The 144179-nt window shown below is 43.6% G+C and overlaps 4 protein-coding genes across 5 annotated transcripts; 1 reads left to right on the forward strand and 3 right to left on the reverse strand.

The window, feature by feature from the left end:
* Positions 1–23265: 23265 nt before the first annotated feature.
* LOC311227004 (kelch repeat and BTB domain-containing protein 7-like) lies at positions 23266–27219 on the reverse strand. The gene has a single exon (XM_084312498.1). The coding sequence runs from the start codon at positions 27008–27010 to the stop codon at positions 25133–25135; it is 1878 nt and encodes a 625-aa protein (XP_084168624.1). The 5' UTR covers positions 27011–27219; the 3' UTR covers positions 23266–25132.
* Positions 27220–27456: 237 nt separating this feature from the next.
* On the forward strand, positions 27457–36378 carry LOC311227294 (peptidyl-prolyl cis-trans isomerase FKBP14-like). The gene is made up of 4 exons (XM_084312893.1): positions 27457–27769; positions 28110–28261; positions 32389–32516; positions 34800–36378. The coding sequence occupies exons 1-4, from the start codon at positions 27576–27578 to the stop codon at positions 34956–34958; spliced, it is 633 nt and encodes a 210-aa protein (XP_084169019.1). The 5' UTR covers positions 27457–27575; the 3' UTR covers positions 34959–36378.
* Positions 36379–42230: 5852 nt separating this feature from the next.
* Positions 42231–92981, reverse strand: wipf3 (WAS/WASL interacting protein family member 3). Its single transcript, XM_084312705.1, has 8 exons — positions 92753–92981; positions 85859–85947; positions 80915–81053; positions 59967–60092; positions 58015–58740; positions 53176–53313; positions 46330–46431; positions 42231–42340 (listed from the first exon to the last, which is right to left on the reverse strand). The coding sequence occupies exons 2-8, from the start codon at positions 85928–85930 to the stop codon at positions 42300–42302; spliced, it is 1344 nt and encodes a 447-aa protein (XP_084168831.1). The 5' UTR covers positions 85931–85947; positions 92753–92981; the 3' UTR covers positions 42231–42299.
* A 13518-nt stretch (positions 92982–106499) lies between these two features.
* On the reverse strand, positions 106500–115587 carry LOC311227166 (uncharacterized protein). Of its 2 annotated transcripts, none has more exons than XM_084312707.1 (2): positions 115203–115587; positions 106500–111767 (listed from the first exon to the last, which is right to left on the reverse strand). In XM_084312707.1, the coding sequence occupies exon 2, from the start codon at positions 111758–111760 to the stop codon at positions 111284–111286; it is 477 nt and encodes a 158-aa protein (XP_084168833.1). In that variant the 5' UTR covers positions 111761–111767; positions 115203–115587; the 3' UTR covers positions 106500–111283. The 2 variants fall into 2 exon arrangements, with proteins under 2 accessions (XP_084168833.1, XP_084168834.1); XM_084312708.1 differs by having other exon boundaries at positions 106500–111789.
* Positions 115588–144179: the final 28592 nt, after the last annotated feature.

Consider the following 144179-nt stretch of genomic DNA (forward strand, 5'->3'; position numbering starts at 1 on the left):
GGACGGGTTATATAACCCGTTGTCGTGTGGCAGTGAAAGGGTTAACCTTATGTATTGTCACAGTGAAAGGGTTAACCCTTTGGTAGTGTGGTAGTGAAAGGGTTAATATGTGTGACCCCCCCATCCACTGCTAAAGTCACAAATCAGAAGAATCCCTGGAATTTGTGAGGTCACCTCAAGTTCAAGTTTCTTTATTAGTTGTCATACAGAAGTACAGAATACTTTTATACAAAATGCTTCTTTCTATTACGCTCCAGAGACTGTGCTAGACAAAAATAGATAAGTATAAAATAGAAGTCACGTACGTCGACACAAGTGTTCAATGTACTGTGGTATAATATATTGTCATCATGTAAATATACTCCCCTCCCCTGTGTCCCCCTTTACCTGTGCCCCCCCCCCCCCCCCCCCCCATCTGACCTATCAAATGGGACCACACCCCCCCCCTGTTACCTATATAGATCTCCTCCCGAGATCTATCCAGGTCTTTTACCTGGGTCATTTCAGCTGATCACCTGGGGGGAAGCCCTCAGCCATTCTCTCTATGTAATTCTATCTGTTTGGTTAATAAACCCTTGTTATTATCCAAGCCTCGGTTGACTGAGAACATTCTTCATCAGGATATCTACAAATATCCCACAATTGGCGTCTACGAACTTGTGACGGACTTCTTGCGTCCTACCGGCGTGCTGTATCGTTTCAGCTATACAGAGAAAAGTGAGTATAATAGATGGTCGACCAAAAATGTATGGCAAGGAATTAAAACCTTCCCGCTTTTCTCTGTGCCAGGTGAATATTACAGAATGTTGTCAAATATTGAGATCATGGCTGAGTAAGAATAATGTGCATTAATATATCTGATCTGTATTGAGAATCGTTACCAGGGCGCGCATGCACCTGGGTCCTTATCAGGCGGTTCTGAGAGGATGGGTTATATGTGCTATTCCCAAAAGTTTAGGCACAAAGGTTGAAGTGCTATTCCTGGTCGAGTCGGAGCCGACCAAAAGCTAAGGCACACAGTAAGGTTGTCGGATTGCTAACCCAAGTCTAATTCAGACTAAAATATAGGCAACAAGGCAAGAAACGTGGGCTTATTAGATGTGATATCCTTGAAAACGCTACTCTGTTAAAAACGTTCTGTGATTCCTTTGCAAAGAGGCGGGAAGTTAGGACCGAGAAGCTGATGGAATCATAATTAGAAATTACCAGAGTAGCGTCATAATATTCATTGTTTCAACCTCAAACTAAGCCCACAATCTCTTCCATTCCTGAAAACGATGTATTTTGGATTAAATTAACCAATTGATCAATACAGATAGCGGGAAGATGATCACGCGATGTCCTAGTAGTACATGATTACGCGATGTCCCGGGAGTACGTGAATGTACATTAAACGGGACATCAGTCGCGGAAAGTACATTAAACAGGACATTAGTCGCGAGTAAAAGAGACCGAGAGTATGATTAAACGGTATATATAATCTAATATATCGCTGGTAAATTTCGAAGTCAGGTTCGGTCGTTATGACTTTAATAACGATGTATAGGTATATCAAGGGATAAATGCCTTGTCGCAGCAGATGGCTGGTCGACTAAACGAACAAGCGATCCAATACAGTCAGATATACACACACGTTAACTTATATGTATTATTGTTGTTTTGTCTGTTTAAAGTCTTGTTTGTATGTGCACAATATGCCGACTGATATCGCGCCGAGCATTGAGAGACTAATACCGTTATACAGAGAATAACATTGAGGTGCAACTCACGGGACAAACTAGGATAGTAATTTCCGGAATCAACAAAACCGGCCCACGGGAACGACCATTTGGGGAAGTATAGTTTTATCGTTTCAGTTTGTTTACGTTTCACATATGCACAGGCGCGTTCATTCGGTAACAAAACGCTGGTTTAGGAATTCCAGGCTATTGAGAGCTTGTGGGAAAAATACTGTATGAATTGCAAAGCGTTATTTCCGAGGCGAATGAGAACGCACGAACGTCGCTTGGAGCGATGACGTCACGCTATGCGCGCCGTGAAGTTATGATTTTATATGAAACTATCCATAAGCGAACGTAAAGTTTAATGTGCCCAATGCCAAGGGTGCGTAAAATCCACGTGTAGTATATGTTTTATTTGTATATGTATGTGCGCGCTGCTATTGGGAAATGTTGAGTTGCGGTGGCGAGATGCAGAAGAGTGTTTCCAGAGTTGCATTATCCCAGACCACCGGAGAAACGAACCGAACATTGCATTGACGACACGTAACGGATCCAACGTCAACTCAACACAACAGCTTTCCCCGGTGAGTATGAAAATCATAAATATAGATGCTTTGATTGATTGATTGAAAACTTTATTAACAGATTGCAGAATGGGTACAATACAGCACAGCTCAATACACAATTGTTAAGGGGATGCAGACCAGAGAAAGACTTCGTCTTGTTTACATCAGGGTCCCCCATTTTCAATTCATCAGGACATATTATGACATACATGACATACAGATAGTCAGTAGGCTACTGCTACATCTATACATTTATGACATACCAGATTTGCAAATTCAGTACTGTTTGTGATACAAAAAGAGTCAAGAAAAGGGAGTAACTGTACATACACAACTATCATCTCAGTTACAGTAAAATTACAACTATCTCAGATCACTTGAGTTTATGTTGCTTTAATTTACACAGTATAAGTCACATAAAGCTAATTACAATGTCTGTTTCAGAATTATAATACATCTGTGGGCGTATTGGTCAGTATGGTTTCCAGTATATGGCAGTACAGGAATTGTAGTCCACATAAACAGCGTTAGATTAGACTTTATAAGCTTTTAATGTTGAAAACTTGGGCACAAACAACATAGATTATGTTTAAAAGTAAGATGTTTAGGTTATATTCACTTGAGTTAATGTGTTTATCTAAAGAACCAATGAAAGATAACTAGCCCTTTCCATTGTAAGACATTTTTAAACATGATTCAAAATGTGTGGTTCCACATTCATATGATGCTTGTGTACATATGCGATATGATTGATAAATGATAACACTATCATTACATCCTAGGATGGGATGGATGAGAACTAACTGATGTTTTGTTAAGCTCACAGACAATCAACAAAGAACCCACTCAAATGGTCTTAGGAGTGGAAAATTAACATGTGTTTTTATTTTCAGTCAGGCTCTGAGGCGAGATGCAGAGACCTACACCCAAAATTGTATCACAAAAGACTGAAACTCCAACAATTTGCATGTCAACCGAAGAAAGTGGAGCTGAGAGACAATCGATTGACCATTTAAAACAAATCTGCATCCAAACACCCACATGTAAATTTTATTTTACAGAAACAAAGCTACTCAGAGTGGGCACTTGAAACCCAAGGGGTATGGCATGAGTGAGACAAAGCAATGCAAATGCCTGCACTCTGACCACACGCTTGGTGGACTCACCTGACAATAGATAACAGGGAACCACAGAATGAAATGTTTTAAAAAACAAACATCCCCCCTTCATTGGTACCTGATGATTGCAGTCAGGAAATTACTCTATTTTTTCCACTAACTAATAACATGCATGACTCTTCTTTTAACAAACTAATACATTTCTATGACTGCAAATATCAAACCACCAGGGGGGCACAATGATTATCAACATTTACATTTACATTGGTCATTTAGCTGACACTTTTATCCAAAGCGACTCACAGGTTCTGTGCGACAGGACATCAGGCAGGGCACAACTCTATCAGCTGAATAACAATGTTCATCAGAGTGTTGAGTGCTACAGTGTAGGTTAGTTTTATTAGGACGAGTGCATGACAGTAAGGTTAGTTAGGGTTAGATGACAAAACGAATGATTGTTTTTCATGCAAAATTAACTGGCTGTCTAGGTTTTATGTTTTTTTCCTATGCTATGATGAGCCACACTGAGATGTGAAGAACAACCGAGAAGTCATGGCGAGGTAAGTATCTTGAAGAAGCACACCATCGTACGCGGCCTGAGGTAAGGTCAACTTCAATTTGAAATCACAGATTATAAAGATAAAAAGAAATGTTTCTGATTCCATGCAAATATCGGATCCAAACGATATCAAATGCATGATGGTATTATACAATGAATTAAATTAACCCCAAAAATTAATTTCCTCGTTAGCAGAAAGGCGTTGAATCATTTATGTGAGGAGGTTTTCTAAGACAATTGTTATCATCCTCAGATCACAAATTGGTGAGAGGACAGGACGAGTGAGACAACGCGTGATCTAAACCACGAACGACGGCGAGACCAGGCAAGGAGGAACACAACCCAGAGACCAGGGCGACCCACGACAGCATAGGACCACCAGGGACGCCGCCAAGGAGCTGTGGACACAACCAGGACGACGACAGCAACCGTGGGAGAGCGCCATCCAACCCAGCCCACACAACACAGACGTCCCCAAGGAAGGGGAATATAGACAGGAAGGACGACATGCGGCCTCACCCACGGCGGCCCACGGCAGACCAAACCCATCACCTGCAGATGGGAACCAGAGCCCCCGACCATCAAGGTGGATTCCCATGACAAGATTGTCATCCGTGTGAGAGAGAGCGTCCTACAGACAGGCCACTACACCAGCAAACCCTCGCCCCTCTGGTACCGCGATGACGGGGAGCGGGGGACCAACCACCACACAGCACGTTCAAGACCACCCTACCGCCATGTCTCTAGGCCTGATAAAGGTCAAGCGTGAGCACAGTGGCAGACATGTGATGGTGGTGGAGAACAACATAGGCTCCAGGAAAAGAGTCTGCAAGGCCACTATAGTTGACTGCTACCGGTGACCCTTGACAAGGTACACAGGGAGTGGACGGCGACCTCCTGTAGGCCCCCTCTGAATGATGGACCAGTGAATGTTCCCGACTGCATCGTCAACAAGAGACACATCATCAGAGCCCTGTGGACCAAGAGATATCTGAACACACATTGTCCACATTATTATGTATTTATTTAAATTTTACTGTGTTACTGTATTACATCACATTTGAATTACTTAGGTTACAAAATTGTATTGTCAGACAAGAAAGAATCAGTTGGTTTATTCTCTCATGGAAGAGGACATGTAACGTTGTTGTTTTGCACCTGTATGGTGAACAGTTGATAGTATATGCACTAAAATTACATACAGAAGCGATGCATAAGACGTTTTATCTCCTCATATATAGAGAAGAAATGGAGAAAATTGCCTGATTCTAAGTAAAGACCAACAAAACTGAGGCAATCACAGATGAAAGTGACACTCAAACTCAGGTTAAATACAACTGGATCCTAAGTAATTTCATCAAGAATCATTATAAAATATGCATATATATATTTTTGAACAGTTTCCCATAATCAATCATGTTAGTTTTATTAACCACTAGGTTAACGGTTGTTTAAATGTTTTTGTACACATTAGCCACTAAGTTAATGCTTATGTGTAAATCCTATTCCTAATAATTATGCACACGATTTTGTGTTTTCACCCTGTGCACTCTGACCACACAGAGACAGTGCATGTATTTAATTGGTTTATTACGATGCCTGTATGCACAACCATCACATTAGCTCCCCTGAGTCACGACATGAACGACTGAAGGTATGCCAAGATATTTGCACAGCGATAGCTTATAATGATTATGTTAATTGTTGTTTGATATCAGAGTTGAGGACCACTCATTGATATAGGTATTTTGAGCGATTAATAAAAGAAAAGGGTGATATCTATTCCCACATCTCTGATATCAAAATAACACAGACCGCAGTCCAGTCGATCATGTCATGAATCATGTATATAAATAATTCTATTTTAAACTGTTATGCCAACCAACATCACATCGGCCAAAATTTTAATTATTTTCTATTTTCACTTTTACCTGTTCCAAACAATCCTGGTATATTATACATTAATCTCACCCACATTATAACAGAGAAAAGTGAGTATTGTGGTATAATATATTGTCCTCATGTAAATATACTCCCCTCCCCTGTGTCCCCCTTTACCTGTGCCCCCCCCCCCCCCCCCCATCTGACCTATAAAATGGGACCACACCCCCCCCCCCCCTGTTACCTCAGGTCTTTTACCTGGGTCATTTCAGCTGATCACCTGGGGGGAAGCCCTCAGCCATTCTCTCTATGTAATTCTATCTGTTTGGTTAATAAACCCTTGTTATTATCCAAGCCTCGGTTGACTGAGAACATTCTTCATCAGGATATCTACAAATATCCCACAGTACATATGTACAATGTTCAATGCAGAGTAGAAGTAACTGAGTTACCATACAAAATATACTAATATACTATATAGTGCAAAGCAGAAATGGGATGAGGTACAATTTACAGTAAGGTGTAATGAGGTATGGGTTGTAGTGCAAATTCTTTACCAATAAATATAAAGTGTGTTTAGGTGTTCTAAAGTGGGTGTTGCAGTGAGTTGTTTGTTTAAAGTGAGTGCGTGTGGATGTGTGTGCTGTGAGTGCATTTGATGGTTATTACATAGTGTTATTGTTCGTTGAGCATCCTGATGGCCTGGGGATAGAAGCTTCTTCTGAGTCTTTCTGTGCTTGCCATGAGACTCCGGTATCGCTTGCCTGACCGCAGCAGTTCAAAGAGGCAGTTGTTTGGGTGGCTGGAGTCTTTGATTATTCTTGATTATTACCCATGCACCGCTTGTTGTAAATGTTCTGGAGAGTGGGAAGCCCCCCTCCAATTGTGCGTTCGGCTGAACGTGCCACTCTCTGTAGTCTGCTGCAGTCTTGTGCGGTGCTATTGCCAAACCAGGAGGTGATATTGCCAATCAGGATGCTCTCTATTGTGCATGAGTAGAAGTTGGATCTTCTGACTGACTTGAAACTTCCTTAGGCGCCTGAGGAAGTAGAGGCGTTGCCGTGCCTTCTTCACAACACTGTCAATGTGTGTGGTCCATGTCAAGTCCTCGGATATGTGGACTCCGAGGTACTTGAAACTGTTCACTCTCTCAACCGGTGCCCAGTCGATGCTGAGGGGGCTGTAGTCCCTGACCCCCGACCTCCTGAAGTCCACAATCATCTCTTTTGTTTTGCTGACGTTCAGGGAGAGGCAGTTCTCCTGACACCACTGCGACAGATTCTGTACCTCTTCCAGGTAGGCCCTCTCGTCGTTGGCAGAGATCAGGCCCACCACTACTGTGTCATCAGCAAATTTGATGATTGTGCTGTTGTTCCACTGTGCCACACAGTCATGTGTGTACAGGGAGTAGAGGAGGGGACTCAGAACACAGCCCTGGGGGGCCCCTATGTTGAGCGTGATGGATGAGGAGGTGCAGTTGCCTGCTCTTACCACCTGGGGTCTACCCGTCAGGAAGTCCAAGACCCACTGGCAGAGGTCATAGTTCAAGCCCAGGTCCCTGAGCTTGGCTATGAGTTTGGAGGGGACTATGGTATTGAATGCTGAGCTGTAGTCGATGAACAGCATTCTCACATAGTTCCCCTGCCTCTTGTCCAGGTGTGATGCTGCTGTGTGCAGCACATGGGCTATGGCGTCCTCCGTGGACCTGTTGGGGCGGTATGCAAATTGCAGGGGGTCCAGGTTGATGGGGAGGGAGGAACAGATGTAGCCCTTCACTGGCTTCTCAAAGCACTTCATGGCTATGGAGGTGAGAGCTACAGGGCGGTAGTCGTTGAGGCAAGCGGGCGTAGATTTTTTGGGTACAGGGATGATGGTGGACTTCTTCAGACAGGTAGGGATGACAGCCTGTTCTAAGGACAGGTTAAATATGTCAGTGAATACCGGGGCCAGTTGGTCGGCACAGACTTTTAGGACGCGGCCGGGGATGCCGTCCGGTCCTGCTGCTTTCCTGATATTCACTTTCTTAAAGGTCCTCCTCACCTCATGTTCTGTTATTCTGAACACTGAGTCTCCATCAGCAGACCCCCCCCCCCCCTCCATTGCAGTGGTTTGTAGGCTGGTGTTGTTATTCACAGCCTCAAACCTCGCATAGAAGGTATTGAGATAATTTGCTAAGGAGATGTCACTGTTCAGTTTGAGGGAGGTGCCTTTGTAATCTGTCATTGTTCTGAGGCCCTGCCATATACCTCCTGTTCAAACTGAAGTTCAACTTTATCCCTAAGCTGTTTTGCCTCTATTACTGCTCTCCTGACGTATCTCGCCACCTTGTGGTCATTCATGTTGCCTGTCACAAGCCCGGTGTTGTAGGCTGAGGTGTGCACTTTCAGAGCCTCACGGACGGATTTATCTACCCAGGGCTTTTGATTTGGGTAAACTCTAATTGTGGTAGAGGGGATTGTTTCTTCTACCAGAGTACAGACAAAGTCAAGCACCGTTTCAGTGTATTCGTTAATATTGGCTGTGTTATCACGGAAAAACACACTCCAATCTGTGCATTCCAGTGCAGCCTGGAGTGTCTCCTCTGACGTCACAGTCCAACGCTTAACCTCTCGCAATACTACCGGCGCGCGCTTAAGACTAAAGACTCTGTTTATACTTTGGCAAAAGAAAGATGGATGTCAAACCTGGCAGGATGCCCACTGCCCAGGGGGCGTGTGTGGACCAAGGCACTTAATGGTCCCTAAGCTTATTACCTTTTTAATTAATAAGCTTATAAAATATTGGGTGGAAGTTAGGGGACGGGGTCATGAAGGAGTGTTCTGCAGCTTTCTCAGGAAAGGAAACCCTTTATTTGCCAAGAACATTTACATATTATGTATATATTTTACATACATGGTGTGTGTATATATATACCATGGAATGTGAACTCTTCATTTTACGGTTACCCATCCTAATTATTTAGGAGCAGTGAGCAGCCACAGTCCAGCACCTGGGGTCCGAATCCAGTTCAAATACCAGTGCCTTGTCTACTGCCTAGCATAGACCATCTGACCGTGTTCGAGCCAATCAGCAATACCAACTGAGTCACGTGGCTAAGTAAGTTGCCTCGGACCTGCGCGAGCTGCTGCTGCGCAAAAAAAAAGAAAAAAAGTACGACAGGGCTGGCACTCCCCTGACTAAAAGTAGTTTCAAACAAAAACGGCTGGATGTCATTTAGCCAAATCAGCGTGGCTGTGAGTGAGAGCCTTTCCCCTTTTACATATCTAGCGTTGGCATGGATTGATTGTTTAGATCGCTAGCATGGCTATAACAAATGCAAATACACGAGTCTCGACGTGGACAGCAAACAGGTTTATGCGGGTCTATGCATGCCTTTAACCCTTTCACTGCCACACTACAGAAGGTTAACCGTCGGTAGTGAGTGTGATAGTAAAGGGTTAACCTTCTGTAGTGTGGCAGTGAAAGGGTTAACAGGCTGTCGTGTGGCAGTGAAAAGGGTTGATTGATTGATTGATTGATTGATTGAAAAGTTTATTAACAGATTGCAGAATGGGTACAGTACAGTACATCTCAATACATACAATTGTTAAGGGGATGCAGACCAGAGAAAGACTTTCGTCTTGTTTACACCAGGGTCCCCCATTTTCAATTCATCATAACATATATGACATACATGACATACAGATAGACAGTACTGCTACATCTATACATTTATGACATATCAGATTTGCAAATACAGTACTGTTTGTGATACAAAAGTGTCCAGAAAAGGAGTGTATATACATTTGGCGTAGAAACTGTACATTGGAGGAGGTTGGTGGGGTGGGGTTGGGTGGGTTGGGTGAGGGCTGTACATTGGAGGTGGGGGGGGGGGGGGGGGGTTGGGTAGGGGACACACACACATTTTACACTGTACATTGGAATATTGACAAAGCCTTACTTGGTCCTTTACTGTACAACTAGGTTAGGACATTTGTAGGGGCCAGTTTCGAATTGCAGTCTCACGTAGGTGTTTTTTGAGAGTGTTTTTGAAGGTGGGTAGTGATTCACATTCCTTTACAGCTTTAGGCAGGGCGTTCCACATTGATGTGGCATAATTGCGAAACGTGTTTAGTCCCTTGTTTGAGCCGAATCTGGGTTTTACATGATTTGTGGAGCTCCCTCTGGTGTTGTGATCGTGGTATTCACTGACCTTTGGGAAGTATTTTGACATGTACATGGGTACCCTGGTCGCGTAGTGTATCTTGTAGACCAGGCCCATTGCAAGTTGCTGTACTCTGTCGTCTACTCTAAGCCATCCTAGGTTGTCAAAGTGGGCAGGGGTGAGGTGGGTTCTAGGAGTCAGGTCAAGTAGTAGTCTGACTAGCTTGTTTTGAGATGTTTGTAATTTGTTTTTTAGTGCCTTTGAGGTGCTTTGGTACCATGAGGTGCAAGCATAGTCGTAGTACCCTTGAATGAGTGCTCCTGCTAGAGTCTTCAGGGTATTCTTGTTTACCAGAGAGGAGATCCGGTACAAGAATCGCGTTCGTTGGTTGACTTTTTTTATTACATTGGATGCCATTTTGTCACAGGAAAGATTAGCCTCTAGGATGGAACCCAGGTAGGTAATTTTAACCTTCTGTGTATTGTCACAGTGAAAGGGTTAACCGTTTTGGTAGTGCGGTATATCTGCAGAGCCACAGAGCCCAACGTCTGGGCGGGGCTTCGTGGCGTGGACAAGTATTGTGGCCTGGACAAGTCTTTGCACTACTGCGCCTATGCGTCTGAGGGGGCTTGTGGGGGGGGGGGGGGTGGGGGGGGGGTGGGGGGGGGTGGGGGGGGGGGGGGGGGGGGGGGGGGGGCTCTCTCGCTCTCTCCTCTCTCTCTCTCTCTCCTCTCTCTCTCTCTCTCTCTCTCTCTCTCTCTCTCTCTCTCGTTTACGACATACACAACTTTCGTCTTGTTTACATCAGGGTCCCCCATTTTCAATTCATCATAACATGACATACAGATAGACAGTAATATTACATCTAGACATTTATGACATACCAGATCTACAAATATACTAGACATTTATGACATACCAGATCTACAAATATACTAGACATTTATGACATACCAGATCTACAAATATACTAGACATTTATGACATACCAGATCTACAAATATACAGCACTGTTTGTGATACAAAAATAGTAGAGTATATATAGTAATAATAGAGTATATACATTTGAGGGGGAATAAACTGTACATATACAGCACTGTTTGTGATATAGTAGAGTACATTAACCTGGCACACAACATACTTGTTCACATGTCATTTTTCTTTCACTCTAAAGGAAATATGTCTCACATACAGTAGACCCCCCAGTACTTTGTGGAGACGAAGATGATGAGTACTGCAGTCTTCTCCTCAGACATATAAAATCAGTTTTTCAATACAAGTACGACTCAAGACACAGAACATTAGTATGCAAAATAAAAAATGAACACAGATTTGAGTGTGAATGAAAACTTTATTTTAACAGATTGCAGAATGGGTACAATACAGTACGGCTCAATACAAACAATTGTTAAGGGGATGCAGACCAGAGAAAGAGGTTTGTCTTGTTTACATCAGGGTCCCCCATTTTCAATTCATATCGACATAGGGACATACAGGTATTTAGTACCGATACATGTGACATATACGGTATTCAAATATACAGTACTGTAAGTTGTTGAGCCACAGTTTCTAACCTGTAACATATTCCTCAAGAAAAGGCACAAGGGTAGATCAAGGAGAACACTGTCGTTGAAGTTGTGTAGACCATCTTTCCATTCCTGGTAACGGTAATGCATTCTACATTGTTTGCAGTATTTGTAGTAGGTGGAAACATCTAGAGATGGAAATATGCAGCATTACACTTGATACAGTACTTTCTCACATGGTTGATTAAATTAACACTGTACATTTCAATATCATAATCAAAATACCTTGAATAATTTTGGTGCTAGTCAGGATTTTGGCCTTTGTAGTAATAAGGACAGGATCTGAGAGGGGCACATTGTCTGGGCTTCGCTGGCACATCATCTCCTCAGGAACTAGGCATGGTGGATAAACAGTTTCCACTGAAGGAAGCCTCAAGTTTTCTGGGAGCACAGCGGGGATCATCTTTTTTTCCTGCATGTACTCAACCATGCTCTGCAGTTTGTCTTTTGGTGGATAGTACATGTCACCATCACCTTCATTCTGTGATGCATGTGGTACAGTGCTTGGATCCAACTCTGTGCTTCTGGCTGTCCTGAACAATTGACTGTCCGTTTGAAACAAGTGCCATTTTGCTATGTACTTGTGGATACATGACTTTTTGGGTTTGGCGCATGGACAGTGCCACGTATTGATCTTGGTATCGTACACAACCATGACTCTTCCAAGCCGGCTGTACCATGAAGCTTTGGGCTCATATACGGAAATGTACTTCTTTGACGGAGGGATTGCAATTTTAGAAAAAACAGAAAGTGGTACATATTGGGCTACGGCTAGACTTTGATGATTAAGGCAGTCCTTCTTCTTATCTTCACCAAACCATTTTTCTTTCACCATCCTAGAGAGCGTTTCTTCGGCTAGCACTTCAATGGGAGCGTTGGATGCATAGACGCCTGGCCATAAGAGCATTCGGAGCATCTGCTCTCCCACTATTGAACTTGGGGGAGCAAAGGTATGCTCTTGCTCCACCACTTTTTGATCATATGAAAAATATGATATACCCCCCCCCCCCCCCCCCCCCCCAATATATAAATCTAACCATAACTACGTAATTTCAATCAAATTAATAATACGCAATGACACTTAATAACAAGTTTTTAAGTTTCCAAAGATTGCGAACCCCCCCCCCCTGCCCCATTATGGTTTGATCCAGTGCCTCCCATCTCCAGCGCTTAGACCTTTGCGCACAGCGCTGCAGTCTGGCTGCAGGTAGGCTGAGTGTGTCATATTGGTGGCAGGCAGGCAGGCTTTTCCAGTAAGTTGTTCAAATAAAAGGATTATGTTAGACATGTCTTTACTATTGAGTGGTAGTAGAACTTCTACGGTTCTACCACGCAATACAATAAAAGTGTTTCACGGTCCCGAAATGCGATCTGGTCATACGGTTTCCTCTAATAAATAATAATAACGTTTCCCTCTCTGGTTGGCGTTAGCTTTAGTGCTAGCCGCTAGCTAACGTTATCTAGATATGTGGTGTGAGCTGGATGACGTTGACTTCATTTGCAAACGTTAACGCTATCTATATGGCAGACGAGCAGGGCCGGATTAACGACGGCCGCGGCCCGTGGGCCTTTAGTGACGAGGGGCCTCCATTTCCTTTTTTTTTTTTTTTTACTTTTTTTTTTACTTTTTTTGGTCGATGTCATGACTGTGCACTGCAGACTCAGGGAGGAGGCAGAGAAGGAGAGAAAGAGACACAAGAGTTACAGGTAATGGAAATATATATTTTTTCTCTTTCTTATTAAAAACTTGGCCTATTTTTTTTTATCTTTCTTCCCCTCCTTTTTCCCGATTTTTTCTCCCATCCCACCCTTCCTGGTTGTTGCGTACTTTCCCCTACTGTTGGTCCGGGAGACCGGAGACTGCCACATGCTTTCCTCCGACGCATGTGCAGCCTGGGGCAGGCCTGGCCACGCAGGTTCTCACCGGGGAGAGTGTAGCGTGTGGGAGGCCACACTATCTCTCCTTAGTTCCAACCCTTGCTGAGCAGGCGCCCCGACCGAACTGTAGGGGTCGCTGTCCACAACGCCCAGGACCCACCCTTCAGCTTTCCCACCCCCTGATACAGCCAATTGTATCAGTGTGAGAGGCCAGCCAAGCTGATAGCAACGCCGGGAGCTGGATTCGAACAGGCGAATCCTAGTGTCTCCCGGTGTTGGTGACGAACGTAATCTCCGTGCGCCACCTGCCCCCCCAACTTGGCCTATTTGAAAGGAGATTGATTTAATAAAAATAAATGAGCGAAAAATCAATATACAGTGTATATACAGTATATATATATATTAATATATTATTATTATAGTAATTGGCTATCATACTGCAATATAAACTGAGTTTTATAGTGAAAAGAGCAGCTTTATTGGTCAAGATTGAAGGCTCTATATTGCAGGAAATTGCACGTACAGGTTCATTAAATTTAAAAAGAAATCTGCCCCCCTCCAAACCACCCCTTGCCTGTCAAAAAAAAAAAAAAAAAATAATAATAAATTAAATTAAAAATTAAGAAAAATTAAAAATACAATTTCTTGCTCCCCCACTTTCAACTATAACAAGGCGGCCATGGGGATGTGCAGTAGTCAAGTGACCTCAGATGTATACACTTGAAGGAGTTGAATCCACTCGCTGTTATGTCATGCGTTTGACCCGTGTGTTTCCTTTCGATGTGTTTCTTCAGATTTCTGGTGTTCATGGTAATCTTACACATCGGACACTTCTTTTGAATGACTGGCCGCAGCCTCTTGCATTGGTGACGAGCACAATCTCCGCTACGCCACCTGACCGCCCCAATCATTAGTGGTTAACATACCGTTGTATTTGTTCGGTACGTTACACACTGAAACGGTTCGGTACGGATATGTGTACCTTTACACCCCTAATGGGAAAGCATTAAACATCATCTGTCTAAACCTCGTAACTCTATTCGCCCTCAAGGGACTAAACACGTTTCGCAATTATGCCACAAAAATGTGGAACGCCCTACCCAAAGCTGTAAAGGAATGTGAATCCCTACCCACATTCAAAACCGCTCTTAAAGAGCACCTACGGGAGGCTGCAATTCGAAACTGGCCACTGTAAATGTCCAAACCTCCCACCCCCTCCTAATAGACAGTCTCCTCCCCACCGCATGTATATATTCTCTCCCCACTGTATGTATATTTCTCTCCCACCCACCCCCTCCAAATGTACAGTCTCCTCACCACCGTATGTATATTTCTCTCCCACCCACCCCCTCCTAATGTACAGTCCCCTCCCCATCATATGTGTATATACTCTGTCAGGATCTATGGGTAACAGTACTGTATATTTGAATACCGTATATGTCACATGTATCGGTACTAAATACCTGTATGTCCCTATGTCGATATGAATTGAAAATGGGGGACCCTGATGTAAACAAGACAAACGTCTTTCTCTGGTCTGCATCCCCTTAACAATTGTGTGTATTGAGCCGTACTGTATTGTACCCATTCTGCAATCTGTTAAAATAAAGTTTTCATTCACACTCAAATCTGTGTTCATTTTTTATTTTGCATACTAATGTTCTGTGTCTTGAGTCGTACTTGTATTGAAAAACTGATTTTATATGTCTGAGGAGAAGACTGCAGTACTCATCATCTTCGTCTCCACAAAGTACTGGGGGGTCTACTGTATGTGAGACATATTTCCTTTAGAGTGAAAGAAAAATGACATGTGAACAAGTATGTTGTGTGCCAGGTTAATGTACTCTACTATTTTTGTATCACAAACAGTGCTGTATATGTACAGTTTATTCCCCCTCAAATGTATATACTCTATTATTACTATATATACTCTACTATTTTTGTATCACAAACAGTGCTGTATATTTGTAGACCTCTTCCAATGTACAGTTTATTCCCCCTCAAATGTATATACTCTATTATTACTATATATATGTAACGGTTGTGACAACGTCACCTAAAGCTTCGATGCCCCGAGTGGGAGTCGAACCCCGGTCTCCCACGTCGCAGGCAACAACACAGACCGCTATACCAAGAGGTGAATTCACTTCTAAGTACTGGGTTTATGTGTCTTTTGAGGATGTGAGAGTGAGTTGAACCCATAGCACCGCTACTCACCCCAGCCCTTCTTGACTGCGCTTCGCAATACCATCCGTTACACTCACCCTCTCAAACTCACTCCACTCCACCCAAGGCATCCGGGTCGCGTGAATATTTTAGGCAACCAACTTGTGTTCAGCGTTTCTCTGATTGGCCACTACGCCCATGTGACCGCGGCAGCGCAAGAGAGCTGCAGTGCGGAAATAGGCTGCATTCTATTGCCATTCTCTGCGACAAACTCTAACCTTAACCAACTCCGAAACAGCGCCTAAACTTAACCCTTCTAACCTTAACCAACTCCAAAACAATGCCTAACCTTAACCCTAACCTTAACCAACTCCGAAACAATGCCTAAACTTAACCATAACCTTAACCAACTCCGAAAGAATATTGCCATGCTCTAAGACAAACTCTAACCTTAACCAACTCCGAAACAGCGCCTAAACTTAACCCTTCTAACCTTAACCAACTCCGAAACAATGCCTAACCTTAACCCTAACCTTAACCAACTCCGAAACAATGCCTAAACTTAACATGCCTAAACCTAACCGACGAAAAAAAAAATTGAAGGGAATCAAACTTGTCACCAACGCACCGCAGGATCCACAGCAAGGCGGCGAACCAGTTGAGCTAGTCGTCGATGTCAAAAGAGGGGGAATTACCGCTGCATAATGCTGCCGTGGCAGAACTCCGCACGGAGCTGCTGCCGCTGCCGCGTCGCCGCGGGGGCGTGGCTAGACGCAAGTTGGTTGCCGTTCAAATTCACGCATCCGGGTCAATCGGCACCATTGTAACGGTTGTGACAACGTCACCTAAAACTTCTATGCCCCGAGTGGGAGTCAAACCCCGGTCTCCCACATCGCAGGCAACAACACAGACCGCTATACAAAGAGGTGAATTCACTTCTAAGTACTGGGTTTATGCGTCTTTTGAGGATGTGAGAGTAAGTTTAACCCATAGCACCGCTACTCACCCCAGCCCTTCTTGACTGCACTTCACGATACCATCCGTTACATATACTCTACTATTTTTGTATCACAAACAGTGCTGTATATTTGTAGATCTGGTATGTCATAAATGTCTAGTATGTTTGTAGATCTGGTATGTCATAAATGTCTAGATGTAACATTACTGTCTATCTGTATGTCATGTTATGATGAATTGAAAATGGGGGACCCTGATGTAAAGAGAGAGAGAGAGAGAGCGAGCGAGAGAGCCCCCCCCCCCCCCCCCCTCATCCGCATGCGCAGTAGTGCAAAGACTTGTCCAGGCCGCCTATTCTTTATTCCCAGCGGAAGAGTGCTGCCGAGTGCTTCCGCGTTTTCCCTGATTGGCTGCGACACGCCCCGCGGCAGCCGCAGAGCGGAGTGGCAGAGCTTGCGGCATTATGTAGCCGTAATCCCTACTTGTCCACGCCACGAAGCCCCGCCTCAAACCCGCCCACGCCACGAAGCCCCGCCCAGACGTTGGGCTCTGTGGCTCTGCAGATATACCCTATTGATTACAGGGGCCAGTTTCGAATTGCAGCCTCCCGTAGGCAGGGTGCGATCCACGGGGGAGCTCGGTCCGCTATAGCTCCCCTAGATCAAACATCAGCTCCCTTGGGGGTCTCTAAAGCTCCCCTGGGGGTCTCTAAATTACTGAAAATAAATGCTACTTTTGCCATGCATTTCTCATTTTTCTGTAATTTTCTGTATCATCATCGTGTATAATAATAAACGTATGCTATTTTGGATGTATGATTAATGATTTGCGCACTAATTCACACGTAATATGGCAACATGCATGCTATTCTTGCAATTACCATTCGGAGCGCGGCGGCGCTGCAGCCTGCACGCACGCACAGTACAAATCAAACTTGACCCACTTTGTAACCTGTGCTGTGACTTGTTGACACAGTGATCGTTTTGACAGCCAGTAAATAAGGTCACTCAGGAATGCATAATGTCTAAACGAAAACAAGTAAGCCTAACCAATTTTGGTTTCACGAAGACAGTGAAGCTGACAGAGCAGCAGGAGGCGGGATCACAGGCGACGCCGTTACAATTACACCTGCTGCTGGTGCTGCTCCGGTGGAGACTATTTATTAGTATTACAACGCCGTGCCGGCGCCTGCGGTCGTATCAGAACACAGGATAGGATACTGTAGACCAGTGGTGCCCAACCAGTCGATCGCGATCGACAGGTAGATCGCGGGCTGATTTCAAGTAGATCTTGATTAATAAAATTTGATTAAAAAAAAAAAAAAAAATTTTTTTTTGCTAAATCAACTCTTCCTCTCCTTGTTAACTACAACAAGCAATGCTGTTTGTTATTTAAGATGAGGTCGGACTCGGCACTGACAGATTTGTGTTCATTATGCTGCTTTTATAAAGCCTCAAATGACGGCTTATAATATACAATTTTGGCTGGTAGCTCTCGGGCTAGGTGGTAAATAAAAAAGTAGATCTTGGTTCAAAAAAGGTTGGCCACCCCTGCTGTAGACAGTGTTGTCTATCATCAGTGGTGCGTTCCTGAAATCAACTGGGATTGCACTCGCTATTTGCATATCAATAGCGCCGGTCGTCAGGTGTGTTAAATACGACCGGCGCTATTGATATGCAAATAGCGAGTACTTATCTGGGCTTGCACTTAGTGCACCCCCGTCCCATGAAGAACGCATGCCTGTCTATCATCTAATTAAATGGATACTTTTCTTTTATCATGGAATGTGCTGTGGAAGCCCAGACCGTCCAGACGGCCGGACCTCAACAAGTGAGTTGTCTAGTATTATGTGCAGCGTTGCGTTGTTATTATGGGCTGAGCCGCCACGCAGGATAATGACGCCGCGCGCACGCGCGCGCGCACACGCACGCGCGGCCCCGCGCGCATGCGCATATGTTCCCTCGCGCACAATAATACACTTTGTTTGTATAGCCTTTCATACAGAAACTGCAGCTCAAAGTGCTTCACAACAGAATTAAGACAGGCATAAAATGAGCACATAAAGTGCAGACATATAAAATCAGTTTTTCACATTAGGATCTAACATCCCAACAGGCAACCTTGTTTATGGTTTGATTCAGTTTTAATATAAATAATAAAAATAAAGAGAAGATTAATTAATTATCTACTCAGTCCCGAAGTTTGTGATGTAGATATGGAATGTCCCGGGTTGCTGCTGTTTGCAGAGTGTGTTGTTGTCCTTCGGAATTGACGGCTGTTTTGATTTGGCCCTTCGTTCGCCGTCGTTCACCTTTGGACGGCGGTGCACTCTGTGGGCAGCGGCAACTTGGGACGTTCCATATTTACATCACAAAGAGTCCCAGACTGGTTGAAGACACCAGGGCCCCGTTCCATGTACCGGGATAACCGAGTTAGCCGGATAACTTTAGCTGGATAACTGGGTTAGCCTGACTTTCCGATTTCATGTACCTGGATTTTCCAAATCACCATGACAACATATCCAAAAGTTTGAGCCTGGTCGAAAGCAGAGTTCAAGTTCAAGTTAGCCTGAACTATCGCCACGCCCCCGCAAAGAAGTGACAGCCCGTTTCCTGAAACTATTCCCACAGTCTACGATCTGCATTATACCATTCTGAATTACGTTTTTGTGCTCCATTCTTCCAGAGGGGGCTTTTGAAATGTAAAATAGACCCAAAATGCTGATATTAAATTCACTTTGTCCTAAATAATGCACGTTATATATACCGTGGCGACGGTGGCGCTCGCTCGTGCGATGTACACATGATGTGGTTATTTTAATTGTAACTGGGATTAAGATGTCTGATGAGATGCGCTGTTTGACGGATTTGAGGAATTGAATGAGCCGTTGACGTCACATTAATGAATGAGGATAAAGAGATAAACTTCATTCAAAACAAAGGATATTCTAAACACGGGTCTCTCGTTCATTAATGTATAAACAATGAATATATCCCATCTGGCCCAGTGGCCCAGCGGTAGTGCTCAAGCCTCCCAATCCACCGACCGGGGTTCAAATCCCCGTGTTTCCAATATGATTTTTTTGAATATAATATTAATGATTATACGCCAAAGTAGCCTGGTTTTAAGTTAAAATATTATAAATCTACATGCATTGAGGATGTCATTCTTTATATAGCTCTCAACGTGCACCAAATTGAATTATTCCTATATTGCAAAAAGAAGGACCCCGGTCTTGAACCCCGGTCGTCCGTGTGGAAGTCAAAAGAACAACCCGTTGGACCACATTGGAGATAAGTTAAATATTGACTATACATCAATCAATGGGCAAGAAAGCCGTCTCGTAATTCTGTATAACAGTTAACTAGTTATTTTCGCTAGCAAGATCTCATTTGATTATTCAATCCAGCAGGCAAGTTTAAAGAAATATAATCTGATTGATTGAGGTAATGAGGGACTTAGAATTAGCCTATAGATAACGCATTTAACTTGTCGGCGAGGCGATTGAGCCTATTGCAATCTGTCAATAAAGTCTTAAATCAATTAATCAATCAATGCCGTTGAGAATCAGGGTCTCTGCCATCGATACGTGCTGGCTTTCCACCTAAAACGGGAGCGCGCATCTAGCCTGACTTGAGCCTGACTCTCAAGTCTGGCTTGAGTTAACGAGACTGAATCCTCCTTTGTGAAACAGGAAAATCCCGGCTTTGAACATCGGGTTAACTGAAGCTGGATAATGGACATGTTGATCGACTTAGTTGAACCACGTACATGAAACAGGGCCCAGCCTATAGCGGCTATTGTTATGATAATGCGAGGTAGCGCCGCAGGTAAACACAACGATCCGAGCCGAGCGCAGCGCGTTCTCGCGAGCGCGTGCATGTGCGTGCACGCGCTTCTGCTCAAATCTTTAATACTCAGTGAGGTACCACTGAGTGGTACCCCGTGCCATGAACAACGCATGCCTGATTATGTGTTCTGTAGTTACTGAAACTGATTGAATATGTGACAGGATTCAAGAGGTTTATTTGTCACATACATACATACACAAGGTCTACAGGCTACATTAACGTCTGCGATCACAGTATCCTCCAACAGTCTGACTCCTCCCTGCGAACTTTTCAATCAATCAATCAATCAATCAATCAATCAATCAATCAGTCTTGACGTGCGCCGCACAGTATCACGACAACGCGAGACTATGCAGTTGATTGCAATTAGCAAGTACCGCCAGCAGATGGCACTAGAAACACTGTTGCGTTTAACAGATAGTAGCCTAGCTATTTCAATGTCCATATTTTACAGGTTTATTCGGTACAAATACAAATACAGCAATCTAATCCAAGCCGTGTGCGCGGGATATACACGTTCCAACTAGGATGCGGGAGACATATGCCTAATGAAACCTAACCTACAGTACCTCAAAGTGAATGGAGCCTAGCCAAGCAGTTTCTACTTAAACAAATTATTACCCCCCCATCCTTCCACACCTCAAGATATCAAAAGTAGTGTGACTACCAGTGGTGGAAAATATTCGTACTATTCCCAAGCTACTTGTACTTTACGTGAGTATTTTCATTTTAGGGAACTTTATACTTTTACTCCACTACATATCAAAGGAAATATTGTACTTTTTACTCCACTACATTTATCTGAACCCATCAGTTACTACTTACAAGTTACTTTGAAGAAAAATATTTTGCATAGAAAACATGGCAAAAGTGTATTAGATTATATACTTTCACATTTGAAGCCTGTCAACTTCAAGAGGACGTAATCAGAGCAGCATAACTGGACCACATACCACTTTAACATAACCTTTAATCAGAGCAGCATAACTGGACCACATACCACTTTAACATAACCTTTAATCAGAGCAGCATAACTGGACCACACACCACTTTAACACAACCTTTAATCAGAGCAGCATAACTGGACCACATACCACTTTAACACAACCTTTAATCAAGAGCGGAACTGAACCACATAACGATGACCTTTAGAGGTCAATGGATTGAGGGTTGAATGCTTCCAAGCAATGGAATACACAAATGTAGAATGCATACTTTTACTTTAGATACTTAAGTACATTCAATAGCAAATACTTCTCTACTTTTACTTAAGTAGAATTTGAGGACCTTTACCAGAGTACTCATTTATCTGGGTGTGTACTTCTTCCACCACTGGTGGTGACTACTGTGTGGTTTACAGTTTGGCTCAGCACCAAGGATGTGCGTTATTTATTTTTTCTGAATGTGTGCTAGAATCAGACATCAGTTTCTTTCTGATGCTAGAAAACACCTGTAATCACTGATCCAACTCATTCCCAGGTTTTTATTTAGTTGATGCTGTCGATTGTATTGACTGTTATTATGACTGCATGATTGTCGTTGCTGTCCACAATGTTGATAATGTAATGTTTTTGTCAGGATTGTATGTAGTGCAACTGGCTATTTGTTTTGTATATTAATATTTGTTTCATGTGCTGCAGAACAGGAACCTGTTGAAAACCAGTTTGTAACTGAGTCAGGCCAGTTTAAATGTACATGTGAAATGTCATTTTAACACTTTCCTGTATAAACAGTGAAATAAAATGAAAATTAAACAAAGTGTATTTGTGGAGAAAAAGAGGGTCAGGGACACAAGGGATGAATGAATGAATGAAAACTTTATTTTACAGATTGCAGAATGGGTACAATACAGTACGGCTCAATACATACAATTGTTAAGGGGATGCAGACCTGAGAAAGACGTTTGTCTTGTTTCCATCAGGGTCCCCCATTTTCAATTCATATAGACATTTATGACATACATAACATACATGACATTTATGGCATAGGGACATATAGGTATTTAGTACTGATACATTTGTGACATAGGCGGTATTCAAATATACAGTACTGTTACCCCTAGATCCTGACAGAGTATATACATATGATGGGGAGGGGACTGTACATTAGGAGGGGGTGGGTGGGTGGGAGGGGAATATACATACGGCGGGGAGGGAATATATACATGCGGTGGGGAGGAGACTGTCTATTAGGAGGTGGTGGGGGTTTTGGGCATTTACGGTGGCCAGTTTCGAATTGCAGCCTCCCGTAGGTGCTCTTTAAGGGCGGTTTTGAATGTGGGCAGGGATTCACATTCCTTTACAGCTTTGGGTAGGGCGTTCCACATTGTTGTGGCATAATTGCGAAACGTGTTTAGTCCCTTGTTTGAGCCGAATCTGGGTTTAACATGATTTGTTGAGCTTCCTCTGGTGTAGTGGTTGTGGTATTCACTGACCTTTGGGAAGTATTTTGACATGTACATGGGCACCCCGGTCGTATAGTGTATCTTGTAGACCAGGCCCATTGCAAGTTGCTGTACTCTGTCGTCTACTCTAAGCCATCCTAGGTTGGCAAAGTGGGCAGGGGTGAGGTGGGTTCTGGGGTTCAGGTCAAGTAGTAGTCTGACCAGTTTGTTTTGTGATGTTTGTAATTTTGTTTTAAGCGCCTTTGAGGGCTTTACAATACTTTCATTATTATGTGCAGAAAAAATTATCTCTTTAAGAAGACTCAATAGAACAGACGACACTTGTATATACTCTAGGCGGGCCTAACTGAAGGTTAAGGTGCAAAAACTTGTATAGCCTAGAGTCTAGGCTATACAAGTTTTTGCACCTTAAACTTCAGTTTCCTTTTCGAGTTTCACACAATGGATATACAGGAAAACTCCATACAAGTTATTTGAGTAAACATACGTGACAAAAATAATTTCACCGATATAATCTTCACAACAGACAGGATATAAATTCAAACAGATTTAACTTCTACTATTTCAGTAATGGCATACAGGCTTTCTGAAGCCCGACCTGAGTTAACATATGATAACAGTACATTGGCTTCATCATCACATACAGTAGATTTCACAATGCTGGCTGTGTGAAGTCTTAACATGCATTTCAATAGCGTAGAGGGGGCAGCAGACTTGCAAATACGTAGATTCTGGCCTGTGTTTTGGGTTTTATGAAATGGGAGGCAGCTAAGGAAGGACGCTTGTCCCTAGGGGGCGGGGAAATATATTGACACGTCGCGTCGCAATATCAAGATACTTTCCCCCGTGATATTGGATCAATACACTGATGCCCAGTACTAAGATATTGTATTCACATTTCAAGGTTCTTGAAAATGAAAAAAAAATGGTTGGAGAAAGTGCTTGAAAGTCTGAATTTCACCTGTAATAGAATTAAATGGCTTTTTCTTTTACGTTTCAAAAAATAATTTATGTAGATTTCTGTTGCTACTTTGGTCAAATAAAGAAATGTGTGATGAAACACAGTATATCAGCAATACCCAAGGTGTCGTTGAACATTAAGAGTTACAAAAATCTTGTATTATGGCTTAAGTATGACATGGCACCAGGAACACTGCCTGGTCTTTCCCACCCCTACTGTCAATCTCTCCTTTGCTGTTGCTCTGAAATGTGTTGGTGAACGAGAGCTAAATAAAACTAAAAATAAACCTGCTTAGTACAGTATTTTATTTAACTCTAGTGACAACGGTCATCAACCTATAGTGATGGATATGTAAAATGTCTTGCCTTCGATTGACTTTTGAATACACCGAAAAATGACTTAAACACTGATTTGCCTCTGGCATCGCATCACAGTCTCTACTGGCGTACAGAAAACCAGGAAAAAGCTCATTAGTGACACAAGAGTGAACTGTCCTTTTGACACAATTACCACAGTGTTTGCTACCAATTCTCATCAGAGAATGAACTAGAGCAGTGTTTCTCAACTGGTGCATTTTGAGTGGGTCGCGGATGTGTGTGTAAAAAAAGAAAATAAAGTTAAAAAAAAAATTCTTGCACTACCTATCTTTGTGAAAGTGGCTTCTCAGCTCTGGTCCAGCTGAAGACAAAGCGGAGGAACAGATTGGACATTGAGCATGACCTCAGAGTTTCTTTGTCTACCATCACCCCAGACTTTGAGACTCTTGTCAGGAGCAAACAACATCCCTAGTTATCCCATTAGTTCCCTGGGATGTTAAGCTAAGAAGTCTGCTAAGAAGGATATATTATTTATTATTATTATTATTATTATTATTATTATTATTATTATTATTATTATTATTATTATTATTATTATTATTATTATTATTTTATTTCATTGTTTTTAGCCCTTAGTTGCACTTTTGTTGCAACCCCAGTTATCCCATTAGTTCCCCCAAACTTATTAGGTCTGTTATGTAAGAAGTCTGGTAAGAAGCATAATTATTTATTATTATTATTTAATTTCATTGGGTTTTTAGCCCTAGTTGCACTTTTGTTGCAACCCCAGTTATCCCATTAGTTCCCCCAAACTTAGGTCTGTTATGTTAAGCTAAGAAATCTGCTAATAGTTGCACTTTTGTTGCACTTTTCTGTGTTTATTTCATGTTTTGAAAGATTGCGTATTACTGCAATTTTTCTTTTTTTACATAAATCATAGTGGTTAAAAATGTTGGGTCGCGACTTAATGACTAAGGAAAATGTTGGGTCCCGAGGCTAGATCAGTTGAGAACCACTGAACTACTAACTAGAGCTTCCAGAGCCGGAGTCGTCGTCTGTCATCCTGTCCTCCCTGCCTGCCAACTTGGTCACCCAGGCCCAGTTGTAGCTGGAGCCGTGGTCACCGTCCTGAGCGTCCTCCTCCGTGGGGAAGCTCTGCGCCGAGCCCAAGCACGCCGGGTACACGCGCGTCGACACGCACACAGACCTCCGGGAGAACACGTGGACAGTGGCGTGGAATATGACGTTCTTCCAGCTGTCCGTGCCTGGGTCGTACTCGTGTATGAGGACCCTGTTCTTGTTGTGCTGCTGTTCGTGGAAGATCTGGGTGAGGAGCAGCAGCTTGCCACTGAGCTGAACCACCTGGTAGTTCAGGGCGCGACCGTGGACGGGAATGTCCCCCATCCTCTTCCACTCTCCCCTGGTCGGGCTGTAGGCCTTCACCACCGGAATGTCACACACGCAGATGATCTGGTCCTGGAACACGCAGGGCTTGTGGAGCTTGCCTCTCCTCACCGAGCCGCAGTGGCGCCATTGGTTGCTCCGCGGGTCGTAGCAGAGCATCCGCCTCTTGTTCACCACGTACAGCTGCTCGTTCAGAGCCACCACCTGCATCTTGCCCGGGGAGTGGGGCAGGGGGGCCACGAACCTCCATTGGTTCCTCTGCACGCTGTAGCACTCCACCTCCCTCAGCGGGGCGTCCGTGACGGGGTTCCTGCCGCCCAGGATGTACACGTGACCGTTGAGGTAGCCCATCCTGGCGGAACGTATCCTGGCCAGGGGTCTCTCTGCTAACTCCTGCCAGCTGTTCTGCGCGGGGTTGTACATCCAGAAGTGCTTTGAGAGGTGGCAGGCCAGATACAGGTTGTTTTCAGGGGTGGCGCAGGCGATCAGGGGCTTGATGGTGGAGCATTTGTAGTCCTGACTGCTGAGGTCCACCAGAGGTGGAGCCACGGAGTACAGCTCCCGCGAGTACGGGTCACAGCACACGATCATTTCGCTTGATGGCCCAAAAAAGAGGATCATTTCTTTAGCGTTCACACCTATTCTGTGTTTCGGTATGTCCACTCTTGCAGACAGTGCGAGGTTTTCCTCTGTAGACTTGTTGATGAAATGGGCAAGGTACTTCTCTATGACGGGCCGGGCCACAAGGCTTTCCAAGTAGGCTTTGTCCTGGTCCGTGAACAGCTTCCAGCGTACACACCCGAGCACCTGCAACACATCCTCACTTCCCTCTGGTATATTAGCAGCTATCCACTGTAGAGCAGCTGAGCACACCTTCCTTTCACAGTCTACATCCAAGGTGTCTAGAGACAACACCTCTCTCATTTGTACAAAGTCCAGCTCACAAAGCTCCCGACCATTGCAAATCTGACCAAAGTTCCTAGCTATGAAAGCTTGAGCCTTCGCCTTTAACTCGGGATTGTCATAAGTGTCTGCAAATTTTAGAATCCCAACGCAGTTGGACAGGTCCAGCCTCCTGGTCATAAAACTCGAGCACGCCTGTCTGATGTACTCGAGGTGCAACATATTGGCAGCCGCGTAAAGTCTCTGCACGTTGCCCTCCGTGATGGTAACGCTGCCCGTGTAGCAATAGTCAACGATCACGGACATGGACTCGGCATCGACACCGTGAATGATCACTTTCTTCTGCACACCCTCGTCTAAACCACCGGTGAACATGCTTTTGAAATAAGGACTGGCGGCGGCGAGGATGTTTCTGTTGCACCGGAAAAGTTTCGCTATGTCACCTTTGACCTCCTGGTCCGCCTCCACTCCGATAGTAACGTCTGCGAGGAGTTGAGCGTCATATAATGACTTCAATTCTTTGATCAAGCCCCGGGCATGATTGACATCTTCCAATTGTTCGGAGCCACTGAAAAAACTCAGCGCCGACGCCATCGATGCGATCTGTCCAGTATTATTATTTACGCGTTGCTGACATTCGGTTGTTTGATCAATTAAAGGCAAATATGCTATGAAAATAGATTAGCTGTGTGGCTTGCCTTAGGAGGACAGCTGCTTGTTAAGATGCACGCAATTGTGTCCGTTTCCGAATGGTCATCGTCATAGTGTTCTGCATGATACGAAGATCATCAGACGCCAGGGGCGCGGACTCGTTTATAATAGGTTGATACGCTCGTCATCAGACGCCAGGGGCGCGGACGCAGTTGTGTTTCCGCGTTCCCGTTATGCGCTCTGATTGGCCGAGCGCGCGCATGCGCATGAGCCACGGTAAGGCTCTCAGCCTTTGTACTTTGGGAATGGGGTACACTCGGGGCGGGGCATGTGTAAACTTTCAGCCAATCACACGCACACTTCCCGCAACAACTAATGCCACGTAGGGAGCCAACTGTAAGCCTGCATTTTCGAGAAGGGTGTCTATTTATTTGCTACTTTGTAATTGTAATATATTCGCTTTGTATAGATCAGACCATCCCATCAAATACAACGTTTCCGTCCCGTAATGTTCCTGACTGTGTTTAGTTGGTTATGCACGTCTCTCCTGGGCTTCGTCAGTGGAGCAAAGTTACCGGAGATTGAAGTCAAAATAGAGGTTCTGCACAAACCGTTCCTCTGTCATCGCAGGTCCAAGTATGGGGACATGCTTTTAGTGCACAACGAGGGGTATTTTGAAAACGGTACAATGTTCCACTCCAGGTAAGTTGTTTATAGTTATGATGAATATTTTAAGCTGGAATGACTGCTTTTTGTGTACTGATTTCAACGTTGCGCGGTGAATGAGGATGAATGAAATCGATGACATGGCAATGGTTGATTGCTACAAATTTGTTCATGTGCAAAGTAACATGAAACTTTCTCCCTATTTATTTGCCATTGTTGTGTGTGTATTTGTCTCCTGTCTCTTTGTTTGTCTGTCTGTGTATCTATCTATATCACTGTGTGTGTGTGTGTGTGTGTGTGTGTGTGTGTGTCTGTTTGTCTGTCTGTATCTATATTGCTCTGTCTCCGTCGGTCTGTGTCTCTGTGTGTTGGCCAGTTATACCAACGGGGACAAACAGCCAGTGTGGTTCACCCTGGGCATCAGAGAGGTGATCAGAGGTTGGGATAAAGGCCTGCAGGAAATGTGTAGTGGAGAGATGAGACGCCTCACCATCCCACCAGCACTGGCCTATGGCAAGGAGGGGAGAGGTAGGCCCATGACCACACTCACACACACACCAACCCTGGCTTACTGCAAGGAGGAGAGAGGTAGGTCCATGACCACACTCACACACACACCAACCCTGGCTTACTGCAAGGAGGGGAGAGGTAGGTCCATGACCACACTCACACACACACCAACCCTGGCTTACTGCAAGGAGGGGGAGAGGTAGGTCCATGACCACACTCACACCAGCCCCCCCTCTCTCATTTAAGGATGGATACACACACACACACACACACACAGAGATGTGCTCCTGAAATGTGACAGCTCACCAGTCATGAACATGCATGCCATTGCTCTCCTCCTGACTCTGGTTGTTGTTCTCTTGTCATTGTAAAATGTGCAACATTGTCCATATTACCCATGATGTCAATGAAACACTGTCTAAATAAACATCATCTTCTAGGACCGCCCGCCTGCACCAAGGTTTCAGACACTAACATCCATTGACCTTTTCTCAGCATGTGATCACTGCTATGCTTTGCCCTGGTAAGCACACAGCACCTAACCCCGAACTCCTATACATTATGTTAGACTAACCCTTGCTATTATAACCACTTGAATGACTTTGCATGACAAGACTGGCTATAGGGTGTAGGTTTGCTCCTTATTGGCACTAACAGCATGTAGGATAGACTGGTTTCTCGTCCACATTAGACTCAGTGTGCAGGTGAAAATCAAGGAGGCAAAAAGGAACGTAATCCTGGTCGGAACAACAGGGCAGATGACAATATATTTGCATTTGTTAGCCATGCTAGCGATCTAAACAATCAATACATGCCAAAGCTAGATATTTAAAAGGTCAAAGTCTCACACTCTCAGCCATGCTGATTTGGCTAAATTACATCCAGCCATTTTCATTTGAAACAACTTTTTGTATTCAGTAATATTAGTATTTAAATGTAGTATTAGAAGTAGGGGGCAACTCGGTCACGGCCCAGCGGCTATTGCTGATTGGCTCGAACACGGTATGTTTATAAAGAAGAAACCCGCCTATAGATTGTCCGACATGCTATTAAAGGACCATAACGGTCAAAATACGAGTTTTAGCCAGTTTACTAATCAGCACACATGTTTGACTTTACCCCTGGCCGTTTTCCTCAGCATAGCTTACGTTTTTAAATGTTAAAATGTTTGCTTTGTTTACGTGTAATTTTTTTTTTTTTGCCATGTGTCGACAAAGACGTAGCTCCTTTCAACACATGTTTGTCAGGTAGTCAGAGCTCAGGTAGGCCTCAGGTAGTCTGAGCTCAGGTAGGCCTCAGGTAGTCTGAGCTCAGGTAGGCCTCAGGTAGTCTGAGCTCAGGTAGGCCTCAGGTAGTCTGAGCTCAGGTAGGTCTCAGGTAGTCAGAGCTCAGGTAGACCTCAGGTAGGCCTCAGGTAGTCAGAGCTCAGGTAGTCAGACCTCAGGTAGTCTGAACACAGGTAGGCCTCAGGTAGTCGGAGCTCAGGTAGGCCTCAGGTAGTCAGAGCTCAGGTAGACCTCAGGTAGTCTGAGCTCAGGTAGTCAGAGCTCAGGTAGGCCTCAGGTAGTCAGAGCTCAGGTAGGCCTCAGGTAGTCAGAGCTCAGGTAGGCCTCAGGTAGAGCGGCACCATACAGTTTCTGTCCGCACTTAATCTTTTTTTGGAGCGTGTCTTGACTGCCAACGTCATACCTGGAGCCTCGAGGCATCTTTGCTCCGTAGGATCTTGCCTGTACAGCAAGTCGAGGCCATCGCTGTCACTCCATACAGTTATGATTGTGTTCATCTCAGCGATGAATGAATTACACTGACCAAAACGGTTTGTGGAAAATGGTGGAATTCTATGACTTCTGGATAGGAGCTATAATCCAGTGTTGGTTGGACAAACTGTACTAGTTAAGTAGAAGAAATACATTGTTGGTTTGGGGTATTTTTGTTGACGATATGCCAGCCTTATCCTTTAAACTAGGATTATCACCATACCCTTTTAAGCTAAACTTGAAATGTTTTAGTTGAAATCCACTCATTGTGAATGTGATTTTGCGGCACAAACAAAAAAAATGGTTTTAAAAGCTGAGGCTTTGATGGAGATCCCAGGTGAGATCCAGCCTCAGTTTCTATTCAGGATGCCAGATGCCAAGTTAACCCATTCACTACCACACTACAGCAGGTTAACCTCTCACTACCACACTATAGACTGTTAACAGTCTGTAGTGTGGTAGTGAAAGGGTTGACCTTCTGTAGTGCGGTTGTGAAAGGGTTAACCTTCTGTATGTCGCAGTGAAAGGGTTAACCATTTTGGTAGTGAAAGGGTTAAAATAGGACACTGATGTTGGAGAAATGACCTCAATAGGCTACAAAAACTTGATATGAATCTGAATCTTTATTGTCGCATCCCTATTTACAGCATAGAGGAATGACATGCTTTGTTCTGGGCTCTTCCTCATAGCAGCAGCATTCATATAAAGTAGTACAAAAATAAGCAATACTGTAACTGAGGGGTACAATTCCCTGACTGTATTACTAGATATGATACTTACTACCACTACCTTTGTACTTAATATTCGGCCACCCAGTACTCGGCATAAATATATTATGATGAACACTGTCACGTAGATGAAACGGATCCAACACAAATGTACGAATTAGAAATAGGTCTTTATTTCTACACAGCGATGGTGTGTAGAGCAAGCACTTAATCAAATCAATCACATTTATGAATGGGAATTAGTATGCACTTTTATGGCAAGAGTATTCGTCGGTATATCAATAGAGAATGTCCAATCTCTGAAGGCGCAGGTGGTACATATACGACCTGGAATAGTTAAGGAATAACAGCAATGATACTTTAATGATTATAGACTGGATACACTAGGGGGGGTTAATCCGGTCGCTTGTAAGCCGACAGGAGTAGGAAGGGGGGGGGGGTAGAATCCGGCTGCCTCATCCGGCCAAGGGTATCCCAGGTGAACCCACTGTAGTGCCGTTCAATGCGCCGGCGATCCTTGGACCACAGATGAAAGCAGATGGACTCTCTGTGAGCCGGCTCTCTCCGGTCCACGGGGGAGAGACGTGAAGCGACCTCGTCTTGCAGAGCGTCTCCTCACCTTGCGTCCTCTCCAGGGGGGGGGGTTCCAACACACGGCAGTGTCGGGGGTCTTTATCCATGGAATAATCAACGTATACAAAGCATAATCCGTGCCTGGGAAGGCGGGCTGTCGTCGGTAGAATAATCCGGTATACAGGTCCACTCGCTCGTCGGCTCTGGGGCTCCTCGGGTGCAATCTCACATGGGGTCGATCATCCTGGATAAACAGCCAGTTCTCTGCCCGAAACGATGGGGTGCTGACTACGGTAGTATTCTCACTGCACGAAGCACTATATATTAACAGACTATTATTAGCTTAATAGACTACGTCCAACTCGACGATATAGTGCCAAATATGACTATTCAAATATTAATATACACGATGTCTCAATACCGATGGTAGGCCGAACTTGGCCTTACTCCCACACGTGGCGTCGCGGGGAGGCTTTACGTCTTTCACTCTATTGGAGGGTAAGAAACTGGACTGAAAAGGAAGTCCTACTTTAGTAGCGCAGTATATATACGCACTATGAACAAATAGTCCCATTAGTGGTGCGGTAGCCAGATTCCTACGCGGAACTAGGACTTGTTCGTACATGTTGAGCGGTACGTTTGAACTGGGTCTGGGGGGTATGGCAGCCTGGCACCAAGGTCTCGACCAATAGTAGAATGGAGACTATTATGGGATGTTCAGTAGGCTAGAATGGATATTCAATGCATATTGTACAAGGAATATACAAGGGATATCAAGGAATATTAGAGAATATACAAATACAATTAAATATATATATATAATAAATATATATATTCGGTTTAATCTGGCCCTTCACAACAAATACAATTGTGTAAAGACTTAAAAGTAAAACATTTTATTTTACATTTTTGGAGAATGACTCCAATGGGTGGATTCTCTAATCAAGAAAAAAATCCTATCCATTTTTGTCCAATGACTTTGATGATGATGGATCATGTCAGTATTTGGTATCGGACAATACTTTATCGGCTGTGTAAAATCCATCCATCACCACTAATCTCCCTGCTGACCTCTGCCCCCTGTCAGGTAAGATCCCTCCGGAGTCCACCTTGACCTTCGTCATCGAGGTGATGGAGATCAGGAACGGGCCCAGGTCACACGAGTCCTTCCAGGAGATGGACCTCAATGATGACTGGAAGCTCTCCAGGCAAGAGGTGAGGGGGCGGGCGGTGTTGTATTCTTGTTTTCTATCAGGTTATTTTAGGTAATTCTACTTAATTGTACAGTACATAGTAGGGCTAAATGAGTTGGACAAAAATATAGGCCTGTTGAGAGTATTTGAACAGATATTAAGCAACATCAATTAGAATTGCTGATTTATTTTGCACATCATCTTAAACCCATCCAAAAATTCTAAACAATATTTGCACACGTTCATTGAGTTTGACACTTATTGAGAGTAAATTAGTTCAAATATGGCTACTAGTGATGTCATCTGGGACATTGTGTTCCTTGTATTGTATTAATTCCAGCACAATGAAATTATACGGTAGCGACGAGTTTGCAAACTTTGAAACCCGATCGGTAATACGATTTAAAAAAAGAAGTAAAGAATGAAACACTTTTGAGGTAGTTTATTATATAAAAAATGAAGAACAAGGTATAAAAGTGAATAAGGTATAATGGGTGAAATAAACTAAGTACTAGTTCTCGAACACAGAGTGATTTGACCGGCCGGCCAAGTGTGCTCCAAAATGAAAAAGAAGTGACGAGATCCTCTCCCCCTGTCTCCTTATCTTCTCTCTCCCTCTCCCTCTCCATGGCACATCATATAATTGGTGTGCGTGTGTGCGTGCGTGTGTGCGTGCGTTTGTGTTGGTGTGTGTGTGAGTTAAAGTGGGGGTTCTGGTGTGAAAGGGAGGGAGAGAGTGGGAGGGAGATTTATATGTGTATGTGTCTTATCGTTGGTACTTAAACTCTACCTGGCCCCGTCTTCTAATCCCGGGATAATCCTAGTCAAGTCATAATTTAGTCACTTGTGGTATTTCAGTTGAGTTAAGGCTATATGTTGGAGCTGTTTAAATGTGTCTTTGTGTCTTGGGGGGAGATGAGGATATTACAGCGTGTGTGTGTGTGTACGTTTTTATGGTTACTGAAAACGTACACACTCCCCTGACTAAAAGTATAATGGAGCTCTATGGAGAAACCACGACACTCCCCTGACTAAAAGTATAATGGAGCTCTATGGAGAAACCATGACACTCCCCTGACTAAAAGTATAATGGAGCTCTATGGAGAAACCATGACACTCCCCTGACTAAAAGTATAATGGAGCTCTATGGAGAAACCATGACACTCCCCTGACTAAAAGTGTAATGGAGCTCTATGGAGAAACCATGGCACTCCCCTGACTAAAAGTATAATGGAGCTCTATGGAGAAACCATGGCACTCCCCTGACTAAAAGTATAATGGAGCTCTATGGAGAAACCATGACACTCCCCTGACTAAAAGTATAATTGAGCTCTATGGAGAAACCATGACACTCTCCTAACTAAAAGTATAATGGAGCTCTATGGAGAAACCATGACACTCCCCTGACTAAAAGTATAATGGAGCTATATGGAGAAACCACGACACTCCCCTGACTAAAAGTATAATGGAGCTCTATGGAGAAACCACGACACTCCCCTGACTAAAAGTTGTTTCAAACTAAAACAGCTGGATGTAATTTTGCCAAATCAGCGTGGCTGTGAGTGAGTCTTTCACCTTTTACATATCTAGCTTTGGCATGGATTGATTGTTTAGATCGCTAGCATGGCTAACAAATATATTGTAGTCTGCCCCGTTGTTCTGACCAGGATTACGTTCCTTTTCCTTGATGCGCGTGCACACAGAGTCTGACATATACAGCGAACCGGTCTATAAGACCTGCTATTGCTATTTTTTCATCTACATCATTTCATGGAGCTGTAATTAACGCAACACAAGGATTTAATGTCCCCAATGACATCACTGGTGGCCAGATTCAGATTAATTTACTCAATTTAAAAACTGCATTGTTTTCTGGTGAAGTGCCCCTTTAATATCAGCATTTTGGGTTCATACCTTTTTTCAATTGACTTTTGTTCAAAATAAAGGTATCTTATAAGCCATGCGGACTGGGCATTTTGTACCATGCAAAATCTAATCTAAGTGGCTCGGGAGGTAGAGCAGTCGTCTGGCAATCCGGAGGTTCCCGGTTCGATTCCCGCTCCTCCTGGGCATCGTGCCGATGTGTCCTTGAGCAAGACACTTAACCCCTAATTGCTCCCGATGAGCAGGTTGGCACCTTGCATGGTTGCCTCTGCTGTCGGTGTGTGAGTGAATGGGTCAAATGTGAGGAACAAATTGTAAAGCGCTATATATAAAAAAGCAGCCATTTACCATTTAAATCAATCAATAAAAAAAACTGTGCTGTGAACGTCCTCGCGTCCTGCTCTGTCCCGCCGCTCGCCAGGTGAAGGAGTACCTGAGGAAGGAGTTCCAACGCCACGGCTACCCTCCCAACGACACCCACCACGAGCAGATGGCCGACGACATCTTCGCCAAGGAGGACGAGAACAAAGACGGCGTCATCTCCTCCAGGGAGTTCACTTACAAACACGACGAGCTTTGACCTCCCTCACCCCCTCCCTCTCTCTCCCCCTCCTTCTCTCTCTCCCCCCTCCCTCTCTCTCCCTCCCCCTCTCTCCCTCCCTCCCTCCCTCTCTCACCCCACCCCTTCACCTGCTCACTCAAGAGCTTGTGTTTTTCAGTTCTTATTTCACTACGATGTTTCTATGGAAACAAAACGTCTCGTGGACAGGGGGGAGGGGGGGTTGGTCACCTATATATGTGATCGGTGGTCAAAACTAACTGAGATTTTGATGCTTTTAACCCTTTCACTACCACACTACCAAATGGTTAACCCTTTCACCGCGACAATACAGAGGGTTAACCCTTTCACAACCACACTACAGAAGGTTAACCCTTTCACTACCACACTAGAGACGATTAACCGTCTAGTGTGGTAGTGAAAGGGTTAACTATTCCAACGCCTGTTTTGTAAATGTAAAAGACGAGGTTTAAATATGATGCCTACCGTTTGACTTTACACTCTGCAGCTGAAATGAAGAAGGCTTGCCGTCATTCGGCAAGTTACGCAGGTGATTTCAATACAATAAGAGCCTGTGGAATTGAACCCCGCCCTTCTCAACGTGACAGTAATACGTGCTCTGTTTAAGTAGTAACGTCATGGTGAAATAGGACAATTCTCTTCAAGGTGCCTGGGGGGTTTTTCCTGTTCAGAAGAAGAAACACTGCCAACACCTTTCAGTACAACATACCCCCCAAGAATGTCATAATGAACCTTTTAGTATTCCTGTGTTTTTGTTTTCATACGCAACCAGTTTCTATAGACGGTTTCAACTTGACAAAGTAATCATTTTTTTAAATGGATTACATTCACTTTCCTAGTCAGTTATTATTGATTGTTATTATTGGCCAAACCCATTATGTCTTTTATAAATTATTCCATGATTTATAATCATTCCATGAACTCGAATAATGGGATCTTCAAAAGGTAAACCGTGGGCTTCTGATTGGACAATGGCAAACACTGCAACAGGAAATGACCTCAGGTCCCAAGCTGTTGCCATAACGACACAATTCCACTGAAACCGTCTATAGAAATGAGAGTCCCTGTGGAATTACTATGGTGAACCATATATGTACTATTTATATGGTCTCTTAAGTGTCTACAAAAACAGGAATAGGCTACTTAGTTGTTGTGTGCCGTGGGAAGACAAAAACACGTTTTATATTGTTTTCAGCGACATGGTGAACTTGAAAACATAATATACTTGCATCTAAGTGCCTTTTCTATTTGATAATTCATCAGGTGTTGGTGTTTTAGTTTTTCTAAGGCGAGTACAGTTCTATGACTTCTCAAGCACACCTTGGTGTTATGGTGGATTTCCGTTTGTTTATCTTTGAATGTGTGCATTTTATGGGAATGTATTGTACAATATCTGTGATCAATAAAACAACCAACTGTTTTTTCATTAATTTTTTTAACAAACACAAAATACAGTGGTTTATTTGCTGGCAGAGCCTGATAATACTTCTCACTTTGAAACAGTAGGTGGCACTGTCTTCACATGTGTTAGTGTTAGGAATACACCTGACAAGGGAAATAAAACGGCTCATTGTCAACGTAAAGATAAAAGTTTAAATTATCATTTAAAAAATATATATATTCAATGCAAGAAAGTAAATGTTTCATTATAGCACAAAAAAGTGTCAGTAATGTCTTCAAGTTACTTTCCTTCCCACATTTTGTAGTCTCATTTAAGATACCCAAGTATATTTATGAATGTATACTTTGTATGTATTCAGAAAGTATGCTAAAGTTGTGGTAAATTGAAACCACTTATGTTGTACTATGTTAAAAGTTGTACTTATTATGTGCTTAAAGATCCAGGACAATGACTTTTTTTTTAATTCAGTCATAAATTGCTTATTGTGGAGTGTTATAAAGTGTGTCTGTTCACTAAACACTAGATGCTTGATTGTTAGTCCTTACATCACTCAGCTAGATGTGACTGATGGGCTAATCACAGTAACCAGAGTAGTATGAAATATCTTCAAGCAAGCAGATTGCATATCTGAAATGGCTTGATATTGTTGACATCCAGGGGGATAAAGATCAGAACAGTTCTGACATTTAACAACATTCTAACCTTCTGTTAAAAAAATGCAATGTGGTTGAAAAATACGCTTTTCATTTTACACACCTTTTGTGCTTTGAATTAGTACATGAAAGCAACTATACACTCATACATATGGATAGATATACTTTTAACACACTTAATATACTTTCAGTATGGAAGAATATACATATTTGTGACTTGGGTAGTATGAAAGGTACACACACTGAGCTCCACTTCACATCCACTGTGGTGTAGTGGTTAACACTGTCGCCTCACAGCTAGAAGGTCCTGGGTTCAATTCCCGCGTTGCCAGGTACCCAGGTGGGGGGTATCTCAGTCCCAGGCCTTTCTGTGTGGAGTTTGCATGTTCTCCCCGTGCTCGCAAGGGTTTTCCCTCCCGATAAGATAAACCCAATGGAAAAACATGCACAACAGATCACTAATGCAGTCGCGTCCCTGACGAAGACGGACAGGAGCACTTGGATTGGTCCCCGGGGGCCTGACGGGATGGGTCAAGCGCAGAGACTCAATTTCATCGGCGACCCAAGAATTGCATGTTTGTGTTCCTGTGTGTGTCGCCCATCGCGTGTGTGTGTCACTGCATGATAAATAAAGACTTCTTCAAAAAAGTTTATATTATGACTGATCTGAATGAACCTTGGAGGCCAGCTACACTCCCATACGGGTCGATGGGTTCAACTTGTACTTGTTCAAAAGTGTGTTTAACCCTTTCACTCCCACACTACAGAAGGTTAACCGTCTGTAGTGTGATAGTAAAGGGTTAACCTTCTGTAGTGTGGTAGTGAAAGGGTTAACCCTTTGTCGTGTGGCAGTGAAAGGGTTAATTGAATCAGTGTGTTTGTTGCACGCTGACCGAAGTTAATCATAACATAATGCTATAATTGGGCACTTGGATAATTGAATTCCCAGAGCGTGGGAAACTATCTACAAGCTCTTCAGAGGATTGTCTTGGTTGAAGAGAGAAGGGTCAATCACAAAAAAAAATATATTCATACGGTTTTAGGGAACTCGAATGCCTCCTAGTAGATGCATGTTCGGGGCACGTTGTCTCCAACCTAGTTGCTAGCGTGTTACTAGCTATATCTCATGTTCAATGTATGATCAAACAATCTAGCTACGTGGCTGGGCTGCAATAGAGGCCTTGCGCGGGATGTTTAGAAAGCCCATTTGTCCTCCATGTTAGAAGAAACAACTCTAGCTAATGTGCTAAACGGAGTTCCCACATTTCCTTTTTTCATTAATTAGTATCTGATTTTATCCCCATTTCTCTTAATTTGGTAGCGAAAAACCATTGGGCTGTGGGAACATGGGGCCTAATTTTGTAAAACATCTTAGAAATGTGGGAACATATGGCTGTGGGAACATGGGGCCTAATTTTGAGAAATATCTTAGAGCTGTGGGAACATGGGGCCTAATTTTGAGAGAAATCTTAGAAATGTGGGAACATATGGCCTAATCTTTTGAGAAATCTTAGAAATGTGGGAACATAGGGCCTAATCTTTTGAGAAATCTTAGAAATGTGGGAACATAGGGCCTAATTTTTTGTGAAATCTTATAAATGTGGAAACATAGGGCTGTGGGACCATTGGGCTGACCCCGTGCTAACCAATGGCTACATGTTGATATGTGAGAAATATATCAACAGAAATGTGCTGAATGGGTTATTACTGGATCTTGTAAACAAGTCACCGTGGAACAGTAACATAATGCTTTAACAACCAAATACCACTGGTTTCTGGACTCGTTTTGTATCACAAACAGTACTGTATTTGCAAATCTGGTATGTCATAAATGTATAGATGTAGCAGTACTGTCTATCTGTATGTCGTGTATGTCATATATGTTGTGGTGAATTGAAAATGGGGGACCCTGATGTAAACAAGACGAAAGTCTTTCTCTGGTCTGCATCCCCTTAACAATTGTATGTATTGAGCTGTACTGTACTGTACCCATTCTGCAATCTGTTAATAAAGTTTTCAATCAATCAATCAAACTGCGCAGGCATTTTCTTGGGTACCAACGGTTACAGGCAGCCATGTTGAAAGAAGGAGAACTACACAAACATTCAAGTGCAAAAGGCCTCTATTAGCTTTGTCCCTCTACGAGAAAAGATTTTCCAGCTTTAACAATGTACAAACTAAGATGTTCAATCGCTTGAAGTGAGAGCTGTACAATTGAACTGTCAAGAGGAACAGTTATGATTGGAAGATCAAGAAAAGAGGGCAGTATTATCTGTGGTATAAGCATAGTGGTTCAGTCTCTACCCTCCTTTCAGCCCTCTCAACCTCCTCCAACAAGCTCTGTCCCCCCCCCGTCAAGGAGCCCGCTCGCCGTTCCACACCCAGTCCATGACTGTCAGATGCAGTGAGAGAAGGAAGACAGACCCCGAGAGCGGCCGAGAGGAAGTATAAAAAGACATGCCTCACTGGTGACATCACTATCTTTTATAAACTCTTGTTGGCATGCTCCAAAAACATTACTACCCACCTTCACTATCGTCCTGTCTCTCTTCTCTCCTTCCTTTCTAAATCACTTGAACGTGCTGTATCCAACCAACTCACTGATTATCTCTTACAGAACGACCTCCTGACCTAGACCCTAGTCAGTCAGGCTTCAGGACTGGTCACTTCACAGAGACGGCCCTCATAACAGTCACAGAGGCTCTTCACTCAGCAAGAGCGAAAGGCCACTCCTCTGTCCTGATTCTCCTGGCCCTGTCAGCAGCCTTCGACACAGTCAACCATCAGACCCTCCTTGCATGGGGGTAGGGCTGTTGTATGGAGAGGTACCCTATCGGCCCCCCGGCCCCTACAGATGGGTGTCCCCCAGGGCTCTGTCCTTGGACCCCTCTTCTCTCTCTGCACCAAATCTCTGGGTAACATTATCCCGTCTCATGCCTTCTCGTATCACTGCTATACACCGATGACACTCAACTCTTCCTCTCCTTTCCTCCCTCAGATATCCAAGTCTCTGAGCGGATCTCAGCCTGCCTGTCAAACATTTCCACCTGGATGAATGAATGAATGAAAACTTTATTTAACAGATTGCAGAATGGGTACAATACAGTACGGCTCAATACATACAATTGTTAAGGGGATGCAGACCTGAGAAAGACGTTTGTCTTGTTTCCATCAGGGTCCCCCATTTTCAATTCATATAGACATATATGACATACATGACATACAGATAGTCAGTACTGCTACATCTATACATTTATGACATACCAGATTTGCAAATACAGTACTGTTTGTGATACAGAAGGAGTCAAGAAAAGGGAGTATATACATTTGACGTAGAAACTGTACATTGGAGGAGGTTGGGTGGGGGGGGTTGGGTACATTGGGATATTGACAACCATACTGGGTAATTTACATTGGAGGTGGTTGGGGGGGGCGGGGGGCACACTGTATAAACAAGTAACACTGTACATTGAGGGGGGGGGGGGGGAGACACTGTACAAACAAACACAATTGTACATTGAACTATTGACAAAACCATACTAGGTAAATGACTGTACATTGGAGGGGGTTGGGTTGGATGACGATCAACCACCTCAAACTGAACCTAAGAAAAACAGAGTTGCTTCACCTGCCGTCCAAATTCTCCCCACTGACCGACCTTTCCATCACAGTGGAGAATGTAGCCGTGGCTTCATCCCCGACCACCAAGAATGTAGTCCTTGACGACCGGCTGAACTCTGCTCACATCGCCGCAACAACCAGAACCTGCAGATTCCTTCTGAGCAACATCAGAAGGATCCACCCCTTCCTGACAAAAGAAGCCACTCAACTCCTCCTGCAATCAACAATCATGTCTCACCTTGACTACTGCAATGCACTGCTAGCTGGTCTACCAACTACCACCAAGCCACTTCAACTAATACAGAACACAGCAGCCCACCTCATCTCCAACCTACTAAAGTCAGCCCATGTTACCCCACTTCTTAGAGAGCTGCACTGGCTTCCCGTCACTGCATGAATCCACTTCAAGGTCCTCGACCTGGCATATCATGCAGCAGAGGGAACGGCTCCCGCCGGCCTACCACCGGTCAATGGTCTCTAACTACACACCCTCAAGACCCCTCCGCTTTACATCTTCTGGCCGCCTCAGACCCACTCCTATCTGAGCTCCGGGGGGGGGGGGGGGGGGGGGGTCATGAAAGAGAAGCCGGCTATTCTTGGTCCTCGCTCCACAATGGTGAAACGAACTTCCCACCATAGTTAGACCAGCCGAAACCCAACCAATTTCCTGCCGTTGACTAAAAACACACTTCATCAATCAATATCTGAAATTAAGAAAAAGGGAAAAAAGAAAATAACCTGTCTTTTACTATCATGCACTTTGCCACTAAATAATCTCCCTTGCCTATATTACTACCTACAATGCTACTATGTCTTTACTACTTAGCACCCAAGTTTCAACACTGTTTGATGAACATTGTTCATTTGTTGCACCCTTCCTGCTGACCTGAACTTAAAAAATCGCTTTGGATAAAAGTGTCAACTAAATGACAAAATGTAAATGTCCACGTAATCATTCCAACAGGCCGGCGAAGAATACAGCGTAAACTCAACCACTAAATTATTATCTGCTTATTCTACATAATAAACACACAATTGTATGCTGTCGATTGTACACAGTCTTCATTCTGAACGAGCGAAAATGTCAGTGTCTGCATCTTTAAGGAACATACTGTTATGTTGGCTTGTGATCCGGATACCAGTCAGATAGTCCAAGTGCTTCTAATCTTTCAAACTGCCTTGCATTCAGCTCACAGGAGTTGAGTTGAGTTACATTTAATTACTTGGAAGATCGTGTGTGTGTGTGTGTGTGTGAGAGAGAGAGAGAGAGAGAGAGAGAGAGGGAGAGAGGGGGGGGGGAGACAGAGAGAGAGCGCTCTGTAGGGAGATCCCTCCTCTCACACACATTCAAAACATTCCACACTGGAAAAGGTCAGAGGTCATAGTCAGTGTAGGGCAGCTGGATCGGCGCTCACATACAAAAATACACACACACACACACACACACACTCAATGTCACAGAGTCACAGAGTGACCAAATTTGCAATAAACAGTAAACCCCACATACAGGGGGAGCCTGTGGCCGTCTCCCCTGTTGGCGTCTCATCAGGTTGTGACTGTCTTTATATCCACAGAGCAGGACGAGGGCTGTAGGGTTGAGGCCAGCTGTTTGCTGCATGTGGTGCGTGTGTGTGTGTCTGTGGGGGTGCAGGGTGAGGCTCTGACTCATCGGAGGTGCGTTCTGATCCCAGGTGGTTTGGGGTTCACTACAGGGGAAGGGAAGGGAAGGGGAGAGAGGAGAGAAGAAGGATAACTCATTATAGTTTTTTTTTTACGCATTTAGCAGAAGCTTTTAAAGAGGTATAAATAAGCCTTAAAATTAAAAGGAGAATGAAGTCACCTATATCAACATGTTCTAATGTAGTGGTCCTCCACCTTTTTCACGTGTGACCCCTAAAAACAGAAGAATGCCTTTTCACGATCCCCAACGTTGTCAAACACTGACAAAATGCTTAATTTTTACACCAGAAATGATTTGTTTCCCGTTTCAGACCTTTTAACAATCAAAGGTATAAAGGCTTGAGAGAGATTGGTTAATTCGTACCAGGTTTTGAAAAAGTTAGCGGCAGGAATTGAAAGTAGAAGAGTACATGTGAATTCAGGATGTGATCGGATGGAGGGTGCAGCCATTCAATTTGTCCGAGAGGGAGACACTGCAACACTTCCGGTATGTTCAGCTCATGGGACAGCGTGGGGGATCAAATGAATTAATGTTGATGAGAGCCTTGACGTAAAGTGGTTGTAGCTATGGCTGTGGGGTTGCTGGAGACATGATCCAATAGACTTTTTTATACGCCCAAGACTCCTGAATACGGAGAGACCAACCCCAAGTCGATAGCTACAACCACTTTACGTCAAGGCTCTCATCAACATTCATTCATTTTATCCCCCGCGCTCTCCCATGAGTTCTGATGCTACTGATTGGGAGATGCAGGTAGATTTGGGAGGAAAATATGTTGTTTCGTGGTCTCGTAGTCAGAGCGGTTAGTTTATTTTATAGAATTGACCATGTCTTGGGAGGATTCAGTGGAGGAGGCGTACGAAAGGAACAAGTGTAGATATGCAGACTTGGCAGCAGAAACTGAACAGCGAGGATGGAAAGCTAGGGTTTGCCCGGTGGAAGTAGGATGCAGAGGATTTATGGCACGATCGACTTCCTCATTATAGGGAGAGTTGGGGATTTTTTTTTAAATGGTCCATTTGCATGTTCTTGGTATCTGATTCTAGAGACATATATGGATCTCAGGGAATGTATTCCCAGTGTCAGAAATACTGTGTCTGTTACTAGGCTTGAGTAAATTGTAATGAACCAAATGAGAATATCAATTAAAAATGTTTTCTTTGACTGTGAATAACACCATGCAAAAAATTACCAGACCTGAAAAATCGAAGCAAATTAATAAATGGAAGATGATTAAACAGAAGGTTTTGTAGATACAGTACTGAATTCTGCCATCTGGACACATGCAATTTGAAATATGATTATAGAATATAGAATATCAGGCCTAAAATGGTTAATGCGATTAAAATGTGATTAATTAGATTAATTAATTACAAATCCTGTAATTAATTAGATAACTTTTTTTAATCGCCTGACAGCACTAATTTGAACGATTCCAATTCTGATTCTCCATTTCGATTCCTGTTTTTTTTTTTTTTATCTTTCCCCCCCTCCTTTTTCCTCCGATTTTCTCCCATCCCAATGTTAGTCGTTATGCCAATTCGCAATCCCCTTCCTGGTCGCTGCACACTTACCCGCCACAGTCGGTCTGGGAGAGTGGAGGCTATCACGTGCTTCCTCCGACACATGTCTAGCCAATCAACCGCTTCTTTTCACCTGGCAGCGCGGACTCTCACTGAGAGGGTGTAACGTGTGGAAGGATCACACTACCCCCCTTAGATCCTATCCGCGCTGAGCAGGCGCCCCAACCGAACTGTAGGAGTCGCTGTTTACAACGACCCGGACCCACCCCGCCAGCTTTCCCACCCTCTAATACTGCCAATTTGTATTAGTGTGAACGGCCAGCCAAGCTGGTGACACGCCGGGAGCTGGATTCGAACAGGCGAATCCAGCGTCTCCGGCGTTGGTGACGAACGCAATCTCCGCTACGCCACCTGACCGCCCTCGATTCCTGTTCTAAACGATTCTCCATTCCGATTCTTTGAGGTGCAGGTCAAAACAAGTCACAGTTTATTTCGCAGGAGAAAATATTTGTTTGAAAAATCATTTACTTTTTTCATACTATTCACATTGTGAGTTGACTTGATACAGTTTAATTTGGTTGCTGTACTGTAACTAGGGTATTAATTAACAAAGTAATTAAAAAATATATATATATTATTGAATTTTTTTACATTTTTAATCGAAATTCAAACATCTTCTTAACGGTTCCGGAACCGGTTCTCGGTGCCCAACCCTAGGTAAGAGTATTCCTTTTCTTCTCTGTTGTTGCTGTTTCATGTGTGATATTGGTATCAGGATTGTATTTTTGACGTAGGATAACATAGGGAGGTTCGGCGTGTGGATATCATGGAGAAGTGGGAGCTGGCATGGAGGGAGGTGGTTCTGGGACGCTGGAACTAACCGCTGAGCCTTCCCGAGGTGTCGTGGGCCTAACTTGACGAAACACCAGGGTGGCCACTTGATAACCCTGGTGATACGCTGGCTCTCGCTGCCTATATATCTACACGCTGGGTTGTGATGGCCATTGGGGTTCTTCATTGAGCGTTTATCCTTATCATTAGGGCACAATTATCTTGTGTTTTATTTTTTATTTTTTAAACTAGATTTATTTGTATTTGTAGCACTATATTTTCCCTTCTTTTCTGTATAAACTGGAAAGACAACCTTCCAAAATCATGTCGTGACCCACTTGTTGTTGAGAACCACTATTCTATTAGAACAAAAACATGGAACACTAATAGAACACCACTGTTCTATTAGAACAAAAACACGGAACACTGTTTTAACACGACACAGGTTATGTAATGATTCTGCTATTGTTGTGAGGACATCCTATCAGAACAATACCTCGGGATAAGGCCAATATAAGCTGACCGATATATCTGTTTAACTCCACTACTCTCTTAAAGGGGAACTATTTTACTATTTCTTTCACTATTTGGGCACTTTTACACAATTCCTGTGAGTCTATGGAACACCTCTGTAATATATATATATTTTTTTTATTCATTGTTTTGTATTTCTAATCAAGTCCTCAAAAACAGCATTTTTCTACCTCAAGATTTCGAGCTGTTTTGAGCCTGGGCTGCAGGGCGGCTCCTAAACCACTGCGGAGCGTCGTCTTCGCCTGAACATTAACATGCAGCGGTGACTATATGACATCACATATAGGCACATTTTCAAACGACTCAGTTCAGTGAGGGTGAATATTGTGAGAGGAGAATTGGAAGAATGCGCCAATATGAGAATTTTGAGACATAGATCATATTAATATAAGTTCACATAGCTAGGAAACAATGCTAAACACTCAAAAAGGCCATTTATAAGATAGTTCCCCTTTAAGTTAAAACAGATGTGTTGAAATACCACAGGAAGAGCTGTCGTTAGCTAAATATGTACAGCTGTATTAGAACACAAAACCTGGCTCATTGCTGCTATTAACACATCATGTTGTTATGTTTTAACACACCTATAGCACACTTGCATGTGTTCCGTATGTTTTATAAGAGTGTAGGAGCCTGGAGGAAAGACTGTGTACCTTGTGTTGTTGTTCTTCGCTATATTCTATTTAAATCTTTCAAAAAATGGATGTTCTTATGTACCCCAGTTGCTATTTGTGTTTTATTACACGTATATTATACATGCATACCAACTATTTCGCCTGTTTTATTCTCCACCCATCGATCATCCATAGCAACACTACTATCATCGACATCTAAGAAGGGGGCTCCCCCCTTGAACGGCCCTTCTAAGGTGTCTCTCCTCCACATTGCATGTGGTGCTTTTTTCCTATTGCTAGGTTTTTAGTTTTTAGTGAGCGTGGGGTATGTCTGGGAGTGTTGCATTTATTTATTTTACATTTATTTTGGATTTCATGGTGTTTTATATATTTCTATTTATTTATTGTGATGTTTCTTCTTGACTTGTTTAAAGAAGACTTGTCCGGCCCACGGGGACATTAAATGTGACCGTGGGCTTTACAGTTTTTATTTTTATTTTTATTTGATTTACCTCTGTTTTCTTTGCTGGGGTAGATGCGCGGGGCGGGCCTGAACTCATCCGGAGGGGGCAAGTCTTCTACCGAGTGGAACTGGAACTTGGATTCAAAATCATCTAAAAAGGTTAACACATAAGAAAGCACAGTTATGGAACTTTGGGATCTTTTGAGTGATTTCAGGTCACACTTGTTGATTTGTATGTTGATAGTCCTAGTATCAGTAGAGTATCAGTTGACTGTGAGTAGTATCATCAGTAGACCCACTGTAAACACATTATTTTTTTATTTGTAGGTAGCAGGAATGGTTACGGTTAGGGTTAAGGTAAGGCATAGGTTTATAAAAAAAAAAATACAGCACTTTGCACCTTGGCCAACATTTGAAATATGAAAGTCAACTGATTAGTCAACAAGCTACTGACAAGTTACTGACACAGTATTGATAATATGTTGAGTCTACAAATCAAACTAAAGTGTTACCAAAAGTCGGTAGTGCATGTGCTCGGCTGTACCACCTGTCCACCAAGTCTGAGCTGAATCGTATGAGAATTGAGTTGTCACGGTTACAGTCAGACACACACTGTGGTTACAGACAGCAGTGATTACAGACATAAACACACACACACACTGACACCATGATAACAGACATAAACACACACACACACACTGACACCATGATAACAGACATAAACACACACACACTGACACCAGTGATTACAGACAAAAACACACACACACTGACACCAGTGATTACAGACATAAACACACACACACACTGACACCAGTGATTACAGACATAAACACACACACACACTGACACCAGTGATTACAGACATAAACACACACACACTGACACCAGTGATTACAGACATAAACACACACACACTGTTACATCCCAATGTATATATTCCCCAGTGTGTGTCTCCATGTGTGTGTGTTCTCCATTTTGTTTCCTCCCTCCAGCCATTGTTCCCTTTACCATTGGTCCCTGCCAGGCCAATCCTTCCATTATTGCAAAACAGCACCGATTGGTGGATGGCTTTCCAGACTCCAACACTCAATCCACACCACCCAATCATGGATCACCCCACACCTGTTAAAACATGGCTTCTCACTTCAGTCTTTCTCTCTCTCTGGCATGAGGCTAGGCTTGTTGTCATTTTGGTAAACCTGTAACTTTGACAGTATTGCATTTTGTTTATTGGCCTTTGGTGCTTAGTAGTAATTTCCTTGTGTGTGTATGGCCACAGAGAGAGCATTGTTAGTTGTAGTTTGTTTTTGTATATATTCTGCCTTTGTTTCTGTATAATTAATGTGTTTTTCTCTCTTTCTCAGGAAGCACAGATGGGGTGAGCTGCCATTTCCTTTGGACATTGTTTTCTCCTGTTTTGGTTAGGTAAGAGTAGTTTAGGTAATGTAATCTCTTTTACCATAGATTAGATTGTGTTTATTTGGAGTATAGTGGTGTTTGTTTGTTGTTTTGGCCTGGGCTCACCCCTGAGCTACATGTGCTTCCTTTGCCTCTATTCAATAAATATCATTGTTGTTTACAAACCTGGTCCATCTTTTCTGTCAACCAACTGTTATGTTACAGCCCTTTACCCTTAGACTCACAGGGGTCGTAACACACACACTGACACCAGTGATTACAGACATAAACACACACACTGACACCAGTGATTACAGACATAAACACACACACACTGACACCAGTGATTACAGACATAAACACACACACACTGACACCAGTGATTACAGACATAAACACACACTGACACCAGTGACTGATTACAGACATAAACACACACACACCAGTGATTACAGACATAAACACACACACACCAGTGATTACAGACATAAACACACACACATACATTGACACCAGTGATTACGATACTCCCCTGTGATTTGCGGGTGGGTGTAACTATGTAATTTGAATACGTCTGATCATAAAAAAAACGTACTCGGCACATAAAAGACAGTGTTGGAACTTTCAGATGTAAAATTTGACTGAAATGGTGTTCATGTCGTGTTATAAAGATGGAATCCTCATCCAAATGTAAAACAAAAGTGTAGCCCCACCACTAAAGAACAAATATTGTATCGCCTGTAGCCTGCCCTACAGTATACCACAGCTACACCTGAAATTGTACTGCATTTTATAGCTGTAAAGGCTTTGTTTACATGCTATATATTTTTTTCGTACATATGTACCGGTATATATAATTAATTTCCAATGTAGAGGAGTGTAGTCCACAAGGAAGCATACTAAGACCGCTACTGTTCCTAATTTATGCAAATGACATGTGGTCAGCTTGTGACTGCAACTTGTTCTTGTTCGCAGACGACTCAGCCCTGCTGGTCTCTGACAAGAACAAGTTACAGGTTGAAAAAACCCTCAGCTCAGAACCTGTCAGAATCTGCACCTGGCTCGCTGATAACAAACAAACTATCATTACACATGGGCAAAACAGAGTCCATTCTCTTCGGATCAAATAACAAACTCAGCAAGACCGACGGCTTCTCAGTTACAGTGGGTGACAATATTGCCACAAGGAAAGATGAAATTACCTACCTAGGTTCCATCCTAGAGGCAAATCTTTCCTGTGACAAAATGGCATCCAATGTAATAAAAAGTCAACCAACGAACTAGATTCTTGTACCGGATCTCCTCTCAGGTAAACAGGAATACCCTGAAGACTCTGGCAGGAGCACTCATTCAAGGGTACTACGACTATGCTTGCACCTCATGCTACCAAAGCACCTCAAAGGCGCTAAAAACAAGATTACAAACATCACAAAACAAACTGGTCAGACTACTGCTTGACCTTACTCCTAGAACCCACCTCACCCCTGCCCACTTTGTCTACCTAGGATGGCTTAGAGTAGATGACAGAGTACAGCAACTTGCAATGGGCCTGGTCTACAAGATACACTATACGACTAAGGTACCCATGTACATGTCAAAATACTTCCCAAAGGTCAGTGAATACCACGACCACAACACCAGAGGAAGCTCAACAAATCATGTTAAACCCAGATTCGGCTCAAACAAGGGACTAAACACGTTTAGCAATTATGCCACAACAATGTGGAACGCCCTACCCAAAGCTGGAAAGGAATGTGAATCACTACCCACATTCAAAACCGCTCTTAAAGAGCACCTACGGGAGTCTGCCATTCGAAACTGGCCACCGTAAATGTCCAAACCCCCCCACCTAATAGACAGTCCCCTCCCCACCATATGTATATTTCTCTCCCACCCACCCACCCCCTCCTAATGTACAGTCTCATCCCCATCATATGTATATACTCGCTGTCAGGATCTATGGGTAACAGTATTGTATATTTGCATATCATATATGTCACAAATGTAACAGTACTATATACCTGTATGTCATGTCCCTATGCCATAAATGTCATAATGTCACGTATGTTGTGTATGTCATAAATGTCACTATGAATTGAAAATGGGGGTCCCTGATGTAAACAAGACAAACGTCTTTCTCTGGTCTGCATCCCCTTAACAATTGTGTGTATTGAGCCGTACTGTATTGTACGTAGGGATGGGTACCTTTCACATTTGAACCGATACCGGTACCCAACGGTACCTTTTTTCAGTACTTTAGTCTCAAGAAATTTTATTTACCTACCTCAGTCGTAAAAAAAAAAATCCAAACTACAATTTCGACAGTTTTCGGCTTGTCATTGCTCCGACTGCTTTGTTGTTGAATCAAGTCAAATCCTAGGTAAGCATATATTGTGCGTGTGAACGTTGACATGAAAAAAAAAAAGTAAAAAAAAAAAAAAGTAAAAAAAAATTAAATAATAATAAAAAAAAAAAAAAACGGTTTCTCACTTGATTCGATACTCGGTAGTACCGACGTGTTTCGGTTCGGTACCTCAAAAGTACCGAATTCGGTACCCAACCCTAATTGTACGCATTCTGCAATCTGTTAAATAAAATTGTCATTCATTCAGTATGCAGTACCTTGTGGCTGCATAAACTCCTCTACATCGGAAATTAATTGAATGCAGCCGTTCTGCTAAAAACTGCAAAAACTGAACTACTATCAGACTGACGCCTGGTCGCTCCGCTCATTTGAGAGCCAGACAGTGCTCGCTCAGGCTGGAGATCTTGGGTATATGATGCGGTGAGCTGGCCTTACTATAAACAGCTGAACAAAATTCACGCAGGCAAGGCCGTGGGTCCTGACGCCGTTAGCCCAAGGGTGCTCAAAGCCTGTGCCTCTCAGCTGTGCGATGTGCTCCAGCATATGTTCAATATGAGCCTGAGGCTGCAGAACATCCAGACACTGTGGAAAACCTCCTGTGTGGTCCCTGTCGCTAAGGGCTCACGTCCCAGCACGTCCAAGGACTACAGGCCGGTGGCTCTAACCTCTCATATTATGAAAACCATGGAGAGGTTGGTCCTGGACCAACTCCGCCCGGTGATTAAACCTCATGCTAGACCCACTCCAGTTCGCCTACCAGCCCCGACTGGGGGTAGAGGATGCTGTCATCTACTGCAGTGGTTCCCAAAGTCGGGGTCGCGACCCAAAGGTGGGCCGCGAGATGATTAAAAAAAATAAAATAAAAATCGAATTATTATTATTTATTTTTTTGTCAGGCCACTGAACTTAGAAGCAGGCCAGGACAGTGTTTCTAATTGTATTCTAAAATTATATTCTATTGTATTCTAAAATGTGACTATATGGTTTTATATTAACTTAATAAATAAACAAAAACGAAAAATCTACTTATTTCAACGAACATTTCAAACTAAATAACAGATTATGCACATAAAACGCTGAAAACAACCGAAGCAACAATAGTATTTTAATGAGGCTATTATTACTATCATTATTATTTTGCAACAAGTTAGCCCTCTCATAAATAGCACATGTAAATGAATAACTAACTTGAACTAACTTAATAGGATTGAAGTGATATTTGGCTTAAAAAATCGGTCGCCTGGCAAAAAAAAATAAAAGCCTGATGATGTGCATTGGGCCGCGGCTCTCTGACGCCTTATTTTCTGGGTCCCGGCCTGAAAAGTTTGGGAACCCCTGATCTACTGTACCTGCTGAACAGAGCCTACACTCACCTAGACCAGCCGGCGAGCACTGCGAGAGTCGTGTTCTTTTACTTCTCCAGTGCTTTCGATACCATACGGTGATGCAGGTAGAGGCCCCCCTGGTGTCCTGGGTTGTTGACTATCTGACGGGCAGACCACAGTACGTGCGCCTGCCTACAAGGCTGTGTGTCAGACAGACTGGTCAGCAACACCGGGGGCCCGCAGGGGACAGTCCTCTCTCCCTTCCTCTTCACCATCTACACCAACGACCTCCACTATCGGTCAGAGTCCTGCCACCTTCAGACATCTTCTGATGACTCTGCGATGGTGGTATGTATAAAGGATGATGATGAGGAGGAATACTGGGCACTGGTGGCGGACTTTGTAACATGGTGCGAAAAGAACCACCTCCAGCTAAATGTGACGAAGACCAGGGAACTGGTTGAGGATTACAAATACCTCAGAGTGCACATCGACAATAAACTGAACGGGTCAAGACACGCACAAGAAGGGCCAGAGCCGCTACTCTACTTCCTCAGAACAAGGCTTCAACGTCTGTACAAGGATGTTGAGGATGTTCTACAAGTCGGTGGTTGCGGGCGCCTTCTTGTACACAGTGACCTGCTGGGGCAGCGGGGGACACACACAGGCTGGAGAAGCTGGTCAGGAAGGCCAGTAACGTGGTTGGGGTGGAGCTAGACTCTCTGGCAGTGGTGTCAGAGAGGAGGAGCCTTGCTAAGCTCCACGCCATCATGGACAACCCCTCCCACCCACTATACATGGACTTGGCCAATAGAAGGAGCACGTCCAGTGTTGCACTAAGACTCCCAAGATGCAACACTGAACGTCATAGGAAGTCCTTCATTCCAACAGCCATCAGACGGTATAACACCTCACTGTGCCTCACTGCCTCACTGAGCAGAGTAACAGTACAAACTCTGGCATATCTTCCTGGACTTTTTACTTTTTACATCAACATTTAACTTTTTACATCGACATTTTAAATGTTTCTACTGTACATTTGACTGTATATTACTGTATATTTTTGTCTGTATATTTTTGAATGTATATACATATTTTAGAATGTATATCCCTGACTGTATTTTTATTCTTATTTGTGATTTTCGACTACCTAAATGTTTACTGTGAGCGATCTGTAGTGCTGAATGTCCCTCGGGATTAATAAAGTACTTCTTTTCTATTCTATTCTATTATTCTCATTGAGAACCAGACAATATATTCTGTTTCCTCATCTTTTCTTCAACGCTGTAGTTAAATGTTCGGACCTAGAGCCTCGGTTGCTAAATCTTCATACCCCTAGATGCACTCTAGTTTATAACTATAATAAAATATATTATATAAAATATATATAAAATATACACTGTGGAATAATGATCCCTTCCCCCCCTCAAACAATCTCCCAGTCATGTTCCAACCCTCCCCCATTCATCCACCTTTTTGTCTCTCACCTGATACCATCCCCCCACCACCCTTTCTAACTCACCCCTGCCCCCCCCCCCCCCCCCCCCCTCCAATCCAATACCTGGGCCATCCTACCCATAATCCCTTTCTCTCCACTATAAAGACCTACGTCTCACTGGATTCTGGGAGCTCCCTGAGGAGGACACATCCGGCCAAAGTCTCCATTGAGTCATCAACACGTAACTCTGATAATAAACCTGTGTTCAACCAAGTCCATATTTGACTAAGTACATTCATTGATGCGGTTATATTCCTCCACAACACGCTCTCTCTCTCTCTCTCTCTCTCTCTCTTTCTCTCTCACCCAGGCTGTGTAGATGTCCATTCCTGAAGATGGACGGAGGCAGGGGGGGTGGAGGTGGAGGAGGAGGCGTGCGGCTGGACAGCTCCGTCGAGGGGGAGCGCGCTGGAGGAGCCGGGGGAGGGGCCGGCCGCCCGGCACCTGTTGCCATGGATACCGAGAGCAGAGGAATCTTAACCCTTTCACTGCCGCACTACCAAACGGTTAATAATAATAATAATAATAATGACTTGGATTTATATAGCGCTCTTCACTGACCCAGAGCGCTTCACAGAGTCCATTATTCGTTCATACACAGTCATACCGGTGGTGGTAAGCTACAATTGCAGCCAGAGCTGCCCTGAGGCAGACTCACGGAAGTGTGGCGAATAATCATCGCCTACGGCCCCTCCGACAACCACCAACATTCATTCACATGCATACACATTCATACGAGGCAAGTAGGTTAAGTGTCTTGCCCAAGGACACAACGGCAGTGGGATGGACATGGGGTTGAGTGGGATTCGAACCACCAACCCTTGGTTCATTGGACAACCCGCTCTACCCCTGAGCCACGCCGCCTCACCCTTTCACTGCGACAATACACAGAAGGTTAACCCTTTCACTGCCACACACCGGCAACCGTCGGTTGTGTGATAGTAAAGGGTTAACCTTCTGTCGTGTGGCAGTGAAAGGGTTAACGCAATCGTCATTTGAAACCGTGTGTTACTAATTACGCTAATACTGCTAAGATGCTGCTCCCAAGAAAAGGAAAACAATCATAAGAATAAGACTAAATTGAATGCTATTCTATCTTTTGAAGGCCATCCTCTGTATAATGTATTTGATGCTACGCGAAGCTCATTTAGTGAGTGTTGATGCCTCGATACTCTACTGAGCGATTGAGAAGGTCCTTTGTGTTCCTGCTGCGGTTAAATTCTTTAACGGACACCGCTAGCTCTGTGTTGAGAGACTCTCTTCTTCTCTTCTTTTTGTATGTAACTTGTACTGTATGTTATTGTTTCTTGTTTGTGTATTTGTACTCGCTCTGGGCCCTATTCCCCGTACCTGGTTCAACTAAGTCGATCAAGAGTCCCATTATCCAGATTCAATTAACCCGATGTTTGAATCCAGGCTTTTCCTGTTCCTCGAAGGTGGATTCAGTCTCGTTCATTTGAACCAGTGTCGATAGCAGAAATCCTGATTTCCTAACGGCATTGATTGATTGATTGGTTTAAAACTTTATTAACAGATCGCAGAATGGGTACAATGCAGTACGGCTCACAATAGCCTCGCCGACAAGTTAAATGCATAATCTATAGGCACATTTTAAGTCCCTCATTACCCCAATCAATCAGATTATATTTCTTTGAATAATCAAATGAGATCTTGCTAGCGAAAATAATTAGTTCAAATCTTTCAGAATAAGGATACGGCTCTCTTATCCATTGATGGATGTATGGTGAATGTTTTATTTATCTGGCACCGTGGTGTGACGGTTGGTCTTTATGCCTTTCACGCGGACGACCCGCGTTCGAATCCCCCCTATTTCTATGTTTTTATTTTTCTTGCAATGTAAATACTTCAATTTGGTGCACGTTGAGAGCTATATAAAGAATGACATCCTCAATGCATGTAGATTTATAATATTTTAACTTAAAACTAGGCTACTTTTGCGTATATTCATTAATATTATATTCCAAAAAAATTATATTGGAAACACGGGGATTCGAACTAGGGTCGTCCGCCTCCGGTTGACAGGAGAGAGCACTAACCATTACACCACTGTGCCAGACAGGATATATCCATTGTGTATCCGTCAATGGACAAGAGACCCGTGTTTCGAATATTTTTCTTTTGAATGAAGTTTTATCTCTTTATTCTCAAATGCATTAATGTGACGTCAACGGCTCATTCAATTGCTCAAATCCGTCAAACAGCGCATCTCATCAGACATTTTAATCCCAGTTACAATATCACAATAATGTGTGAGTGATGATACAATTCAACAATCCTCAGATTCCTCGTAATTCATAATCCACAAAAACCACAATCCACGCATAGACACTTCAATTTTATGCTTGAATGAAACACAATCCGGGCGCTCCGTTAAGCAAATCTACAGCGGAGAATATATGAAACTAATCAGAGCCAAACGGCCGATAGGTTTCATTAATTAAAAATATCCCCGCGGGATTCACATTTGCAATGCGCCGTTATTAAAATAATCACATGCAGCGTGTAGCGCGACTCCAAGCGCTGTATATGACGTGCATTATTTTATTTAGGACAAAGTAAATCTATAGGCTGAATATGATTTATTATCAGCATTTAGTTCTATTATTATACATTTCAAAAGCCCCCTCTAGGAAAACGAAGCACAAACACATAATTCAGAATGGTATAATGGGATCTAGACTGTGAGAAATATTTCAGGAAGCGAGCTGGAATTTCTTTGCGGGGGCGTGGCCATGGTTCATCCAGCTAACTGAACTTAACCCTGCTCCGGACCAGGTTCAAACTTTCTGATCTGTTACCATGGTGATTTAGAAAATCCGACTTCGGGGAACAGAAAGGTCTGGCTTAAGTCAAGCTATGCTGGAAATTATCCGGCTAACTCAGTTAGCCAGGTACGGGGAACGGGGCGGTGGCACTGGGCCCTGTTCCTCATACCTGGCTAACTGAGGTAGCCGGATAATTTTCAGGATAACTTGACATAAGCCAGATCTTTCGGTTCCCCGAAGCGCGATTCTCTAAATCACTATGGCAACAGATCAGAAAGTTTGAACCTGCTCCAGCGCTTTTATTCAGTTAGCTGGATAAACTGGCCATGCCCTCGCAAAGAAATGCCATCTCCCCTCACAGATCCCATTATACCATTCTGAATTATGTTTTTGTGCTTCGTTTTCCTAGAGGGGGCTTTTGAAATGTAAAATAATAGACCTAAAATGCTGATAATAAATCATATTCACCCTATGGATTTACTTTGTCCTAAATAATGCACATCATAGTTATACGGATATGGCGCTCACAAGTCGCGACACACACTATGTGGTTATTTTAATAACGGAGCATTGCAAATGTGAATCCCGCAGGGATATTTTTAATGAATGAAAACTATCGGGCGTTTGATTCTCCGCTGTGGATGTATTTGGTTAACGGAGCGCCCGAATTGTGTTTCATTCAAGCATAAATTGAAGCGGCTTGCGTGGATTGTATCTACTATGTATGTATGTAAATTAAAAAAAATTAATAAAAAAATGAAACGTAAGTCTTCAGGGGTAGGGCCCGACAAGCCTAGTGCTTCTCCCTAGCCCTTTTCGGACAATTGGACAATGCTGCAATAGCAGCTGGTAAAACTTTGGTGATTTATGGATTATGGAATGACCGTTGTTATGTGTCCAAAGCCCGAAATAAAAAATAACTGAACTGAACTGAACTGATTGTGGATATGAATTATGAGGAATCTGAATCTGTGGATTTTTTAATTGTATCACTGTCACTCACGTTATTGTGATATTGTAACTGGGATTAAAATGTCTGAGGAGATGCGCTGTTTGATGGATTTGAGGACTCTGTTCAAGCATTATCTGATGATGAACAAGAGGGTGATGAACATGACTGGTGTCACTGGTATGAACCAAAGGTTAATCAATTCAATGCATGTATGGATGATGTCCGAAACAGATTAAAACCTGATTAATAATGAAACTGTAGCCTCCAAGCCTCTCAGGCACATTTAAAGAAATATAATCTGATTGATTGGGGTAATGAGGGATTTACAATTAGCCTATAGATATGCATTTAATTTGTCGGCGAGGCTATTGAGCCGTACTGTATTGTACCCATTCTGCAATCTGTTAATAAAGTTTTCAATCAATCAATGCCGTTAGAAAATCAGGATTTCTGCGATTGACACATGCTGTCTTTTCAGGTGAGTCTGGTTCGAATGAACAAGAGTGAATCAGCGTTCGAGGAACAGGGAAAGCCTGGATTCAAACATCGGGTTAATTTAATCTGGCTAATTGGACTTTTGATCGATTTAGTTGAACCAGGTATGGGGAATAGGGAAGACCAAAATACCGTGGGCCATAAACAGTGTCATGTCAAAGAATCTTCAAAAAAAGACACTCAGCATTGCATTGGGCGGGGCCATAACTAAGCGTGCGTTGGGGACATTAGGGACGGCATGCGCTCCATCATTTGATTACAGATCAGGTGAAGAAAAACACATGTTGAACATCTTTGAAAATTCTTGGAGAGAAAAAGAAAACAAACACAAAAAGACACATTCGGTAGTGGCCAAGGAGTGTCCCAAGTCAAAATAGACACGAGACAATTCCAAGAGGACATATAAGTGGTCTAGAGTCTGGACTACAGGACTATAGGCTTGAAGTGGTCTAGAGTCTGGACTACAGGACTACAGGCTTGTGGTCTAGAGTCTGGACTACAGCACTACAAACTTGGCTTTAGGCTGGAACTTAGTACTCAAAGTATTGAGAACTATGTAAACTTTCAATTTAAAGGTGCTATAGATAACATTCAGCCAATAGATGTAATAGACACTAGAGCACGTCATCTATCCAATCAGGTGCATTCCACGTGGGGAAATGGGAAGTAGGGAGGGGATACATGCAACACGCAACAACAACATTCATTTTGGACCCACCGAAATGTATCATTGATCAATAGTTTTTGGAGGGGAAAAGCAATACTTTTATTGCGCACGTTTCTAAAAGCTCTGTGGATGTATCCCTTGATTATTATTATTTGTATTACTGTACATACAAATATTATCTATAGCACCTTTAATAAGAAGCAGTGGTTTATGATCGCATTATGATCGCTCTCCTACACACATACCTGCACTCCTAGGCACGGCAGGCGGACGTCGAGTGGGCGCGGTGCAGGGGTACGAGGGCGGCAGCGGGGGCACCCCCGGGCGCATGGCGGGCGAGGGCATGGGGGGCATCTTGGGCGGGGGAGGGGGCAGGGAGGATGGGCAGCTGGGGGTGAAGGAGGCAGGGAGCGGCGGGGGAGGTGGAGGTCCCAGCGGGCTGTCCCGTAAGATGGGGAACCTGGAGGTTTCATAGGGGGTCGTCGGGGAGGGGACGGGATAGTGGAAATATCCCGAGGAGCGGTCCGAGGAGGGGGGTGCAGAGGGAGGAGGAGGGAGGGGCGGGGTGCAGGACAGGGGTGTGGGGGCTTGCTGGTGCGAGTGCTGGATGGGGAGCCAGGTGGGCTTGGTGACCTGGAAGGGGGGAGGAGGGGGAGGGCAGGTAGGGAGAGGCGGTGGCTTGTTGGAGGGCCGGTCCTGGAAGGCCAGAGGTGGGGGAAGAGGGGGAGGAGAAGAGGGCGGGGCCGGCGGAGGCACGGGTGGAGAGGAGAGGGGGGCGGGGGGAAGAGACCTGCTGCTGTAAGATGGGGAGGGGGGGGCAGAGGAGGAGGGACCTATAGGACGATGGGGGGTACTTCCTTTCTCCACTGTCCAATGGGAGGCCAAGGAGGACTCGGGGGCGGGGCTAGAGTCTGATGGAGACGGGGGGTTCCACAGCGGCTTCAGCGCTGCTGACGAGCTGGACCGAGAGACTGCAGCGCACACACACACACACACACACACACACACACACACACACACACACACACACACACACACACACACACACACACAGAGAGGCACACACACACACACACACACACACACACACACACACACACACACACACACACACACAGAGAGGCACACACACACACACACACACACACACACACACACACACACACACACACACACACAGAGAGGCACACACACACACACACACACAGAGACACACACACACACAGACACGCACACAGACACATACACAGAGAGAGACACACACACACACAGAGACACACACACACGCACACACACACAGACACACACACACGCACACAGATACACACACAGAGACACACACACACCCACACACCCACACACACAGACACACACACAGCCACACACACACGCACAGACACACACACACACACACATACACACACACACACACACACACACACACACACACACACACACACAGTCACACACACACAGATACACTTTACTTTATGAGCAGTGTCAGACGGTTCCTTCATGATACATTAGTCCTTATAACCTGCTATACTATCAATCGACATACATTTAGTTCCATTCATAAATTCCTTTCCATACAGAAGGTATTGGCTCAAAATGTGTGTAGATTGAGAGTATAGCAGGTTATTACACAGGCACATCTTGTTTCCCGAAAACATGGATTTTCTTTTTACTCTGTGATTGACTTGTTGCTAGGAGTGTTTCCTAGTATCTACATTGTCCAAAGGAGTTGCCTAGAACAGGGGTTTTTACCTTTTAAAGTTTATTAAAGGAGCACGCCAACATTTTGGGAAATTAGCTTACCGTCTTCTCCAGAGAGAGACAAGAAGATAGATACCAGTTTCCTCTCTGTGTGTTCAGTAGAAAGCTACTGTATCTGGCTGCATGTTAGCCTAGCTTAGCACAATGAATGGAAGGGGACAGTGTCGGTTAGCCTTCGGGAGAGGTGTTAGTTGGACAATGCCTAGGCTAACCAGCCATGTCCGCTTCCATTCATTCGGTTAACCGTCTGTAGTGTGGTAGTGTAAGGGTTAACCTTCTGTATTGTGGTAGTGAAAGGGTTGACCATTTGTCATGTAGCAGTGAAAGGGTTAACCTTCTGTATTGTCGCAGTGAAAGAGTTAACCCTTTGGTAGTGTGGGTAGTGAAAGGGTTAAGGCCCAGATAAAGATATTCTACCAACCAGGATTCTTGCCTGCTGCGTCCCTCTGTGCTGCAGGCCTGAGAGTAGGGAACCCCCCAGCAAAGAGCCCACTTAGAGGAGGTCCCATGGCTGGCGCAGCTCCTGAAGAGTCAGAACTGCTGGACTCTGCAGGGGAACATCACACATAACAGTTAAGTAATAATAATAATAATGATTAATAATAATAATTCATTACATTTATATAGCGCTTTTCTAGACACTCAAAGCGCTCCCCACAATGTAGGGTGGAAATTGCCTCCTTCACCACCACTGTGTACCACCCAACCTTGGGCTACGCAGGCTCAATGGCTGCCATACACTGGCACCAGGTACACATCACACTACTTGTTTGTAACCTTTATTTTAACTCGAAGGACATTGAGGTTTCCCTCATTTGCAATGACGACGAGTTTACACACACATGAGCAACACAATGAAAATATAAAAAAAATAATAGAAGAAACTAAAAACAATTGCAATTTGACAAACAGAGATTTAACACCAGATGTTTAAAAGCAGAAGCAGATAGGAGGACCTCTAACTTTAGGGTTTGTTGAAGAGCGTTCCATGTGTTGGGGGCATCAATAAAAAATGCTGTCTTGCCCAGATCCGAACGCGCTTGTGGAACCCTAAGAGTAAGCCAGCTGTTGGATCTGGTCTGATAAGCACCAAAACTCCAATCCAGCAAGGATGACATATAAGGGGGGTGTTTACCACTAATGGCTTTGAAGATGAACAAGTATCAGTGGTAACTGCGCCTCTGAGAAAGAGAGGGCCAGCCCACCTTTTCATAAAGAATGCAGTGGTGAGTATCATAACTGTCACCAGTGATAAATCTAATAGCGGAATGATATACAGAGTCCAATTGCTTCAACGTAGATGCAGCTGCATGCCTATAGATAACATCACCATAGTCCAACAAGGTACCCATGTACATGTCAAAATACTTCCCAAAGGTCAGTGAATACCACGATCACAACACCAGAGGGAGCTCCACAAATCATGTTAAACCCAGATTCGGCTCAAACAAGGGACTAGTTTCAAGTTTCAAGTTTCTTTAATAGTTGTCATACAGAAGTACAGAATACTTTCATACAAAATGCTTCTTACTGTTACGCTCCAGAGACTGTGCTAGACAAGATAGTATCAAACAACATAGTATAGCATGTAATTTAGAAGAAGAAAATGAGGTCACAGTGTTCGGTATAGACATATGTACAATGTTCTGAGTTACCATATAATATACAATACTATGCAGTGTACTAATGTACAGTACTATATAGTGCAAAGCAGCAATGGGATGAGGTACAATTTAGGTACAATTTACAGTAAGGTGTACGAGTTGTAGTGCAATCCTTCATCAATAAATATAAAGTGTGGGGAGTGGGTGCTACAGTGTGTTTGTTTAAAGTGGGTGTGTGCTATAAAGTGTGTGAAGTGGGTGCTACAGTGTGTTTGTTTAAAGTGAGTGTGTGCGTGTGGATGTGTGTGCTATGTGCGTTTGGTGGTTGTTGTTGTGTAGTGTTCATTGTTCGTTTAGCAGCCTGATGGCCTGGGGATAGAAGCTTCTTCTGAGTCTTTCTGTGCTCGCCTTGAGACTCCGGTATCGCTTGCCTGACCGCAGCAGTTCAAAGAGGCAGTTGTTCGGGTGACTGGAGTCTTTAATGATTCTCTTAGCCTTGCCCTTGCAACGCTTGTTGTAAATGTTCTGGAGGGTGGGGAGCCCCCCTCCAATTGTGCGTTCAGCTGAACGTGTCACTCTTTGTAGTCTGCTTCGGTCTTGTGCAGTGCTATTCCCAAACCAGGAGGTGATGTTGCCAGTCAAGATGCTCTCTATTGTACATGAGTAGAAATTCTTAAGGATCTTCTGACTGACTTGGAACTTCCTTAGGCGCCTGAGGAAGTAGAGGCGTTGTCGTGCCTTCTTCACAACACTGTCAATGTGTGTGGTCCATGTCAAGTCCTCGGATATGTAGGCTCCGAGGTACTTAAAGCTGTTGACTCTCTCAACCGGTGCCCCGTCGATGCTGAGGGGGCTGTAGTCCTTGACCCCCGACCTCCTGAAGTCCACAATCATCTCCTTTGTTTTGCTGACGTTCAGGGAGAGGCTGTTTTCCTGGCACCATCCCGCCAGGACCTTGACCTCTTCCAGGTAGGCCCTCTCGTCGTTGGCAGAGATCAGGCCCACCACCACTGTGTCGTCAGCAAATTTGATGATTGTATTGCTACTCCGCTGAGCCACACAGTCGTGTGTGTACAGGGAGTAGAGGAGGGGACTCAGAACACAGCCCTGGGGGGCCCCTATGTTGAGGGTGATGGATGAGGAGGTGCAGTTGCCTGCTCTCACCACCTACTAACTAAACACGTTTCGCATTTATGCCACATCAATGTGGAACGCCCTACCCAAAGCTGTAAAGGAATGTGAATCACTACCCACTTTCAAAACCACTCTCAAGGAACACCTACGGCAGCGTTTCCGTTAGCCGGTAATTACCGGTATTTGACCGGCAAAATCTGTTGAAGTCCGACATATTTAATTTCTCCGGTCTTAATGTCCGGTGAAAATAATTCCCTGAGTCTAAGCACAATTTGATTATTTGAATTGTATTAAAATAGGCTAAAATTAAATAGCCTATGCGATGAACGAAACGATCATTACATTTGTTTCCTCGTTGCTTCTAATAATGACAACGACGTTGTCAGCGAGAGCTTAGTGCTGGGTGTGCGAACTTTTGTGAAGCTGCAGCAGCACAATGCAGTATTCCAGCAGTACTCCAATTCAGCCATTTTCAGCCAATGTTGGGTGGGGGGCGCTGCTGTGCGGTTCCCAGAAAAGAGCCAATAACAGCTGAATCAGCTGCTCTGCAGCGCCATACTCTTTGCAAATAAGTCGTTGCGAGGTGGAGAGAGTCGTCACGCAAACCACGATAATGTTGCCGTCTCTCTGCTTTCTCAGTTCTTCGCTTGATATAATTAATACAAATGTCCAATATAACGGAATTCGTTAGCTCATAAAAATGTGATTATAACAGACTGCTGTTTAGTGTCGGACCGACTGCCCACATACGCGGTCTATTTTATTTCAAGTCAGCAGCAGCACAGAGTATCGAGGGACTTATTTTATTTGGAATATATTAATGACTGTATACGCAAAAGTAGCCTAGTTTTAAGTAATAATATTATAAATCTACATGCCTTGAGGATGACATTCTTTATATAGCCTGCCTATCAATTGTTTTAAAGCTCAATAAACTATGACCGGAATTAATCTCATTTGTCCGGTAGATTGAAATCTTGCAGGTCACGGAGACCGGCAACAATTTTTTCTAACGGAAACCCTGACCTACGGGAGACTGCAATTCGAAACTGGCCCCTGTAAATGTCCTAACCCAACCCCCTCCAATGTACAGTAATTTACCTAGTATGGTTTTGTCAATATTCCAATGTACAGTTTTGCTTGTTTGTACAGTGTTTCCCCCCCCCCCCCCCAACCCCCTCCAATGTAAATTACCTAGTATGGTTGTCAATATCCCAATGTACAGTGTTGCTTGTACAGTTGTACAGTGTTCCCCCCCCCCAACCCCTCCCTACCCAACCCCCCCCCCCACACAACCCCACCTAACCTCCTCCAATGTACAGTTTCTACGTCAAATGTATATACTCCCTTTTCTGGACTCTTTTTGTATCACAAACAGTACTGTATTTGCAAATCTGGTATGTCATAAATGTATAGATGTAGCAGTACTGTCTATCTGTATGTCATGTATGTCATATATGTCCTGATGAATTGAAAATGGGGGACCCTGATGTAAACAAGACAAAAGTCTTTCTCTGGTCTGCATCCCCTTAACAATTGTGTGTATTGAGCTGTACTATATTGTACCCATTCTGCAATCTGTTAATAACGTTTTCAATCAATCAATCAATCAATCAATACTGACAAGAATACCGCATCTACAACTCTCTTCCTACTGAGCAAAGGGAAGCTAGACCGGTTTCGGAATAGAAAGCCAACTTTCTGCCGAAGCTTGGAGGCGAGGCTGTCAATATGAGTTTTGAATGAGAGCTTCTCATCGAGCCATAGCCCAAGATATTTGTAATCGGTAACTCTCTCTATAGAAGAGCCATCAATAGTAGATATGAGAAGTTTAGTAAAGTCCACATTTCTAGCTCTTGAGAATATCATACATTTCGTTTTCATCGAGTTAAGGACAAGCCTGAGCTGAGAAAGGGTGTCCTGCAATGAATTAAAAGCGAGCTGCAAGTTGACGGTAGCAGCCAGCGGGCTATCCGCAATACAGTAAAGAATAGTGTCATCTGCATACAAATGGGCTTGGCAACCAGTTAGTGAAGAGACTAGCTCATTAATGTAGACAGTAAAAAGTACAGGCCCCAACATCGAACCCTGTGGGACACCTTTTGTAACAGTTAAGAATTCCAAATTGCCATGTGATGATTTTATACATTGACGTCGGAGAGATAGGTAGTCACTACACAATGGCTGAACGGCTCAGGAGACAGGGATTGAAATCAGCCAATTAAGGGGAAGGGATGATTAGGTGGCAAGTAATGCACCACTATACATACTGGTATTGGATATTGGGCTGATATCAGGCTAAACATCCCAGTAAGGGGGATCCGTCTTTGAATTGTCTTCCTGAGGTTTCTTCCATTCTTCTTTTTCTTCTTTAAAATCGGCACATCACCAAAAACAATGCAGATTTATTTTACATTTAATCTCAGACACATCCAAAAACTCTAATCAGTTTCGCACACATTCCTTTAGTTTGTTATTGAGAGTAAATTAGTCATCTGGTACAGTGAATCCTTGTGTTGTGGTAATCACAGTTACACGAAATTATGTAGATGAAAAATAACAATACCCTGCCATATTGGGACTGCGACCTTATCATTTCATTGAGCTGTAATTAACACAACACAAGGATTCAATGTCCCCCATGACATCACAGGTGGCCGTATTCACAACACTGCTATTCATGTTGCTAACCTTAACCCGAAGTTCTCACACCCTCATGTGTAACTGTTGTTCAGTAGTGTAAGAGTAGTGATGATGTAACTGTTGAGCAGTAGTAAGAGTAGTGACTGTGTAACTGTTGAGCAGTAGTAAGAGTAGTGACTGTGTAACTGTTGAGCAGTAGTAAGAGTAGTGACTGTGTAACATACGGTTATCCTATAACGATAGGTTATGTATATAACCTAGTTATATGAGTACTGGCTGAGCGTCCCGCTCTTAAAGCTTATCGAGATACCCCTTATCTCCTGTACCTATTGTACTCCATCACGAAAAAAACTTGTACACCCACACCTGACCGGGTCCCGCCTCTATGGAGGCGCAGCCTATAAGACCGTAACCATGGTCACCAACCAGTGGCGTCCTTTCAGTAAAAGGCAAGGTATGGCGAGGAGGGGGGTGGGTGAAACCCCCCCTTGGTGGATTCTTTTTGTCAAATCAGTTGTACAATAGTCACTTTTGGTGAGTTGTTTCTATACAATTCAGTTATATGACATTTAGGTATGACACAGGACTACACAAGCATTTTTAGTATAGAAATGTGTCAACAGACTAAAGCAGGGAACCACAATATTTTGCATACGAATCATAACTGTCTATTACTTTTCTTGCAATTGAGCCAATTTTCCTTAGGTACGGTTTTGAGGTGTGTGTTCAACAGAATGTAGTATCAAAAACACATTCACAAAAAGTATGGGTTACTGAATGCTGAACTGCACTATTATAATCACTAAGCCAGACCTTACCTGTGTCCCTGTATCACTTGTCTCTGCTGCTCTTTCATATAAAAAAAACTCCCTATGTCCATTTCCCTTTTTTTTGGGCATATTTCAGTTAGTCACAGTAAAAGTCACCTAGTAAAAGTGAGATAATTGACAATATCAAAACATGCTAGGGCTGTACCGAATAGTTCGAAGCTTCGTTCATAATGTTGACATTCGAATTCTAAATCAACATAAAAAATTGTAAAAAGAATAATGTTTTTTTTTTCTTTTTTTTTACATTTTTCTTTGCCAAGGTATGGCGAGTGCCATACCTTGCCATACCAAATGGACGCCCCTGTCACCAACACACCCTTCCTCGCCAAAATCCCGTTCCAGTAAAAGATCCCTCAAAAGGGAACTCAGGGCGTACATCTGTCGGGCCTCGCGTCCGCTCTAACCCATATCTCGATAGGCTTTAAGAGCGGGACGCTCAGCCAGTACTCATATAACTATCGTTATATATTCGTACTTGGCTTATCGCGTCCCGCTCTTAAAGCCTATCGAGATATGGGTTAGAGCGGACGCGAGGCCCGACAGATGTACCCCCTGAGGACCCGTAAGCCCACATCAAGGGGTTTGGGAGCCCTGTCACCCCATCCTTCCTAATGAAGGGGGGGCGCAGTCAACTCCACCAGAGTGCGAGCAAGGAGGAACTAGAACCCCTTGAACACACAGCACAGGTGGAACCACGTGTGACCTAACACACTGTGGCCCATACCCACACACTCCTGCTACCCTACCAACGGACGGGAAGCAGGAAAGGCCACAGACCCCAGAACCGCCTGGGAGACAGAACCCCCGGTCATGTCCATGAGGTAAAACCTTACAAAGGGGCCCAGGGAGGATCATGAAGCTGCAGCACAGATGTCCTCCACCGAGGCCCCACCCAGCAGAGCGGCAGAGGCAGCCACCCCACGAGTGGAGTGCGCCCTGACGCCCCCAGGGGGATCCAGCCCGGCCAACGTGTAGCAGAGGGCAATGCCCTCGCACAACCAATGGGACAGGCGTTGTTCGATAGTGCCTTACCGGCCTGAGAACCACCGTAACAGACAAAAAGCTGATCGGTGACCCCGAGGTCCTGAGTACGGCTGAGGTAATTCCCAAGCACGGACCGGACATGACAGGTGAAGGCCCGCATCTAACTCACTAGCGTGAGGAGGCGGATGAAAACGCCTGAACCACAATATCCCTGGAGCGGAAGAACTCCCGATATTTACAGGCACGAAGGCAGGATTAGGCCGCAGAGTGACACCGCAATCGGAACAAAAGACAGGCACTCTGGTCGTACCGAGAGAGCACAAAGCACACCCACTCGTTCAGCGGAGGTGACGGCCAGCAAGAACGCAGTCTTGAACGACAGCTGTTCCAACGACGCTTGCTCAAGAGGCTCAAACGGGGCCAAGGACAACCGACGAGGACCAATTGAAAATCCCAACTCGGAGCCAAAGAGCGTTGCACCGGCTTAACGCGTCGAGCACCAAGCAGGAAACGCTTCACAAGAGGGTGGCTGAACAAGACATCCCCCTCAAATCCCTCATGATAGGAGGATATAGCTGCTGCATATACCCTCCCCGTCGAAGCCGACAGTCTATCAAGGAGAGACTGGAGGTAACTAAGGACAGCATCCAGGGGGCAGGAGACCTTTTAGGGTCCCGGCCCCCCGCCTTACACCACACTTGGAACATACGCCATCTGCCCGCGTAAAGGGCGACAGTGGAGGGAGCATGCGCATTCCGGATGGTATCAACCACAGAAGGGTCCATCCTCTCCAAACTACCAGTAGCCGGATCAGGACCGGGAACCACACAGCTGCGCCCCGGTCCGGCGCCATCAGGATCAAGAACCTGCGCTCCTCAACGTACCCGTCCCAACAACTGACCTAACAGATGTATGGGGAAGAATCCCAGGCGGCACGGCATCGGTCCCAGACCTGCCTGGCTATGTCCGGACGTAATCCCCACCCGTCAGGATGAGGACCGCCCCGCGACAGTACACCTGTACCCACATTCACCCTGCCGGGGATGTGGGGAGCCCTCAGGCCGCGCAGATGGAGGACGCCCATAGCCAGCCGCCTGCCGCCTGGTGCAGACGGGGGGAGCGTACTCCTCCCTGTCTGTCGATATACGACACTGACATCGTATTGTCCGTCCTGATCAACACCGTTTGAGGACCAGAAGGACCGCTTTCAATACCAACACATTGAACGTAGCGCAGACCGGGCAGCATGGTTTGCCAGCTGCCCCCTACTGCGTTGGCCCGACGCGTCACCAGCGAGGGAGGCGTCGGTGAAAAACGTGACGTGAGACAGCGCCGTAACCGTCCTAGGACGGAACCTCCCGAGCGTGTTGATTGAGATGAACGAGAATTCATCGAGACTAACCCAGTACACAGGAGCTCGAAAGAGACAAACTCCATCCCAGTTGCCCCATGAAAACGCTGTTTCAATGAATGAGCAACCAAGGCGCGCAAGCCCACACGTGATTCCACACAGAAGCACCCAGGGCCAGCACTATGTACACGTCGAGACCCAAAACATATCAATGGTAATTCTAACAAGAACCCAGATAACGTTCCCTCCAAGCCGCCTGGGAGAGCGGCAGGAAGCCGGCCAAGAGACACAGATATGGGTCCCATATGACGCGTCTGAGGGAAAACACCCCTGTCAACCCTGCTCTGTATAAAAGAGAGACAGGGAACCCCCAGAGAGACTTCCCACATGAGTAACAATTTGAAAAGATATATGTAACATTGGTCATGTAACGTGACCAAAAGCTCAAGACATATGCAACAGAGCGCAGAGCAGAAAACGTTTGTTTAAGTTCACACGCACCGCAAAACCCATCTTGACAACAACAGAGGTCCACAACATGGAGCCTGAAAAGAACTCACGGAAGTCTCACAACCAATAGAAACGCGCCCAGTGACGTACTCTATGGCGGGGGAATTCCGTGACCCACCTGGCCAAAAAAGGCATGGGACCAGGGAACTCCCTCCCCCCCTCTCCCTACCCTGTGACGCGCTGACCAAACAGTGCAACAGGAAGCCCGAAGGACAGGAGGCTCAACCCCCTGACCAATCAGAAAAAAAGGGGGAGGGAGGTTTATCAGTTCACCCCCTCATGACCCCACACCCCGGATACGATGAAAAACAACCAGCAGCGATGATACCCGCGTAGCCAGCATGCTACATGAAAAGCGTATATCCACAAGGATAAGCTAAACCAATGCACGCCAGCCACAGACGATAACTCATTTGTGAACGGGTTTTATATAAAAGGCTTTAGGCTCATGTGCGAAACATGTCACCCGTGTTTTACGTCTAAGAAAATAACACATACGTTTAAGAGAGGGTCAAGACCTCGGTACAAGCTACATATACGAGCACTTCTGTAGGCTAACACTCTAACCAAGTTGTGGACTCGATGCCATGTTTCCAATGTAACAGAATACACACAACCCCCTCAGATAAAACGGTAAAATGTACCACTATAAGAAGAACACAGTCTTCTTCATGATGAGGGAAGACAAGTCTTTCGACCGAGTGCTAGCCACAGGCCTTGCCAAGCACACATATATATAGCGACCAGAACGATTTATAAGAAAACTGTCCTACTCACTTAAACAACACACAACCCCACAGCTAGGTGAGGGTTTATACACCATATCCCCAATATATAACAGTGAATAAAAACAGTTTGTAACAAAAAACAGTCCCTCACCAGGAGGGACCTTTTATTTAGTAACAAAATTATATGTTGGGGCGGGGAAGGGAACAGGGGTAAACAGGGGAGAGTCACTAGCGGCGCCTGCCGCGTGCAGCACGGTGCTTGCCCCCACGGGGAGCCGGCCCGGAGGGACACGTCGATCCCTACCGTCACCTCCGGGCGTTGTGCGGCTGGCTGCGGCGGACGAGGCACTCCCTCCACTCCTGGCCTTCTTGGACGAAGGCCCTGCAGCGGCGGTGGCAACGGTCGCGGGCCTCTGCCGGCGTTGTTTCCGTCGGCCATCACCGGTGGCATCGGGTCGGGGGAAATGGGGTTGGAGCACAGCGCGCTCCTCCTCCATCTCTCTGCAGGCAGCCGTCATCTGCTGCATGGCCGACCCGAAGAGCCCAGCATCGGAGAGGGGGGCCGTGAGCAGGAGAACCCTCTTCTGTTCCGGCACCCGCACCTGCTCCAGCCAAAGGTGGCGCTGGGACAGAGTGGCCAGGGCGCACCCCTTCCCGGCGGCTATCGCCTGCAGCTGGGTAAGGTGCAGGATGGCTCCAGCCGCCTGGGCGTGAAGGTACTGTTGATGGTCGTCAAATACCGACCCGCCCGCCATCATCCCCGACATGTAGCGTGCTAGCTGCGCGATGTTGGACGTCGCAGCTAGGCTCTGAGTCGCGGTGATGTACGCCTGGTCACTCCAGTTAGCCATCTGCCTAGCCGATTTCCCTTGGGGAACCGGCTTCCGCAACGGCTCCCACACCACTTCGGGACAAAGAATGGATGTCATCGGGCTATCAAGCCGAGGCACCCCGTCCTTTAGTCCCTGTACCAAACCCGCTACCACGCCATTAGCGGCTGCGGCGGCCGCCATGAGCTCGGGGAACAAGGCACGCAACTCCCCTTGCGCACCTCCCTCCACGTCGCCCGCGTCCCTCACGTACGAGAGGCTGCCATGTTGGGCGCCACCATCCGACGCGGCAGATAGCTGGGCATCCTGTCTCAGGGTCGGAGGTTCTAACCCAACACCGGAGAACAAGGGACCCCAAGGAGACGCAACACTCCCTGCCACACCCCGAGGGGGAGAATGATCAAACAAGAGCGCTCTCGCCCCCTCCATGTGATCCTCAGTTTCCATCTCACTGTACAACTGTTCAAGCAACACTGTACATTGCAATATTGACAAGACCATACTTGGTCATTTTTACTGTACATTGGAGGGGGTTGTGTTAGGACATTTACAGGGGCCAGTTTCGAATTGCAGTCTCCCGTAGGTGTTTTTTGAGAGTGTTTTTGAAAGTGGGTAGTGATTCACATTCCTTTACAGCTTTGGGTAGTACGTTCCACATTGATGTGACATAATTGCGAAACGTGTTTAGTCCCTTGTTTGAGCCGAATCTGGGTTTAACATGATTTGTGGAGCTCCCTCTGGTGTTGTGATCGTGGTATTCACTGACCTTTGGGAAGTATTTTGACATGTACATGGGTACCTTGGTCGTGTAGTGTATCTTGTAGACCAGGCCCATTGCAAGTTGCTGTACTCTGTCGTCTACTCTAAGCCATCCTAGGTTGTCAAAGTGGGCAGGGGTGAGGTGGGTTCTAGGAGTAAGGTCAAGCAGTAGTCTGACCAGTTTGTTTTGAGATGTTTGTAATTTTGTTTTTAGCGCCTTTGAGGTGCTTTGGTACCATGTGCATAAATTAGGAACAGTAGCGGAGTAGTAGGAGTAGTGACTGTAACTGTTGTTCAGTAGTAAGAGTAGTGACTGTAACTGTTGAGCAGTAGTAAGAGTAGTGACTGTGTAACTGTTGTTCAGTAGTAAGAGTAGTGACTGTAACTGTTGTTCAGTAGTAAGAGTAGTGACTGTAACTGTTGAGCAGTAGTAAGAGTAGTGACTGTAACTGTTGTTCAGTAGTAAGAGTAGTGACTGTGTAACTGTTGTTCAGTAGTAAGAGTAGTGACTAACTGTTGAGCAGTAGTAAGAGTAGTGACTGTGTAACTGTTGTTCAGTAGTAAGAGTAGTGACTGTGTAACTGTTGTTCAGTAGTAAGAGTAGTGGCTGTAACTGTTGAGCAGTAGTAAGAGTAGTGACTGTGTAACTGTTGTTCAGTAGTAAGAGTAGTGACTGTGTAACTGTTGTTCAGTAGTAAGAGTAGTGACTGTGTAACTGTTCAGTAGTAGTAAGAGTAGTGACTGTGTAACTGTTGTTCAGTACTAAGAGTAGTGTCTAACTGTTGAGCAGTAGTAAGAGTAGTGACTGTAACTGTTGAGCAGTAGTAAGAGTAGTGACTGTAACTGTTGTTCAGTAGTAAGAGTAGTGACTAACTGTTGAGCAGTAGTAAGAGTAGTGACTGTGTAACTGTTGTTCAGTAGTAAGAGTAGTGACTAACTGTTGAGCAGTAGTAAGAGTAGTGACTGTAACTGTTGAGTAGTAGTAAGAGTAGTGACTGTGTAACTGTTGTTCAGTAGTAAGAGTAGTGACTGTGTAACTGTTGTTCAGTAGTAAGAGTAGTGACTGTAACTGTTGAGCAGTAGTAAGAGTAGTGACTGTGTAACTGTTGAGCAGTAGTAAGAGTAGTGACTGTAACTGTTGTTCAGTAGTAAGAGTAGTGACTGTAACTGTTGTTCAGTAGTAAGAGTAGTGACTGTAACTGTTGAGCAGTAGTAAGAGTAGTGACTGTGTAACTGTTGTTCAGTAGTAAGAGTAGTGACTGTGTAACTGTTGTTCAGTAGTAAGAGTAGTGACTGTAACTGTTGAGCAGTAGTAAGAGTAGTGACTGTGTAACTGTTGAGCAGTAAGAGTAGTGACTGTAACTGTTGAGCAGTAGTAAGAGTAGTGACTGTGTAACTGTTGAGCAGTAAGAGTAGTGACTGTAACTGTTCAGTAGTAAGAGTAGTGACTGTGTAACTGTTCAGTAGTAAGAGTAGTGACTGTGTAACTGTTGAGCAGTAGTAAGAGTAGTGACTGTAACTGTTGTTCAGTAGTAAGAGTAGTGACTGTGTAACTGTTGTTCAGTAGTAAGAGTAGTGACTGTGTAACTGTTGTTCAGTAGTAAGAGTAGTGACTGTAACTGTTGTTCAGTAGTAAGAGTAGTGACTGTGTAACTGTTGTTCAGTAGTAAGAGTAGTGACTGTAACTGTTGTTCAGTAGTAAGAGTAGTGACTAACTGTTGTTCAGTAGTAAGAGTAGTGACTGTAACTGTTGTTCAGTAGTAAGAGTAGTGACGGTGTAACTGTTGTTCAGTAGTAAGAGTAGTGACTGTGTAACTGTTGTTCAGTAGTAAGAGTAGTGACTGTAACTGTTGTTCAGTAGTAAGAGTAGTGACTGTGTAACTGTTCAGTAGTAAGAGTAGTGACTGTAACTGTTGAGCAGTAGTAAGAGTAGTGACTGTGTAACTGTTGTTCAGTAGTAAGAGTAGTGACTGTAACTGTTGAGCAGTAGTAAGAGTAGTGACTGTGTAACTGTTCAGTAGTAAGAGTAGTGACTGTAACTGTTGAGCAGTAGTAAGAGTAGTGACTGTGTAACTGTTCAGTAGTAAGAGTAGTGACTGTAACTGTTGTTCAGTAGTAAGAGTAGTGACTGTGTAACTGTTGTTCAGTAGTAAGAGTAGTGACTGTGTAACTGTTGTTCAGTAGTAAGAGTAGTGACTGTAACTGTTGTTCAGTAGTAAGAGTAGTGACTGTGTAACTGTTGAGCAGTAGTAAGAGTAGTGACTGTAACTGTTGAGCAGTAGTAAGAGTAGTGACTGTGTAACTGTTGAGCAGTAGTAAGAGTAGTGACTGTGTAACTGTTGAGCAGTAGTAAGAGTAGTGACTGTAACTGTTGAGCAGTAGTAAGAGTAGTGACTGTGTAACTGTTGTTCAGTAGTAAGAGTAGTGACTGTGTAACTGTTGAGAAGTAGTAAGAGTAGTGACTGGGTAACTGTTGTTCAGTAGTAAGAGTAGTGACTGTAACTGTTGTTCAGTAGTAAGAGTAGTGACTGTGTAACTGTTCAGTAGTAAGAGTAGTGACTGTGTAACTGTTGAGCAGTAGTAAGAGTAGTGACTGTGTAACTGTTGTTCAGTAGTAAGAGTAGTGACTGTGTAACTGTTGAGCAGTAGTAAGAGTAGTGACTGTGTAACTGTTCAGTAGTAAGAGTAGTGACTGTGTAACTGTTGTTCAGTAGTAAGAGTAGTGACTGTGTAACTGTTGTTCAGTAGTAAGAGTAGTGACTGTAACTGTTGTTCAGTAGTAAGAGTAGTGACTGTGTAACTGTTCAGTAGTAAGAGTAGTGACTGTAACTGTTGAGCAGTAGTAAGAGTAGTGACTGTAACTGTTAAGTAGTAAGAGTAGTGACTGTGTAACTGTTGTTCAGTAGTAAGAGTAGTGACTGTAACTGTTGTTCAGTAGTAAGAGTAGTGACTGTGTAACTGTTCAGTAGTAAGAGTAGTGACTGTAACTGTTGAGCAGTAGTAAGAGTAGTGACTGTAACTGTTGAGCAGTAGTAAGAGTAGTGACTGTAACTGTTGTTCAGTAGTAAGAGTAGTGACTGTGTAACTGTTGTTCAGTAGTAAGAGTAGTGACTGTGTAACTGTTGTTCAGTAGTAAGAGTAGTGACTGTAACTGTTGTTCAGTAGTAAGAGTAGTGACTGTGTAACTGTTGAGCAGTAGTAAGAGTAGTGACTGTGTAACTGTTGTTCAGTAGTAAGAGTAGTGACTGTGTAACTGTTCAGTAGTAAGAGTAGTGACTGTGTAACTGTTGTTCAGTAGTAAGAGTAGTGACTGTAACTGTTGAGCAGTAGTAAGAGTAGTGACTGTGTAACTGTTGTTCAGTAGTAAGAGTAGTGACTAACTGTTGAGCAGTAGTAAGAGTAGTGACTGTAACTGTTGAGCAGTAGTAAGAGTAGTGACTGTAACTGTTGTTCAGTAGTAAGAGTAGTGACTGTGTAACTGTTGTTCAGTAGTAAGAGTAGTGACTGTGTAACTGTTCAGTAGTAAGAGTAGTGACTGTGTAACTGTTGTTCAGTAGTAAGAGTAGTGACTGTAACTGTTGAGCAGTAGTAAGAGTAGTGACTGTGTAACTGTTGTTCAGTAGTAAGAGTAGTGACTAACTGTTGAGCAGTAGTAAGAGTAGTGACTGTAACTGTTGAGCAGTAGTAAGAGTAGTGACTGTAACTGTTGTTCAGTAGTAAGAGTAGTGACTGTGTAACTGTTGAGCAGTAGTAAGAGTAGTGACTGTGTAACTGTTGAGCAGTAGTAAGAGTAGTGACTGTGTAACTGTTCAGTAGTAAGAGTAGTGACTGTGTAACTGTTGAGCAGTAGTAAGAGTAGTGACTGTAACTGTTGAGCAGTAGTAAGAGTAGTGACTGTGTAACTGTTGAGCAGTAGTAAGAGTAGTGACTGTGTAACTGTTCAGTAGTAAGAGTAGTGACTGTGTAACTGTTGTTCAGTAGTAAGAGTAGTGACTGTAACTGTTGAGTAGTAAGAGTAGTGACTGTGTAACTGTTGTTCAGTAGTAAGAGTAGTGACTGTGTAACTGTTCAGTAGTAAGAGTATTGACTGTGTAACTGTTGTTCAGTAGTAAGAGTAGTGACTGTAACTGTTGAGCAGTAGTAAGAGTAGTGACTGTGTAACTGTTCAGTAGTAAGAGTAGTGACTGTGTAACTGTTGAGCAGTAGTAAGAGTAGTGACGGTGTAACTGTTGAGCAGTAGTAAGAGTAGTGACTGTGTAACTGTTCAGTAGTAAGAGTAGTGACTGTAACTGTTGAGCAGTAGTAAGAGTAGTGACTGTGTAACTGTTGTTCAGTAGTAAGAGTAGTGACTAACTGTTGTTCAGTAGTAAGAGTAGTGTCTGTGTAACTGTTGAGCAGTAGTAAGAGTAGTGACTGTGTAACTGTTGTTCAGTAGTAAGAGTAGTGACAGTGTAACTGTTGTTCAGTAGTAAGAGTAGTGTCTGTGTAACTGTTGAGCAGTAGTAAGAGTAGTGACTGTGTAACTGTTGTTCAGTAGTAAGAGTAGTGACAGTGTAACTGTTGAGCAGTAGTAAGAGTAGTGACTAACTGTTGAGCAGTAGTAAGAGTAGTGACTGTGTAACTGTTGTTCAGTAGTAAGAGTAGTGACTGTAACTGTTGAGCAGTAGTAAGAGTAGTGACTGTGTAACTGTTGAGCAGTAGTAAGAGTAGTGACTGTGTAACTGTTGAGCAGTAGTAAGAGTAGTGACTGTGTAACTGTTGTTCAGTAGTAAGAGTAGTGACTGTGTAACTGTTGAGCAGTAGTAAGAGTAGTGACTGTGTAACTGTTGAGCAGTAGTAAGAGTAGTGACTGTAACTGTTGTTCAGTAGTAAGAGTAGTGACTGTGTAACTGTTGAGAAGTAGTAAGAGTAGTGACTGTAACTGTTGAGCAGTAAGAGTAGTGACTGTGTAACTGTTGTTCAGTAGTAAGAGTAGTGACTGTAACTGTTGTTCAGTAGTAAGAGTAGTGACTGTGTAACTGTTCAGTAGTAAGAGTAGTGACTGTAACTGTTGAGCAGTAGTAAGAGTAGTGACTGTAACTGTTGTTCAGTAGTAAGAGTAGTGTCTGTGTAACTGTTGAGCAGTAGTAAGAGTAGTGACTGTGTAACTGTTGTTCAGTAGTAAGAGTAGTGACAGTGTAACTGTTGAGCAGTAGTAAGAGTAGTGACTAACTGTTGAGCAGTAGTAAGAGTAGTGACTGTGTAACTGTTGTTCAGTAGTAAGAGTAGTGACTGTAACTGTTGAGCAGTAGTAAGAGTAGTGACTGTGTAACTGTTGAGCAGTAGTAAGAGTAGTGACTGTGTAACTGTTGAGCAGTAGTAAGAGTAGTGACTGTGTAACTGTTGTTCAGTAGTAAGAGTAGTGACTGTGTAACTGTTGAGCAGTAGTAAGAGTAGTGACTGTGTAACTGTTGAGCAGTAGTAAGAGTAGTGACTGTAACTGTTGTTCAGTAGTAAGAGTAGTGACTGTGTAACTGTTGAGAAGTAGTAAGAGTAGTGACTGTAACTGTTGAGCAGTAAGAGTAGTGACTGTGTAACTGTTGTTCAGTAGTAAGAGTAGTGACTGTAACTGTTGTTCAGTAGTAAGAGTAGTGACTGTGTAACTGTTCAGTAGTAAGAGTAGTGACTGTAACTGTTGAGCAGTAGTAAGAGTAGTGACTGTAACTGTTGTTCAGTAGTAAGAGTAGTGTCTGTGTAACTGTTGAGCAGTAGTAAGAGTAGTGACTGTGTAACTGTTGTTCAGTAGTAAGAGTAGTGACAGTGTAACTGTTGAGCAGTAGTAAGAGTAGTGACTAACTGTTGAGCAGTAGTAAGAGTAGTGACTGTGTAACTGTTGTTCAGTAGTAAGAGTAGTGACTGTAACTGTTGAGCAGTAGTAAGAGTAGTGACTGTGTAACTGTTGAGCAGTAGTAAGAGTAGTGACTGTGTAACTGTTGAGCAGTAGTAAGAGTAGTGACTGTGTAACTGTTGTTCAGTAGTAAGAGTAGTGACTGTGTAACTGTTGAGCAGTAGTAAGAGTAGTGACTGTGTAACTGTTGAGCAGTAGTAAGAGTAGTGACTGTGTAACTGTTGTTCAGTAGTAAGAGTAGTGACTGTAACTGTTGTTCAGTAGTAAGAGTAGTGACTGTAACTGTTGTTCAGTAGTAAGAGTAGTGACTGTGTAACTGTTGAGAAGTAGTAAGAGTAGTGACTGTAACTGTTGAGCAGTAGTAAGAGTAGTGACTGTGTAACTGTTGAGCAGTAGTAAGAGTAGTGACTGTGTAACTGTTGAGCAGTAGTAAGAGTAGTGACTGTAACTGTTGTTCAGTAGTAAGAGTAGTGACTGTAACTGTTGTTCAGTAGTAAGAGTAGTGACTAACTGTTGAGCAGTAGTAAGAGTAGTGACTGTGTAACTGTTGAGCAGTAGTAAGAGTAGTGACTGTGTAACTGTTGAGCAGTAGTAAGAGTAGTGACTGTGTAACTGTTGAGCAGTAGTAAGAGTAGTGACTGTAACTGTTGTTCAGTAGTAAGAGTAGTGACTGTAACTGTTGAGAAGTAGTAAGAGTAGTGACTGTGTAACTGTTGAGCAGTAGTAAGAGTAGTGACTGTAACTGTTGTTCAGTAGTAAGAGTAGTGACTGTAACTGTTGAGAAGTAGTAAGAGTAGTGACATTCAGACATGCCTAACTTAGTACGTGTGACCCAGAATGCTGTGCTAGAGGGTAGCTGCACGCTCCATGTTTAATATACCAACATAATACTTGCCTAAAAAATGTACTATATGACATCAATTCCACCTTGATCCTACAATGATTTCATATCGATCCGGCCGTATGTAGTATCCAAAACGAATGGCGATCAAAGCATAAAAAGACGTTCCCCCCCCCCTTCATGCATTCATGATGAAACATAATACCTATTATATACCTTTGAATTGGAAATACGCTTTTAGCAAAATGCACATATTGCTCCATAGTGCCGTTTTCAGGAATTAGCCAGGAATGATGGATTGTTAATGTCAAAATGGGAGACATTATTTTATAGTTATTACATGGCGTTTTCACATTCGCCGAAATGCTTGCTTGTGATTGGTCAATAGCCCCCCGACTGCGGTCATTATTTTTCAATAATGACCGCTGTTTTTTCAATAATGACCGCAGTGCGCAGCTGTTGGCAATCAAGCCCACTGACACACACTGTTTCAGTGCAATTAGACAGTGTTCTGCTGCCGGCGATGACAGGGGGCGGAGCGACGAGCGGAGCCAGAACACAGCGGAGCCAGAAGGCTGCCCGCGATAATAATAATCACTTTATTTGGGCTGACAGAGCCACAGAACTGCGATTTGTCAAATGAATTAGGTATATTGTTAGTAAGTTAGCCATGTAATAAGCGGGATAATGTATAGCCTACTCGGTCATTGTCGCAAAATAATTGACCTTCACTACGTTTAAAACACCTCGGCGCTGTAGGCGGTTAGGTGGCCGAGCGGAGATTGCGTTCGTCACCAACCCCGGAGCTGAGCTGGATTTGCCTGTTCGAATCCAGCTCACAGCTCCGGGGTTGTCACCAGCTTGGCTGGCCGTCTGCACTGATACAATTGGCTGTATCAGAGGGTGGGAGAAGCTGGCGGGGTGGGTCCGGGTCGTTGTAAACAGCGACTCCTACAGTTCGGTCGGGGCGCCTGCTAAGCGCGGATTGGACGTGAGGGGGATAGTGTGGTCCTCCCACACGCTATGCCCTCTCAATGAGAATCCGCGCTGCCAGGTGAAAAGAAGCGGTGATTGGCTGGACGTGTGTCGGAGGAAGCACGTGGTAGCCTCCACTCTCCCAGATGATCTGACTGTGGGGGGTAAGTGCGCAGCGACCAGGAAGGGACTGGGAATTGGCATACGACTAACATTGGGATGGGAGAAAATCGGCGGAAAATGGAGGGGGAAAAATACCAAAAAAAAAAAAAAAAAAACCTCGGCGCGGCGCCTCTGTATTTTAAACTCTGTGTCGGTCAATTATTTTGCGACAATGACCTCGTAGCCATACATTACTTACATATTTGCTAGGGGGATTGGGTTTTCCTCATTGAGTGCTTATCCTTATCATTAGGCCTCAAGTATCTTGTGTTTTATTATAAATATGGGGATTGGGTTTTGGGTGGTGGGTGGTCTGGAGGGTGGTCTTCCTGGGTTCTGGGCGGAGTGAAGCCTGGTCTGGCTCTTGAGGGTGGTCTTCCTAGGTTTTGGGTCACCACCCTCCTCTCTTCCCTCTTCTCCGTCCTCAGAATAAACTGAGTAGCGTAGATGTGTGGCGAGGGGATTGGGTTTATTCATTGAGCGTTTATCCTCATCATTAGGGCAGAGGTACCTTGTGTTTTATTATAATTCAACTAGACCCTGGAGATCTCCATGACTTGGTTCATGTCAGGAACAATGTTTCTTCTATACGGTGAAAGACTTAACCCTCCAGTCACCCTATGCCGCAATTCTCAGCAAATAGCCTTTTATTGACGTGTGTGTGTGTGGATAGTGTTGGCTATATTTTATGTATATGCCAGGAAAGTAGCTCAGTCTCACATCTTTGACTCACATTCCAATAATACATGTTTGTTCTTTTTCAAAAATCACTATTAAGCGAACTGCATAAATCTATTACACATTTCACCCTAAGGTTAGGGTGAGGGTTAGGGTTAGGGTTAGAGTTAGGGTTAGGGTAACCCTAACCCTTTTTTGTTGTGTCTTGAGCAAATAACAAAAATGGTTAAAATCCTGAAAATGAATAAATATTCTATATGTATGGTGAGGACTGAAGTTAATAATGATATTCATGAAAAATATTTTGAACAATACATGGAAAAGGATATGTTTTTAGTTTTTACTGACATCGCGGTTTTCGGCAAAGGGCTAAAGGTGTGATTTTCTTAAAGGTTTACTGGAGGGTTAAGTCAGTGAACATCTTTCTGTGTTGGTGATTTTTCAAGCATTTCTATTGCGCATCACAATGTGCACATTTGCTTTGTCAATCCGGGGCCCTGCTGGCGGCACGGTGGTGTAGTGGTGAACACTGTCTCCCCCTAGTGGCACGGTGGTGTAGTGGTGAACACTGTCGCCTCACAGCTAGAAGGTCTTGGGTCGGAACTTTCCCCTAAAGGTTATTTACAAACCTATCCCTTACCTTTAACCAGTTTAAAGTTTCAAGTTTCTTTATTAGTTGTCATACAGAAGTACAGAATACTTTGATACAAAATGCTTCTTTCTGTTACGCTCCAGAGACTGTGCTAGACAAAAATAGATAAGTATAAAATAATAAGTATAAGTATAAGTAAATAAGTATAAATAAGTATAGCAAGTATAAACATGTAAAGTATTATATTTAGACTTGGTCCTCAAAATGAATGGAAGTGAATGAGGAGCCTGCCACCTGGGAGGACTGGAGGTGTTGACGGTGGACGACAGGGAGAGCAGTGGTCACTAGTTTACTTGTAGATGACTTCAGATGGAGGTAAGACTGCTGCTTTCTGCTGAAGTGAAATATCCCTTTAAGTACCTTACCTCAAACCTTTAAGTGGAGCACTATAGCCCTGAGCGAAATGAAGCAGCCTGTGAACTTATCTATGCCAGCAATGTAAACTATCCTCCTCACCTCCGTACTCCCCCACTCTCACTCTATCTTTCTCCCTCTCTCCTCACTATCTCTCCCCCCCTCCCCCCCCCCCCCTCCCTCATTGTGCCCCGTGAGAATGACTCACACACACAACACACACGCGGTCAGTGACAGCAACCACACGTGAGAGTCATTTCATTTACCAATTGCAGTGAGAATCGTGTGTGCGTGTGTGTGTGTGTGTGTGTGTGTGTGTGTGTGTGTGTGTGTGTGTGTGTGTGTGTGTGTGTGTGTGTGTGTGTGTGTGTGTGTGTGTGTGTGTGTGCGTGTGTGTGCGCGTGTGTGTGTGTGCACGCACCTGCATGTGTGTGTGTGTCGTCTTACCGTCCACGGCTGGGGCACTGCGGTCGTTGACCTGTGTGACCTTTTTGAGCCTGGCTCCTTTCTGGATGTCGGCCAACAGGGCATTCCTACCTCCTCCTGCTCCACCGCTGGACGACGGCTTAGGAGGCTCCAACCGAGACTGGCTCAGAGAGAGAGAGAGAGAGAGAGAGAGATGTACACATAAAACATATTGTGCTGTGTTTATACATCATTAAGTATATATAATAATAACATAATAATATATACAGTACTTACATTGATTGATTGATTGATTGATTGATTGATTGATTGATTGATTGATTGATTGAAAACTTTATGAACAGATGAATGGATACAACACAGTACGGCTCGATACTAACAACTGCTAAGGGGATGCAGACCAGGAAAATACTTTCGTCTTGTTTACATCAGGGTCCTCCATTTTCAATTCTTCAAGAGACATGCACATTGATATTCCAATATTAATTGGGATACTCAATTATTCCCTCCATGAGTTGGCACATGTGAAGACTATCCCGTTTACTGTAGTTTGGATCAGCTCTATACCAGGGCTTTATTAGATTGAGGGCCGCACAACGAAGAATTTTACTAAGGTCAAATTTTCGATATTGCTAAAATGGCAATCTAACGTACCTGCAATGATGACGTGATGATGACAGGGTAGACTATGAGAAACCTGAATATGATTGCTATGCTGATTGGGATCCATGGTAACACTCACAATACTCCATTAACTTATGTATACAGGCATACTGGTAATCAAGATATGAAAACACATTAACATTTGATCCCGTCTAGACCTTAACTACGACATTAGCTAGTATCCAGAATATTAATATGCATGTAAGTCTGGACGTAAGTCCCAATGCATTCAGTGTTTGGTCCAAAATGCGTTTTTTTTTTTGGATATTTTTTGCACAAATCTCTCCAATATTCAAAACATCTCTTTCCACATCACCATATGCAACTTCCAAGATTCCAAAATGCGTTTTGTAATGAAAGTTATGAAACTCTACATAGACCACCGCAACACTTCCGGTATTCTAAAATCATGGGAGAGAGAGCGGGGGGGGGGGGGGGGGGGGGAATAAATGAAGATGAGAGCCTTGACATTAAGTGGTTGTAGCTACGGCTGTGGGGGCGCTGGAGACGTGATCCAATAGACTTTTATACGCCTGAGTCTCCTGAACACGGAGAGACCAATCCCAAGTCGATCGGCACTTTCTCTGCCGAGCTATAGTCACTTTTCCGCACCCACTCCGCATGCACAGATTGCCCACGGAGTCTCTCTGGATTGTCCAGAGATCTACTGTAGGTTTATCAATCTGCGGGTGCAGAGTTGGGGAGTAGGTGCGAAAAGTGACTATAGCTCGGCCGAGAAAGTGCAGATCGTCTTGGGATTGCTCTCTCCGTGTTCAGGAGACTCAGGCGTATAAAAGTCTATTGGATCATGTCTCCAGCACCCCCACAGCCGTAGCTACAACCACTGAGGGCTAGATCCACAAAGAATGGATTGCACGGTGCTAATTGCACCCTTACTTACAATTCATTATGAATTGAAAATGGGGGACCCTGATGTAAACAAGACAAAAGTCTTTCTCTGGTCTGCATCCCCTTGACAATTGTGTGTATTGAGCCGTACTGTATTGTACCCATTCTGCAATCCAGGCACGCAGGAACTATAAAACGGCAGGGGGTGCTGGGGGGTCGCCAGATGCGGATTTTTTGCGGTCAGGCCACTGAACTTAGAAGCAGGCCAGGCCAGTGTTTCTATTTGCACCAGCGCAATAGTTAGATAACCTAGGTGGGGAACAACCAGGAGATCACTGCAACTCACACAAGTTGGAGAACTATCTCTCTCTTGCTCTCACACACACACAAAGGGAGCCGCATGTGATTGGTGGAGGCGGGATCCTTACGAAAAACTGCTAATCATTGACACATGCTAGCCTGTAATAATCCCCCCCAGAAAAATGTACTTTGCATTTGATATATTGCAAATATATGCCATCACACACACTGGCATTTAAAGGGTTAGAATTATAAAATGAATATGTGGTGTTATGATCAGGGCTGAAGTTGAATAAAATATTGTATTTATCAATTACAAAAAACTGAAAATCCATAAAAATCTGTGTTGTTGCTAATCATACATATGCTAGTCTGTTTTTTAACAATAAGTTGTGATGCCATCACAAACACTGGCATTTAAAGGGTACAAATAAAAAAAAATGCCTCCACCAGAATGCAGGAAATTAAGTCTTTGTAACAAAGAAAATCCTGGTGGGGGACCCCCTGCTTAAAAAGTGGCCTGACTGGGGCTATATTTCCTGGCCTGAATGATTTCCCCAGTCCGGCCCTGGTTAAAAGCCTCCAATGCTTATTAGTGTGTGTGCGTTTGAACGTTTGCATGTTTCAACCATACATTTCCATTTAAAATATTTTTTTTTTTACCTCCTATAATAGTGGGGGTCGCGGCTCTCTGACACCGTTTTTTTTGGGTCGCGGCCTGAAAAGTTTGGGAACCCCTGGTCTAGCCTGTACCCCCCAGACATGTTGCTGGCCCCGTCAAAACAGTATCCTATCAGCCTCTCCATGGGCAGGTCGAGGCGTAAAAGTATTTTATACACAAAAACAGCGTCTCGGCTGTTGTGTCTGGGCCGGGCATTGTAAAAACCCCAAAAGAAGTTCTGAGCTTCCAAGTTGTCATCGGCTAACTGTATATTACACGAGAATTGTTCTTTTCCAGTGAGTGACATCAGTGGTTCCGTCAGCGCTCAAGCCAAAGATTGGGCTTTTGGATGCTTTGCCTCTAATTTGTCGCTGAATATCATGGGCAAGCAGCTGTAAGATTTCGTTTTGGATGTTGTTGGACATCCAGTTGTCTCTCTTTTGGAGCCAATTCTTCAACTCGGGATCAGACTCGGTGCGCACTCTTTCCATCATGAGCTGCCATAACACCCCATCCCTATTTGCATCACCCCTCAGTGGAAGCCCCTGGCGCCCGAGGGGGGTTATAGGGGAACAGACTCAGTTAACTCTTCAATACCTGATGCTGAGGCTGAACCTGTCGTCTCTGTCTCTCTCTGACGTTCATCAGATTTAGTGGGACTGTCACTGGGACCGGCGGGACGTTTCGAAAATAAATCTGATATTTTTCTTTTCTGCGAGTGAGACATTCTGTGCTAGCAAAGTCTGACTACTAGCTCAAATCGACTGACTGCGCAAGCACTGTATCACAGTAGCTCAGTGGTTCGTGGCGCGTGGGAAGGGCGGGAGACGGGAGGTGAATACAATTAGTTGTTTCACCTGTCATTCAATCAGTCTGTGACAGTCTGTCATCACTCGAAAATCTACTCGGTTTTACACGTATGATTGTGTACATACAGTAGTGTAATGAATGAATGAAAACTTTATTTAACAGATTGGAGAATGGCTACAATACAGTACGGCTCAATACACACAATATTAAAATGGTGACGTGCTTTGAGCAAGATAAACTTATAATATACAGTGTTACAGTTATACAGTTACAGTATATACAAATATATAAATACTGTCATACATTTTTTTTTTTTTTTTTTTTTTTTTTTTGCAATAATTGAGAGGGGGTGCTGCAGCACCCCCCGCACCCCCCCTTCCCGCGTCCCTGCTGCAAAATGTTCAATCAATCAGTCTATAGACGGTTTTGGCTGGATTGCGTTGTTTGAACCCCAGTGTATCATCAGCTATTATATTTAGCAAACACTGTAACAGGGAACGTTATTGTTGCTCAAGTCGAAGCCGCCTATACGCAGTATGCATGTTGCATGTCTTAAGACATAACTTCGATGGATGACAAAGGCATTCTCTACATAGATCATGTACTAACTAGAGGCTACTATGTGCTCAGCCCTGTACTATGTTCTTGTGACTCACACAACGTTCGCCACAACAAGGCCGTTCACTTAGAACGAGAACACTGTAGACTGAGGCCCGCTGCTGCTGGAACGCAACACCACACTGTAGAGGCCCGCTGCTGCTGGAACGCAACACCACACTGTAGAGGCCCGCTGCTGCTGGAACGAGAACACCACACTGTAGAGGCCCGCTGCTGCTGGAACGCAACACCACACTGTAGAAGCCCGCTGCTGCTGGAACGAGAACACCACACTGTAGAGGCCCGCTGCTGCTGGAACGCAACACCACACTGTAGAGGCCCGCTGCTGCTGGAACGAGAACACCACACTGTAGAGGCCCGCTGCTGCTGGAACGCAACACCACACTGTAGAGGCCCGCTGTCTGCTGGAACGAGAACACTGTAGAGGCCCGCTGCTGCTGGAACGCAACACCACACTGTGGAGGCCCGCTGCTGCTGGAACGCAACACCACACTGTAGAGGCCCGCTGCTGCTGGAACGCAACACCACACTGTAGAGGCCCGCTGCTGCTGGAACGCAACACCACACTGTAGAGGGAGGCCCGCTGCTGCTGGAACGCAACACCACACTGTAGAGGCCCGCTGCTGCTGGAACGCAACACCACACTGCCTACCAGCCGAGTCTGCTGTCTGCTGGCCGCGCGTGTGTGCGTGTGTGTGTGTGTGTGTGTGTGTGTGTGTGTGTGTGCGTGTGTGTGTGTGTGTGTGTGTGTGTGTGTGTGTGTGTGTGTGTGTGTGTGTGTGTGTGTGTGTGTGTGTGTAACCGTACCTCTAATCAATAATGCAAAATGACCTCCAGGAGTCCAGGTGTTTGGTTGACGGAGAGAACGGCGTGTGAGAGAGGGACTGTGTTTACAATTGCATGAGAATATATGTGTGTGTGTGTGTGTGTGTGTGTGCGTGTGTGTGTGTGTGTGTGTGTGTGTGCGTGCGTGCGTGCGTGCGTGTGTGTGCGTGTGTGTAATTAATGTGCAACAACAACATATAAGTATAATACCGTTCAGTTGTATTCCAACACAGCCTTACCTGTGGGGGGGCGGCGCAGGGTGGGGGAGGGGGAGGGGGTGCAGGGGGAGGCGGAGGGGGAGGCACTGGCATGGCTACACCTCAGGTACCTGCAGGAAACAAGACCCACCTTGTTAGAAACAGGCTCGCTGTTTGTTCGCTTGTTGGATTCTCATCTTTGTGTTTTTCTACCAACGGGGGAATTTCTTCAGGAATGCATTATAGTCTCTGCTGCTGGATGAACATTAATAATAATAATAATAATAATAATAATAATAATAATAATAATAATAATAATAATAATAATAATAATAATAATAATAATAATAATAATAATAATAATAATAATAATAATAATAATAATAATAATAATAATAATAATAATAATAATAATAATAATAATAATAATAATAATAATAATAATAATAATAATAATAATAATAATAATATTAAACTTTATTTGTATTATAGCACCTTTCATACAGAAACTGCAGCTCAAAGTGCTTCACAACATTTGATTTGTTTGATTCGGTTTAAAAAAATTGAATAAAAAGAGTAAGATAGAATAGACAGGGTAAAATAGTGCAATAGTTCAGTGCAATAAAATAGTAGAATAGAATAGACATAAAATGAACACATAAAGTGCAGACATATAAAATCTGTTTTTTTTTTACAGTGCAATAAAATACATTACATACAATACAAAAACATGGAGGAAACACTGAACCAGAGATGACAACTTCAAACCCCCTCTCCTACATCGTCCCATGACAGAAGCGACTACTGTGGAAAGAGGGTCAATTTCGGTGACCCCCCCCCCCTCCTCCTCCTCCCCTGAACAGGAAGAGCTTTCACCACCACTGGACGGTGCAAAACAGGAAACAGCGAACGCTCCTTCCTCTCTCTCTCTGGGGGAAATCGGAGACCCACAATGCCCGGCGACCGGGCCCCGAGATCGGGAACAATGGTGTGTGTTGTCCAAGAAGTACTGGTCCTCTCTCACCCTCTCAAACCTTCCCCTGACCTTAGAGCCTTCGCCGCCATTATGTGTCCGTTGCTGCTAACTCTTAAGGAACACACTACGCTGGGAACGTGGGAACGTGGGAACGTTGCTTAATCAGATATCTGTTGATTATTATTCAATTAAGTGTGACGTAACAGTGTGGTAAGTATATTGACGGGGCAGAAGAATAAGATAAGATAAGATATTCCTTCATGGATTCCCTTGGAGAAATGCGGGCGTCATAGCAGCATGGGGGAGGGGAGGTAGCTACAGGTATGGGCATGGTAATAGTAGAAAGACATAAATATAGGCAATAACATTATAATACAAATTCAAATAAACAGTGTAAACAATATAATTAACTCTAATTAATAAGAATATGGGGAAATAAACAGTGTAATCAAAGGTGCAGATGAGGGCCTGTATAAGTAAGACGCTTTCTGTGGTCGCAGGTATTAGGTTCCTCAGTATCAACAAACACCTTTGCTATTTTACCTCCCAGTTGATGACGTCCAAATCATACCTGGTTACCTGCCTGGTTTTTTCGTTAATGACCAGACACAGATGGACCACATCTTAGTGATGTGTGTAGATGATAGCGGCAGAAAATAGAAAGTAATCACAAGAGAGAGACGTGGGAATGTAATGTCCAGTGCCCTACTGTAGATTAGTGCTTCTCAACCTGATGTTTGACCCCCTAAGACAAGAGGAATGCCTTTTCGTGACCCCCCCCCTCTTAGCTCTAAATGGACAGGGACCTATAGCTTAATTGCCAACAACACTAATAAATTACAGGCCAGAAAGAACCTTGCAATCATCAGCTGCTGGACTATACTAGAGGCTCCCGGAAACAGTCAAAAGAGGATCGGTGATGCAGCCTTTATCAACTACGCCCCCCCAAAACTATATGGAACAAACTACCCAAAAACATCAGTGAAGCCAACTCGCTAGATATCTTCAAACGATCTCTTTGCTCAGGCATTTAAATGAAACATCAGGGATATCCTGACACAAATTGGATTTTACCTGCCTATTTGAATCAAACCACACTTTTTTACTCGTCTATTCTATTTTATAATTTGTATTACTGAATGAAACAGAGAGGCCTATTGGTATGTTATGCTCGCTTATGCCTGTATTTTTTTTTTTACTGCTGTGAAGCACTTTCTGTATGAAAAGGGCTATACAATTAAAGTTTATTATTATTAGGCTATTTCACTTGATTTGATAATTGTCGGAGGGCTTTAGACACAAAATATCCCTTTTTTATTGAGTGAGTAAGGGTCTGAATACAATACAATCTATATTTCAACATGTTTTTAGATGATGCTCCTCTCGAGAATGTCGATGAATATAAGTACCTGGGTCTTTGGCTTGATTCTCAACTCACCTTCAAGTCACATATTAATGCTGTGATAAAGAAAACAAATTGTAGCCTGAGAATATTGTATCGTTCTATTAACTGTTTTACAGTTTTTCTCTTCAAGTTAGGAAAATAATCATTATACAGCTGGTACTTCCAATAGTGGACTACGCAGACATAGTCTATCAGAACACCACACTAACAAATCTCCGTCCTTTAAATGTCACCTATAATAGTGTTTGCAGGTTTATATTGAGGTGCCCTTATAGAACCCATCACTGCCTTATGTGAGTTGTTAAACTGGCTTTCTCCCCAATTCAGAAGACATTTTCATTGGTTGCTTTTTGTTTACAAATGTATTTACTTTAATTATCCCCCCTATCTAAAGCAGTTCTTAACACCATATAGTTCAACTTATAATTTAAGACACACAGATCATCCTTTCTTTACTATACCTCAAACTAGGGCTGGGCGATATGGCCTCTAATGCCCCGTTTAGACGGAAACGCTAGCAGGTGAATCCGCAAAAATATTTTTTCGGATGTGCCTTTCGTTTATACGGAAACAGCGTTTTTACGGGGTGAAACCGCAAAAAAGTGAGACTACCTTCCAGGGTGGAATTCCTAGAAACGCGAAACCTTTGCGCTCTCGTCTAAACTGTCAAACCGTATAAATCTGTTAAAACGATGACGAAAGGGTTGTCACGGCTCTGGTCGCGCGTACTGCTTACGTCACAGGTAGCAGGTATGCGCCAGTAGCCGAGAAGTAAACAAAGCAAGTATGTCTGACTATATCAACGGAGATCACTTGAAGGCTACATTGGCAGTACTTTTAAATACACAAGAATCTGTCCCGCGGCTATCTATCACAACTATTATGACTGGACCCACTGTCTGTGAGTGACTCTGCTTTGGTCCAATCACATTCCCCACCCACACTCTGCGAATCAGAGGCAGAGTAGGGCGGGTCTTCACAGCACGTCATGTGACATATGCGCCAATCGTGTGACAGCAGGGCTCAAGTTGTCTCGAGTTGTTACAGCCTCGTCTAGACGGAGAATTCCACCCCAAAACGCTCGTCTAAACGCAAAATTAAAAGTGAAACCGCAAGACGACTTTTGCGGTTTCTGTTCAGACTTCCATCCCAAAACGCTTGTCTAAACGTAGCCTAAATGATATCACGATATTCTTTTGGCTCTATCACGATACACGATAGGTGCTAGGGCTGGACTTCTGGACTTGAACCTTGTGTTGCACTGTATCCATGTCCCCAACCACCGCACTTTCACAGTCTTATTGTTGTCTCACTGTTCTGTCCTGTCTTGCACTTTACTTAAAATTATTTATTTACTGTTGTATTGTTCTTAATTGTGAAAAAAGTATGCACTGTAATGTCAAAACACGTTCCATTTTTTACCTGTATGAAATGGCGAATAAAGTAATCTGAATCTGAATATCGCAATATTTTGACATTTCCTCTAAAGCACTTAAAAATGCTTGATTTAACCGGATACGGTCACGCAAATATGATGATTATAATAGTCCCTGCAACATATGTCTGCATTAAACCATGAAGATGCTTTCAAAAATAATTAAATTAAAAGTTTCAACAAATGTAAAAGAGTAGTCTACTGACACACTAATACAGAATTTTTTTTATTAACGTCCAAGACAATTTAGATAAAAAACTCTTTGGTGCCTAAGACTTTTGCACAGTACTGTGTTTTCTATCCACTTTAGCTAAAAATACACACACGCACACATATATACTGTATGGATGAGGGTTTGTGCAAAAAATCACGATGTCCACGATACGTTTAAAAAGTGTATTGTTAATTAACTGTACCCGATATTTATTTAATATCGTCATATTGCCCACCCCTACCTCGAACCACCAAAGATATTGGTCGACTTGCCTTTAAATATAAAGCACCAGCTGATTGGAACAAACTGCCTATAGTTCACTTAGATCTCTCACTTCTTACCGGTTATTCAAGATATCTTTGTTCACTCATCTACAGACCACTTGCACCTGTTATTGATTTACTGTATTAGGGCTTACATGTTGTTTACAGATCAAATTATAATTTTGTATGTGTTTTATAAGGGAACATATATATATATTGGTGATCCTCTTGGGAGGAATCAGTGTGGATTGTGGGGGTGAGCTTGGGAGAGCGTCTGTCAGTGTATACGTGTATTCCTTGTCCTGTGTTTTGTTTTGTTATGTATTGTATTGTATGTTTTGTATCCTATGTTAAGGACCCCCTCGAAAACGAGATAGCATATCTCAAGGGGTTTATCCTTCTAATAAATTTCAAATGTTACATAATCGTAATTTCTTGAAGAAATCAATTACATGATTTGATCCTGTTTGAGTTGCTCATCCACAAGTACATTTACATTTTACATTTTGTAATTTAGCTGACACTTTTATCCAAAGCGACTTACAAGTTCTGAAATATAGTTCAGTCAAATATATAGTTGTCATCACAGGTAATATTCCTTATTTCACAAGAAAAAAAACATCTGTACGGTTATAAACATGTAAGGTTATAAACATGAGGATGTATTTGCATATATTTTCGCGACCCCCTGTGAGCTCACAACCTGAGATCCAATGTCTTAGATCAGTGGTTCTCAACCTAGATTATTTTCGGGGATCACGAAAACGTCTGCAAAATACATTTTAATATTTACAATCTTATTTAGATACTTTCTTCTGGAGAAATAAGGAATAAATTAAGTCTAAAATTCTTCCCCCAATTACTAATCAAGTTAAAGCTGGTAGTTTTTTTTAGAAGAAATGATTACCTCTACAACAACCAATTAATTACAGATGCTTGAATATTGTCCAAAACCTTGACACAAATCCGAAAGAAATCACCATTTGAAACAAAGTGAACCAACATGGTTTAGGCTTCTCTGCATGGTACAGATGGTGAGAAGGTATAGGTGCACCACAGCAAAAAAGATTATTTATAGTTTCAAAACAGTGTTCCAGGGATCCCGTTTTTTCTCTTGTAACACTTGTATTCAATACTAGTACAAATATATTGTACTTTATTTGGACTTTTCAAAATACCTGGTGCACCGTTAAATAGCACGAAAAGGGAAAGTACATCCTTTATTGTCAAAGGTCTATTGACCATATTCACACTGTGGCCATTTTGCTCTTATGTTATGCTCCGAACGGGATTCCTTTCCACCCTGTTCCAACATGGGACACCTCAGGTGAACTGTAGTCTGACCTTATCATCACCACCTGATTCTAACTCATAAACTCACCATGTTGTTAGCAACTTGGCTGAACTGAACCAAGAGACTTGGCAATCACTAGACCTCCACCCACGTTTATGACATAATAATACATTCTTGAGAATCTGTATTCCATGAGAGGGAAAAGAGAAAGGAGTTTGTTTACGTGTCTGTTGACTTTCAGTAATCTGGGGAATTTGTGGCCTATGTGCCTCAGTGTCCTAATGACATAGCTCTTTGAGCATTTGGAAAAGCGCTATATAAATCTGATGTATTGTGTAATAAGCAGCATATCTTTTTACATGATAAAGTATTGTTAAAACTGTGTGTGCGTGTGTGTGTGTGTGTGTGTGTGTGTGTGTGTGTGTGTGTGTGTGTGTGTGTGTGTGTGTGTGTGTGTGTGTGTGTGTGTGTGTGTGTGTGTGGTGTGTGTCCTGCATGCAAGTGGCAGACTGTCCTATATCTTCATATTATGTGTCAAGCTAGCGTCAGTGGTGGTCAGACCCAAATGAACAGTTGGTTGTGAACAGGTGTGGAGCCGCTCTGACTCTTTAATTAAACGCACCTCTCACAACAATCTCCTCTGTGTTGGCGTGTGTGTGTGTGTGTGTGTGTGTGTGTGTGTGTGTGTGTGTGTGTGTGTGTGTGTGTGTGTGTGTGTGTGTGCGTGTGTGTGTGTGTGTGTGTGTGTGTGTGAGGGGGGGGGGGGGGGGGGTATAGTACTCCCTGTTCTTTTCCCAAGGGGGGCCAAGCCCCGCACAGCACAGCAGCTGACAAGGCCAGCAGCGACTACCAGTTTCTGCTGCCTTCTTGCACTCAAACTTGAACTCAACATCATTCATAAAAAGTTGCATTTGCGGGTGAAAACACACAACAAAGCCGTCGAATCGTCTTATTTACCTGTTATGGTCTAATACATTAAACCGTTTCCCCCTAAAGCGGAGGCAGTCGTGAGCTGCGCAGTTTGACAAAAACAAAACAAAACTGTGAAGAATAACAAGATGACAAAAACGGTTTCATAAGTTCCCCGTCTGCCCCCCAGCCAGAGAGCCAGGTGCACATGAATAGGCGACGCGGTGCCTTGTGTGTGTGTTACTCAGGCAGCAACATATGGATTCGTTAAAAATACTACTTATTACCACGTCCGTCTGTTGTGTTTATAAACATTTGCAGGACACATTCACGCACATTATAAGACCGGCAAAAAATAAAGTACACCGGCAAAAAATGTAAGCCCGCAATCTGCTACAAGTAACATATACATTATGGCCCGTTATCTAAATGAGGCTTACCTTATTCTAGCAGAATTGCACCTGTGCGCCTGGGAGCGTCAGTGCGCGGCTGGACACACTGTGGCCCATGCGCGCCTCGGAGTCCAAACTGTTATTTTTAGTCCAACACAGAGGACACTCTGCTGCGAGATTGTGGGACAGCAATGTTGACATGTGTTTAGTGAGTCAATAACTAGACCTGGAGGAGCTATACGACAGCATGGGGAGAATTTCTGCGGGCAAAATGTGTTCCAAAGTGGGTTTTTTTCCAGGTAGTTTGTCAGAAGGATAATTCCATGGGTTTTTGCGCCAGAATAGAAAACAATGGAAAAACTGCCCATGAAACATAAAACATACGGCAAGAATTAAGATGTCTTCACGTATGTCTTGCTTGGAGACGTTATGTTGGCTTGTTTTCTTCGACCGATGCACCCTCCTCGCCGTGGGAGGCGGACAGTTCCGAGGCCACACCTTTGCCGTTTCACGCGCAGTCCTTGACCAATAAACATGGAGACTACAGATTGATTGATTGATTGATTGAAAACTTTATTAACAGATTGCAGAATGGGTACAATACAGTACAGCTCAATACACACAATTGTTAAGGGGATGCAGACCAGAGAAAGACTTTCGTCTTGTTTACATCAGGGTCCCCCATTTTCAATTCATCAGGACATATATGACATACAGATAGTCAGTACTGCTACATCTATACATTTATGACATACCAGATTTGCAAATACAGTACTGTTTGTGATACAGAAGGAGTCAAGAAAAGGGAGTATATACATTTGACGTAGAAACTGTACTAACTTGTTCGCTTACATGGCCGCTTTTGTAATTACCCAGAAGAAACTTTCCCATCGGCGACACTTGTCAAATATAATGTATACCGTATGTATGATAATGTGTCCATGCATGAATGATAACTGGTTTAGGCATGTTGTGTGGAGTTTTCTCCAGGGCAAAATGACAAACTGCCCCGAGGCCCGAACAGGTGACTTGACATTATTTTGTATATCTTCTAATCTATTGAAATAGTAGATATTCCAAATTCCAATCTATTCTATTCTGTTCCATTTGCAGCGTGGTTGGACCCCTGGTGTTCAAAAGCTAACATTACAACTCCTTCTCTTATGCATGACTGTGACAAATACTAGGTTATACATAGTATGTGACCTGTGAATCAATCCCCAAACTAGTATCAGTGCCATATTCCACATATAACATATTCCAGTTATCTGTATCTTTTTTAAATGATTCGTTACGAATATATCCATACTTCCATTGTGTCCACCAAATTCATCAACAGAAATGACCTGAATCATGAATCAATTGAAACTGTATGGGTGGAAATCCTATTAGAAAGGGTGAAATCCCTACTGGTTGGCTCAATCTACAGACCGCCAGATCATAGTGGCTTTTATGATACACTTGACGGGTGTTTAGCTGGAGTTGAGAATGTCGACAAAATTCTTATTGGAGACTGGAACACGGATATGCAACGAAAATATGCACCCGTCTTCAAGTCATTCAGTAGGCTTTGTGATCTGCACGGCCTCAGCCAGCTAATCACCCAACCCACACGTGTATGTGAATCAACTCAGACCACCATTGACCTCATTCTGACCTCCGACAAGTCCAAGATCTCCAATAAAGGGGTTATAGCATGCAGGTTAAGTGATCATTATATGATTTTCTGTACCCGCAAAAAGCTAAAACAAAAGGCTGGCTGCCACAAAACAGTCACATCTAGAGACCTCAAAACCTACTCTAGTGAGGCCTTTAACCTTGAACTGGAGAGTCTGGACTGGTCAGATGAACTCAATGGTACACTGGTTGAAGAAACATGGCTTTGTTTCAAAACCAAATTTTCAACAATACTAAACGACATGGCCCCCCTAAGAACCATCAGGGTAAAAAATCGCGCTGAGCCGTGGATGCACTCCGAAATACTGGCCGCTATGAAAACCAGAGACAAAAAATGCTCTGAGTTTCGTAAAAGTCAGTCAAAGCTTACCAAAAGCACGAGCAGTGAACTCCAAGCCCACGTGACCGAACTCAAACTAGAAAGAAACAGACTAAGAAACGACAGAAACTCCATGATCAAAACTGCTAAAAAGAATTTCATCAATGACAAAACTGAGGAAAACAAAAACAAACCACGTGAACCTTGGAAATTACTCAATAATCAACTAGGATGCAGTAAAAAACTTAAAACCAGATTCTCAAACATAAACATAAAAACGGACAACACGCTCATCACAGACAAGCTGGATGTAGCCAATTACTTAAACATTTTCTTCACAAACATAGCCACAACACTGGTAAACAAACTACCCTCCCACTCAGGGCTTTATGGGGTAGAACACATAGTAGCTTACTACAAAAACCTAGGAGTCCGCAAGGACGACTTCAAGCTGGAAATGGTAACAACAGATGAGGTACTCAAAAAACTGAGCGCCCTCCAACTTAACAAGGCCACTGGCCATGACAACATCCCCTCCAAATTCCTCAGAGACTCAGCAGCCGCCATCACCCCAGTCATCACACACATAATAAACCTCTCCATAAAACAGGGACACGTCCCCAAGGACTTCAAAATTGCGAGGGTGACCCCTCTGCACAAAAAGGGCAGCAAATTAGACCCAGGCAACTACCGCCCTGTTTCTATTCTCACCTCCATCTCGAAAGTCATGGAAAAAATTGTCTACGAACAGGTCGAAAAGTACCTAGCGGAAAATAATCTAATCTCCGAATTCCAATCTGGCTTCAGAACATCCCACTCCACTTACACATGCCTTCTCTATTTGAACGACCACATCAAACAAGAGGTGGACGCGGGCAAATACTGCGGCATGGTCATGCTGGACATACAAAAGGCCTTCGACACTGTCAATCACTCCATTCTGATTGACAAGCTAAAAGCAATTGGTTTTGATAGTCTATCAGTGAGCTGGATGCAATCCTACCTTGAGGGGAGGGAACAGATGGTGGAGGTAAACGGTACCCTATCCCCCCCCCTCACAGTGAGCTGTGGTGTTCCACAAGGAAGCATACTAGGACCGCTACTGTTCCTAATTTATGCAAATGACATGTCGTCAGCTTGTGACTGCAACTTGTTCCTGTTTGCGGACGACTCAGCCCTGCTGGTCTCTGACAAGAACAAGTTACAGGTTGAAAAAACCCTCAGCTCGGAACTAGGCAAAATCTGCATATGGCTCGCTGATAACAAACTATCATTACACATGGGCAAAACAGAGTCCATTCTCTTCGGTTCAAATAACAAACTCAGCAAGACCGACGGCTTCTCAGTTACAGTGGGTGACAATATTGTCACAAGGAAAGATGAAATTACCTACCTGGGTTCCATCCTAGAGGCTAATCTCTCCTGTGACAAAATGGCATCCAATGTAATAAAAAAAGTCAACCAACGAACTCGATTCTTGTACCGGATCTCCTCTCTGGTAAACAAGAGTACCCTGAAGACTCTGGCAGGAGCACTCATTCAAGGGTACTACGACTATGCTTGCACCTCATGGTACCAAAGCACCTCAAAGGCGCTAAAAACAAAATTACAAACATCTCAAAACAAACTGGTCAGACTACTGCTTGACCTTACTCCTAGAACCCACCTCACGCCTGCCCACTTTGACAACCTAGGATGGCTTAGAGTAGACGACAGAGTACAGCAACTTGCAATGGGTCTGGTCTACAAGATACACTACACGACCAAGGTACCCATGTACATGTCAAAATACTTCCCAAAGGTCAGTGAATACCACGATCACAACACCAGAGGGAGCTCCACAAATCATGTTAAACCCAGATTCGGCTCAAACAAGGGACTAAACACGTTTTGCAATTATGCAAAAATGTGAATCACTACCCACTTTCAAAACCACTCTCAAGGGACACCTACGGGAGACTGCAATTTCGAAACTGGCCCCTGTAAATGTCCTAACCCAACCCCCTCCAATGTACAGTAATTTACCTAGTATGGTTTTGTCAATATTCCAATGTACAATTTTGCTTGTTTGTACAGTGTCTCCCCCCCCCCAATGTACAGTTTTGCTTGTTTATACAGTGTTTCTCCCCCCCCCCCCCCCCCAACCACCTCCAATGTAAATATGGTTGTCAATATCCCAATGTACCCAACCCCCCCCACACAACCCCAACCTCCTCCAATGTACAGTTTCTACGTCAAATGTATATACTCCCTTTTCTTGACTCTTTTTGTATCACAAACAGTACTGTATTTGTAAATCTGGTATGTCATAAATGTATAGATGTAGCAGTACAGTCTATCTGTATGTCATGTATGTCATATGTTATGATGCATTGAAAATGGGGGACCCTGATGTAAACAAGACGAAAGTCTTTCTCTGGTCTTCATCCCCTTAACAATTGTATGTATTGAGCTGTACTGTATTGTACCCATTCTGCAATATGTTAATCTGTCTTTAACTAAGAGTGAACACAACACTCTAACTTACCATGTTTAGATAATGAAGTACTCAACCTCTACTGTATTTAACTATGAGTGAACACAACACTCTAACTTACCATGTTTAGATAATAAAGTACTCAACCTCTACTTGTCTACTGTCTGACTGAACACAACACTCTAACTTACCATCTTTAGATAATGAAGTACTCAACCTCTACTGTATTTAACTATGAGTGAACACAGCACTCTAACTTACCATGTTTAGATAATAAAGTATAACCTCTACTGTCTTTAACTATGAAGGAATTACAACCTTTATTTAATGGTTAATATTTTGATAAAAGGTAATCAATCAATCAATCATGTACCTCGGCGCAGCTGAATAACAGTAGGAGTGATCGCCTGCTGCGTCCATCACGTGTATGTGATTAATATGAACCAAAGCATATGTGATTAATATGAACCAAAGCGTGATTAATATGAACCAAAGCGTGTTAATATGTGTCGAACCAAGCGGGGATCTCATGCGCATGCGCGCGCGAGCGCGGCGCGAGCGCGGCGCGAGCACCTCGCGAGCACGCCGGTGCACCTGGGCGAAGGAAAAGGAAATGCGCATTACCGTACTGGCGTGCGGTGACGAATGCGGAAGCATTCTTGCACTCTTCCGCTGGCAATAAGCTACACGCGTCCCCTCCGGTACACGAGGAGGCAGCCTGTCGCATCTTTTCACCGCAGCAGCTCGAACTCTCAGTGGTGAGGAGTAACGCGTGGGACTCCCGTGCCCCCGTCACTTCCTGCTTCCGTCGCACCGGCGTCACCAAACCGACCTGTAGGAGTCGCTGTCCACAATGTCAAATCCCCACCCACCGGCTTTCCCACCCTCTAACACTTGCCAATTGTGTTAGTATGAACGACCGGCCAGCCGGTAGCAACGCCGAGAGCTGGGCTCGAACCCAGCGGCGAGCGCCTTGCCCACTGCGCCAATCAGCCACCCACTTCACTGTGCTTCTTAAACAATGATTGGTGTAAATCATGTCGGTGCCCACGGCTTTACATATTCGGGGTAACATCATACATGTACATAGATCAAAATGTACAATGATAAGTTCGTTTTCATCAATGTCAGCATGTCTTTTTTCCTTCTCCGGCTTCTCCTGTTGTATAAGTTTCCACACTTATATTATTCAATGAGACAGCCAGCTTTTGCGTGACGGACACCGACACAGAGAGCACTCAGCCTCAGAACCCCACCCACGATTTATATTTTGTTTTACAATGGGTCATGACAAACCAATTACATAATCCAACATTGTGTAAACAACTAACATATTCCAGGTGAGTGTATCTTTTTTGAATGAGTCGTTATGACGCAATCAATACATCCATTCATAAAGATTATTGTCCGCCATCTTGGTTTCATTCGGAAAAGACGAACGGCGGATTCATTCGGGGAAAAAAGTAATTCGGTTGTGGGCGGGTTCTGGGGTCACGTGGAGTGTGTTATACTAAATAACAACCGGCAACTTCACTGTTTCAGCCAATCAGAATCAAGAAATTTGCATGCCATTGTATAACACTGTATATATATTAATACTACAACTCTGTACATACATCTGATTAGCATTACACTCAGTAGTACTAATTTATATATATGTTATTGTGATGCCCACTAGAAGTGGTATCACGTTAATATCTTTAGATTATGTGTCAAAACAGTGTGAACATATTGGTACAGGATTACCTCCATCAGAAACAAGGTAGAACAGTCATTTATATGTAATGGGAGACATTAACATAATTTGGTCAATAGGTGGCAGTATAGGACTGGTGTTTAGTGGCTTCGCTTTCCAGGGAACCGTACTTTGTGCTTAGGGACGCACGAGGCGACCTCAGTCTCACCATAGATATCTATATCTATGAGTCTCACAACCGGGAGGACCCAGAGTCAGTAACATCGTGTCTGCACCTTCCTTTGTCAAATGACTAACTACAACCTGTTTCATAGGTGGGTAATATGAGGGCCGCCTGGGAGAAACGCGAGCCCCCCCCCCCCCTAAAAGGTAAAAAAAAAAATATATATATATATATATATATTTTTTTTCTTTTTCTTTTTTTTCTTTTTTTTCCATACAGTCAACATATTCTTAAATAATAGCGCTGCCCGAGGCTGGGCATGATACAGTCAACATATAGCAAGAGAGAGAGCGAGAGAGAGCTCCCGTTCTACAGTGTTATCGCTGCACAGACCCGGCAATGCCCCTGACCCTCCACCAGAGCAAGGCCAGAGAGAGAGAGAGACACATTGGAAAGAAACAACCCAAAACCAGAGCAAATTGAAATGCTATTTGGCCCTAAACAGAGAGTACACAGTGGCAGAATACCTGAGCACTGTGACTGACCCACTACTAAGAAGATCCTTGACTAGGTACAGACTCAGCGAGCACAGCCTAGCCATCGAGAAAGGTCGCCATAGGCAGACCTGGCTCCCAAGCGAAGACAGACCCACTGCACACAAGATGAGGTGGAAACCGAGCTCCACTTCTTAACAACCTGCCCACTATACCAAGACATACTTCCCACAAATTGCAAACACCCAAAGAGACTTTGAAAACATCGACAATAACTCAAAACTCCCATACAATACAAGAATACAAGAATGTGAAATAAAGCCCATTTGAATTGAAGAGAGAGAGATAGATAGAGCATGTCTGTGTGTGTTAGAAAGAGAGATAGAGAGAGAGCATGTCTGTTTGTGTGTGTGTGTTAGAGAGAGAGCATGTATATGTGTGTTAGAAAGAGAGAGAAATATATAGAGAGAGCATGTCATTTTGTGTGTTAGAGAGAGATATAGAGCATGTCTGTGTGTGTTAGAAAGAGAGAGAGAGAGAGCATGTGTGTTTGTGTGTTAGAGAGAGAGAGCATGTCTGTGTGTGTGTGTGTGTGTGTGTGTGTGTGTGTGTTAGAGAGAGAGCATGTATGAGAGAGATAAGCAAAGATGAGCCCCTAAAGGATATTCAACTTTTAATGGAAGAACAAAACAGAAGGAAAAGATAACTTCACAAAGGCAACATGAATATACATAGATCCAAAAGGACAAAGATCAACACTTAAATCCAAAGAGAAGATGGTCTATACCAGAGAAAACAAAGTAGCAAGGAGCCAATGGCCGACATCAGCTAAATAGGCTAACTGCAAATAGAGTAGCCAGGTACTGACACCAGGCCACACACCGTTAGCTACTACAACAGCTAGCCGGCCCGTTTGGCTCCCGAGAGAGAGAGAGAGATATATCCACGGCGGGAATAGAATAGAGTGCATTAAAAACTCACCAAACGTCCAAGAGGATGGAGACAACCGCATCGGAAGAGGATGGAGACAACCGAAGCTTCGAACGTTCGATTCGATGGCACAAGCTTCGAACAGTAGAAAAAAAATCGAAGTAAAAAAAAAAAAAAAAAAAAAAATGTACTTCGATTTGTGTGTGTGTGTGTGTGTGTGTGTGTGTGTGTGTGTGTGTGTGTGTGTGTGTGTGTGTGTGTGTGTGAACTACCCATCCCAGTTAGGACAGCCGAATCCCGTCCAATCTTTCGCCGTCGACTAAAGACTCACTTCTTCAACCATTATCTGAAATGATAAAAAAAAAAAAAAAAATCTAACCGTGACTAACCTTACTGTCATGCACTTGTCCTAATAAACTAACCTACACTGTAACACGCAACACTTTGATGAACATTGTTACTCAGCTGATAGAGTTGTACCCTTCTTGCTGTCTTGTCGTACAGAACTTGTAAGTCGCTTTGGATAAAAGCGTCAGCTAAATGACTAAATGTAAGTGTGTGTGTGTGTGTGTGTGTGTGTGTGTGTAGGTGTGTGTGTAGGTGTGTGTGTGTGTGTGTGTGTGTGCGCACCTTGTAGAATTCCACACATAAGAAAGAAAGATACTGGGATGAATAAACAAAATAGGAAATAAAATGTAGAAATGCATGCAATACATAAATAAATATGTGAAATATAACATTCAGATAAGGTGCTACTGAGATGTTTTGGTGAGTTCTTTGTTTTTTTGTGGAAGTTGCCCTTCTTAAAAATGCATGAACATTCACTGATAATTGGTCTGTAGTGGAGTCTACAAGGTCTACATTGCCGGACCATGTAGAATCCGGACCTTGTAGACTGACATAATTCTGTGCATAGTTTAGTCTACACAGGCCATATTTCAAATAATCAAAATCTTACTTCATTCATCTTAAACATTCTTGATTTGGGGGATTGGTAGTTCCCATGAAATCTGAAGTTGTTCAAACGACAACAGCGATCCACCTTGAATTAAATCACACAGCCGAGTGAAACCTTGTTGGATGTGTCAGTCACGAAAGGGGCTACTTAATTAATTAATCCAACCCACTTTATTTATAGAGCACATTTAAAAACAACAACGTTTACGAAAGTGCTGTACAAGTCCCACAACATAAGATTAAAAAAAAAAAAAAAAAAAAAAAAATATTAAAAAAAAATATATTTTTTAATTTTTTTTTAATTTTTTTTCGAAGCTTCGAATTAAAATCGAAGCTCGGCCCCGAAGCTTCGATTGCCAAAAAAAGCTTCGAAGGTCAGCCCTAAAATATGGGTAACACTGAGGTGTTGAGGTATTTCTGTATACTAGAGAATAGTGGATATGACTGATGATAAATGACTGATGATAAAGGTAACACTTATTGGTGATTTAAGGAATTGTTTGACAGACAATGAGAATGACAGTGATGTTTAAAAGAAGACATACGATGGTCTCTTCCAACATGCCTAGACATGTCTAGACAGAGGTTAACAGGAGAATGTTTCTCTTCTCACATGCTTATACTTAAGACGCCAAATATGTATAAAGACATAAGTAATTACAATGTACAGTATATAATACTGGATAACTACATTTAAAAGGAAAATGCTATTGAAGTGAACCAGGGTATCCTAAAAGGGTAGAATGTGTGTTGCAATGATGAATATGCTTTTGAATTAATAACAAGAATGGGATTATAATTGAATGTATTAATGTAATGTAACTAATTGAACTGAATGATGATACAATGATGATACAATGATGATACAATGATTGATTGATTATTCTGTGGAATAAATAAACGTTGTTGAAAGACAACCGGGAGGACCCAGAGTCAGTAACATCGTGTCTGCACCTTCCTTTGTCAAATGACTATACAACCTGTTTCATAGGTTGAACATATATCTGCTATCAGGTGCCATATCCTGGTACCTGTAACATTATACCCAGTTGAATCACCTGTTCATTGAATATTATATTGCACTTTACTGTTACATTTGCACTCTGATTGTATGCCAAACTTCTTTTCACTGTACTGTACTTGTGCTGTATAATGACAATACATTTTAATCTAATCTAATCTAATCTACTCAAAAACCCATCACAGCAGTCTTGCTGCCCTTACTGTCTTGGCCAGTCCTTCATACCAGCGGCCATCAGGCTCCACAACAGTGGGCAGGGACATCCAACTACAACTACTAGGAACCTAAAAAGAACAATATCACTACCTTATGCATACTGCACCTTATGTGATACTGTGAATACTGTATATTTCAGTTTTAGTTAATTAATTATATTGACTTGTTATATTGTTTACACTGCTTGTTTTTACTACCTGTACCTCCCATCCCCCTCCCCCATGCTGCTATGATGCCTGAATTTCTCCAAGGGGATCAATAAAGGAATATCTTATTTTATCTTATTTGTATTCACACAAGGTCAAACCAGCATCATACAGATCATGTAGTCTGATGACGACACTAGTTGAGAGAGAGGAACCCAGCCAGAACAAAACACATAAATACATCTATAACAACAAAACAAGACATGTTATATAGAACATAACATGATACAGACATAGTACAATATACTAGTGCAGAGAGGAGTGTAATCTTCTGTAGACAATCATCAGTTATATGAACATAAGAGTTTCCTTTTTACCTTTCTTTTAAAGAGGGAGACAGACTGGGACATTTGTATGGAGTCGTCGAGCTCGTTCCATATCTGCGCACCCCTGCACAGCACACTCCTGTTTTCCCCTTTGATTAGATGTTTCTTTCTGGTGTAATGTGCGTGCAGGGGACTGGGACGGCAGATAGGGACTCACTCGTTTAACCGGTGGTTGGTCCAGTGCTCTACTTGATACGTGATAGCAGCATTTTCATACACGTTCACTTCTGCAAGCTTTAAGAGTCCAAGGTTGCTCAATAAAGGTCCAATGGGGTCTCAGTGGGGACCATGATATGGCACGTATAACTTTTGTAATGTCTGTAGTTTTTTTTTTGTAACTGGGAAAGGTGTTGTGACCATATGATGTTGCAGTATAGTTTAACTCTTAAGTGAGGTTCAAATATAGATTTATATAAGGTAAGAAGGGCTGAATGTTGAAGACAGTGTCTTAACTTAAAGAACAAGCCAACATATTTAGATAGTGTTTTTATAAGATGATCAACATGGTACTTGAAATTCAGGAATTTGTCGATGTGGACCCCCAGGAATTTTGTGGAGGCTACTCTATTGATTTCTTGCCTATTTATTGCAATACGGATGAACTTTGTGTTTGTTTTGTTTTTATTAGAGCAAAATACTATATAATTAGTATTCTTTATGTTGAGAGAGAGAGAGAGAGTTTTTTTTTTTTTTACATCTGAACCAGGTGTCCATCTTCTTCAATTCCAAGTCTTGAGGTAGAAATGGATCTTTGGATGACAGAAGCAGAAACTGACTGAGGTTGTGTGCACTGTGGAGTAACTTTCAGCGAGCCTCAGTCAGCTTGTACAGACAGGAGCTCAACCCCATTGACTTTGCATTGGTTTGTGGCTAACTATCTGGAGCTAGTATGAGGAACAGTATGGTTTGTGGCTAACTATCTGGAGCTAGTATGATTGATTGATTGATTGAATTGATTGAAAATTGGTGGGGTGGAGGAGGAGGTGCCGGTACAGTACAGTACAGCTCAATACATACAATTGTTAAGGGGATGCAGACCAGAGAAAGATTTTCGTCTTGTTTACATCAGGGTCCCCCATTTTCAATTCATCATAACATATATGACATACATGACATACAAATAGACAGTACTGCTACATCTATACATTTATGACATACCAGATTTGCAAATACAGTACTGTTTGTGATACGAAAAGAGTCCAGAAAAGAGAGTATATACATTTGACATAGAAACTGTACATTGGAGGTGGGGGGGGGGGGGGGGGGGGTAGGAGTGGGGGGGAGGTTGGGTAGGAAGAGTGGGTGGGGGACACTGTACAACTGAACAAGCAAAACTGTACATTGGAATATTGACAAGACCATACTTGGTCATTTACTGTACATTGGGGGGGGGGGTTGTATTAGGACATTTACAGGGGCCAGTTTAGAATTGCAGTCTCCCGTAGGTGTTTTTTGAGAGTGTTTTTGAAAGTGGGTAGTGATTCACATTCCTTTACAGCTTTGGGTAGGGCGTTCCACATTGATGTGGCATAATTGCGAAACGTGTTTAGTCCCTTGTTTGAGCCGAATCTGGGTTTAACATGATTTGTGGAGCTCCCTCTGGTGTTGTGATCGTGGTATTCACTGACCTTTGGGAAGTATTTTGACATGTACATGGGTACCTTGGTCGTGTAGTGTATCTTGTAGACCAGGCCCATTGCAAGTTGCTGTACTCTGTCGTCTACTCTAAGCCATCCTAGGTTGTCAAAGTGTGCAGGGGTGAGGTGGGTTCTAGGAGTAAGGTCAAGTAGTAGTCTGACCAGTTTGTTTTGAGATGTTTGTAATTTTGTTTTTAGCGCCTTTGAGGTGCTTTGGTACCATGAGGTGCAAGCATAGTCGTAGTACCCTTGAATAAGTGCTCCTGCCAGAGTCTTCAGGGTATTCTTGTTTACCAGTGAGGAGATCCGGTACAAGAATCATGTTCGTTGGTTGACTTTTTTTATTACATTGGATGCCATTTTGTCACAGGAAAGATTTGCCTCTAGGATGGAACCCAGGTAGGTAATATCTTCTTTCCTTGTGACCATATTGTCACCCACTGTAACCAAGAAGCCGTCGGTCTTGCTGAGTTTGTTATTTGAACCGAAGAGGAACAGTATGGTTTGTGGCTAACTATCTGGAGCTAGTATGAGGAACAGTACGGTTTGTGGCTAACTACCTGGAGCTAGTATGAGGAACAGTATGGTTTGTGGCTAACTATCTGGAGCTAGTATGAGGAACAGTATGGTTTGTGGCTAACTATCTGGAGCTAGTATGAGGAACAGCATGGACTGTGCAGAACTCTTTAGCCCTCACTAAAACATGACTTACCTTAACCCTGCACACATTAAACCATACCGTAACACTGCACACATTACACGTTATCATAACCCTGCACACATTAAACGATAACCCTACACTAATTAAACCTAACCATAACCCTACTCATTAAACCTTCATTTAACTCTACTCTCGTTTAAATGTCCTCACTTTAAAGGGTTTTTTAAATGTCCATACTTTAAAGGATTTGTACATAATTTTGCTCATCTTTCTATTATTTTGTGGACATTTGATCATTCAGGAATAGAAGTACAAGAGTGCATGGGGGGGAAAAAAGAACAATCGTTTCACATGTTTTACCATCATTCGCATATTTTTCACTGACAATTCAAAACAGTGATGTCATCTACATTAACACAGCAAACCCCTCCAGCAGCTGAGTACAGTACATACTGTATTAAAGGGGAACTACCCCCAATTTAACAATTCATACATGTTATTCCTATGATCTAACTAAGACACCCATAAATATTAGTGAACAAGAACTCCCTGCCCAGCCAAAAATAATTGTGATGTCATCAGGTATAGTCTGAAGCTGCTCCATAGACAATTGATTGGGAAATATGTTTCAGAACTGAGAACACTACTATAGAATAAAGCTAATTGAATAAGACAACACAAAATCAGTCTCTGATTCATTGTCAATGGAGCAGCTCCAGCCTTTATTATATCCGATGACATCACACATTTGAGACTTACTTCTCTTGGTTCTGACTTTGGAGTAGCCCATGTTTGCACATATTGATTGAGCTTTCCTTGGCCATGGAAACAACACACTGGTATTGGAATTCTTAACCCATTTAGACCTAAAAACGCCTGCTTTAAATGCATTATATATAGCCTGCATATACATACAAATGTGTTTCCTGGTTTCAATGGGTGGTGTTATTACTAGGTCACATCCCTCTCTGTATTCTGTTGAATTGTATAAAATGAAAATAAATGACATTCCAAAATGCTATAAATTATTTATTTTTTTGTGGGGGGGAAAATGTCACCTGAATTCATGAATTATTACATTTTTCAAAAAATATACAGATTATTGCATGAGTCAAAATGTGCCACTGTGTTTTAAACAGATAATAACTTCAAAAAAACATTTCTTTAATGTCAGCGAGCAATTTGTAAGGTCTAGGTGTCACATTATTTCAAAGTGCTGGTGTCTCATTCTGGAATGAACCCATTTAGGACTGGGCAATATAGTATAGCCTATATATAGCCATATAGTCTAATCTGTATCAATGTGGGGGTCCTTGACGTGATCACTGTCTTAGCTCCATTACCATGCAGTCCAATTCGATCAACATCACCTGTATTATCTAACATGTGATTTCCCATATAACTAACCAGCTATAGTAATATAATATATAATATGATATCATTATCGGGTAATGCCCAGTGCCATTACTACTTCAATCCCAGTTGCTTTGCTCAAGACCTCTCTCAATATAGTGTATAAAACATCCTAGAACATCATCCTTCATCTATGGCTTGTGGTAATTATTATAAAAATGTTCAGCCTTTTTTACTTTGCTCCCATATCCCTAATTTAGTCATTATTCCAATCCCCTTCCTGGTCATTGCGCTGCCCTACTGTCGGTCTGGGGAGGGTGTAGACTACCACATGCTGCCCTACTATTGGGTCTGGGGAGGGTGTAGACTACCACATGCTGCCTATAGCTACTGTCGGTCTGGGGAGGGTGTAGACTACCACATTCTGCCCTACTGTTAGTCTGGGGAGGGTGTAGACTACCACATGCTGCCCTACTGTTGGGTCTGGGGAGGGTGTAGACTACCACATGCTGCCCTACTGTCGGTCTGGGGAGGGTGTAGACTACCACATTCTGCCCTACTGTTAGTCTGGGGAGGGTGTAGACTATACACATGCTGCCCTACTGTTGGTCTGGGGAGGGTGTAGACTACCACATGCTGCCCTACTGTTGGTCTGGGGAGGGTGTAGACTACCACATGCTGCCCTACTGTTGGTCTGGGGAGGGTGTAGAGTAGACTACCACATGCTGCCCTACTGTTGGTCTGGGGGGGAGTGTAGACTACCACATGCTGCCCTACTGTTGGACTGGGTGGGGAGTGTAGCCTATACCATACGCGTTTTCCTTAATGCCAAGCAAGCAGTGCAAAAATGCTTCCGCATTCGTCACCGCACGCCAGTGCGGTAAAGCGCCCTTCTTTTCAGACAAATGCTACCGTGCGTGCACCGGCGGCGGCGTGCTCGCTCAGGTGCGTGCGTGCGCCGGCGTGCTCGCGCGAGGTGCCCGCGCATGCGCATGAGATCCCGCCTTGGTTCGACACGAGCGGAGCTCAATATATATAAGTCACCGCCCCTTATTCAGTATCTAGAAATAGCTCAATTGGCAAGGCCACATGGCTGTGGATCCTATGGCTCGTTTGCTGGCGAGTTCGAATCCCATCGAAAATATTTTTTAACGTGATTTTTTTTTAACGTGTATTCTTTCGCCGGTTAAGGTTAGGCATGGTTAAGGTTAAGGTTAAGGTTAGGCATTGTTTCGGAGTTGGTTAAGGTTAGAACGGTTAAGTTTAGGCGCTGTTAAGGAGCTGGTTAAGGTTAGAGTTTGTCAAAGAGAATGGCAATATAATTTCTATGGTTAAGGTTAGGCATGGTTAAGGTTAAGGTTAAGGTTAGGCATTGTTTCGGAGTTGGTTAAGGTTAGAACGGTTAAGTTTAGGCGTTGTTAAGGAGCTGGTTAAGGTTAGAGTTTGTCAAAGAGAATGGCAATAGACAGCCTATTTCCGCGCGACCTGGGCGCTGGGCGGCGGAAAATGAAAGGCGCATTACTGCACGCCACTACGGTAAATTTTTGCACTGCTTGCTTGGCATAAAGCTACACGCATACCATACGCCTCCTCCAATACATGTGGAGTCACCAGCTGCTTCTTTTCACCTGGAGTTTCTGCCCTGACCGACCAGTAGGAGTCGCTGTTGCCACGATCAGGACTCATACCTTGCATACTGCCAATTGTGTGCATAGGGATGCCTGACCAAACTTTTTTTTTTCATCCTCATAACATGTGTGCATGTGACAAAAAAACATGTTTTCTCTGATTTCCCCCAATTATTCATTTTCTACACATGATAAACAAATCAATTATACCCCTATAAGCATTCTTCTAACCCCTTAGAATCAGCGAAACACAATATATTTTTCTCCAATGATTGTATAAAAGCATTATAGACCTATCCTTCATTATCAAACATATATTAATGTCATTATTACACAAATAATGTAAACAATTATTACAATTGTTATGTAAACAATAATGAACAACAATTTCCTGATGTACTAGATTCGTCTTGTGTCGACAGAAAATGGCCAGCTAGGATTGGTTGATAGTTGCTCTGTCATCAGAGTAAAGGCAGGGTCATTAGTTGGTCAGTGGCGATGGCTCTAGGGATGCACCAATACCGCGTAATACTGGTATTGGATATCAGGCAGATGCTGGGATAAAATAGGGTACCAGTATCAGAGAGAGTTACTCCGATACAAAAACACAACACCTGTCAAACATGTCAGATAAAGTGACTTGATTTCTTTGCTAATGCTGGTCACACCTCAGGCTCTGCCAAGACAGGTCTCAAGAAATTATCTTTAGACCTCTCTTGGCAGTACCCTGAGGTGTGGCCAGCAACAGCAAACCCCTCCCCTATCGACCAACCCACACATGTAAACAAAATGCAATACCAAGAGGGGCCCTTTTGCCTCGATGCCATTGTTTGACGGCATTACAGACTCTACCTTTAAAGTTCAGGACTCAAGTGATATTGGTGCATCCCAAGCGACACTGTCCACGGCGGAGGCACTGTGTGATGCCAACAACAGGTTGGGGGTCTGAAGTGCTTATTGCATAATATACCTACCTATCTCTTTCGACGTTCCATCACGACATAATATTTTGCCCGATGGTTCAGTAACGATTCATCAAAACACGAGACATGATGAATCTAATTCATTATCAAGTGACACTCTACATTTGTTACCGTGGCCCTCTCCAAACTAAACATGCAAGTTCATTTAAAAGTCATTGCCCGTGGCTTTGCAGATGCCCCATTGCAGGGCTAAAAGAGCGACATCATTCTTCATGATCTTCTTCGCCGCACCAACCAAGCAAAGTCCATGAGACAGTCTAAATTAGGGGTGTAACGGTACACAAAAACCATGGTTCGGTACGTACCTCGGTTTTGAAGACACGGTTCGGTACAGGTTTTCGGTACAGTGGAGGAAAGTTTGGCTTTCCATGTTCCCCTCAGGGGTGATGTAGTGTGCAGTAACTAATTGTACTTGTAGGGCTGTCAACGAATATTCTATATTGAAATTAATAAAATCGACTCCCCCATCTCTCTGAGTGCCTGTCTCCTAGTGCTGACTAAGGTGATGGATGCCTCGGGGTCTTGGCCAAGATTGCAGTGACTGCTCTACATGCACCACCGAGGCCATGGATCAGCTACTTACCGTCGTCTGTCCGTGGTCTTGTCAACTGGCCTGTCAACGCGGTTTCATTGCTGGGTTAAGTACTTCTATTCTATTCACATAATATGCTTACTTCATATATCTACTCTATTCACATATATGCTTACCACTTGTATCTATTGCTATGTCCGCCCACTACAATGACGCAAGCTGTCTAACGCCTGTCCCGTCTCCCTGTCTCCCTGTGAGTTGCTGTCCTGGAGTGCTGACCGGAGTGTCGGACGTCCCGTGATGAAGGCTGGGAGGATGCGACCCTCGCTGCGTGCCCTCCTGTCTCCCTGTCTCCGGCGGCCTCGTAGTGTTGACCGGAGTGCTGGACGTCCCGCGATGATGTCGGGGAGGTTGCGACCCTCTCTGCGCCGCCCCCTATCTCCCTGTCTCCGGCTGTCTCGGAGCAATGACCGGAGTGTTGAATGTCCCGTGATTAAGACGGGGAGGACACGACCCTCTTTGCGCCGCCCCTGTGCCTCAAATAGATTCGCTATCAGCTCTATCTTTAATCTTTCAAAATGTTCAGTTGCTATCAGCTCTATCTTTAATCTTTCAAAATGTTCAGTTGCTATTGCATGCACTCATCTGTGTTTCACTACACACTTGAGTGCATGCTTACCAACTGTTAGTCTGCAACACTACTAGACATCTAAGAAGGGAGATCCCCCCTTGAATGGCCCTTTTAAGGTTTCTCTCCTCCACACTGCCTGTGGAGCATTTTTTCCCTATTGTTAGGTTTTAGTGAGTTTTTCCTTACCTTCGCGTGGGGTATGTCTGGGAGTGCTTGCATTCTTTCATTTATTTGCATTTATTTTAAATTTGTTGGACCTTATGGTGTTCTTGTTCTGTTCTTGACTTATTGTTATGTTTCTTCTTGACTTGTTTAAAGAAGACGTGTCCGGCCCATGGGGACATTAACGTGTGTTGTCGGGCCTTACAAATAAATTTGATTTGATATAAAAAATGATATTAGATTGTGAGAAAAAAAACAGCCCCGGCCGGTGGGCGGTCGTTAGTGGTTAACATACCGTTGTATTCGTTCGGTACACAGCCGTACTGAAGCTAAGGTCCAGTACTGAAACGGTTCGGTACGGATACGTGTACCTTTACACCCCTAGTCTTAATCTATTCTAATCCATCTTCTCCACTTCGAGCATTACCACAAAGCAGGCTTTGATCCTTCTCCTCCTCCACCTCCTCCTCCACCTCCTCCTCCACCTCCTCCTCCTCATCATCCCTCCTCGTCATCGTGGGTCCTCTTTCCCAGACGCCGCCGCCGCTTTGTCCGCCGCCTCTTTCTCCTCTATGGGGAGGCTGGAGCGCACCCGCCTCTTCTCCTTGAAGCGCCCCGAGCGTGACACCCTCATGTTCCTGCGGCAGCTCTGCTCGTTGAACACCGACTCCAGCTGGGAGTCGTCGAAGGTCTCGTCGCTGAGGAGGCTGGTGCTCGTCGTCGTCGTCTGTGCCGCTGCCGTCGTCTCGGGCGGCGGGCCGCCGCTGGGCTGCTCATGAGGCCGGGACCGGTCGCCGCCCCCGGGTGTCGTCGTGGCGGCAGGGTCGGAGGTCGTGGCGGCGGCGGCGGGGTCTTTCGGCTTCTCTGGCTTGACGGCGAAGGGATTGAAGTCCTCGCCCAGGGTGTGGGCCGGTGTTGCGGCCTCCTTGGGACTCGCGCTCTTCCTCTTGCCCAGGAACGCTCTCCACCACGGGGTCCGCTCCGCCATCCTTGACCTGCGGGAGTGCAACCGAAAACCTACAATGATGATTTTTTTATTATTATTATTATTATTTAAAGAAATTATTATTATAAATTAATTATAAAAATAAAATTTGGGGGAACTGTAGCCATCTTTGTTATTTAAAATGTATATAGTATAATATCTACACCCTGATGCACACTTTTACTGTATATAGTAATCTTTATTTTAGTCATCTTATTTTATTCTATGCTAAATGTATTGCATTTTTATCTTATTGTATCTGCACTGCACACTTTTAGAACTGTATATGTAAATGTAAATTCATCTTATTGTATCTGCACTGCACACTTTTAGAACTGTATATTATATGTAAATGTAAATGCATGAAATCAAATCACTTTGTTTTGATACCCGACGTACATGGCATTTGGTATTATGGTGATCTCTTTAAAGGGCACTACCACCCATTCTAAGAATTGACATAATGTTCTTCCTGTACCCCAAGACAGTCGAGTCGGTATTTGTGAACACACACCACTCTGTCCTGAAGCTATAGAAATCAGAGAGAACCCCCCAGAACCCTCCAATCTGTGATGTGACTGTGATGTGAAATCTGGCCCCGCTCTGCTCCAGACAATGAATGAATGGGGTGAGGCCATAACATTTTTGTGTGCGAGCTCTGACAGCCAAACAAGTTTGTATAATTCTGGTTCAGAGCAACCAGCAATGCCGAAATATAAACCTCATTTGAGTGTAAGAGATCACACAAATATCATGGCCTCATAAAGTCACAAGTCACAACCCTGTCTGTTGTCTAAGGAGCAGCACCGGATTTGACAATCCAGTTTAATAACCAATCTCAGGGTTCTCTTTGATTTCCAGCTTTAGGAGAGAGTGGCGCAGACTGACTGAACTGATGGGAGAGTCAGGGGCACAGGAAGATGCGTTACGTGAATTCTTAAAATGGGTGCTATACCATTACCCTCAGTGTCATCAAAGTAACTATTGCCATTTCCTTTGTATGCGGTGAATTGTTTTACTAAGCCATTCTCTTTCCACAGGAATCCTATGGTGACTCACGCTGCACATATAGTTGTGGGTTGCAATTGACCTCATCTCATCATCACATCCCATCTCACCTCATCCCATCTCTTCCCCCTCACCATGTCCTCCCTCTACCTGCGTGCTGTGAAACAATGACAAAATCTAATCTTGAAAATATATCTCTACTTCTGTAATATAGTAATTTGTTTTAAGCAGTAATACATACTGGTATCACGGAACATGCATGGTGTTCATGTATCAATGTACTACTACTACTACTACTACTACTACTACTACTACTACTACTACTACTACTACTACTACTGCTACTACTACTACTACTACTACTACTACTACTACTACTACTACTACTACTACTGCTACTACTACTACTACTACTACTACTACTACTACTACTACTACTACTACTGCTACTGCTAAATGTATTGCATTTTTATCTTATTGTATCTGCACTGCACACTTTTAGAACTGTATATGTAAATGTAAATTCATCTTATTGTATCTGCACTGCACACTTTTAGAACTGTATATTATATGTAAATGTAAATGCATGAAATCAAATCACTTTGTTTTGATACCCGACGTACATGGCATTTGGTATTATGGTGATCTCTTTAAAGGGCACTACCACCCATTCTAAGAATTGACATAATGTTCTTCCTGTACCCCAAGACAGTCGAGTCGGTATTTGTGAACACACACCACTCTGTCCTGAAGCTATAGAAATCAGAGAGAACCCCCCAGAACCCTCCAATCTGTGATGTGACTGTGATGTGAAATCTGGCCCCGCTCTGCTCCAGACAATGAATGAATGGGGTGAGGCCATAACATTTTTGTGTGCGAGCTCTGACAGCCAAACAAGTTTGTATAATTCTGGTTCAGAGCAACCAGCAATGCCGAAATATAAACCTCATTTGAGTGTAAGAGATCACACAAATATCATGGCCTCATAAAGTCACAAGTCACAACCCTGTCTGTTGTCTAAGGAGCAGCACCGGATTTGACAATCCAGTTTAATAACCAATCTCAGGGTTCTCTTTGATTTCCAGCTTTAGGAGAGAGTGGCGCAGACTGACTGAACTGATGGGAGAGTCAGGGGCACAGGAAGATGCGTTACGTGAATTCTTAAAATGGGTGCTATACCATTACCCTCAGTGTCATCAAAGTAACTATTGCCATTTCCTTTGTATGCGGTGAATTGTTTTACTAAGCCATTCTCTTTCCACAGGAATCCTATGGTGACTCACGCTGCACATATAGTTGTGGGTTGCAATTGACCTCATCTCATCATCACATCCCATCTCACCTCATCCCATCTCTTCCCCCTCACCATGTCCTCCCTCTACCTGCGTGCTGTGAAACAATGACAAAATCTAATCTTGAAAATATATCTCTACTTCTGTAATATAGTAATTTGTTTTAAGCAGTAATACATACTGGTATCACGGAACATGCATGGTGTTCATGTATCAATGTACTACTACTACTACTACTACTACTACTACTACTACTACTACTACTACTACTGCTACTACTACTACTACTACTACTACTACTACTACTACTACTACTACTACTACTACTACTGCTACTACTACTACTACTACTACTACTACTACTACTACTACTACTACTGCTACTGCTACTACTACTACTACTACTACTGCTACTACTATACTACACTACTACTACTGCTACTACTATACTACACTACTACTACTACTACTACTACTACTACTACTACTACTACTATACTACACTACTACTACTATACTACTATACTACTATACTACTACTACTACTACTACTACTACTACTACTACTACTACTACTACTCCCTGATGCATTGAAAATGGGGGACCCTGGTGTAAACAAGACGAAAGTCTTTCTCTGGTCTGCATCCCCTTAACAATTGTGTGTATTGAGCTGTACTGTATTGTACCCATTCTGCAATCTGTTAAATAAAGTTGTCAATCAATCAATCAATCAATCAATCAATCAATCAATCAATCAATCAATCAATCAATCAATCAATCAACTACTATACTACTACTACTACTGCACATCATCATCATTATTATTATTATTATCATCATCCAACAGGTTGTATTTTGTTTTAGCAATGGGAGGTCTTATTCATGTATAACTCGAATATTACGCCTTGCCTGCTACTCATCTTCACGTTTAGGCACTTGGCTAATCGAGTGTGACACCTTGCCCAGAGCCACAGGATATGTATAACCTCTTGCCTACTAAACCTATGAATAACCAGTGTCACTATGTTTAACGTCTCTGTAAAACTGGTTTAATGAGTCGCGACTCGTGTGAGAATAGAGCGGAGCAACAAGCCTCATCTGTGATTCATGGTCAAACAATGCGCAAGATGCGCGATTTTACTGACCTGGGCTGTCGCCTCGGCGCTGCAACAGGGGGCGCAGATACAGAGAGTGGAAGGGTCCGACCCGACGCAAGTTTGCAATAGTAAACCCGACCTAGATTGTCCTGGGAGTGAAACCCATATGCATATATTGTGTCTTCTTTTAGCGCTGAACTCTCTTGGAACGATTGTGCCAGTAATCCTTCACAGAGCACCGAAAACTATCCATTTTACGCACGGGCAGGCTGCCGATCGGGCATCTCGCAAACCTGAATTCGGATCCGTTTAGTTTTGTTTCTGTCTGTCATGTCGAATGCTTGTTTCAGCTTTTCTTTTTTGGAGACATGTACGAATGAATTGACACATTTATAGGAGCGTCTTTTTTCTTTACTCGACCTCCAACGTTTCCGCCTCCGAAACTCTCATCGCGAAGCACCTGTCCGCGTCTCTGATTGGATGAAACCTACGAGTCTCTCACGTGATGAGCGTCGTTCAGGTGAATCTACTACAAAAAGGTGGGTTGGGCTTGTGGTCGCTTAGCAACACAGCCCACACAGGAGCGCTCACCTCTTCGTTTAAAAAGAGCCCATTGTATCAACAATAGAACCCAACCCAACGCGACCAGAGCCAAATTATGTTCAAATAGGTGACCTGAAATTGTAGTCGACATTAGCATGCAAATTATTGGTATCTCGTGGTGCGTAGTCAGCTATTTTAATGGCAATAATATACCCACACAGATAGACATGCGACCCGACTCGACTCCCGAGGCATCAGGCATCCTACCCAAACAGGTTGCACCAAGTAATTCAGAAGTTACAGTACACGTTTTGCAATTGTGTCCCGTGCAACAATAATGACTAAGCATACGTGGGGTCAAAGAATCCGCGAGCAGTCTGACATGGTATTGCCACATAAGGTGTGCAAGTATAGTTGACACAAGCCCACATACCTGAAGGGAGGAAGTTTGGCTTGACGCCAGTCTCACCGATGTGCGCCTGAGTGTGCGGATGTGATCGTTCTGGATTCTTGCACAGTATGCCCACCTCACATACCTGTAGGCTACTGTTCATTATTCTATGAGAAACTGTGGTGACTGGGTGTAGTTTCTGGATAACCGTTTTAATCTCTCTCTCTTTCTCTCTCTTTCTCTCTCTCTCCCCCCCTCTCTCTCTCTCTCTATCGCTATCTCTCTATCTATCTAACACACACACACACACACACACACACACACACACACACACACACACACACACACACACACACACACACACACACACACACACACACACACAGGCCCAAGTAAATAGATAGGACATGCCAGTCCATCTGTGGGTGATTGCTGCTCCAACACATGTGGCTCCTATGTGGTCATATTGTATGTTGTTTGCCTTTTAGCTTATTGAGAAAAACTTAAAATAGGCATTCGGACATTCATAACTGAAAAATGTATAAGCTCAGCAAAACAACTATCGTCATGGATCCACCTGTGCGTGTTTAGGTGAGTGGCAGGTTGTGACTGTGCGCGAGTGAGTTGCTGTTGCATGATGGGAGAGGTCGTGGAGTTTTAAGGAAGATAGTGGTTTCAATATGAATTCTGAACTCTGTATACAGTACTCAACCCATACAGTATGAACTCTGAACTCTGTTGCCTACTCGATCCATAAATCAAATAAAATTTATTTGTAAGGCCCGACAACACACGTTAATGTCCCTATGGGCCGGACACGTCTTCTTTAAACAAGTCAAGAAGAAACATCACAATAAGTCAAGAACAAAACAAAAACACCATAAAGTGCAAAAAATTTAAAATAAATGCAACACTCCCAGACATACCCGACGCGAAGGTAAGGAAAAACTCACTAAAACCTAGCAATAGGAAAAAATGCACCACAGGTGATAGTAGTGTTGCAATAAAACAGGCGAACAGTTGGTAAGCATGCACTCATCTGTGTAATGAAACACAGATAGGTGCATGCGATAGCAACTGAACAATTTGAAAGATTAAAGATAGAGCTGATAGCGGATCTATTTGAGGCAAAGGGGCGGCGCAGAGAGGGTCGCATCCTCCCGGTCATCATCACGGGACGTCCAACCGTGGACAGGGTGAGCAGCTTTAAGTACCTGGGGGTCCACATCTCAGAGGATCTGACATGGACAAGTTCAACACACATAGACTCAGTCGTAAAAAAGGCGAAGCAGCGCCTCTACCACCTGAGACAGTTAAGGAAGTTCAGAGTATCTGGGAAGATACTCCAGTCCTTCTACTACGGAGCTGTAGAGAGCATCTTGACTGGAAACATCACTGCCTGGTATGGAAACAGCACGGCACAGGACAAGAAGGCCCTCAGCCGAGCGTACCACGGGTATTGCACTACCACCCTTGCAGGTTCTATACAACAAGAGGTCCAAATCCAGAGCCTGCAGAATAATGAAAGACCCTCACCACCCCAACAACAGCCTGTTCATGCTGCTGAGTCAGGCAGACGCCTGCGAACACCAGCTACTAGGACAGAGATACTTCGGCTCAGCTTCTTCCCGCAGGCCATCAGAGCCTTGAACACTGAACTCTCCACACACAAGCACACATGAGCACACACACGACACACACACTTTATACAACGGCATGCAAATATCTCGATTCTGATTGGCTGAAACAGTCAATTTACACGTATGTATCTGTCACAATTCCACGCTCTTGGTCCCAGGACCCGCCCACAACCGAATCACTATCACTCCGCGTGCGAGTTTAAAAAAAAAACAAGATGGCGGACAATAATCTTTACAAATGGATATGTTGATAGCATCATAACGACTAAATAATAACCGATTCTGTCACGGCGAATGTCTTAGTCTCTTACACAATGTTGGATTGTGTAATCTATGGGTCATGAGTCATTGTGGAACAAAAGAAAAATCGCGGATTGATTGATTGATTATTTGCCATTTAAAAAAAACAAATTCTTCCTTGCCCCTGACTGCAGAGCTCACTCTCTCACACTGTCTGGCACACCCACACACACACCCACCCACACCCACACCCACACACACACACACACACACACACACACACACACACACACACACACACACACACACACACACACACACACACACACACACACACACACACACACACACACACACACACACACACACACACACACACACACACACACACTCCTGTCTGCAACGGCGGAGGAGAGTCAGACTGAGAGACATAGAAGCAGCTGAGTGCTGCGCTGTTTTAAGTGAGCATGGCCTATTGAATTGATTGATTGATTGATTGCTAATTTTATTACTGTACGCCTGGTTTCCAACTGGTTAAGTTTAGGCCCTCTAAAGTAGGTTTAAAAAATAAATAAAAATGTTTCCCCCTATAGGGCAAAGAAAACTTTTTAATTTGTTTTACCTACTTTCTATAGAAGCATCTAAGAATGAAGTTCTATAGAAAATAGGTCTGCATCCCCTTAACAATTGTGTGTATTGAGCCGTACTGTATTGTACCCATTCTGCATCTGGTAATAAAATCAATCAATCAATCAATCATTCCAATAACAACCGCTAACTTCATAATTAAAAACTAAAGAAAAGTTGGATGTGTTAGTTGGTTAGATGTCTTAGTTGAAAGACAGTTGGATGTGTTAGTTGGTTGGATGTCTTAGTTGCAAGACAGTTGGATGTGTTAGTTGGTTGGATGTCTTAGTTGAAAGACAGTTGGATGTGTTAGTTGGTTGGATGTCTTAGTTGAAAGACAGTTGGATGTGTTAGTTGGTTGGATGTCTTAGTTGAAAGACAGTTGGATGTGTTAGTTGGTTGGATGCACTTTTGAGCTGCTTCCACATGGAGGCAATTTCTCTTTTTTGTTGTTGTGGGAACTACTTTTTGTGGCGGATGTTTTTTTCAATAAATCTTCGATTAATGTGTGTTTATTGTATAGCAATAAGGTTGGATGAATGTGGCAGTTGTATAAAAGCATTACACCACTTGCAGTCGTGATTTGTGAAAAATAAACCATGCCTAGGGGGGTCTAACGACCACCCTTAGGCATGGTTTATTTTTCACAAACCACTCCTGCGCGTGATTTAATGCTTAAGTACACGCTCACACACTAGCAGCCACTTTAACATGAGCAAACACACACTCATGCTGCACACGCTCACACTTATGGTCACTTTACAAAAGGAAAGGTCACTTTAAGAATAGTATAGTATAACTTGAGATTGTACAATATAGCATGTACATAAAGATCTAGTGCCTCATCCGTAGCTAACAGTGTATTGCACTACCACAGGACCTAGCATGTCCTACCATGCTCTGTAAATAACTCATGTACATATACCGATATGCCCTACTCTGTTTACTTGTTTTATTGCACAATGTCGTTCTATTTGATTCTATTATATATTACTATTGTATTATGCACATCGTTGCGGGCAAGACCCCCCGCATTTCATTGTATATACTTGTATGCCGTGACAAATAAAACTCTTGACTTAACTTGACACTCTGGTCATCACTCCGAAACAGCCACAGGTAGACAGGGAGACGGGACAGGCGTTAGACAGTTTGCGTGATTGTGATGGGCGGACATAGCAATAGATACAAGTGGTAAGCGTATGTGAATAGAATAGAAGTACTTAACCCAGCAATGAACTCCACGTCTAAACCACGTTGACAGACCACGGACAGAAGACGGTAAGAAGCTGAATCATGGCCTTGGTGGTGCACGTAGAACAGTCACTGCAATATGTATGAACAATATGTATACAGTATGAACTCTGAACTCTGTTTGCCTATACAGTTCTCAACCCATACAGTATGAACTCTGAACTCTGTTGCCTATACTCAACCTATACTTATCTACTGTCTACACTGTACTCACAACTACCTCCCTCAACATACTATCCATATAACACTGTATGATAGCAATGTACACTGTATACCATATATACATTTATCTATATCTGAATATACAGTATATCTGTATACACTGTATATATGTATCTATACCTGTATATGGGCCATTCTACCGAATTGGTTGAAAGTCAGGTTGGAAATATTTAGAATTTTTTGTATGTTTATTCCCAAAACTTTGTCAGAATATATATTGTAACATATCTAAAGTACATATATCTAGTGAGCGTACCGGCAATTCTTATATTGTATTTTCCGAATCTTTTGGAATGTTTTTCCTCTCCCAAAAATGGTCAATACCAAAACATAGTAATACACTATAGTAAAAAGGTATTATATTAACCTGTTACGATTGTGTTTCCTTCCCTTCTCTAAAGAGTATTTTTGAAAATTATTCTTGAAGGTTTTCACAATTAAATCAATACAAATTACATTTCTACCAAATTTCTAAGTTCAATTGATACAATTAGATCAAAATCTAAAAGCAATCTTTCTCTGTAAAATACATAACACTGATCATATTGATTTCAGAGTTAATGATTGATGAAATTGAACGTACATTTAACCAATCAGTATCATAACATTTTAGTTTATAACTCAATATACTTAATTTTTTACAAAACACAGAGTGTTTCGGTAGTGACTGCATAATACATAAAACATAATATTTAGCATAAAACCCCCAAAAGTTTACCTTATTGAAGAGAATATGTGTTCCATTCTTAAAGTTACACACTGATTTTATGACTTTGGAACACATTTATTTCAAAATGATGGGATTTAACTACTTATCATTCCATTTTGTCACTACCGAAATGATCACATCACTACGAAACCTTACCATATGTTTAGGTAGTGACAATTCTGGCTAACTTTGAGCATAACTAAATAATGCTAGCAAGCACATGACTAGCATACACATCTTTGAAGAGGTGTACACACATAAAAACACAATATTCCGCATGAAACCCCAAAAAGTTTACTTAATTGAAGAGAATATGCGTTTGGTGGTTACAATTCTTAGAGTTACACATCGATTTTCAGACTTTGGAACACATTTATTTAAAAAGTATGGGATTTAGCTAATAACCATGCAGCCATGAGGGACAGGAAGGCAGTTTCAATGCCTGGTCAAAAATGCAGGGGTGTGGCTAAAAACCAGGCTCAGCCAATGGACTAAAACACCTGTGTTTCGGTAGTGACATGAAAACTAGGGACATGATTTTTTGAGTATAGTTTTTTAATAAAAAAATTAAACCCACAATAAATCTAAATCTTTCAACTTCTGTTTAAACTTAATCATGACATAGCGGCTGGGTGGCGCAACGGAGATTGCGCTCGTCACCAATGCGAGAGACTCCGGTCTCGAATCCGAGTGTCAGCATTGCCTCCGGCTTGGGCCAGCCGTCATACTAAATCGTTTGGCTGAGTTAGCGGGAGGGAAGTCGAAGGGGTGGTAATCTGGCGTTGTGGACAGGTCAGGTCAGGGCGCCTGCACGCGTGAACACTTAAGGTAACCTACTTGCGTTCAGCGTTTCTCTGATTGGCCACGACGCCCATGTGACCGCGGCAGAGCGGAAATAGGCTGCTGCTCCGGCGACAAACTCTAACCTTAACCAACTCCGAAAGAATGCCTAAACTTAACCGGCGAAAGAAAGACGTTTATATAGAGAGGTGATAAATTAATTAAACGTAAAAAAAAAAAAAAAAAAAAAAAAATTGAAGTGATTCGAACTTGTCACCAACTGGACCGCAGGCTCCACAGCAAGCTGGCGAACGAGTTGAGCTAACCGTCAATTTTAAATCAGGGGGGATTGCGTGCGGCAACCTGCGCGCCGCTGCCGCTCTGCCGCTGCCGCCTGCCGCTGCCGCTCTGCCGCTCTGCCGCTGCCGCCTGCTGCCGCCTGCCGCTGCCGCTCTGCCGCTGCCGCCTGCTGCCGCCTGCCGCTGCCGCTCTGCCGCTCTGCTCTGGCGCTGCTGCGTCGCCGCGGGGGCGTGCTAGGCGTGGTCACGTGGGGCCCTGAACGCAAGAAGGTTGCCTTAAGTAATGAAGCCGCCTGCACAGCAAAATACAGGAAGTGGTGAAGGCAGTGTGACCTTCCACGCGTTACACTTCACCAATGAGAGTCCGCGCTGTCAGGTGAAAAGAGAGCCGCTGGCTGTCTCCACATGTGTCGGAGGAAGCATGTGGTAGACCTCAGGGCTCCCTTGACCGACCAGTAGGGGGCACATGCGCACAATGACCAGGTAGGGGAGGGGGGAATTGGCATAACGACTAAATTGGGATGGGAGGAAAAGCACAGAAAAATCAGGCGGAGAAAAAGAGGATTAAAAAAAGCAAAACGTAATCATGAAGATCTTTGAAATTACACCATTGAACTAAATCAAACAAATGTTTTAAGTGTTAATTTAATCGAATCAAATCTAATCAATATGCTTGACCTTTACATCCTTTACATACTGTGTTGAAGAGGGAGAGAGGGGGGGGGAGACAGAGAGAGGGAGGAGAGATTGAGAGAGGGAGAGAGAGACAGGGAGAGAGAAAGCTAGAGAGGGAGATAGAGAGAGAGAGAGAGAGAGAGAGAGAGAGAGGGAGGAGAGATTGAGAGAGGGAGAGAGAGACAGACAGGGAGAGATAAAATGCTAGAGAGAGAGGGCGATAGAGAGAGAGAGAGAGAGAGAGAGAGAGAGAGAGAGAGAGAGAGAGAGAGAGAGAGAGAGAGAGGAGAGATTGAGAGAGAGACAGGGAGAGAGAGAAAGCTAGAGAGAGAGAGGGAGAGAGAGAGAGGGAGGGAGGGGTGAGGAGGAGGGAATGCCTCAGCGATTTCCTTACTACTGAAGTGAGAGTGGACCTGTAGGAATGTGTACCATCATGCAATGCCTCTCTCTCTCTCTCTCTCTCTCTCTCTCTCTCTCTCTCTCTCTCTCTCTCTCTCTCTCTCTCTCTCTCTCTCTCTCTCTCTCAATTCAATTCAAATGGCTTTAAAGCATGACGTACTTCTACATGTTGCCAAAGCAATATTAAACATAAACATGGATTACAAACAGATATAAGTACATACAAAATATCATCGTATAATAAAACATCAAGTATTACGGCGTAAACATGTCAGGTGACTGTCACTCACTGTCCCTGAGTTTGTGGCAGGCAGCAACATATAGCTGCTGCTAGCTCACAGCTTGTTGAGTCCTCCCCTAGTAGGACTGGTAGTTTTTCTGTATCTGGTAGTGCGAGAAAGCCTTTTGTTATTCATTAAAAAAATTTAAAATGCGTTTCTCTAATATATTTATATTTTTCACATTTGGTGAGGAAGTGCAACTCAGTTTCAGTTTCTTTCAGTCTCTCTCTCTCTCTCTCTCTCTCTCTCTCTCTCTCTCTCTCTCTCTCTCTCTCTCTCTCTCTCTCTCTCTCTCTCTCTCTCTCTCTCTCTCTCTCATGCCAGCCAGGCTAAATACCTTGGGGACTCCCTCTCTCTCCTCCTCCCAGTCGAAACTCCAAAAAAACAAAAAAGACTTCATCAAAGTGATTTCACAATCATAAAGACTTGTTCCAATATCCTCCCCACATAATGAACTGAGTAGGCCTACATTCATACAGTATATCTGATATAAGTCCATGGTTGACATATATGATCAGTTATTACACTTAAAAGTTCAGAACACACTTTATATTTATTGATAAAGGATTTGCACTACAACTCGTACACCTTACTGCAAATTGTACCTAAATTGTACCTCATCCCATTTCTGCTTTGCACTATATAGTATTGTATATTAGTACACTGCATAGTATATTGTATATTATATGGTATTATATTATTATATGGTAACTCAGTTACGTCTATTCTGCATCGAACATTGTACATATGTCTATACTGAACACTTACTTCTAATTTACATGCTATACTATGTTATTTCATACTTATCTTGTCTAGCACAGTCTCTGGAGCGTAACAGTAAGAAGCATTTTGTATAAAAGTATTCTGTACTTCTGTATGACAACTATTAAAGAAACTTGAAACTTGAATGACTGTGTTTCACTGCGAGTGACAGCATCATAATCACTTCTCTTATGACCAAAAACAAAACGTACTGAAATAAAAAGAAGAATTTAATTACTGAAACGGATGTGCTAATTTAAATCAAATCAATTACAGTAACCTGTGTATCTAAGCATGAGTATGATTAAACACACAGTTATGTTGAGAATGTGTGTCGAGGGAATTCTCTGATAAATACAGCAACAGCAACGTAATCCAAGGAATCTCTCTTTCCCTCTGTCTCTCTTTCTGTCTCTCCCCTCACTCTCTCTTCCTCTTTCTCCCATTCCCTCTCTTTCTGCCCCCCACACCTCTCTCTCTCTTTCTTTCTGTCTGTCTTTATCTCTCTGTCTCCCCTGTTTCTTTCTATCTATCTTTCTATCTCTGTCTCTCCCCAACTCTCTCTTCCTCTTTCTCGCATTCTCTTTCTTTTCCTGTCTCCCCCCCACACACACCTCTTTCGCTCTTTCTTTCTCTCTCTCCCCTCCTGTTCAAGGTGCAAAGATAAATAGTAATGGTGAATGGCTGTATTTATATTGCGCTTTACAATTTGTTCCTCACATTTGACCCATTCACTCACACATTCACACTCCGACTCCACCATGCAAGGTGCCAACCTGCTCATTAGGAGCAATTAGGGGTTACGTGTCTCGCTCAAGGACACTTCGACACACTGTGTGGGAGGAGCGGGAATCGAACCGAGAACCTCCGTATTACCAGACAACTGCTCTACCTCCCGAGCCACTGTCGCCCCCTGCATGCGCACGTCTCTCCCACAAAGTCTTCAGGGTTCTGTCCCGTCCAGTGTCCGGGTCCCCTACAGTTTTCCGTCCGCGACCGTTACGCAGGGGGCGGGGGGTCTCTCCCTGGCCCTCACACACCGCAATCAAATCAAATCATTAATAAGGCCCGACAACACACGTTAATGTCCCCATGGGCCGGACACGTCTTCTTTAAACAGGTCAAGAAGAAACATCACAATAAGTCAAGAACAGAACAAAAACACCATAAAGTCAATTTTTTTTTTAAATAAATGCAACACTCCCAGACATACCCCACGCGAAGGTACGGAAAAACTCACTAAAACCTAGCAATAGGAAAAAAATGCACCACAGGCAATGTTGAGGAGAGAAACCTTAGAAGGGCCATTCAAGGGGGGATCTCCCTTCTTAGATGTCGGTGATAGTAGTGTTGCAATAAAACAGGCGAACAGTTGGTAAGCATGCACTCATATGTGTAGTGAAACACAGATAAGTGCATGCGATAGCAACTGAACATTTTTGAAAGATTGAAAAATAGAGCTGATGGTGGATCTATTTGAGGCATGGGGGCGGCGCAGAGAGGGTCGCATCCTCCCGGTCATCATCATGGGACGTCCACCACTCCGGTCATCACCCCCCATATGATTAAAGATAGAGCTGATAGCGATAGCAACTGAACATTTTGAAAGATTAAAGATAGAGCTGATAGCGGATAAGGGGCGGCGCAGAGAGGGTCTTCATCTGGAAATGATGTGCCTTGACTGGGTTAGGGTTATTTTTTTACATTCGAATGTCTGTCGTCATATATATTTTTAATATCCTCAAACTAAATCCTCAATTTGAATAAAGTGATTCATCTGATTAAATTAGTATTTCTTTTTTTATTAAATCAACTTTCTTTAATGAATATCAGTTTCGTCAACATAAATAATCCAATAAGGGCACGGTTGGTACAAAAGTGATGGTGACGTCTTATAGTATAATACTATTAGTGTAGCCTAATCTTTATCTGCAACTGTGAAGAAAAACCCCATTGGTTTAAACAGAATGAATAGACACGTAAAAAAAAGATAAAAAAAAATTTAAATCTTGATTTAGAATTCGAATGTCAACATTATGATCGAAGCTTCGAAGCATTCGGTACAGCCCTAGCCTTGACTGAAGTAAACCAATCTCTACCTGCTGTATGATTCTTTGTCTAGTGTTTAAGAGGCACGTGGTGTAGTGGTTAACACTGTCGCCTTGCAGCTAGAAGGTCCAGGGTTCGATTCCCGCTTGATCACCCGGTATTCACGTTGCCAGGTACCCAGGTGGGGTGTATCTCCCCGGTGTTTCTGTGTGGAGTTTGCTTGCAAGGGTTTTCCCCCCTGATAAGATAAACCCAATGGAAAAACATGCACAACAGATTGCTAACGCTGTCGCGTCCTTGACGAAGACGGACAGGAGCACTTGGCGCAGCCCTTATCTGCTCCCGGCTGCCCTTGGGGGGGAAGGACGACGGGATGGCTCAAGCGCAGAGACTCAATTTCATTGGTGACCCAGATATTGCATGTGTGTGTTCCTGTGTGTGCCGTCCATCGCATGCATGTGTCACTGCATGATAAATAAAGACTTCTTCAAAAGTCCAGTTATTATAACTGGTGTCTGCCTTCTTGGGTTACTATGGCATTTTCAGTTTTCACTGACACAATTACAAGCTATAAAATTATAAGCTGATATGTACGATATAAGCTGACACAATTGGCTAATGTATTAAACGTTGGTTAAGGTATGGGTGTAACAGCTCTCATAGACACAACGTTATAGGTTGTGACAGGAGTTTCTGTCTTGGTTTGTCTCAGGAATGATGTCCTCATGGTGTCTCTGTCTGGGCTGAAGGAGAAACTCGTGGAGGAGAGCAAGAGCGAGAGAGAGAGAGAGAGAGAGAGAGAGAGAGAGAGAGAGAGAGAGAGAGAGAGAGAGAGAGAGAGAGAGAGAGAGAGAGAGAGAGAGAGAGAGAGAGAGGTGAGGATGAGGGAACGCCTCTTATGCCTCAGTGATTTCCTTGCTCTCTCTCTCTCTCTCTCTCTCTCTCTCTCTCTCTCTCTCTCTCTCTCTCTCCTTCCCTTCCTCCCTCTCTCATGCCAGCCAGGCCACATACCTTGGGGACTCCCTCTCTCTCTCCTCCTCCCAGTCGAAACTCCTCAGGGTCGGTTCCTCATTCCTCTTCCCACGACGACAGGGTGTCCCATGTCCTGTCTTCACCTTGACACACACAGAGGTGTACAGACACATGCATGCACTCTCTCTCTCCCTCTCTCTCTCTCACACACACACACACACACACACACACACACACACACACACACACACACACACACACACACACACACACACACACACACACACACACACACACACACACACATGTAGACATGTGCATGCACACACTCTCTCTCTCCCTCTCTCTCTCACACACACACACACACACACACACACTCACTCACTCACTCACTCACTCACTCACTCACTCACTCACTCACTCACTCACTCACTCACTCACTCACTCACTCACTCACTCACTCACTCACTCACTCACTCACTCTCTCTCTCTCACACTCACACACACATACACATACACACATCTCATGCAGACACTCACATTTGCACACGTGTACTACACGCGCAGACACACACAAATGGTAAATGGACTGCATTAATATAGCGCTTTTACATCTTCCAACTACTCTGTGTAGGCCCCAGGCCTAGAACTGTGCCCTGAGTGGGAGGTTCGAAGGGTTAAAGTGGGTATCAAACAGGAGGGAAGACTGTCAAGTTTTAAACTGTGGATACCAAACAAAGAAAGTAAAGACGACTTGGAACTGTTAATCCAGAACTATTTTTATTGCACTGTAAAAAAACTGATTTGATATGTCTGCACTTTATGTGCTCATTTTATGTCTATTCTATTCTACTATTTTATTGCACTGCACTATTTTACTCCGTCTATTTTATCTTACTCTTTTTTATTATTGTCTATTTAAAACTGAATCAAACCATAAACAAGGTGGCCTGTTGGGATGTTAGATCCTAATGTGAAAAACTGGGATTTTATATGTCTGCACTTTATGTGCAAATTTTATGCCTGCAGCACTTTGAGCTGCAGTTTCTGTATGAAAGGTGCTATACAAATAAAGTTTATTATTATTATTATTATTATTATTATTATTATTATTATTATTATTATTATTATTATTATTATTATTATTATTATTATTATTACTCAAAGTTCTTTACAAGTTTGTGAGTATGTTCTTTAAAGTGATTTGAGTATAAGTGCACCAATGTGGGGCCAAATGCATCAGTTCAGAAGGTTCATTAAAACCCTTTCACTACCACACTACAGACGGTTAATCGAAGTTAATATTTCTGGCTCTTGAAAACAACATAAACTTTGTCTTACTAGCATTAAGAACCAATTTAAGACTGGCAAGGGCATCCCGAAGAGCATAAAAGGAAAGTTGCAATTTCTCAATGGCCAACTGTACAGAGTCAGCAATACAGTACACAATTGTGTCATCAGCATACAAATGGGCATGATATCCATACAAAGAAGAAACAATATCATTAATATAAATTGTAAAAGAGTACAGGACCCTTTAGTCATGGCCAAAAATTCAGTTTGGGCTTCACCTAACTTTACACACTGCCACCTAGAAGATAGATAATCCTGAAACCAGACAGGCATTATCATCCAACCCAATGTTAGATCGTTTTCTTTTTGTTTTTTTTAAGTAAGTAGTGATCAACTGTATCAAAGGCTTTTGATAAATCAACAAAGAGGGCAGCACAATGTTTCTTCTTATCTAATGCTGAGATAATATCATTTGTAACCATGAGTGATGGCTGATGTACTGCAGTTTGGCTCTAAAACCAGATTGCTGAGAACTAAGTACAGAGTTAATTGAAACGTAAGTTGTTTATTTACTAGTGTTTCCAGGACTTTAGCTAGGCAAAGTAACCTGGAGATAGGACGATAATTATCGTAAGGTTATGTATATAACCAAGTTCTATGAATTATGGCGACGCTCAGCATCATCTGCACTGTACTTCACTTCGTGCACGTGCACTGAATAAAAAATTCCACCATGTACCTTTACATCCCAACATTCGTCTGGCCACACCCCCATCCGCTTACCTTCATAAGCAGGTGTGTGGTCAACTACTCGCCTCCTTCCCAAACTTTCACCACAAGGCGAGATCAAGGGCCGCAGCGGCGTCTGATGCTGAGCGTCGCCATAATTCATAGAACTTGGTTATATACATAACCTTACGTTCTATTTCATTATGGCTTTCGCTCAGCATCATCTGCACAAGAGAGGCTGAGCGGGAGCCATAGCCTGACAAATGTACCCCGCTGAGGCCCCCCACAACCATCAGACCGGGGAGGACCGAGCCCCCCGACCCTCCCTAATGGAGGATACCCTCCCTATTGGAGGCTTACGGGAGGGAGACGGATCTGACCGTGCGAAGAGAAACTCAAGCAACTCAACGCACAGGGTGAGCAGACCGTGGCTTGACCCCACGACTACACACACGCACAACCCGCATGCCACCAGGGAACGAACGGAAGGAACAACCTCGTTACTGCCCCCAAAATCACGGGGTCAAGAGCAAACCCAACCCCGTGGCAAGGCTGTAGCAGCGGAGCGCGAAGGAAGACCCAGACCCACTGAAGGGACTGTATCCCCTGGAAAAAGGGGGCCCGGAGAGGTCAATGACGCCAGGCATCAAGACCCCACCAGGCGGTCACTTAGGGGGCTTTCTCACTCAACATCGGGGTCGAAATCAGCTCCGTGCCGTCCTCATTCCGAGTTCCGTGCCGAACTCCCCCCCCCTCTCCCCCCTCTAGTTTGTGTACACACTTCAGTCTGGGTGCGCTCTGGGTTTTGTTTACGGTTTGCGTTTTGAGCTTGTAAGCTTGCCGTAGTCGATGATGTCACGCTCGAAATGTAAACACAGAACACGGAGACTGGAGAATGGATTTTGATATAAAGAAACAAATAACTAATAAATATGAAGTTATATTTGAACCTCTGTTGTCAAGCCTTGTCAATATAACCCATCCCCCTTTTCTCACGAATGGAACTCTGTTGTAGAGTCCGCTTTTGATCGTTTTGCAGGGTTAACAATAACGCTAAGCTAACGGCTAACGCTAACATTACTACATGTATGCAACATACTAGTAACATTGCTCGCATCGATTATATTGAATGTCATTGATCTACTGGTCGACCGAAAATGTAATGTAAACGGGAATGTCTTAACACGACTGCGGACTCTGGATGTTGATATAAAATGAACAAATTGCCAATAAATATGAAGTTATATTTGCACCTCTGTTGTCAAGCCTCGTCAATAATAACCCACCCCATTTTATCACGAATGGATGGTGTTGTAGAGTCCGCTTTTGAGCGTTTTAACGATCTAGTGCCGACTGGTTGGGCACCACTGGTCTAATAGAAATAAATGCATTCGAACAAGAAAGTATAGTATACAGCAATGGCTAACGGCTAAACGCTAGTTAGCTAGCCTGTTCAGAAGCTAACATTATCCCATCGCTTGTGGCAATTATATTGCATGTCATTGATCTACTGGTCGACCACGGCCGACTGGTTGGGCACCACTGGTCTATAGAAATAAATGCATTGAACAATGTATAGACATAGCAATGGCAAACAAAACTGCCAGGCCTAACCGCCCCCACTAGTGCGCACCTGAGACCACCTATTTCAGCGGTCCAGGTTCAGCGCCCCCGGGGTAGAATCAGCGGGGGGCGGGACGGGGGACAGCGTTCTCACTCAGACAGACACACCCTTTTCTGATGCGAGCCGGCTCTGATTCGACACAGAGCAGTGAGTGGGAAAGCCCCCTTAGTGACACCGCCCCCCACATCGCCAGTGTATTCGGATAAGGCCCCTCCAAGAGCGGGCCCTTTCCCCCCAATAGCACACCGCCTGGCACACTGACCCTGCAAAACAGGCAGTCAGCATGGCCGTAAGCACTCAAAAAAGGTTAACCAACGGAAGCAGGCAGCGCACCGGGGAAACCAGGCAGCAGGCTGTAACCTGAGCCTGGAGCACTGCGGACGAGACAGGCGCCAAAGGAGTCAGCTGAAAACAGCCCCCCCGGCGGAAGGGGCGTATGCTGGCGTTGTTGATCACCATGACAAAGCCTCCATTAAAAAAAACCCACCCAGAGGGGTCGAGGCAGAGAAGGCTGACATGATTGGCAGACGTCATGAACGTGCAGGGGCACACTCAACCGGGCAACCCGGGAGTTGACTCTGCTCCAACATACCAGGGAATCAACTACCCTCTCGGTACAGACGGTGGTTGTTCCTATAACCCCTCAACAAAAAACTCCAAAACACACCTGCGGGTATACACTGGCTATACCGCAGTACAAGTGTTTCAGTTTTCAAAAAAGGGTTATTCCAGGCCTACGGGTCGACGAAACATTACTTCGGACCGGGCCCGGCAGCTCGGGAAGCACAGGGTTACCAGAGGAGGTCCAAAGACCACCCCAACAGCCCCCTCTTCGCCACGTGTGAGAGAGGAGCGAAAAGAATGGAGAACCAGCCCTAAGCACACCGCACTTGGTATTCCCAGGCGGTCTCCCAACCAAGTACTAACCAGGACCGAACCTGCTTAGCTTCCGAGATCGGACGAGATCGGGCGTGTACAGGTTGGTATGGCCGTAAGCCATTACGATAGTGCAGAGTACAACATGTACCCAACAAAGGGTCTCCATAACGCCTAACCCTGTGACACCCGGGCCGACCCGGCATTTTTCCCCCCGAAAAAAGCACAAGTCCCTCAGGGTACCAGAACAGCAGATCTGCATCCCCGGCGGACAACGGGTTAACTGACCTGGACCAGCGTGACCAGACCAGTCCCGTGCCCTAACCACGCCGACATGCCCACTCCAGAAGAGGGGGTAGGTATGCGTGTCGATCTAAAACATGAAAAGAGGGCGCCACCCAGACGGTCCCATTTGTACCGCGCTCAGTGGCCCACCCCAAGGGCGTGAGACCCCTCTACCTATGTTCTGATCTATTCCGTTAACATCCCCCAGATATGAACGAGAATTCATCGAGACAACCTAGTAAACTGGCGCTCGGAAGAGACAAAACTCCATCCCAGTTGCCCTATAAAAACGCTGTTTTAATAACGAGCAACCAAGGCGCACTTAGCCCCTGCGTGATTCTTTAACAGAAACACCCCGAGCCAGCACTATGTACGCGTCGAGACCCAAACACATCAACGGATAGTCTAGCAAGACACCAAACATTGTTCCTCCAAGTCGCCTGGGAGAACGACACGGAGCCGTCGTGCTTCATGTTCCTTCCTCTTTTTATTTAAAAAAGAAAGAAACACAGACTGACATGAATCCCACGTGACGCAGCTGAGGGTAAAAAATGCTATCTGATTTTTACTAAGGAAAAAACACAGAACAGAGAGGGCCCCCTTTAAGAGCCCCGGTACCCGACTTACACATGTGCTTCTGTGGGCCAAACCTAACCCAGTTATAGATCACAAGACACACACAACCCTTCATCACAACAAAAAATGGCAAAAGTACACTCTTGCTACAGAGGAACGCCGTTTTTCATAACGAGAGAATACAGAATCCTCGATTATGTATTGGCCACAGGCCTTGCTAAGCACACATGATAAGTGACCAAACAATCTTTTCTTTAGGAAAAAATTGTTTCTCAAGCGGAAAGCACAACCCCAGCAATTAAGCTGAGGGTTACATTGTATCCCCACAAACACAGTGACACAATATATTGTAAACAACATGTCTGAGAGGAGGGTGGGGAAGCCCCAGGGAAACCGGGGGGATCACCCCTCCTTCCTTACCCTTGATACGACCAAGTTGAACAGGTAACCCTGTTAATATGTGAACACACTGTTCATTGTCATTACAGGCTGAGAAAAGAATTCATTCCTCAATCACATGTCACTAAGCATAGCTTCATAGGTTAATTAACCCCCTTAGTTGTGAGTTCACGTTACATGAACACACATGTTCTCATCACAACTAACCAGATCATTTTTACACATGTAAACAACAACCCGATTTCTATGGAGAGAGAAGCTGTACCAGTGACAAGACAATTCACACACAACACGCGTCGTATCCTCAATGTATTGCAGCAACACACATTTTGGAAAACATCGTTATTACAAAACATTTAGAAGGGAAGGAAAGAAGAAGTGTTTAAAGTCCGGTCGGGACTCCTACCCTGAGCGCAGGCCAAGAGAACTGCAATCTGGCTAACGGGACACCGAAGTTGAACACAGCATCTCCTGTGTTGGCGACGAGGGTAACGTCGCTGCGCCACCCAGCCGCTACGTTTCTCCATGTTGACGCAGTCCTCGCTGGCAGGGCTCCCGGTGTAGGTTCGACTAACATCCTCTCGTAGTCAGAGTGTTTAAGGCATGTTATAGTCATAGCAACGTTCAACAGTGTAGCATTAAGCTAACAGCCGTCCGACTGATAGCAACAAGCTAACGTTTACTAGCCTGGTAAACACAGCGAGCTAGCGCCGCAGCTAACAGCTGACTGGCTAACACAGTAGGCCACAACTAGCATGCCAGCTAAGCAGCTATCCGACTGATAGCAACAAGCTAACGTTTACTAGCCTGGTACCAGTGATGCCACAGATTACTTGTAAAAGTAATCTGATTACTGATTACTGATTACTCCTTTAAAAAGTAATCTAGTTACTTTACTGATTACTTGATTATCAGAGTAACTTACTTACTTTGAAAGTAACTAGGTTACGAAGTCGTCCCCCCTGCTGCTGCCACAACATAAGAATGACAAAAAATTTTTGAGTAAAATGTACTCAGTTTGAGTAAAATGTACTAATAGGGCAGGTAGGCCCATCTATAGATCTATAGATTTCACAAAAGATAAATGGTCAATAACACCACATGTAGGCTGATATGTACCCTACCTTTGAGGCCTGCCCTATTCAGATATGGTTCTAATGTTCCTAGTGAAACAGGGGAGAGGGGTGAGTAAACCAGTGATTATATCTCAGTAACAGAATCTTCTCAAACCTCTTGTCAGAAAGTCTGTTCCTTCTAGGCGTGAGCACCAACCAGTGGCGGCCCGTGGATGCTTCGCCACTAGGGGCGCTATACCAAACATTTTGCAAACATGTACAGTACCACGCAACCGACTCATGGCAAGACGTGAGCGATTCGACTCACGCTCACGGCAATGAATCGGCTCTTATGAACGAGTCGCTCAGCTGTTACTACAACAACACACAACCAGTCAAATAAAGTATAGTCTAATTCACAACTTGAAACACAATATATAAATAGAAAAGTTAGAAACAAAACTCGCTCCGTCTCCAAACACAGGCAGATCTCTCCCTCTCTCCTTCTCTCTCTCACACACAGCGCGACGTGGAATCGATTCGTTACACAATCAGACCTATTATATACCAAGAATAACTTCAGTATGAGTACAGGGCTGTACACATATTTTGCATATTGTTAAACGAGCCAAGGCTAGCTATTAAACTATCGATATGAATCGAAAATCTGGGACCCTGATGTAAACAAGACAAACGTCTTTCTCTGGTCTGCATCCCCTTAACAATTGTGTGTATTGAGCCGTACTGTATTGTACCCATTCTGCAATCTGTTAATAAAGTTCTCATTCATTCATTCATTCAAACATAGACGATATTGAACAAGCCATAATCCACGTATTTTCAATCCAAACGTGAGAGAGAGAGAGAGAGAGAGAGAGAGAGAGAGAGAGAGAGAGACTCACTGTTTAGTTGACACGTCCAGGGCAGGAGGGCTTGCCTTGATAAAGTAGTGTGTATAATCCACTGTTGATGTATTCCAGACCACTGTCCACTGTGTCCAGACTGCATCCGCCATATAGCTTGTTAGCCAAGTGTTAGCTTGTTAGCAGTTAGCAGCACCACACAACAGTCACAAGTACTTCATTCCTTTGTCCATTTCCGCTCGAACAGACTGCAAACTACCTGGCGACGTTCTATCGCCATGCTCTAAGACAAACTCTAACCTTAACCAACTTTGAAAGAGTGCCTAAGCTTAACAGTCTAAAGAACTTGCAGTCACGGCACGCTCTAAGACAAACAGCTGCCTGCATCAACAACAACACAACTATCTATACCACCAACGGACCAACCTAGGAATAAGCTAGAATTGGAACATTAGAAATTGGATTCGGCCAATCAGAGATCGTCTCTGTGAAATTCTGCTACGGAAAAAAATACTGGCGTCGGCCAATCAGAGAGCCTCTCCGCGAAATGCGGCTACAGAAATTCTTGACGCTACTGGCTAGACCGCTTCAAATCGCGCCCGGATTCCAACATAATAGTCATATTTCAACGCACAACGCGTTATGCACTGATTGGCTGTGACGGATACAGCGATCAAACTGTGACGCGCACTCAGAGCGCTATCGCGTCTAGCCCGGGCCGAGAAATACGAAAAAATCAAAAAATCAAAAAAACGTGATGTCACTTCCTGCTCAGGAAAACGAGTGTTTTTTATTTGAGATAATAACGTTATATTGTGCATTGGAAATACAAACATACTTAAAATGAGTAAATATTATTCATTTTAAACATGTTTATATTATTTATAGGGCTATAAAACAAAAAACGAAAAAGTTTTATTTTCTTCTTCTCTGATTTAACAGCAGGTGGGGCGGCGCCCGTGCGCCCCTAGTGGCAGAGCCGCCACTGGCACCAACCCTCCCAGACTATAAAGCCGTTCCACAGGAGCACTTGATGGGTTGGAGTGTTATACTTCAAGAAAATTTTCTTTATGTTTGAAGGTCTATCCAGTATCTGAAGCTCATGCTCTTAAAAAACAGTCTATTAAACGGTACTGCTCCTCCTATGCTATTATTATTATTTATTATTATTGTGTGCTACTGACAACCTACATACTGCAGTATGGTGTTCCATGTTCATGAATAGTGCAATGCAAAAGATGTTTAACTCAAAGGTGGAACATACCTGCACTATGGCATCTGGAAGGCCTGCAGTCGTGTCCTGCAGGGTGTCCTTCAGAGCGAGGGTCTTCTGCATCAGCACTTGTGTGGGTAGTAAAGTTTAAATCCAGTAAGGAAATCCAGCTTTTGCTGTTTGGCTGGTGCACCTCCGAGTCCTGTAGAAGTCGATGCTTCGGCTTTGGGTTTTTTTCTATCCGTTTGGTCGTGCTGTGATGTGATTCCAGATGCGGTAGACAGTATTTTGTTTCCTCCGCATAGTGAATGTTTTTTTCACCCGGCTTAGCTGATACAAACGTGAAGTAGACTAGTGACTGAACTTCCAGTGCAAGCGTTACCAGCGTGAGCGTCTCCCTGCTAGCTCGCTATGTTTTGCAGCCTGATAATAACAATAACAGCCGCGCCCACCAGCATGGTACAACACGTGAGGTTGCGTGCTGTGACGTCACTCCCAATACAAGGAAAACCATAGGAAAACAGCTCCAAACTTATTTTTGACTGTCGAAAACGAAAGAAAATACTGCATTCCGCCTGCATTATGATGAGATAGTAACGAAATAGTAACGCACAGCCACTTGGACAAGTAACTGCAATCAGATTACTGGCTTGTAAAGATTAACGCGTTAGATTACTATTTTCGGGGAAAAGTAATCAGATTACAGTAACGCGTTACTTAGTAACGAGTTAGTGGCATCACTGCCTGGTACACACAGCGAGCTAGCGCCGCAGCTAACAGCTGACTGGCTAACACAGTAGGCCACAAACTAGCACGCCAGCTAAGCAGCTATCACCTGAACTGTACACAACGACATAACAAGCCACACTTCAGACAGGCCGCTGTCCAATACCCTCCCCTAAGAGGGAAAAGAAAAAGAATGTTAACACAGTTTTCAACGGTGATCCAGACATACAGCGGGGCCAGCACAATTCCCATTTCGGGCTGCAGCCGACTTTGAGCATGGAACTCCCGATAAAGAAGATCCTATGCCCACATTTCCTCGTTAGGGTGTACTTTCATTTTTATGTGAAAGGTGGGGCCTGCACGGGACAGAGAAGCATCCGCTCGAGAATCCTGGGTTCACCAGGACCTGGTCGTGGCCCACTAGATTGACCATCATGGGCGTCAGACCAAGATCCTCCGACCGCCGTTTAAGCCGAGCAGAGGACCCCAGTCTGGAGTCTGCGTTTCGTAAAATTGTCAGCTAACCCCCACAGCATCAACAACAACCAGAGCTTGCAAGCAAAACAGTACGTACCCCACCCTGGAAACAACCGCTTCTCACAACAGTCGGTGCTTCCCACAGTCCAGCTGTATGGCCGGAGGGCAACCCCATCCAGCCGCAGCAAGGAGGACTGTAGCTGGGGAGCATGTCAGCGGCGTGAGCTCCTAATACGAAAAAGCCGTTGAAGGTCAGAATGATCATCATCTTCCAGACACTCCAGTAACGAAGACAATATCGCCGTATTTTCTCGAAAATAGTGAGAGAGAAAATAAAGATATGATGTCAACGTATCTTCCCGTTCTTTTGTTTTCCAACTTTCTTCTACTAACAACCTCGTCAAGTGGGGATCTACCGAAGGCACTTCCTTGTGGTGAAAGTGAAGAAGGAGGCAAGTAGGTGACCACACACCTGCTTATGAAGGTAAGCGGATGGGGGTGTGGCCAGACGAATGTTGGGATGTAAAGGTACATGGTGGAATTTTTTATTCAGTGCACGTGCACGAAGTGAAGTACAGTGCAGATGATGCTGAGCAAAAGCCATAATGAAATAGAACTAAGTTATCCCTATCACCTCCTTTATGTAAAGCAGGGGTAGGCAACCCTAGGCATGCGTGCCTGCATAGGCACGCGGGGGCATTTTCATAGGCACAGGGGGCAGCAAAAAAAAAAGAAAAAAAAATGTGTGCTTTGAAATATTATAGTGAAATATTTTGCACTGTTGTCGCATTTATCTTGTTGAAATCCTCCCACAGGTTATTTTTACTACCACATATTTAATTGAGACCCTTTATTTGTTTATTATTTCAATTTAGCTGGAAATACATTGCTACATCATTCAGTAACATTTGCAGAGCCATTATTACGGTCACCATTGTGACCAGTGGGATTAATCAACAAATTGTATTATTTATTTTTCTATTTCATTGAACATTGCACATGTTAAAAGTATTTTTTTTTCTCAAAATGTGAGTATTACCAAGTCAACTTGTGTTCTTAAAACAATGACAATAAACATAGTTTTATTAGGTTGAAATAATGTGGTTGTGTACTTATTTTTCTGTTAACTTATTATGGATTGAAAACTGAAAACCTTAATGCACAGTAACTGAACTCAATATTTTTAAGTTCTGGTAACTTATTATTATTTATTTTTTTACAGTGTAGTCTTGCGATCAATCAAAACTTATTTACACGATATACCTCACATTCACCCTCCATTCACATCCTGGTGTTCTCCTGGTGTTCTCCATTAGGCCTGTAGGTGGAGCTATGACAGCACACGTACAGTACACACACCGATGGTGTGTGATGTGTCCAAAAATGAATGGGCAAATGTGAGTGAAATGGTCGCACTGTATGCAGCTGTTTGTCTGCATTGCATTCCCCCCCCCCCAACTCAGATTTAGGGTTGATACAACCATCATAATAATATTGTTAATAATAACAATAACAATAATGATGTAATAATGTAAAAATTATCATTAAAAATACCTGATTATGAGAAAAAAAATTACAATGCATCGAATATTGTTGAGGCACACTAGTTACAACTATATTTCAAACAGGCACTCCATGTCAAAAAGGTTGCTGACCCCTGATGTAAAGGAATCACCCCTGCAGATTTCCAAGCTAGAGGAAATCTACCTGAAGAGATAGAGATACAAAATATAAATTAACTGCTCAGCGATAACTGGTGCAGCCAACTTAATAAAAAATACTCTAGGTTATCCTCACCTGTAGAACTTTGAATCGATTGATTGCAAAGCATCAAATACAGCTGACTGTGAAAAGGGTTGAAAGGAGAAATGTGAAGTGACGCCCACACAAACAATCAGAATCAGCAGGACAGGGTGTTAAGGATTAGTGTTGGCAGAGGACCCAAACGCAAACAGAGACAAGGAGAGGTAGATGTAGATTGTCGAAAGTATAATGCTTTACTGAGCAAAAACAAGGATGAATGAATGAAAACTTTATTTAACAGATTACAGAATGGGTACAATACAGTACGGCTCAATACACACAATTGTTAAGGGGATGCAGACCAGAGAAAGACGTTTGTCTTGTTTACAACAGGGTCCCCCATTTTCAATTCATATTGACATTTATGACATACACAACATAGATGACATTTATGGCATATGGACATATAGGTATTTAGTACTGATACATTTTTTTATTTTTATTTTTTTTTGTCTTTTTCCCCCTCCATTTTCCTCCGATTTTCTCCCATCCCCAATGTTAGTCGTATGCCAATTCCCAGTCCCTTCCTGGTCGCTGCGCACTTACCCCCCACAGTCAGATCATCTGGGAGAGTGGAGGCTACCACGTGCTTCCTCCGACACACGTCCAGCCAATCACCGCTTCTTTTCACCTGGCAGCGCGGATTCTCATTGAGAGGGCGTAGCGTGTGGGAGGACCACACTATCCCCCTCACGTCCAATCCGCGCTTAGCAGGCGCCCCGACCGAACTGTAGGAGTCGCTGTTTACAACGACCCGGACCCACCCCGCCAGCTTCTCCCACCCTCTGATACAGCCAATTGTATCAGTGCAGACGGCCAGCCAAGCTGGTGACAACCCCGGAGCTGTGAGCTGGATTCGAACAGGCAAATCCAGCTCAGCTCCGGGGCTGGTGACGAACGCAATCTCCGCTCGGCCACCTAACCGCCTAGTACTGATACATTTGTGACATAAACGGTATTCAAATATACAGTACTGTTACCCATAGATCCTGACAGAGTATATACATATGATGGGGAGGGGACTGTACATTAGGAGGGGGTGGGTGGGTGGGAGAGAAATATACATACGGTGGGGAGGAGACTGTACATTTGGAGGGGGTGGGTGGGTGGGGGAGGAGACTGTACATTTGGAGGGGGTGGGTGGGTGGGAGAGAAATATACATACGGCGGGGAGAGAATATATACATGCGGTGGGGAGGAGACTGTCTATTAGGAGGGGGTGTGGGGTTTGAACATTTACGGTGGCCAGTTTCGAATTGCAGCCTCCCGTAGGTGCTCTTTAAGAGCGGTTTTGAATGTGGGTAGGGATTCACATTCCTTTACAGCTTTAAGTAGGGCGTTCCACATTGATGTGGCATAATTGCGAAACGTGTTTAGTCCCTTGTTTGAGCCGAATCTGGGTTTAACATGATTTGTTGAGCTTCCTCTGGTGTTGTGGTCGTGGTATTCACTGACCTTTGGGACGTATTTTGACATGTACATGGGTACCTTAGTCGTATAGTGAATCTTGTAGACCAGGCCCATTGCAAGTTGCTGTACTCTGTCGTCTACTCTAAGCCACCCTAGGTTGTCAAAGTGGGCAGGGGTGAGGTGGGTTCTAGGGGTAAGGTCAAGTAGTAGTCTGACCAGTTTGTTTTGTGATGTTTGTAATCTTGTTTTTAGCGCCTTTGAGGTGCTTTGGTACCATGAGGTGCAAGCATAGTCGTAGTACCCTTGAATGAGTGCTCCTGCCAGAGTCTTCAGGGTATTCTTGTTTACCAGAGAGGAGATCCGGTACAAGAATCTAGTTCGTTGGTTGACTTTTTTTATTACATTAGATGCCATTTTGTCACAGGAAAGATTTGCCTCTAGGATGGAACCCAGGTAGGTAATTTCATCTTTCCTTGTGACAATATTGTCACCCACTGTAACTGAGAAGCCGTCGGTCTTGCTGAGTTTGTTATTTGAACCGAAGAGAATGGACTCTGTTTTGCCCATGTGTAATGATAGTTTGTTATCAGCGAGCCATATGCAGATTTTGCCTAGTTCCAAGCTGAGGGTTTTTTCAACCTGCAACTTGTTCTTGTCAGAGACCAGCAGGGCCGAGTTGTCCGCAAACAGGAACAAGTTGCAGTCACAGGCTGACGACATGCCATTTGCATGAATTAGGAACAGTAGCGGTCCTAGTATGCTTCCTTGTGGAACACCACAGCTCACTGTGAGGGGGGGGGGGGGGTAGAGTACCGTTTACCTCCACCATCTGTTCTCTCCCCTCCAGGTAGGATTGCATCCAGCTCACTGATAAACTATCAAAACCAATTGGAGAGCACAGCAATGGCTGGCAGAGAGCAAAATACAAAATAAACAAGAAACAAAAACCACAGCAGTGCTGGTAGGGAAAATGTACAAACTAATCTACAAACAAACAGACAAAAAATTACTGTAAACACAAAAAACAAAGATGGTAAAACAAACAGAAAACTAGACTTACTGACAAGGAACGAATGACTGAGCAAGAGTACACACATGGACATCAAACAAGGAACTGAAACACAAGATGGACTGAAACAATGAACCCACAACAAGGGTAAGGAACACACACCAGATATAGGGGGAACAATTAACACTAGAGAGACAGCAGGGCAATTAGCAAAAACGAGATGCACATGGGGTGAGACAACAAGGAAGGAAACACACAAGAAAATACTGAACACTAGACTGAGTAACATAACATCCATCCAACCACACAAGGAACTAATAAAGCATTACATCACGTGCAGGAGTGGGTTATGAGAATTAGACCATGCCTAGGGGTGGTTGTTAGGCCCGAGGCGTAGCCGAGGGTCGTTAGACCCCCCTAGGCATGGTCTAATTCTCATAACCTACGACTGCGCCTGGTGTAATGGCTTTTATACAATGGCCGATGTCATCCAACCTTATTGCTATACAATAAACACACATTAATTGAAGATTTATTGACAAAACCATCCGCAGAAAAAGTAGTTCCCAAAAAAAATAAAGAGAATTTGCCTCCATGTGGAAGCAGCTCGGAAGTGCATCCAACTGTTCTCAGTAAGACATCCAACAAACTAACACATCCAACTGTCTTTCAACTAAGACATCCAACAAACTAACACATCCAACGTTTTTTTTTTTATTGAACCTACTTTCTATAGAACTTCATTCTTAGATGCTTCTATAGAAAGTAGGTCAAACAAAAACAAACTTTTTCTTTGCCCTATAGGGGAAAAAAATAAGTTCTCTTTGCCCTATCCTATAGGATGGAATTTGGTTAAAGGATAACTCCACTATTTTGGGAAATTAGCTTATTTAACATCTTCCCTGGAGTTAGACAAGAAGATGCATACCTTTTTTGTCTCTGTGCGTGCATTTTAGCTTTGGGAATAGATGTTCCGTTAGCATAGCTTAGCTTCATCACTGGAAGTGAGGCAGGACAGTAGCCTTACAGTGCCTTACAGTGTATTGCAAGGTCTGACATTGACCAAACTTGATATGCATGACCTTGGTGGGCTCTAGGTCAACTCCTGAAAAGGGGGTCAATGTCAGACCTTGCAATCAAAAGTTAGGGGCGCACTGAAATTATGGCAAGGGTTATTAGCCCCCTAACTTTTGATTGCAAAGTCTGACATTGACCCCCTTTTCAGGAGTTGACCTAGAGCCCACCAAGGTCATGCATATCAAGTTTGGTCAATGTCAGACCTTGCAATACACTGTAAGGCACTGTAAGGCTACTGTCCTGCCTCACTTCCAGTGATGAAGCTAAGCTATGCTAACGGAGCATCTATTCCCAAAGCTAAAATGCACGCACAGAGACAAAAAAGGTATGCATCTTCTTGTCTAACTCCAGGGAAGATGTTAAATAAGCTAATTTCCCAAAATAGTGGAGTTATCCTTTAAGCTTGGCGACTCTTTCGAAGTCGCTCTCTTTCGAAGTTGGTTAAGGTTAGAGTTTGGAATCAGGGCTGGTGGTCTATCACCCTGCTCTAAAGACAAACTCTAACCTTAACCAACTTGGAAAGAGAGGGACTTCAAAAGAGTCGCCAAGCTTAACCAGTTGGAAACAAGGCGGACAGTAATAAAATTTGCAATCAATCAATCAATCAATTCAATAATCCACGCTCACTTAAAACAGCGCACCTCCCAGCTGCTTCTATAGAAAGTAGGTAAAAAAATATATTCGCGCGATTTTTATTTTGTTCCACAATGACTCATGACCCACTAATTACAGAATCCAACATTGTGTAAGAAACGAACACATTCGCCATGACAGAATCGTTTTTGATTTAGTCTTTATGACCCTATCAACATATCCATTCGTAACGTTTACTGTCCGCCATCTTGCTTGCATTTCTAAAAACTCGCACGGCGGAGTGATAGTAATTCGGTTGTGGGCGGGTCCTGGGACCAAGAGCGTGGGGTTATGACAAATTCAGATGAATGTCCAGCAGGGGGAGGTACAGATGGGAAATGTCTGTGCACAGGTGGACCCTTACACAAGGTCCATTATAGTTCCTATTAAATAAATTACCAGCCTCTGCAAAATGCCTATTGAAGGCCACGCAAATTGCACTCTGCTCAGAGATCACACAGTTATCAACTTTAATATGAGAGGGTAAAGAATTAGATGATTTTATTTTGTTTATATTCACTGCACTCCAAAATGTTGCCGGATTAGAGTATGCGTTTGTAACCAACTCCAGATAGTACTCAGTTTTAGATGTTCTTACTACTGCAGTACATTTGTTCCTAATTTTGTTCCTAATTTAACGTTGATGCTGCTATTGTGGTTGTGGGTGATTTCAATAGCGCCAACCTGAGAAGAGTATTGCCGGACTTCTACCAGCATGTAACTTGTACTACCAGAGGCGGTATCATTTTAGACCGTTGTTACTCGCAATTTAAATGTGGTTACAAATCTCAGGCTGCCAGTGGATTCGGCAAGTCTGACCATGAAGCTATCTTCCTTCTTCCAAAATATAAACAAAGTCTCAAGCGTGTGCCGGTAGTCTCGCGAGAGATGCAGAAATGGTGTTCCGAGATAACACAGATAACATTAATGACTACACGGAGACAGTGCTGGACTTTGTTTGTACTTTGGTGGAAGAAACAATCCCCACTACCACAATTAGAGTTTACCCAAACCAAAAGCCCTGGGTAGACAAATCCGTCCGTGAGGCTCTGAAAGCGCGCACCTCAGCCTACAATGCCGGGCTTGTGGCAGGAAACATGAATGACCACAAGGTGGCGAGATGCAACGTGAGGA

Source organism: Notolepis coatsorum (assembly GCF_963971535.1).
Source record: "Notolepis coatsorum genome assembly, chromosome: 4".
Taxonomy (NCBI): domain Eukaryota; kingdom Metazoa; phylum Chordata; class Actinopteri; order Aulopiformes; family Paralepididae; genus Notolepis; species Notolepis coatsorum.

Coding starts and splice junctions, on each gene's coding strand:
- LOC311227004 (XM_084312498.1), bottom strand. CDS start 27,010: ATGGCGTCGGCGCTGAGTTTTTTCAGTGGCTCCGAACAATTGGAAGAT.
- LOC311227294 (XM_084312893.1), top strand. CDS start 27,576: ATGTTCCTGACTGTGTTTAGTTGGTTATGCACGTCTCTCCTGGGCTTC. Junction 28,262..32,388: donor CTATGGCAAGGAGGGGAGAG/GTAGGCCCATGA, acceptor GCCCCCTGTCAG/GTAAGATCCCTCCGGAGTCC. Junction 32,517..34,799: donor GGAAGCTCTCCAGGCAAGAG/GTGAGGGGGCGG, acceptor GCCGCTCGCCAG/GTGAAGGAGTACCTGAGGAA.
- wipf3 (XM_084312705.1), bottom strand. CDS start 85,930: ATGCCAGTGCCTCCCCCTCCGCCTCCCCCTGCACCCCCTCCCCCTCCC. Junction 58,741..59,966: donor CGCAGCAGGCAAGAATCCTG/GTTGGTAGAATA, acceptor TGTGCGCTGCAG/TCTCTCGGTCCAGCTCGTCA. Junction 53,314..58,014: donor TGCCGTGCCTAGGAGTGCAG/GTATGTGTGTAG, acceptor CCATGGCAACAG/GTGCCGGGCGGCCGGCCCCT.
- LOC311227166 (XM_084312707.1), bottom strand. CDS start 111,760: ATGGCGGAGCGGACCCCGTGGTGGAGAGCGTTCCTGGGCAAGAGGAAG.